General features: G+C 32.6%; 1 protein-coding gene and 1 non-coding gene across 2 annotated transcripts; one reads left to right on the forward strand and one right to left on the reverse strand.

Annotated features, from left to right (window-relative positions):
- The first annotated feature begins 19,504 nt into the window (after positions 1-19,504).
- LOC129065553 (U6 spliceosomal RNA) lies at positions 19,505-19,611 on the forward strand. Its single transcript, XR_008528596.1, has one exon. It is a non-coding gene; the product is annotated as a U6 spliceosomal RNA (small nuclear RNA).
- A 6,634-nt stretch (positions 19,612-26,245) lies between these two features.
- Positions 26,246-114,125, reverse strand: TECRL (trans-2,3-enoyl-CoA reductase like). Its single transcript, XM_054566730.1, has 12 exons — positions 113,892-114,125; positions 95,877-95,928; positions 75,365-75,409; positions 72,297-72,400; positions 64,777-64,892; positions 59,786-59,891; positions 58,594-58,666; positions 58,179-58,222; positions 45,443-45,500; positions 32,946-33,031; positions 32,386-32,431; positions 26,246-26,373 (listed from the first exon to the last, which is right to left on the reverse strand). The coding sequence occupies exons 1-12, from the start codon at positions 114,123-114,125 to the stop codon at positions 26,246-26,248; spliced, it is 1,092 nt and encodes a 363-aa protein (XP_054422705.1).
- Positions 114,126-144,179: the final 30,054 nt, after the last annotated feature.

The following is a 144,179-nucleotide window of genomic DNA, read 5'->3' on the forward strand; positions in this document are numbered from 1 at the left end:
CCTTGTGGATTTCACTTCTTTTAGCAATGAAACCTTAGATTTATTTGGTCACCCTTAGAAGAAAAGAAGTTATTGTGACATTTCCAAAACATCTGTAATTGTATCTGCCATCAGCATTAGGGATACTCCTTCATTAAGATCTTGCATTCTGTAGCTGCTGTTGTCTGTTAAAAAAGTCACAATAAATACTACTCACAACTGGCCATTTTTTTGTCATACAATAACCAAACTGCTCAAAGTACATTATTCATTGGCTAAATATATACACATTATTTATGCCCCTCAATGATAAAGATATTAATATGTAAGTTTTCTAATGTGAATTTTGAGTAATATGACTTACTTCTCTGACAGATTTGCATTTCAAAAATTACAAAATCCATTATGACAATACAAGAGACTTAAAATAATATTGAATATTTATTTTACAATATACTAACATCGAACAGTGACTGGATAAGAGGATTTGTTTTTCTCCTTCCTGAGACATGACATTATTAAAAATTTTAAAGCATTATCAGTCAACTGCAGCTGTTGATTGTTTATTACAGTGAGCTTCAATTTTAGGTATTTAAAGTGAATGTCATCCTCTTCCTAAGTAAATAATCATATTCTCATTTTTAAATTTAATTCAGGCTGGTATTTTAAAATCTGTGATTCACTGATACACATGCATGTATTTTAGCACCACTAAATCCCCAGAAATTTTATGCACAATTGTACATATGATGTTTTTCTGATGGAAAAAAAAATGGAGCTATGAGTCAGAATGATCATAACTACTGTGTATATTTCACAAAATACACAGAAATAATAACATTTCTATTTTTATTACTTCCAATAATAATGATAATAATGTGTTTTAACTTGATTTTGGTATCTTAGTCTCTAAGATCATTTTATTTCTGTATGAAAAGCCTTTAAATTAACATTTAAAAACAATTTTCATATCACAGGAAGAAAGGTATTGAATAAGATTTAAGAGAAATGACTGCAGACACCTGCTTTTCATTAAAATCAATCAATAACATTATGTGACAAATGAATATATTGTAAACCAGAATTTTTCATTATGTTTCCAGTAATGATATGTGACCCTGTGATATAGGACGGCTATTTTTTTAAGAAGTTTTTTCAGGGTTGTCATATAATCAAGCTTTTCAAAGGCCTTTGCCAAGGCAGTGACTGTTTTTTATTATTTGCTATCTGTAAAAGCCCAAACAAGCTTTTGTTGGCTGCTTGACTGATTTTGTTGTTTGGATGGTTTTCTCCTTCAAAGTATTTTTAAAACAGAAAAGTATGCCTTTAGAACATGTTCATCGAACAAATGGATGTGGGCTAGGGTAGAAGAGAGCTAATAAGGCATATTCCTAATTATCTTTGTATAACATTCAAGTTAAAAATAAAATAGAATCCAGTTTCAGAAGAATGAATAAAATGGAAAACACTTAACTTCCTGTATATTTAGTTTTATCATTTATGAAATCTCCTCTAGCTTAAAAATTCTATGATTTCAGTTTCAAGAAAGTCTGGTAAATGAACCATCAAAAGAATACTGCATTGATCAGGATAATGGATTGAATGAGATGTAATGAGTATTGGTGATTCCATCTCAACAGAATCAAGCTATTAAACACTAAAGGTCAATTACTCCCATCAGCTACTCAGATATTTTCATTTCAGATACCAGGTAAATGAATTTGAGTAGAATCTTGGACAGTGTACTTCAATCAATAATATTGCAAAAGGAACACACCTAGGTACAGTGTCTTATTCTAATGAAGCAGACAGCCCATTTTTACCTCCAGCTTATTGAGTTGGCCTAAGAACACTACTTGTAAATATTATAATTGGAAGGATAATCCACTCTTCAGTGCCACAGAGCGAGAGGAATAATAGATTCCAATAGAGGGGTATCAGAAACATGAATGTTTTGAAGTGAAATAAATATATGAGAGCTTCCAAACTGAGACAATATGCTGAAAAAGAATTAAAAAATAACTTTTCTTTTTTAAGATATATTGAAACACTTGGTTATATATTCAGTATTGAAATGTATAAATATTTTAGTTATAAAAGTTTATTTTCTTTTTGTTTTTATGACTTAGGCCTAAGGAACTGACCCTTCCTTTTTCAGGCAAATAGCACAAATCATTGTTTATTTTAGGAACATAATATTCACTACAACTTCCAACATTTTTAAAATAAGTTCAAGTATGCTAATGAGAAAGTTGTCTCCATCAAAATATATTTTAAAATAAATATGAGCAATTAAGATTAAGAAATATATAAACATTAGGGGGAAATAATTGCAAATGTAAGAAATAAAAATAACTACAACACATCTTCTCTGCCATCATTTATGGTCCATTAGTATGGTCCATGTGCTTTTTTATTATTTATTGGGGTGACATTGGTTAATAAAATTGTATGTTTCAAGTGTACAAGTCTATGATGCATCATTTGTATATTGCATTGCGTGCTTACACCCCAAAGTCAACATATATTTGACCCCCTTTACTATTCTCCATTATCCCTTCCTTCTGATAACCACCATACTATTGTCTGAGTCTATGAGTTTTTGTTTGTTTTTCTTGTTTTCTCATTCATTGTTTTCAGTTTCATTGCCCATATTTGAGTGAAATCACATGTTTCTTGACTTTTCTGCCTGACTTATTTCACTTAGCATGATATTCTCAAGATCTGTTCATGTCACAAATGGAAAGTATGGGTTAGCCAAAAAGTTCATTTAGTACCCCCCCCCCCGCCAAACAATGGCTCTAGTAGTGCTTAGTTGTCTTTGATTTCATTCAAAACAATTTTGTTGTATCATATTGTGACAGTTGCCATATCAGCATGCATTGAAAAAAATAAAAATTGGTGAATTGTTGCTTAGCCATTTTAATATTGAAGATGGAAGAAAATATACAACATATTTAGTGTATTATGCTTTATTATTTCAAGAAAGGTAAAAATGCAACCATAATGCAAAAATATTTGTGCAGTATACAAAGAAAATGCTGTGACTGATTAAATGTGTCAAAAGTGTTTTGTGAAGTGTGTTGGTGCTTTTCACTTTTTAGTCAAATAATTCTTTGGTGTGGGGGTATCTTATGCATTGGAAGATGTTTAGCAGCACCCCTGACCGCTAGCCATTAGAAGTCAGTAGTGGGAGTTAGCCAACATACTCAAAATATCCAAATCAGTAAAGTTATTGGTGAAAATGAAAAATGTGTCTTTTATTTTACAGAAAAAAAACTAAACAGACTATTTGGCCAACCAATATTTCATTTTTTTCTTATGGCTGAGTAGTATTCCATTATATATGTACCATATTTTCTTTATCATATCATCTATCAAAGGACACATTAGTTGTTTCTGTGTCTTGGTCTCTGTGAATAATGCTGCAATGAACATACGGGTGCATATATCTTTGATAATAAATGTTTTCAAATTTTAAGGTAGATACCCAGAAGAGGGTTTGCTGATTCATATGGTAACTGTGTTCTTAATTTTTTGAGGAATCTCCATACTGTTTTTTATAGTGGTTGTAACAGTTTATGTTTCCATTAGAATAAGTGTTCCTTTTTTCAACACTTGCTAGTCTTAGTCTTGTTGGTAATAGCATTTCTAATAGGTATGAGGTGGTATCTCATTAGAGTTTTGATTTGCGTTTCCCTAATAGCTAGTGATGTTCAGCATATTTTTATATATTTGTTTGGCCATTTTTATGTCTTCTTGGGAGAAATGCCTGTTTAGGTCTTCTGCACATTTTTTAATTGGATTGTTTGGTTGGTGTTGAGTTGTATGTGTTCTTTATATATTATGGGTATTAACAATATGTCAGAGCTGTTGGTTGCAAACAACATCTCTCATTTGACTGGTTGCCTCTTTGTTTGTTGAGATTTCTTTGGCTCTGCAGAAGCTTTTTAGTTTGATATCATTCCATTCATTAATTTTTGCTTTTACTTCACTTGCCTTTGTGGCCAAATTCATAAAATCTTCTCTGAGACCAATGCCCAGGAGTTTAGTACACATTTTTATGTAATATATTGTTTCGGATCTTATATCTAGGTTTTTAATTCATTTTGAATTAATTTTTATACATGGGGATAAACTAGTCTAGTTTCATTCTTTTGCATGTACCTTTCCAATTTTTCCAGTACAATTTATTGAAGAGGTTTTCATTTCTTTACCACTTGTTTTTGGCTCTTTTGTCAAAAATTATTTATCCATATATGTGTGGTTTCATTTCTGGACTCTCAATTCTGTTGCATTGGTCTGCATGTCTGTTTCTCTGCCAATACCATGCTGTTTTGATTATCATTGCTCTGTAGCATAACTTGAAGTCAAATAGTGTGATACCCCTAGGTTTGTTCTTTTTTGTCAGTATTACTTTGGCTATTCATGGTCTTTCATAGTTTTATACAAATCTGATTATTTTATTTCTTCTATTTTTTAAAATGTCATTGGGACTTTAATAGGGACTACAATAAATTCTTCACATAATTGTTAACTAAAACATAAAGAGGGAGTGGGTAAAGTTTTGAGTTTGCAAAGAAGGATGGAGATCAGACACATTCAAAAGAAAAATACTATTGTATACATGAAAATTTCTTCTTCATGATGTTAAAGGTAACCACACTAAAATCCCACTCAATCTGAGACACTCAAAGTGAGACAAATAATTTAAAAAAAGAAACAAAAGGAAAAAGTGTGGAATACCACCAAAAAATAACAGACAGAAACACATATGAAAAGAACCAATGGAGACTCAGAGCTACCAGAAAACAAAAGATAGAATTGTTACAGAAAATCCTCATCCATCAATAATTACCTTAAATATAAATAGAATTTACTAATAAAAATGTACAGAGTAGTGGATTGTACCAAAAACAAAGTCCAACCATATACTGCCTTCATGAGACACATCTAAGTGGCAAAGACAAAGACAGACTCAAAGAGAAAGAGTTGGAAATAATTCTCCAAGAAAATAACATCTACAGGAAAGCAGATGTAACAATAGTTATAACTGACAAAATAGATTTCAAGATAACAAAGGTAATAGACAAAGATGGAAATTTTATAATGAAAAAGGCGATATTACATCAAGACATAACACTTTTCAATATATATCAACCCAATCAGGGAGTACCAAAATACATGAGGCACAATCATAGCTGGGGACCTAAATACTCCACTGGCAATTCTAGATATATCATCCAAACAGAAGATTAATAACGAAATATTAGCTTTAAATGACACATTAGACAAATTGACATAATTGACGTTTACAGAGCCTTTCATACCAAAAAAACTAATTATGCATCCTTCTCCAGTGCACATCATTCTCAAAGATAGACCACATCATTTTTGGGTCACATGACTAACCTCAACAAACTTTAGAGGATTGAAATAATACTAAGCATGCTTTTTGACAATGATACTTGAAATTAGAAGTCAAAGATACAAAAAAAGAAGTAAAGAAACCCACAAATATTTGAAGATTAAATAGCATACTAGTAAAAAAATGACTGGGTCAAAGAAAAAATAAAAGGGGAGATCAAAAAAATATACAGAGACAACACCATTCTGTCTGACAGCTATCAGGCTATTCTCTGTCTATGAGTCTGTTTCTGTTTTTTAGTTTATTTGTTCATTAACTTCTAATAAATTCAATAAAAAAAGATATACAGAGACAAATGAAGATGACAATACCCATATATCAAAACTTCTGGGATGCAGCAAAAGCAGCAATAAGAGGAATGTTTATATCATTCAAGCCTATCTCAAGACACAAGAAAAATCTCAAGTAAACAACATCACATTACAATGAATGTGAAAGAACTATGCAATGAAAATTTAAAAGCATTATTAAAAGGGATTTAAAAAGACACAAGAATGGAAAGATATTTTGTGTTCATGGATGGGAATATTCAACATAATTACAACAAAATGGTCATGTTATCCAAAAAATAGACAAATTTAATGCAATGACATTAAAAAAATAGAACAAAAAAATCTTCATATTTCTATGGAACAAAAAAAGATCCCAAATAGCCCAAGCAATACAGAAGAAAAAGAATGAAGCCAGTGGTATCATATTCCCTGACTTCAGATTATACTACAAAGCAACAATAATCAAAACAACATAGAATGTGTTTTCAGGTCACCTTTATTGGAATAAGATTGTTTTGCATATTAATAATAGTTTCTTTTAAGAATTTTGAATATCATAGTTTAATGTTTGCCCAGTGGAGGTTACAAGCATTGATCATATAACTGATTATATAAATCCAATATTTAAACTTATTTTCATTTAAAAGTCATGTATCTACTTATTAAATAAAAAAAGGAAGATCTAGAATTTAACAGAAGGAGAAAAGAAGATGAAAGTGATGTTTTTATGAGAGGAGTTAACATTATAATTAAGCCTCTGAAAAAATAAATGAGTGAAGAGAACATTTAGGTGCTTTTCCTTTCCATCCTGAAATGTGAACCTCTATTTTGTGACTTGCCAAGGGACTTGGAAAAAATGTTAATTATTTTACATGTTTGAGACATTGAGTTAAATTTTTTAAAATCAAAAACCAAGAAATAAATTGTCCCTATGATTACAGAGTTTCATTCAAATAACTAAGAGCAGTATAAGATTTTGTCTGAAAAAATAGCCTTTAAAAATAACCGATTTAGTTCAAAAGTTTCACTTTATGAGAAAACATATGCAATAATTGTCTTATTGAAAGACAATATTATTTAACTAGTATAATAATTCAGCCTTCAATTTCAGTGGTTTCTTCTAATTTTAGGGTTACTTGTGATTGGCAATCTATGAAATAAATAGAATGTTGCCATCTAAAGAATGACACCTCAAATTCTAAGTAAATTACCTTGATTCTTTTTATACAATGTATGATAGAATCAGTCTGAAATACAAATATTTTTGACATAAAAAGCATTGTTTTCTAGGCTTTTCTGTGGAGACAGCAAATCATTTCATTCAAGCCAAGAAGATTTAGATGTATGGCTTACCAGGTTCTCTTGGCAGAGGAATGGTAGTACATGGGAGGTAAAGTTTGGGGCTATAAAGATAGTTACTATATGTTGCATCTCCTGTAGAGTCCAGGCATTCTATTTGGTTATCTTAATTCTCTATCAGCACTTGAACAGGTGATTCTCAGTTCCCCAGTGACATAAATCCAGTAAATACATGTCTTAACAATCAAACAGACTGTGCTTTCAGGCTAGATTCAAGTACAAAAGAAAATGATATAAAGCATGAATAAATAAAATCAAATTATATAGTGACAGAAAATGTAAATTAAGGGGAAAGATGAAAGCTTACTGGGCTAATTCCCTGAATATTTATCACTTGTCAGACCTAAGTGGGGATGAATGGATAAGTAACTAGTACAATTAAGTGCTTATTATGTGGCAGACGTATTATATATGATGGAAGCTCAGCCAATTTGTGGTTGACCGCATGTTCTTATTCCTAGTATTGTCTTAGAGCATGTCCTATATGACATTTGGCCAGTCCTAAATGTCATGTAGTACCTGCTCCCTACAGGAGGGAACAGGGTCTTTATCTCGCTCACCCTAGGGATGTGTGCAGTCCACCGCCCAGGGTCAGCTTTTGGGAAGAGCTACTGGCCTTGTCTGTAGTGACCTGCATACACTGCAGACACTGATTTTGTTGTATCTTGTCTACTTTTTGTGACTAAAGCACTGTTCCATCAATGACATGCATGGCTGTTCTTCCTTGGCTACTTCAAAACTGTAGAATACTGACATCCGTGGGCTCCTACTTACTTTGTCTGGCATTGTCAGGATTTTTGCCATCCCGCACAATTGGAATCCTCACTTGGGATCGGTAGGTAGATTTTCCTGCTACACAGATCAAGTGCCTTATATTTGTCTATTATATTTTCCCCTGATTCCCTAGATATCTTGTATCTGGTTGTTCTCTTCATTATTTAAAAAAAATGGAATTTTAAAGTCTTCAACTGTTATTATAGCAATGCCTAGTTCTCCCTTCAATTCTGTAAATTTTTGGCCTCATATATTTTGATACTTGTTATTAGGAACATAAAGGTTTACAATTGTTATATATTCTTGATTTCAATATTTTATTAATAAATTATTTTTAGTTATAAACATTTTTAATTTAAAGTTTGTTTTGTCTTATATTATTAGCAAAGTCACATGAATGAAATATCTTTTTCCAACCTTTTACTTTAAGCTTATTTGTGTTTTAAGATGTAAAGTGAATCCTTTGTGGACAATGGAATCAGCTCATGTTTTTTAATTTAATCAGTCAGTATCTGTCTTTTGATTGGAAAATTAATCTGTTTATATTTAAATTAAATATTGATGAAGAGGGGCTTACTTCTGTTATTTTGCTAATTGTTTTCTATATGCCTTTTAGCATTTTTCATCCCTCATTTCTTGCATTACTGTCTTTCTTGTGTTTAGATGATTATTTTTTCTAGTGAAACATTTTAATTTCATTCTTATTACCTTCTGTATATTTTCTATAAGTATTTTATTTCTGGTTGTAATAGAAGTTACATTTAAAATCATAACATTATAACATTTTGATTTAAATTTATACCACCTTTATTTCAATAACCTACAAAAACTTCTCATTACAGCTCCATTCTCACTTTCAGTTAGTGATGTCGCAAAATCACATGCCTGCACATTGTGTGTCCCAAATCATAAAGTAATAATTTAATGAACTATTCTTTTAGCTTATTTAGAGAAAGAAATAAGGAGTTACAAACCAAAGTTACAATAAAACTAGCTTTTAGAGTAATAGTTTTTAATGTAATAATCTCTCAAATCATGGAGAAAACAAAAATTAGAGTTATAAACCATTGCTACAATACTGCTAGCTTTTAGAATTGCCCATGTATTTACTGAGATTTTTATTTATATGGTTTTGAGTTGCTGTTTAGTATTCTTGCATTATAACCTGCAAGAATACCTTTAGAATTTCTTTCAGGGTAGGCCTATTGATAACAAACTTCCTTAGCTTTTGTTTATTGTGAAATGTCCTCATTTTCTCTTTATTTTAAAGGGCAGTTCTTTCAGATATAGGATTCCTGTTTGGCAATTTTCTTCTTGCAGCACTTTGAACATATGAGCCCACTGACTTCTGACTTCCAAAGTTTCTGATAGTATATAATTATTAAGAATTCTTTGTGATAATTCCTTTCTCTCTTACTGCTTTCAATATCCTGTCTTCATCTTTCCACAATTTCGGTAAAATGAGTCTTGATATTAGTATCTTTGAAGTCATCCTACTTGGAGGTCATAGATTTTCTTGTTTATATTCAGTTTTTTGGTCATATGTTTGAATTAAATTAATATTAAATGATACTATTTTCAATTACATTTCTTTGATAATTCATAAGACTATGTTCATTTTCACTTATTTAATAAATATTCTCTTGATTTTTAAAGTAGTTCTCCTGTACTTTAGAAAAACAAAGATTCAATGGACTGAAGGGAGAACTAATCAATCTGGGAATATATAGCTTCTCATACACACATATTTTGCCAATAAAGCTATGTGTGAATCTTAACTTTATATTTCCACCATAATTTTGGGGGGGGGGAATAATTGACTAACACTTCCATGAAATGGAAGAATCAAAAAGATTCTGGAAAATACACAATGCAATTGAAGTTCCAAAAATGGAAAATGTGGGTTTCATTATGGGTAGACTAAGAACATTCACAGATTCATCTAAGCTTTCAATTCCACATCGCTGGTTTCTGAAGGTAAATGCTAAAATGATAATCTGATTGAATGAAGTTTAATTTTTTTTAATAATGCTTAGTCTTTTCATTATATACCACAAACATTTATTAGCTATTTGACATATTATAGCAAACTGAATAGCATATAACCAGCCAGTTAGTTTATTTAATCCATTAGAGAACCCCATAAATGACTCTTCTCGTTTGCCTCCTTTTATTCTCTTGGTGACATAATTTTTTTCCTGTGTTATAAATTGTCTGTAGGCTGTATATGTCATCAAGATATTTGGATGCTGTGAAAAATAAAACTATATTTCTATTTTTGAAATATTTCTAAAAAATAATGTTTCCAATGTTTCTAAGGGGCAAACTTCATGTCACTGTTCTTTATAATACACTATACACAAACATTAAGGTAGAAACAATTTGATCATGCACTATACTGTCTCTAGCAAAGTCATCATTTAAACATTTTTTTTCACATGATATATGTTTTTATAGTCCTCAGAACATAAACTTGCTTTCTTTGATCAGCATTTCCCATTAGTATGTTGCATGTATCCAGACTTAGTGTCTTTTCATTAACTGAGTTCAAAGTGCTGGAAATGACCATTTTCTCCAAATACTTACTGATTAACAGTCTTGCTTTTCAGTCTTTTAAAACTGAACTTTTCCCCATGTAGAGGTTACCAGAAAAATAATTCATCTGAAGAGAAACTGATTTTACATCAGCAATTTTATATTCAAAATTCCTAATTGATAAAAAAAAATCCTAAAATTTAACTTTTAGACATGTCTCAACCATAGTTTGAACCTCTAATCATTGCTCATCACTGGGGAAACAAGAATGATTAAGGCTTTATTGGTGCCTTCAAAAGTGCATAAAATATGTTGTCTATTAAGGTAGGAAGATGGTAAGCAAATATAATAAATTGTATATAACCTGTTGCAATAGAGAATATTTTAATATAATACTGTGTAATAATTATATTGGAGAGCCCCAAAGAAATGACAACCAGATCCTGCAAAAGAGAAGAGAAAAAGAACGTGTCAGGTTATGGAGAGTTTTTTAGAAAAGTTGTCAATTCAGTTAATCTTTAAAGATGACCTCATAGCTTTGCGGTTTTGCCAGTTTTGGTGTAAACACAGCTGTGTGCATGTATTCACAGATACACACACGCATATTACACAATAATGAAGGTGAAGGCTGGCAAAAGTTGGATTATATGAACGCCTTTGAGGAACATTTTGAATTATAAACTTTGGTCCCACATTGTTCTGTTCAGTTGGTTCAGAGCCTGCTATTACCAGGAGGCAGAGCATTATTTTCACTTACATTTAAATTAACTTTAAGTCACATATTAATTGAGATGTAAGTGCTGAATAAATAATGTCTAATAATTATCATCTGGGTCTAAATATTTAAAAGTATATGTCTAATTCATCTCTAATTAATCACAGATGTGAAGAATCAGTTGGAAGGAACAGCCTTTTAAAACAAGCCATGTAAAATAGTAAAATTACTAAAAGAATAATGTGCTTTCAATTCAGATAAACTAAAATACCTCCTCCTGCCCTGACTGGTATGGCCTAGTAAGAAAGGTCACTAGTTTGATCCCTGGTCAGGGTTCATATCTGGGTTGTGGTTTTGGTCCCAGTTAGAGCTCTCTCTCATGTCAAAGTTTCTCTCTCTTTTATTCTCCCCTTCTTCCCCTCTTTCAAAAAATAAATATATGTCTTTTAAAATAATAAAAAAAATTAAAAATGAGAAAACCTCTTGTTATGTCTATTCTCATTTGTTATTGGAAAAGATAATTATGTGATGTTTGAGAAATAACCCTTCTGGTAAAATTTCAGTCTATTAGTTTGGGCTGCTATGACAAAATGCCTTAAACTGAGTACTGTAGATCAAACAAAAATTTATTTCTTACATTTTTGGAGGGTGGAAGTCAGAGATTAGGGTGTTACCATAGTCAGGTTCTATTGGGGAACTTCCTGCAGACTGCAGTTTCTCCTTGTGTTCTCACATGTTAGAACGCTCTTAGAGAGGTCTCTGGGTTGTCTTTTATACAAACACTATTTTCATTCACAAGGGCTCCACCTCATGATTTGATCATTTCCCAAAGGCAGGACTTCCTATACCATCACAGTGGGAGTTAGGATTTCAACTTATGGATTTTGTTGGGGTGATTCGGCATCCCTACAAATTTTGTGAGGGTGAAAAGGCACACATTTTGTGGGAGGTGAGAAGGTACAAACATTTAGTCTAAATTACAATGGTTACAATTACGTATGTTTTGAAAATGTCCTGTTTATGTAAAATTTTATTATATATGTAACATTATAGATATTCTCAATTTTATAAGGATTTTATCTATAAAATGCATAAAATTTATTAGTGACTACATATTTTATATTATTTATAAGAATTCCAGGTATTTTATGTGTGTGTAGATATAAATATTTTTCAAATATGCTAATATCAAATTTTTTTAAATAAAAATGATTTTTATCTAGAAACTACAGAGATAAAATAACTAGATTTTCATGGTAAAATAACAATACTTCTCAAGTATGGGGCTCTAAGTCAGTTATAATTGCTATAAAAAAATCTGTACCCATTACACACATAAGTGCACACACATCCATGCCCACATTTAGAAACTTTATCTTTACATGTTGAAATCATAGTTAATTTTGGGTTTTATTTATGAGTTTCCATATGAAAGATAGAATACTTTTAGCAGCCTATGGAGGAAGTTTTTGAATGTTACTAGCTTAGAAAAGATAATGTTGCTGCAATGGCCATTACATATGTGCTGTATGGCCTCAAAATCACTGAATGCTAAAAGTCCAAATAGGGTTGTATATATATATATAAAAAAAACACTTAATTTTCGATTGTAAGTTGTAGAATTTAGCACCATTTGTAATTTATGTCTTATGTTCATAGTAGTAAGAGAACAATACAAACTAAAATTCTATAAATGTATTTCTCTGAATTTTGATAATCAAATTCTTAGATATGAATTAATATTCAAATAGGTTTATGCTCTCTCATAGTTCTATGCAGACAATTTTTTCTGAGACTTTAGGGAAGGCATTAGAATTTTTAATCCAATTGCCTGTAAGAATTACAAGTTTATCATTTCTCCTATTAAAGTAAAAACTAAACTCAATATCAAGCACTTTACACATTTAAATGACAAAAAACATGAAGCCTACTGTGTGCTCTATGCAAAGAAAAACAATCCCATCAATTTACTTTGGTTAAATTTTATCTCTTGACTCATTCATCTCATTCTGTACTTTGGAATTCATGCTATTATTTAGGGAAATATTTTCTGTTCCAGTGTGATATTCTGAATAGCCAACACAATTCTTTAGTAAATATATCTGTCCAAAATCACTTTTTTACTCTATGTATACTTTACAAATTCTTCTATTTTATCAATTATTTTGTTTTAGTCAATTGTCCTGCCTCATTGGAAATCATGCATTGAGAAGTTTATAACCACAATTATTTAAGCATAATCAGAAAACATCTAGCCCAAAGATAAGTTGCTATTTTCATAACAGTTGCCTATGCCCATGGAATAAAATTTATTCTCTATAATTGAATTGGTTTTTCCTACTTCTAACTGAACACAAAACAGAGGGGGTGCCATTAACTTGAATAAGCAAAGCATACTGTTCTCAACATACTGTAATCAAAAGGAGAGATTTCAGTGTGTCTATGTGCCTGTATGAAAGAGAGTGTGTGTGTTTTAAGGGCAGAATAGTTTTGTTTTCAACTTGGTCAGTAGAAAATAGACATCAAGTTTGAACAAACCATGGACAGCCTTGTTGTGATTGAAATGCTTATGGGTTCTGGGACAATTTCCCACTACTGTGTACTTTGTTGCTATTTAAAGCTGTATCAACTCTAATGGAAGAATAAATTATTTGTGATTTAAAGAAAATAACTTTTCTTCACATCCAAAACAATGGTTGAATTACAAATGACCTTTGTGTTCCTTTCCATTTCTTTTTTTTCCCCTCATTTTTAAAAAAACTTTTTTGAAGCATTTTAAAATTTTTATTGAATTTTTGGGGTGACATTGGTTAATAAAATTACATAGGTTTCAGGTGTACAATTCTATAGTACATCTATAATATATATAATGTACAATTCTATAATACAAAAAAATCTATATATTTTTGTTTATTTTTTTTACAATTTTTTTAAATTTATAAATCATGTTTATTGTATTATAGTTGTCTCAATTTATCCCCCTATATCCCCCTCCACTCATCCCACCCTCATGCCCCGCTCCAACAGTCAATTCCCACTCTGTTGTCCATGTCCATAGGTCTTTCATACATGTTCTTTGTCTAGTCCTTTCCCCTTCTTTCCACCATTGTCCTCTTTCCCATCCTCTCTGGTCCCTTTCAGTCTGTTCCATGTTTCCATGCCTGAGGTTTATTTTCTTCATTAGTTTATTTTGTTGAATAAAGTCCACTTATAGGTGAGATCATATGGTATTAGTCTTTCAACTGTCTTATTTCACTTAGCTTAATATTCTCCAGTTCCATCCATGTTGTCAGAAAAGGTAGGTATTCCATCTCTCTCTCTCTCTTTCTTTCTTAAATGCAGATTGTTTTTATTTATTTTTTAAATGTCAAAATTAATTATAAAATATAAAAAAATTTAAACTATTATAAAGTGTCAGCAATTAAACCAACATGACAAGACACCAGTACAAAAATAATCAAAGAGATCAATGAAATATAATGAGCATTCTAGAAACAAACATATATATCTGTCTAACAATATATGATTAAGTTGATATTTCAAATCAATGGGTAAAATAAGGCTTATTGAACAGATAGGGTACATGGACCACTATTACTTGAAATAAAACAAATATAGAGCCCTATTTCACACATTATACAAGAAATATTCAGATGGGTTAAAAATCAATATGTAGAATCTAAGGAATTTTAGAAGAAAATAGAACTAATATTTTTCATGACCTGAAGTAAAATATTTAACCCCAGAAGCTATAAAGTAAATAATTACAATATGACTATATTAAACATTTAACTATATACTGATATACACATAAAAAATGTTAAAGGACAAGGAATAGAATAGGAGAGTATTTGCAACATATCTAACACAAAGTTAATAGGTTTTGTATTTTTTTTAGGGAAAAAAGTTCTATAAACCTTTAATCAATAAATGGATAAAGAATACCAAGAAGTATTTAAAATTTTTTAAAAATAATAGAAATAGGCAAGAAATATACAAAAACAGGTTTAGTTTCAACAAATAATAAAGGAACAACTAAAATAACATATCATTGTCACAATCAGATTAATAAGTATTAAAAAATATTGGTAATATCAAGTATTGGCAACTCTGAAAGGAACTGGGTATTCATAGAAACTTTTTCTTCATCTTAAAGCAGTCCCTTTAGCATATTTTGCAGTGCTGGTTTGGTGGAGGTGTATTCTTGTAGCCTTCTTTTGTCTTGGAAACTCCTTATTTCGCCTTCCATTTTAATTGAGAGCCTTGCTGGGTAGAGCAGTCTTGGTTGCAGGCCTTTGCTTTTCATTCCTTGGAATATTTCTTGCCATTCCCTTCTGGCTTGAAGTGTTTCTGTTGAGAAGTCAGCTGCTTGCCATATCAGAACTCCTTTATATGTTACCACCCATTTCTCCCTTGCTGCCTTTAGGATTCTCTGTTTCTCTCTGATATTTGCCATTTTAATGACGATGTGTCTTGGAATGGGCCTCATTAGGTTCCTCTTGAATTTGACCTTCTGTGCTTCTGCACTTCTGTGCTTTCTGGACTCTCTCTTCCAGTTAGGGAAGTTTTCCATCATCACTTTGTCAAACAGGTTCTCTATCCCTTCCTCATCCTCTTCTCTTTCTGCTATCCCTATTACACAGATATTATTACATTTCAGGTTGTTCTGCATTTCCCTCAATACCTCTTCATTCTTTTTTAGTCTTTTTTCATTTTCTTGCTCTTTCTGGGAGCTTTTTTCTACCTTGTCCTCCCGCTCACTGATTCGGTCCTCAGTTTCATCTAGCCTGCTTTGGATTCCTTCTACTGTATTCTTCAGTTCAGAAATTGTATTCTTCATTTCCTTCTGCCTCTTATTGATAGGTTCTATGTCTTTTTTCATGCTGATATAGTTTGCAGTAGGTTCCTCATAGTTTCCCTGTAGTTTTTGGTGATTCTCTCTGAGCTCACTAAGCTCATTGAGCTTCCTTATAACCATTGTTTTGAACTCAGTATCTGATAATTGACTTGCCTTTATTTAATTTAGTCTCATTCTGGGGATTCCTCCTTTCCCTTTGAATGGGGCATGTTTCTTTGTCTTCCCATTCTTTGTGAGACTCTTCGTTTTTGCTTCTGCTTCTTAAATTGATCTGTCTTGATTTTCTGACTTTCTGGTGTGAACTTCTATGGTAGGAGACCACTGTTTTTACTTTCTGGATCTGCCTCTGATGATGTCACATGTCATCCCTGCCTTAGCTTAGGCAGTCTGTTCAAGACTTCCAAGAATCTACTGTGTGTGGTTGTCTCTTTCAGTTATTAATCTTGTCACTCTGCACTCAGCAGGCCACCTTAGACAGCTCAGGTTATTGGGTCCCCTCATGCTGCTGTTGTATGGGGAAGGAGTCGACACTGGGATCCTGTTGGCTACTCTCTCCATTCTCTCCCTTAAGCCTCTGTCCCCAGTCTCGCCTCAAGTGTCTCCAGACCTCTCTGCACCCCCTTTTTCCAGCGATCTACTGTTTGTGGCTGCCATTCTGCACTCAGCAGGCAGCTTAGACAGCACAGGGTGGGGTGGAATCCCACCTCGGGGTGGGGCTATTGGGTCCTCTGACACTGCTGCCACTCAGGGGGAGTGGTCTCTGCCTGAGAAAGATGGCTGCTGCCGCATGGGAGATGAGTCAGCCCTGAGATCCCGCTGGCCACTCTCTCAGCTCTCCCCTCAAAGCCTCTTTCCCCAGTGTCTCCTCAGGCATCCTCTTCAGCCCATTTTGCCCCTGCCTTTGCCAAAGACCCGGGTGAGTGGCTGCAAATAAAAACTTGTGCATTGGTCCTTTAAATGGTTCTTTGCATCCCTAGCTGCCTGTCTCTGACAGAGAGCAATCTTGCTGCTTTTTGCAGCTGGCTGTTTTCTGTGAACTTTTTGGGCTCTGGTGCTGTAGGCTGGAGATCCCTACTTTTGGTTTAGACCCCACTCCTCTCAGGGGTATCCAATTAGCCCTTTCAATATCCTTGTGGTGCTGCCACCTGTGGGTGCCCCACCTGCCTTCTCGAGTCTCTACTGCCCTCCTTACCAGTTAGATTGCACTAAAACTAATTTTTCTGTCTCTGAGGTTATAAAGGTCCTCTCTCACTATTGTTCAGTTGTTTGTTCCAGGTGATTTCTTCACACTTTATTTGTAATTCCAGGTTGGTCCTGGGAGGAGATCAGTGTGACTTCCACTCACTCCTCCGCCATCTTGATTCTCCTCTGGGAACTGGATATTTTGCCCCTTCCGTTTCTATTGAGAAAACCTACAGAGATTAGGATTATAGTTTTATCTATACACCAGAAAATTATAAGAGGTTATCTTATTTGATTTGCATAATTGTTTAAAGAATAGACTACTGTGTTCTTATTTAAGAAAAGTGGGCCTCCAGAGATATTTATCACAATAAACCCAGATTTTACAGTGCTTAAAGATAGGCCTTGTAAAATATGGTTTTGGAGATATTTAGGTACAAGAATGATAGCATTTCCTACTAAAATTTGAATGTTTTTCATTAATACCTACACATTTCACTAACATACACAAATAAGCTAATGTTAATTGCTTATAATTATATATGTCAATAAATGTATTATGCACGCTAAACCATACACAGAACTGAAATTCATTAAAGTCTAGAAAGCTTGTATGAAATGTCCACACATAATAAAATTTACATTTTTTAATGAATGTAGAGAATTTTTCAAATAAGATCCTCTGCAGTGTCATAAAAGTCACAACAAATTTCAAACATAAAATACCAAAATAAGAGAAAAAACAGTAATTTAGAGTTTGTTTTCTGAACACATGTAATTAATTACATTAAGCCAAACATATCTAGAAAACAAGCCCAAATTTTTAGAAAAGAAAAGCACAATTATAAATAATGTGTGGGTAAAACAATAAAAAATTGGAACATACTTTGTTAAAATGCAAAAAAAATGAATATTTGATATACAAAAATTTTAGGGGTACATGAAAAGATCTGGTTAGTGGAACATTTACTATAAAATTAAACATGTTGAAAATCCATTATTTGAGGTCAATTCAGAGAAAATTAAAAAAAGAAAAAATACAAACTGCAAATAAAACCTAAAAAAATACAACATAAAAAAAGTAATTATTACAATTGATGGAGAAATAATTTGTGAAAAGTCAATACTCTTTTGCATAAAAATCTTGGAAACTGGGAATAGAAGGAGTAATCCATAATCTGACAAGATATTTACAAAAAACAGAGGGAAATGTTTCTCTGTAATTAGGACGAGAAAGAATGCTCTCTTATTATATGTAATTTTGTAGTGACAATGTATAAATATATACACACACATACACACATACAAAGGGGATCCAAAAAAAATCCAGAATTTATTTATAAAAATTGTGTGTTTATGTTTAAACCTCGGTCACCTTCAAAGTACTCTTGATTTGATGCACTATACCTATCGAGATGTGTTTTCCACTGTTCAGAACAGTTTTTTAACTCATTGATTTTTGAAGCTTTTTCGTGCTTCTACTGTTTTTATGTTTTACCTCTTCTATATTGGCAAAAGATTCCCCTCTGCGGGCTTTTTTCATCTGGGGACAGAAAATAAAGTCACTCAGGGCAAGGACTGGTGAATACGGAGGGTGGGGCCCAGGGTCATGATGTTTTTGTCCAAAAGGTGCTGAACATTCTACATGGTGTGGGCAGGCAGGTGAATCAGCCATCATGAAATGGGCAAAGACACTGAGCCTTCAAAAAAATTCACTGAAGCTGAATGCAACCTCTCACAATACCACCAGCTAGAACACTGACACAAATGGGTTCCTAGAACACTCACCTAGTAGAGGAAGTTTGTGCTGTAAAAGGGCCCATCCACCAGAAGATAATTTCAGTTTTTAATATGCAGACTTATAATCACTCAAAATAAAATATTTTATTAATAATTGCATATTACATAATTGTATGCTAGAAAATCCAAATTATATCCAAAATACTATTAGAAATAATAAATACAAAATGTTCTTAATGTTAATAAAATTAAAAAAAAAACTTTCTGACAAGAATAGTATTAAAAAAACATTTTAAATAATGATAAAAATCAAATATGTTAAAATAAATCTAATAAATATATGAAGACCTCAACATGGAAATCTAAAAAGCTTTATCAATCAAAAGTAAAGACTACTTCATAAATGAAAAAAAAAATTCATTGAAAACCTAACATCACAAAGATCAATTCTCCTTAAATTAACCTATAGGTTCAATGTAATCCCCATTAAAATTCAAATGATTTTTTTATTTTAAAGAAATAATTATAAATTCAATACAGTGTCCCAAATATAACCAAAACAATATTGAAGAAGAGAAAAGAAAGTGGAAGTATCAATGTTACCTGAAAACGTGACTAAATTAAGACAAACAAGGATTGGTTCACAGTTAAAAGCCAAAGCAGCGCTCACTTTGGCAGCACATACACTAAAATTGAAATGATACAGAGAAGATTAACATGGCCCCTGCACAAGGATGACATGCAAATTCATGAAGTATTCCATATTAAAAAACAAACAAAAAAAACCCAAAGCAAACAAAAACAAACAAGCAAAAAACAACAGAAGTCTAACCAATGGGATAGGTCTGTGAACCCATAAAATAGAAGCTCACATATACAGTCAACAGATTTATGATACTGTTTAGTGCAGTGGACAATTTTTTGTCTTTATAAATAGTCTAGGACATTGCCTAACTATACAATAAAAATATATCTTGGCTTCTATATTCCTTTGTACACATGAACACCAGATAGATGGCACATCTAAATACATAATATAAAATATTAAAGATCTTGACCAAAAATATAGGTGAGCATGTTTGTGACCTTAGACTATGCAAAGGGCATTTTAAAGACACAAAAAGAAATAATTATAAAAGAGAAATGATTAACTAGAATATATTAATGTTAATAATTACTATTAATCAAAATATGCCATGAGGAAATAAGAAAACAACTCACAGAACAGGATAATATGTTTTCTCTTTTGAGAGATCCATGGAGAAATAGATGAAACAGATTAATAGAGTATGAGAGTACATAGATGGATATAAAACAAGGAACTCAAAACTTGAATATATAAAGATTTTCTAAATATCAGGAAGAAAGAAGACTCTATAGCTTTTGGACAAAAGACAACAACTTACATAAGCAGACACTCGCATGACTATTAAACATATGAAAAAGAGCTCAACTTCATTATTCATTAGGAAATGATATATCAGGGCATATCCAGCCAAATACAAAATGGAAAATACCATACGTACCCAGCCTGGTGTGGTTCAATTAGTTGGACATTGTCCCACAAACCCAAAGGTCACTGATTTGATTCCCTGGCAGGGTACCTGCCTGGGTTGCAGTGTATGCATAATTACAGGACTAATATTTAGTTTTATATAACATAATTTCTACTAATTTATTGAAAATATTTATTAGTGTTTCATATCTGAAAATTAGTATTTGGGCCTGAGCTCTCGGGCGCAGAATAAACATTATAGCTAAGAAAACCCATATCTAAACAGGGGATAGAGAAAGGCTATTGATGGATGTTTCTCTCCTTCTCTTTCTCCCTCCATTCCTCTCATGAAAAATAAATGAGTAAAATCTTTAAAAAAAGAAAAGAAAAGAAAAGAAAATACCACATGTTAGGAGAACTGACAGGTTTTCCTGTCTCAGAGTCTAATACACATCAATTTTAAGTGTCTAAAATGTTCTACCTGCAATCCTTCACCTGGCTTAATACTCTACAATTATCAGCTTAGAAGGGAAATCCATCATACCAAATGCCTCATCCTAGTTCTTCTATTGCTATTTACTATGCCATAGCACACAATTTATTCTCTTTTAGCATTGATCACAGTCTAAAATTACTCTGCCACTTATTTATTTAGTTGTTATATTCTCATTTTCAACTTCAAATAGAAAGTTTCTTAAAAGAAGACATCCTGTTTACTCTATTCAGGAGAGCTCAGACCCAAATACTAATTTTCAGATACTAAGCATTAATAAATACTTTCAATATATTAATAGAAATTATGTTATATAAATCTAAATATTAGTCATATAATTCAAATATTGATTTTATTACATTATTTTAGAAGCAATGAGAATTGGCAATTATTTAGATCTAGAGTAATATTCTCTAAGAATATACATGCAAATTTTATAACAGGTTACTTACCTCAAACACTTATTTTAAAGCTAAGAAAACCCATATCTAACCAGGTTAAACAAACTGTCTCTGTCAAGTATTTTAAAATAATAATTCCTAAATAATATTTTAAAGTTCTATAAACTTCTTAAAGTTATCTTTCTTAGGTTTAAAAAATCCTTATTGGAATTCTATATTTTATTGTATTTGCTGATGAATTAGTCCATTGTGAATAAAGTATAACAATTCGCTTTACTTGGAGATAACACCAGGAGTATAAGATATATTTTTGAGAAAAAAAAAATCTTGTGAATGGATAGAAAATAAAAGATCATTAACAAAAAAATAATGAATTGTAAGTAAGAATTTATCAAAGAAATAACATTGATCTCCAGGCCGGTAAACCAGTGGGATAGACAGGACTTTATGCTTTGTGATTATTGTGAACATTTCTTATATTTAATGTAAATAACAAAATTTTCCAGGCACTTCTCTTATAGTATTTAATTTTTTCAAACAAAAAATAGATGAAAATATGCTTTTTATATTCTCATGATAGTAATTGTGGGATGATTATAGATTCAAAAATTGTTTTTATTAAAGTTTAGTTGCCACAGTATATGCTATTATTTTCAGGTGTACAGCATGATTCGGCACTTATACAACCTACAATGTGATCACCACCAAAAGTCTTATAACAGTCTGTCGCTGCAAAGTTATTGCACTACTATTGACTATATCCCCTGTATTGCACGTTTTACTCCCATGGCATATTTATTTTATAAGTGTAGATTGGTGTCAATACCTTTTTTTCCTTTCACCTTTATGATCCCCAATTTACCCTCCTGCAATCATCAGTTTGTTCTCTGCATCTATGGGCCTGTTTCTGTTTTGTTTAATTTGTTCGTTTTGTTTTTTAACATTCCACATATAAATGAAATCATACAATATTTTTATCTTTCTCTGCCTGACTTATTTCACTTAGCATAATACCCTAACGTTGTATTTTCAAATATTTCTGAGCACTTTTTTTCAAACATGTTTTAATCAGCATTATCAAACTACAGTTAAAAAACAAAATCCCATTTTAGCATGGCACTTCTGCCTCTGGAAATGCTTTGTGCATCTCCACGACCAAACGTCCCATGGAGAAAGGCTAATTACAGGCTGCAGTATGCACCTGGGTGAAAATTAACTTTCAAGCAGCCTTTAAAATAAATGGTTTTTAATTATTATCATCATGCAAAAATTGTATAAATGCCTTTAACTGTTCTTATAAACTAACATTTGCTATAATTTTCACAAGCATAGGTTCATTATATAGCCTTTCCTATAAGTCAGTAGGGTAACTGCTCAGCTAGTAGCCTGCTGAGCAGCCCAACAACAACGAATAGACGAGAGATGCACACAATAACTATGTTATTCAGTCAGCTTTTATTAAAGGTAGGTTCACTCAAAGCAGAACAACAACATGCATTAATATCCTACCCACACTCTAACAGTCTAAGAGAAATATAATACACATGCAGAGCAATCAATGGAGGATAACGGACCCGAATCCCAGAGTCTCAAACTGCAGGTCTGGGAGACAGTATGGTGGACAAGGGAGTTGTCAGTGCCTTGCAAGGAAGGATTTCTGGAGCCAGGTGGGCAGCAGGGAAGACAAAGTCTTCAGGCCAGCAGGGCAGAGCCACGGGAAATCAGCATGGCATGGAGCAACACTCTGGTGTGTGGAGCTTGGCTGTCTCAGCAGTGGTCTGGAGCCTGCCTCAGTTACATCTTGAAAGTGGTGTACTCCACCCTTCCGGGTCTTTTTGATAAATGTCTTTGCACCCCTGATGCCAAGTGGGGAATTTGCCCAGCAGCCTATCCACGGGTGGCCCTGCTCTTAAGACATGGTTGCTCTGATATCATGTGCAGATATCTTAGGTGTGTCTCCTTGCCAGATGTGTCTGCTCTGACCACATGTGTAGATATCTTTTTTTAACTGCTGTTCAATTACAGTTTTCCCCATTACTCTCCTCTGCCCTGCCTACCCCCTGCCTCCCACAGTTAATCCTCCCCACCCTTGTCTTTGTCCATGGGTCCTTTTATACATGTTCCTTGACCCTTCTCTCATTCCTTCCCCTGACTGCCTTCTGGTCACTGTCAATTTGTTCTTTATCTCCATGTTTCTGGGTATATTTTCCTTGCTTGTCTGTTTTGTTGATTAGGTCCCACTTATTGGTAAGATCCTATGGTATTTGTCTTTCACTGCCTGGCTTATTTCATTTAGCAAAATACTCTCCAGTTCCATGTGCAGATATCTTAAATGTGTCTCCTTGCCAGATGTGCCCGCTGTAACTTAGGTAATTTCCTTCTTGAACCAAAGTGTCATGGCTGACTGACAGCCATTTTGGTTGACATGAGTGACTCCTCTTTGTTTATCATACTTTATGCTATCTTGATCAGACCAATGTCATTTTATTGATCCTCCTCTCCACAATAATCACCTCTAATATCTGGGAACAACCAAAAGGATTTTCTTTTTTTATTATTATTAAAATAAAAAATAGAAAAACTGTCATTATTAATTCATAGGTCATTTTATTTTATGAACATAATTGTTATAATTGAAATACATCAACTGCTAAAATTTAACATGTATTCAATAGTAGTTACTTAAAACTAAATTTAAAATATCTTGAAATTATGTTTAATTATTGGAAGATTAAAGATCAACATACAAAATATTAAACTATAGTACTGAATTCTATGATTTTCTTAGGGAAGTAAGATTGAATATGCACATTTTAAAAGTAAGAATGTTTTATTTGTTTTAATATTATTTGATTGTACCATATTTTCATTGTGTCCTTAAAGATGTGTTATTGCTTAAAATTGCTGTGTGTGTCTGCAAATGAGTCAGAGAATAACTTGTTTTCACAAAACTTTTGCTGAAAGACAAAATGCACTACAGGTCTATTTTTATTCAAAGTTTGTCAAATGATGTTTAGAAAATAATTGCAAACAAACCAAAAACACCTTAAAATAACAGCTCGAGGTAGAAAAGATGAAAGGGGTGGGGAAGAGATGCAGTATGCTGTGATAATATAGGGTCATGTGGCAGTTGATTCAATTTATATTTTTTTCTTTTGTTTTTTTTTCCCTTCTCTAGCTAGTTAATAAGAAACATGTGGAGAAATGTGTGAAAGAGAAAGATGTTGTGTTTTACCAACACTGTTTGGAAAATTTTATTTGGGGCTAGAAGAAGTATTATTCTAGATAATTATTAAAAAACTAGCTATTAGAGTAATAAGTAGATTGAATAGCTCTAAGGTTTCTTTTAATATTGTATCTAATAATCACTCAGAAAATTCTGATGTTAATTTATTGAATTGTGTATGCTTAATTATGTTCACAAAACATAAATATCTACACTGCTGACAAACTCCAAATGGGAGGTGCAAAACTATGGCTTGTCAGGGGTCATAATGCTTACTATACTAAGGAATTTAAAGGTAGGAGCCGATGTCCGTGGTTCTATTTTTGCACCCCTGCTTTAAATTACTTCCAGTCTTTGTAATAGTACATGTTTCCCATCCACCGTTGCTGCATCAAAGACCTTCTAGTCCTGCAACTACATGCAAGCTTCCTAGTTTGGCATCAGTCCAGACCCAGTGAAGAAAACAGAAACTACTCTGTTTATTTATTTTTTCCACAAAGGCATATTCATCAAGGTATTTAATTACATAGATTTGTCACATGTATGTGGATTAATACATTAGAACCTCCTTTAGAGTTTTGCATGATCCCATGTTATTTTCCCTAGTGGTTGTTAAGGAGATAAGGTTTGTTCTTGTCTTCCCCTGTAGTATTTTAATACTATATATTTGTGAATAATACTAGTGTTGTTAAAGAGTTGTTTTTGTTATTTCTTGAATATTAACTACAAATTTTAATAATAAATACCCATAGAATTCATATAGGCACAACTTGTCCAAGGATATTTTGTCAAAAACATATATACTCAAAGGTTTAATGAAGATATTTTGTTATTTATATATCTATAGTGTATATTTGAGAATAGGAAAAGCTCTTGAAATGAATCAGTCTGAAAAATCCCAATTTTAAAATGATGAAACTAAAAATTGTTTTAAGTATATAAATAATGTGTTCTTGGTTTTTGCAATATCAGCCATTTCCTTGTCAAAATAATATGTACATATTCACATAGACACACAAGGCTTGAGAAGATACAGGAATTTAAATGTAAAAATTAAGCAAAATTTTTTCACTCTATTTCTCAAAAAATGGCCAATATACTCCCTCTTCATCACATACAACTAATTTGAATTGCATATATTTCAATATATATTTACATATAAATCGATGTATATATAAATGTAAAAATACATACAGTTTATATTGAAGTGATTTAATAAATTTCTAGAAAATATTGCTGTAATTTTATAATTATACATTGTGTGTGTTATGAATAAATAATATACATGACTATTTATGAGTATTTGATTTTAAATATAGGTAAAATTTTCACAATGTAGTCAATTCCTGACATAAGACATTATATTCTTCTCTAACACTTTGAACAATGGGGGAAAATTTTAATAATTATCAAAATAATAGGTTAAATTCAAGAGATTTAAATGTCACAACTTTTAAAAATATTTACTTTAGATTTCAGATATTTTAGTTGTCTTAAGAAAATAGATTTATGAAATATTTAATGAAATAAAACATATTTTTCAAGGACTGGTCCCTTGCAAAATATTGTATGTTATTTTCCATTAATTATATCTCTAATTTATGTTTTTCATTTGCCTCAAGTTAATTACTCTAAATTTAGTTAGATTACGACCATTTTCTAGTTTTACTTAGTAAAATACTGTTGTTTGTGACTTTCTGGAACATAATAGTCAACCATACTTGATCAAGTCTGATTACTGAGATTACGTTTATTTTTAAATATATGAGATAAGATCATTTATTTTTCCTACAGTATGAATGGAATCATTGCTGATTTCCTATGCATATAAGAATTGAATTTCTTCAGATAAATCTTATGTTTCTTTTGTGCCCACAAAGACATCTGGATACTCATCAGAAGTGTAAAAATTCCAACTAGAAGAAAAAAGAGATAAATATTTTTATTATTTCTGTGATGGATATAGAAAGTTATATTAGAAAAAAATATCAATAAATAAATTACTTAACAGACTCTCAAAAATGGGAAGAAAAAAAAGTTCTCCCAAATGAGTGGGAAAGGGAACTCCCCACAGAGAGAGCTAAATGAAATAGAGTCAAGGGAAATATCAGATATTGAATTCAAAACAATGCTTCTAAGGAAGCTCAGTGAGCTCAGCCAGCTCAAAGATAACTATGAGAAACTGCAGAGAAACTATCAGGATCTTACAACAAACTATATCAACCTGGAAAAGGACATAGAAACTATGAAGAAGACACAAGAGGATATGAAGAATACCATTTCTGAATTGAAGAACACAGTAGAAGGAATCCAAAGCAGGCAGGATGAAGTTGAGGATCGAATCAGTGAGATGGAGGATAAGGTAGAAAAAAGCTCCGAGAAAGAACAAGAAATGGAAAAAGGACTCAAAAAGAATGAAGAGGCATTTAGGGAAATTCAGGACAACCTGAAACACAATAATATCCGTATAATAGGGATACCAGAAGGAGGAGAAGAGGAGCAAGGGATAAAGAACATCCTCGAAAAAGTAATGATGGAAAATTTCCCCAATTTGAGGAGAGAAAGGGTCTCATGGATCCAGGAGGCACAGAGGACCCCACACAAGAGGGACTCAAGGAGGTACACTCCAAGGCACATCATCATTAAAATGGCAACTATCAAAAACAAAGAGAGAATCCTCAAGGCAGCAAGAGAGAAGGAGAAAGTCATATACAAGGGGGCCCCGATATGCCTAGGAGCTGACTTCTCAGCAGAAACACTACAAGCCAGAAGGGAATGGCAACAAATATTCCAAGTCATGAAAAGCAAGGGCCTACAACCAAGGCTGCTCTACCCAGCAAGGCTCTCAATTAAAATAGAAGGGGAAATACGGAGTTTCCCAGACAAGAGAAGGCTAAAAGAATACATCTCTACCAAACCAGCACTCCAAGATATGCTAAAGGGACTGCTTTAAGAAGATGAAGGAAAAGAGTGAGAAAGAGAAAAACACAGGTACAGAGAGAAAACATGAATAAGTTTCTATCAGTAATAACTCTCAATGTAAATGGACTAAATGCCCCAATCAAAAAACACATGGTAGCTGAAGGGATAAGAAAACATGACCCACACATATGATGCCTCCAAGAGACCCACCTCAGAGCCAAAGACCTACACAGATTGAAAGCAAAGGATGGAAAAAAATATTCCAAGCAAATGGGCAAGAAAAAAAGGCCAGGGTTGCCATTCTTGTATCAGACAAAGTAGATTTCAAAACAAAGGCCATAAAAAGAGACCCAGAGGGGCACTTTATACTACTTAAAGGAAGAATCTATAAAGAAGACATAAACAGTGTAAACTTATATGCTCCCAATATAGGAGGACCCAAGTTTATAAGGAAATTGTTGGATGACTTCAAAAAAGAAATAGACAGCAACACACTGATAGTAGGGGATTTCAACACCCCACTGTCAAAAATGGACAGATCATCTTCCAAACAAAACATCAATAACGATATTGTGGAGCTGAATGACGGACTGCATCAAATAGACTTAACTGACATATCTAGAACCTTACATCCCAAAGAAGGAAGATACACATTCTTTTCAAGTGCTCATGGCAGTTTTTCAAAGATAGACCACATGATAGGACACAAAGCAAACCTCAGCAAATTCAGGAAAATTGAAATAATACCAAACTTTTTCTCGGACCACAAGGGCTTGAACTGGAAATCAACCTCAAAGAGAAAAACTTGCAAACTCATGGAGACTGAACAGTAAACTATTAAACAATGAATGGGTCAATAATGAGATAAGAGAAGAAATCAAAAAATTTCTGGAAACAAATGAAAGTGAACATCCGACAGTCCAAAACCTATGGGACACAGTGAAGGCGGTCCTGAGAGGGAAGTTCATAGCAATACAGACTTGCCTAAAAAAGATAGAAACATTTCAAACAAAAGACCTAACACTACAACTTCAAGCACTGGAGAAACAACAACACATAAATCCCAGAGCAAGTAGAAGAAAGGAAATAGTCAAGATTAGAGCAGAACTGAATAACATAGAGACGAAAAGGATCAACCAATCCAGAAGCTGGTTCTTTGAAAAGATCAATAAAATTGACAAGCCTTTAAGCAGACTCATCAAGACAAAAAGGGAGAGGACCCAAATTAATAATATCAGAAATGAAAGAGGAGAAATAACAACTGATACCACAGAAATACAAAGGATCGTTAGAAACTATTATGAACAATTATATGCCAAGAAATTTGAAAACCTTAATGAAATGGATTTCTAGAAAAGTATAATCTTCCAACACTGAAGGAGGAAGAACAGAAAGCTTGAACAGACCGATAACAGCTGGGGAAATCGAAGCAGTAATCAAGAAACTCCCGGCACACAAAGGCCCAGGGCCGGACGGTTTCCCAGGAGAATTTTACAAAACATTTAAGGAAGCACTAACCCCTGTCCTTCTCAGACTATTCCAAAAACCAAGAGGAGGGAAGACTCCCAGACTCTTTCTATGAGGCCAGCATCACCCTGATCCCAAAACCAGATATAGACCCTACAAAGAAAGAAAACTACAGGCCAATTTCGCTGATGAACATAGATGCTAAAATCCTCAACAAAATATTGGCAAACCGCATCCAGCAATACATTAAAAAGATGATCCACCATGATCAAGTGGGATTCATCCCAAGGATGCAGGGATGGTACAATACATGCCATCCCTGTGGCATCACATAAATAAAAGAAAAGACAAAAACCACATGATCATCTCGATAGACGCAGAAAAAGCATTCGATAAGGTACAGCACCCATTTATGATCAAAACACTCAGCAAAATGGGAATAAATGGGGCATTCCTCAACATAATAAAGGCCATATGTGAAACACCTACAGCCAACATCATACTCAAAGGGCAAAAACTAAAAGCTTTCCGAAAAAGATCGGGAACACGACAAGGATGTCCGTTTTCACCGCTTCTTTTCAACATCGTATTGGAAGTCCTAGCCACAGCGGTCAGACAAGAGAAAGAAATAAAAGGCACCCAAATAGGAAAGAAGGAAGTAAAGCTATCACTGTTTGCAGATGACATGATAGTGTACATAGAAAACCCTGTAGACTCTACCAAAAAACTCCTTAACCTAATAAGTGTATTTGGCAAAACAGCAGGATACAAAGTCAATATTCAGAAATCAAAGGCATTTTTGTACACGAGCAATGAAATAGAAGAAGAAGAAATCAGAAAAAAAATGCCATTCAATATAGCAAGAAGAAAAATAAAGTACCTAGGAATAAATTTAGCCAAAGATGTAGAAGACCTGTGTGCAGAAAACTATACAACATTGAAGAAAGAAATTCAGGAAGACACAAATAAATGGAGGATTATACTGTGCTCATGGATTGGAAGAATTAATATCATCAAAATGTCCATACTACCCAAAGCAATTTATAGATTCAATGCAATCCCTATTAAGATACCAATGACATATTTCACAGAAATAGAACAGACACTTCAAAAATTTATATAGAACCATAAATGATCCTGAATAGCGGGAGCAATTTTGAGAAAGAAAAACGAAGTAGAAGGGATCACAATACCGGACATCAAACTCTACTACAAAGCCACTATACTCAAAACAATCTGGTACTGGCACAAGAACAGATCCATAGACCAGTGGAACAGAATAGAAAGCCCAGAAATAAGCCCAGGTCTCTATGGGCATCTAATATTTGACAAACGGGGCAGAAGCATAAAATGGAGTAATAATAGCCTCTCCAACAAATGGTGTTGGGAGAGCTGGACGGCTACATGCAAAAAATTGAAATTGGATCATCAGCTGACACAAAAACAAACTCAAGATGGTTAAAATACGTAAATGTAAGTCTCAGCACCATCCAAGTCCTCGAGGAGAACATTGGCAGGAAACTCTCAGATATCCCACGCAGCAATATTTTCACTGATATGTCTCCTAAAGCAAGGGACATAAAGGGAAGAATAAACGAGTGGGACCTCATCAAAATAAGAAGCTTCTGCACGGCTAAAGAAAACATCAGCAAAATGAAAAGGGAGCCAACTGTATGGGAAAATATATTCGCTAATGATACATCAGATAGAGGTTTGATCTCCAAGATATATAAAGAACTCACATGACTCCACTCCAAGAAGATGAACGATCCAATCAAAAAATGGGTAAAGGACCTGGGCAGACACTTTTCCAAGGAGGAGATACAGAGGGCCCAGAGACATTTGAAAGGATGCTCAGCATCACTAGCCATCAGAGAAATGCTGGTCAAAACCACCATGAGGTACCACCTCACACCAGTCAGAATGGCCATCAGAAACAGATCAACAACAGGTGCTGGCGAGGCTGTGGAGAAAAGGGAACCCTAGTACACTGTTGGTGAGAATGCAGACTGGTGCAGCCACTATGGAAAGCAGTGTGGAATTTCCTCAGAAAGCTGAAAATGGAATTGCCTTTTGATCCAGTGATTCCCCTGCTGGGACTATACCCTGAGAACACCAAAACGCCAATACAAAAGAACCTATGCACCCCAATGTTCATAGCAGCACAATTTACAATAGCCAAGTGTTGGAAGCAACCTAAATGCCCATCAGTAGATGACTGGATCAAAAAATTATGGTACATAAACACAATGGAATACTACGCAGCAGAAAGAAAAAAAGAACTACTAAACTTTGCGACAGAATGGGTGGAACTGAAGAGCATTATGCTAAGCGAAATAAGCCAGGGGGCGAAAGACAAATACCATATGATCTCACCTAGAGGTGGAATCTAACCAACAATACAAAGATGCAAGGAAAATAAGACCAGCAACACTGAAAGGAAAAGAAACCAACAGAGATGAGAGGGAAGGAGGGAGGGGGTCTGGGGAAAAGGAAGGGAAGGGGAAAGTCAAAGAACATTTAGCAGGGACTCATGGACAAAACCAAAGGGGAAGAGTTGAGGGAGGGTGGGATGGAAGGAGGGGGCAAGGGAAAGTAGGGGGCGTAGGCAGAGACAAATGTATTTGAAAAAAATTAATTAATTAATTAAAAAAAAGAAATAGTAAATGCATGGATGTATATACAAACAAATAAAAATATAAAAAGATGTATGTATAAGATTTTATTGAAGTATCATAACAGAGAAAGATTAAAAATAAAAAAATATCATATATTGCTCTTAAAATATTTCTCAAAAATTTTATAGTTTTCCATTTATTTTATTTACTCATATTCATTGTCTAGCTTGTATATGTTTAATCAATATTTACTGCATGGTTTAATAAACATAAAATGTATATAACAGAGATCAAAATACATCTACATTGTTTGTATCCTGTTGCCACAAAGTACTTCCAAACAAGGAATTTTTTTTATCTCTGAGTTTATCACTAACAGTTTTAATATGCATATAATATCCCTCTTCACGCATAACACCCAAACACTTATGACCAACCACATTTACTGTGATTCAAAATTTTGTACAGTGGAGCAAAAAATGGGTACAATTGATAAAACTGATATCTCTTTGAATACATGCAGTTAATTGAAATTTAGCTTCCTTGCATGTGTTAAAATGCCAGCATTCAAAAGTATATGTTCATTCTCTCCGTCTTCCCTTCACAGACACTCATGGACCCTTGAAGAGCGCACACACACACATCTGCATACATAGACAAGAGAGAATTTTGAGTTAAATGCATTATTACCACTACCTCTGTTTAACTAAATTTGCTGGTTCAGATTAAGCCACAACACAGAGCAATACATAGCAAATAATGTTTCACTATATTTTGAAACTGCACAGAAATCCAAAATAAAAATATAAATGAAAGCATAAAATCCTTTTGCAAACAGGACAAACTAGAGAACTATAACAACGTGCAGCAATCGCTTCTGAAGATACATTTACTACAATTGTAAGTAAACCTAGGTCTCACCTGGCAGTGTTTGTGTCATTACTGTGAAGCTAATCCATGATCCAATCTGTTAGATTAAAGCATAAATTAACATTTACCTATGAGTAACCTAGTAATTTATTCATTTGTAACATTAACTAGATAATTCAAAGCTTAAAACACCATAGAAAAGTTATAGGTAGAAATAAATTCCCCCCAAATAATTTATGTTAAATATGATTAAGTCATAAGCAATCCTATAAAATAGTATAATTTTTCATAAGGAAATGGAAGGCATTGTTCCAAATACCTTTTATAAAAATAAAATAAAATCCCAAAATATCTCAAGACATTTTATGTGAAGATTGTAAAATTTTATTTAAACATAGATAAATATATACACAAATATTTTTACCAGGGAAAATTGTGGCTGAAGTGTTCTGAATTTCTATGCATATAACTTGAATTTCAATATCGTAATTTATACCTATATCTATGCTATATCTACAGATAAAACATATATAATAGATGTAAATATATAAACACATGCATTTATTATAAAATCAAATAAAGTTTAAATATTTACATACACAATAGCATACCTCATAAGTATAGTTAGGACATGAAACCAGGAAAAACATCCATGTGAAGGGGTTATAATTTGGACTCGGAAAACAGGCATTCATTCCTTTTAGAAAGGAGAGTAACATGTTAATAATGATGCTACACATTGCAAATCTGAGCATATATTTGCTATATAATTTTAAATTCCCAAGAACAATTGTCTACCACATGAAATGTCATCATATATTTATAGAAACCTATCTCACAAATTACTCAGAAGAGAAGCATTTTTAAATGTTATGACCTTTTGACTCAAATAGAGTAACTGTCATTTTCTGACCATGTCTACAGCTATTTTGCTGTAAAATTACAGAATACACCATGATAATCAATTCTTTAAAAGTTTAAATAAAATAATATTTAAATGTCACTTTACAATGGTATTGAATACTGAAGTTAACACATGCATTTTAACATTTGCATGCCTCTTTCTATTCTCATTTAGTATCAAAGAAGATAATTTTGGTTGAGATTATTAAATACCTCCCTTTCTATTAAATTAGTGAAAATCCAAAGGGAATTTTATAAGGATGTCATTTATATGAGAAAATTGTAAATATCTCTCATAAGAGAATTACAGTGAATGTCATTATAGTTAATATTCAGAAATACCACATAAATTATTTCTGTTCAGCAATCAGTATTGTTGTTTATAGCTTTCATTATCCATAGCATATTTTCATTTTATTTCTGTTAGTATTTTTCACCTTTCAAATTTTTTCAGGAAACATTTTAGATAACAAATTTATAATGATTTCAAGTTGAACTTTGAGCTGTGACATTTGTAAAAGCAAATGTTAGTTTTAACATTACTGTTTATTCTCTATAGAAAGATTTAATCAGATAAACACATAAACTAATCTCTTTAGTTATAGTTCTAAAGCCATAATGAAACATCAGTATGTTTTCAAAATTATAACTATTGTTGAAATATCAAAGTAAAAATATATTAGACTCTGTGCAGATTTCATGCACTGCTCGTTTCAAGATAAGGATAAATATGTATGCCATTTAGTCTACAGATTCTCTTGGTAACATTTATATAAACAGCTTTGTGTAGTGGCCATATAACCATCAAAAGAAATATAACTGAAAAAAATATTTATGTTATAGTAACTGAATTTCAGAAATGGAAAGTGCATATAAGCTTATCTGGTTTAAAGCGTCTAGTTTATGACTTATCAGCCTCTGGAGGTAGTAGACTATCAGGGGTTCACAAATACAAATTCCTTCTGATGCAGTTTGTAGATTAAATAAACAATATATGTTGTGGCACACAAACACATGTGTATATCAATATTATTTTAAGTGTACATAGCTGCTGTTAATTGTAAAATAGATAAAATTAGGTATTACTAATATAATTCTTACCCATTTTAGGTTTTCTTAACCTTTACTTACTATTTGCAATGGAGCTTCTTTTAAATAAAAGTCTGAAGTTTGTTTTACTTTATAATGCCTCACCACCTAATGTTTTCAGTCACAAAAGTTCTACTCCACAACTTCAAGGAGTACTGCTGACAAGGAATCTTCAAATCTCAGCAGTCCCTGTGAAGGTTTTGTTGTTGAAGGGAAACACCTCGCTCAAGGTTACACCCACTTTTTCATTTAGTCTTAATCTAATATTTGATCAATATGGAAAATTGATGTCTCAGTTCAGTACAACATTGTTATTCCATCCCAGCTTTATAAAGCTCAGTAGGTTCAACTGAGACACTCATTGATACTGTATTTCTCTTAATTTTCTACCCGAACACGATTTCTTCCTTTCCATACAAAAAAAGAAAGAGGAAATCACTATCTAATGCACCTCTTGACTGTTAATCTCTATCTCATTGTCTGTATCCCAAGAAATGAAACCTTCAGTAGTTGATACCAGGAGTGACCCAAAACGGAGATGCTGGAATGACATTTTAGAGTTGAATGACTTAGTAGCCTGCAATCGGTATCCCATCATAGATGGCTGGTTTAGAACAGATGGCTGGTTCTGGTTGAAGGTTGCTGTACAAATATAAAGCCATTTACCACTGGTATAGCGGTATGTTATACTGGTACAAGGGAGTGCTTTATTTGGTACAAAAGAATTAAGTGGTGATTACTATCAATGTTCTTGACAAAGATACCAAAAATTAAAACTAATAATTGACAATTAAAAGCTAACTGTGGAAAATAGAGGATCTCCTTAGTACCATACAAAGAGGCTCTAATCTTCTGCAATGAGAGAAATGTAGAGAAAGCTGAAGACAAGGTATTTGCCAGAATAGTCAAGATCCAAGAATATACAACACCAATCCAAAGCAGGTTGGCTAAGCCGGGGTTTTTGTTCACAACAATTTTTTTTTTTTTTTTTTTTTTTTTTTTTAGGATCATCACCACTATGTAATTTTTTTTATTTTTTTTTTCTGTGAATCCTAATTTAACAATTTTGAAATAGATAGATTTTTCTTAATCCCTTGAATCTAGGAAGTGGACCATACCTCCCTATTAAAAGTTAGCATGCCTTTTGCTTAAAGGTAACAGGTTACTATGTTGCAAGAAAATCCCTTTAGGATTTTTTTTTCCATGCTCCCTTTAAACCCATGCTGTAGTTAGGAATACATATCAATACACCTACCTGAAGTCATTCTGGGCTTCATAAATAAATAAATAAATAAATAAATAAAGGATTATTTTCCAGTGGAGCTGCAGGGTTTAGCTAGCAAGAACAAGCAAATTATAGGAGAATACATATGTGACTGGATTTATAGGGTGCTTAACAAGAGGGCAAAAATAAAAAATAATTGGATGAGGGTAAGTTTATTTTGTTGGAGCATCCTCATGGAATATAGGATTTAAGGTCCTGCTAAGATGGTACAAATATACTATCATGAATCTGGAACCATAAAAAAACAATACCCCTCATTGAGGGAGGAAGGAATGTTATCATTCCTATGGCAGGCAGACAAAGAAGGGATTAAATGGCTTAGAAATGTAAGGATCTTAAGTAGATAGTTTACATAAGGCTGAAATCAGAAGACCACTTTCCATGGGAGGAATTTTTTTTCGCCATGCTCTATATTCCAATATTCTTTCCTGTTCCATGGGAGGACCCAAAAGATAGATCATTTTCCAAAATTATAAAAAATGTGTTAATGAAAAGACACCACATCACTAAGATTAGAGTTGGTTTACTGCAGTTCTACTCTGACAGGAAGTAATGTCATTTTAGAACTGGGAAGATCTGTAGTGACTGGATTAAAGGATCTTTCCATGGCTCCCAAAGAAAAGCCATTCTAGTTTCAGCACCTTATTATCATAAACTAGAATGAATGGTAAGTTCAGAAGAAGCTTGGTCAACAGAAAGTTATGGTGGTTAAAAGAACACAATACCTGGAGGACAGATTGATAAATTTGTGACAATACTGTGTTTAAATTTAGACAAAGAAAGTTAATTAGAGATTAATAGTCAAGAGACTTGGGGCAGCTGGCTCAATATAAAATAAAAATAACTATTACTTTCCCAGTTTTTAGACTTGAACCAGTTGTAAGACACTAACCTCATTGATGGACAAGCAGTCTGGGATCCCAAGAAGAATGACTCCACAACACATAGATAAGTATAGACAAGGATTCTCACATTCCCTCACTAAAATAAGTTCACCAATTGTCTATGGTCATTTGTTTGGGGAACTCTACACTAGTGAAAGTAGGATGTTACTAGATTTTAAGGACTGTTATGCACTGTGTCTTCTAGATCCCAAGGGGTCATTTCCTCAGACACTGAATTAATATTTGGGCTGTACACACTTTGTCGTTTGTACAATTCCTATATTGTTTTCTTGGACTTTGGGGAAAAAGCAACTGCAATGGGAAAAGCCAAGTGGAATCCTGAAATTGTACCCATTTTTCTTTAAATATAACAAATATATCCCAGGGTAGATTAGTGCTTCCCTTAAGATAAAAGGTATTTTTGAGCAGTATTCTCCCTTTTATCACCACCTAATTAACTTTTATAGGCCATGCAAACACAAAGTGCATTTTGAAAGATGAGAGTGAAGTATTGTAAACTTGGTCAAACATTATCCACCATTGCAATTTATCATCAGATACAGTGTCTTTGCTAGAGAAGATTAACCCAAGTTTGGGTATATGTTTATAGACACTGAGTTGACAATTTTTTTCCATTTTTATTAAAAAGCAGGGTCAGAATTGTTTATTTTTTAAATAGACAATACTGTATATGTTAATTTTTTCTAGGACCATATTAATTCTCCCATCTTCTGTCATAGCTTAAGGGGACCCAGGCTAGTTGGCCATCTTATTGAAAATTACACTCTTGCACTATTATCAACAACATTGTTCGATGCTATTCATACTGGATGAATGAGAAGTGGCTAGTATGTGAGAGGCCTTATTAAGACATGTTGTTTACATGAGGTGAGAGGGTAGCTAATAAACACAATAAAGTTTTAGGCACCCACCATCAGTAAAATGTTTACGAGCCAGATGATTGTGGGACATCGCTTCCAAAAACAGAGGATATATACTGCAATGCAAACCTCCCAGCATGAAGGATGCAAAAATAGTTTTTGGCCTCTTCCATTAGGAAAGTATTATGTTAAACACCAGGGAACTCTGCTCTGAACCATATACCATGTAGCACAAAAGGCTGCACTAGGTTAGCAGTGTTGAAGGCAGAAAATTGCAGTAGGTTCAAGTTTCAGTGCAAGAGCTCCTGTATTTGGGTAGGCTATGTTAAACTCATCAGTGGTGGGAAAAGATAATGTGTGGAACTTATGGTAAGCTGCAGTTGGATAATCAAAATGCTGCCCCTTGGTATTCTGGAGCACTGCCATGCCCTTTTTATTGGAGAATTATAGTTATTTGAAAAAATAGTCCTGAGATGCTACTGAATCCTGGTAAAGATTCAGATACTATTCTAGAAACACCAATGACCACGTGGTCCTACGTGCATCATAAGTTGAGTTCTATTAGGCACAACAAGTCATAGTTTGGGTGAGACAAGCAATAATGCATTGGAAGATAGAAATGGTATATTCAAAGTGAAGCATAGGTAAGAAAATAGGATAGAAGCAAGCTGCATTGGAAGGAATTCTAGAGAGCCATATTAACTACCAATGTTGAACCAAGGTGTACCCTTTAACTCACACATGTGGCCACTGTAGGTATACCTTAAAACCAGCTGAAAAATGAGGAAGAGCCTAAGATTAATTCAAGAATATGTTGGCTGATATGTGGTGTAAACCAAAATATGCATAGCAGCTACATATAGTCACACTCAGTGTCACTTTAAAAGGCAATAGTGAGGAGGGTGGGATATTCCCAATGGGCAGAGTTTCTAGAGTTGAAAGGGATGTATCCAAAGCCTACAATATACACAGAATCATGTGTTGTGTCAAATGAACAAACAAATCACAAATGTCCATGAATTTAAGAGTGGACATGAAGTGTGAAGATCTTTGTATCACACGTTACTGCTCAACAAGAAGCATCTATAATAAAAGAGGCAATAAATAGCAGGTAGAAAACATAACTCAATCAGGCAATGTCAGCCAGCTTCTGTACAGATTACTCCTGTGCTGGTAAATGGGTGCATGAGTGGAGTATGGTAGCAGGGATGAAAGCTATGCTTGGGCTCCACAGCATGGGCACCTCTTACCAAATGTCCTGTTTCCAAATGTCCAAACTGCTAGCAATAAGGAACAACAGCAACACCAAAATAAACCACCATTTCTCATGGAGAATATAAGTAAGTTATCGAACCCCACCTATTCTAAAAAGTGGCAGAAATTCATATTGCAGGAAAAGACACACAATTTGTGATTTCTTTTCTTTTCTTTTTCTTTCTTTTTCTTCCTTTTCTTCCTTCCTTCCTCTCTCTCTCTCTCTCTCTCTCTCTCTCTCTCTCCCCCTCTCTCTCTTTCAGGTTCTGAGCCAGTCCTATTATCTGAGGGCTTACACAGTATTTGAACAATTAACATGTAGTCTTCATAGCATACTGTTAGTTTAAGAGACCTGCTTTCAAAAAGGAGGTATAGGAATAGGTCCACAACCATGAAAACTTCTCATGTGAAACCCAATATCAAGCCACTGCTAACTTGATGGATTGAGGGACTGCTCTATTAAAGGCACTGCTAAAGTCCTGACTTAGAGACAAGGTACACCTTTAAATCAGCAGTAAACCATAGCTTTGAGTTAAATGTGGATCATCTTGTGACCCATGACAGAACATTATCCATTTGTGAAGAAAGGTTCAAATCTGAAGACTCTAGAGTTGTGGCGACGGAAGCAGTATTGTGGAAAAAGAAATTGACCCTGGTCCTAAAGAGGAGGTACAACTGTTGTTATATGATAAGGTAAGAAGAGTATATTTGGCCTCTAGTACCTGGACATTCTTGGTACTGCCTTGGCCCATGAAAAAAGCCATATCTATACCCTGGAAATAATATGGAGACAGGATTTCAAACACTCAAGGTGAAGATCTACATCACAGTAACAGATAATTCCAGGGAGGTTAAATGTGCCAAGTGAAGTAGAAGGGACTCTAGGAGTATGTAGAGAAGGAAAATGGTGCAAATTAGTTGTTATACCAAGAACATATGCCATGATGAAGGCTGTGTAATTTCCCACTAAAATGTCTTTTTTAATTTCCCACAAACAGAAAAGTCCACTAGCATCTGGGTGGGGCTGCTACTAGGAAGTACACAGAGAAGTGAATCTGTGAAGTAGGAGAGGGGATTGTGTGGGATGCTGGGATATGCTTCCAAGATATCCATCAAGAATGATGAATTTATTCCATAATTGCTGAGGGTGCTGCTGGAAGAAAACTTTCAACTGTCAAGAGCTTTTGAGAGGATGGCCTTAGTTAAAGAGAGCTGCCTTATCTAAAAGCATTCACCCTTCTGAGAGAGAGCCAAATTTAATTTACCTTTTCTATAATTATTCCAACTTCAGAAACCTTGCAGGGGTGTCCAACCTTTTGGCATCTCTGGGCCATGCTGGAAGAAAAGAGTCGTCTTGGGCCACGTATTAAATGTGCAAACACTAACAAAAACTGATGAGCAAAAGAAAAGTTTTAAGTAAATTTATGATTTTGTGTTGGGCAGCATTCATAACCATCCTGAGCCACATGTGGCCCACAGGCCATGGGTTGGACACCCACACAAAGGCTTATCCAAGTTTCAGATATTGTTACTGGTAGATAGTATGTCTGGAGCTCTGGGGAGTCTCCACCATTGGCAAGATGACAACAGGGGGAGGTTCTTACACTGAGCACATGGAAAGCTAGAAATATCAATAGATAGAGCCTTAGTACAAAAATCTAGCAAGGTAATTGGATAGATTTAAAAAAAGCCCTCCCCCCCCCGCCCCTTTCACTATCAGATCAGGAGTGGGGCAAGGGGAAGGAAGCACATGCACCGAAGAGGTCAATATGGTACAGGGGAAGGTGCTGGACCAAAAAGGCCTGTCAGTTTAGACTGCGGAAGAAAGGAATTGGTGGAGGTGGACCCACCCAAAGCACATGCAAATTTGGAAAGCTGATTAGTCATATTGAGGAGGCACTTGTTGCTTCCTATACCTAAGCTAATATAAACACAGGGGAACAGAGGCATGTGGGCTCTTGTCTCATTCTTACTCGTGACCTGGACATGCATAGTGTACGCTCTCTTTCTCTCCATGGGCCATGGGCCTTAGCAGCCATGTGGCCTATGGCCTCCAGTGGGGAGCCTTGCTGTATCTCTTGCCCATACAGGGATGCACTCGCTGGTGTATTCATGTTCTCTCCCAGGAGTATGAGATCTTGTGGCTGAAGCAGCCACTTGAGCCATGGTCATGCAGGCTCCCCACACAGGCTCCAGGAAGGATTCTAAAATACACAGCAGCCAGGAGCAAGCTAAGCTATCTGGATGAAGACTATGATGGCTTAGCAGCCGCCTGTAGGCCCCAAAGTACTGTATTTCAAATTGCAGCAGGAGCTCTGGACACTGAATTTTGTCTGGGTCTTGCTGAAAAGACAGGCTTTGACATGGGGGTTCACCATTCTCCCAGATTCCACAATACCTGAGAAAAACCTCTTTTTTTCAGCACCAGCATCTGCCTCACAAGTTTGGCTTTTGTGGCAGCAGGTGGTCGAAACCCCATTATTTGTTCTGTTGCAACATCTCTATAAAGTGACTGAAGCCCCATTTGAGAGAGCATCACAACATCTACCACGAGGAAAACTATGTATTTCCTTTTTTTCATACTTTGTAAAATGCTTTTTAAATCTTATTCTGTATCACTTTGTGTGTCTAGGAAACACATTTGACATCTTGTTTAAACATTCAATGTGAAATGGTCCCCTTACCATAATTTATGCCTAAAGCAAATCTAAGAGACAGCTATTACTACAAATTTCAATTAATACGTAAGTGGGGAAATAAATACCAACAGCAGCAGAGATTAATTTAGATCTGACACAGGTGCTGATAGCTGCATAAGGATTTTACATAAGTGAAAATAATGTATTGAATGTAGATACCTATAATTCATCAGAAGATGAGAGTCTATTTTTAGAAAATATCTGAGACCTGATTCATCAAAACACCAGGTATGGAAAATTCAAATGATATGATCTGAAACAGTAAGGACAGAGGTTTTGTCTTAGGAGGTACTGCTTCGAGCAGAGGAAGCAGTAGTCTAGGAATGCAGCTCAGACGGGGAAGACATTGTTTGGATGAATACAGGGTAAGGAAATAAAAGGAATTAAGGAGTTTAAAAAATAAAGAATATGTAGAGAATCAAAAGACACAATGAAACCTTCATTCCTACCAAAATACACCTTACACTTTACAGACTTCACTTCAATCTTCCCATCTATAAAAACAATTGATATTTCTTCTTAAGGATAGTGTACGGACTTCAAACGAACATAAGTTAATTGACATTCATATAAAGTTCCTATGTGAATAAAATAGAATGTGAAAAACTTCCTTTTTTCCCTGCTGAAGAATAACCCCACAAAAATAAAACAGATAACATTTTTAAAAGAACATACATAACCAGAAGCATTAGCAGATACCAAAAAATATGACCATTAAGAAATCCCCAAACTCAAAGTAGATATGGACAAAAGAACAAAGGAAAAAATGAGTGGATTATGCAAAAAACAAAAGAAAGAAAAAAAATCATCTCAGTAATATTGAACATATTTCATTTGGTTTAAGGATGGAATGTCAAATAAAAAAGGGGCTAGTAAGTAAATAAACAACATCAACCAAAAAATAAGAATAAACAAGCTAAAAATAGAAAGTGATAAATACATAAGATAGTGAAGCAGATGAGATATAACATATTTTAATCCCACCCTCCTCCACAGTCCACAATGTAACAAAATGAATATTAAAGCTATGATATAAGAAAAGTTTCTAGAGCTAAATTTTTTAAAATCAATTTAAAAAACCTACCAGAGAATTACATCATGTCCCTGGAAAAATCATGGTGGAATTATCAACTGTTAAGACACACCCTAACAATTAATAAACTTTAGTAATAAAGAAAAAGTTTTCTGGATTCTTCAGGCAAAAAAAAAAAAAAACCCATCAATTAACAAAGGAGAGAATATTAGATTGGCATCTGATTTCTCAAGAAAACATGGATACTGGATATGATAGATACACACACGCAAAGTGTTTTCTCATGAATAATTTCAAAGTAATGTTTGATTTTAAAAACATAACTACTTAAATTTTTTCTATTTAAATAATGACACTATATTCGAGATAGATGGAGAAACTCGAGCTGGGTCATATTGTTAGAGGTTCACAGTCAAGACTAAATGTGCAATATTTATAAATTTGTCAATGTTAGCAATTTTATAGGATTGTATTGTGCTTTGATTCTATGGTAAAAAAACAATAGACTATTAGTTTTTCATGTGGGTTTCATCATATGTATCCAAAGAGAATTCAGTAGATTTTTTAATTTGGATCAGATAAAAATGACATGCAATCTCTTATAAAATATAGGCTTTACTTTTATACAAATGCAAACAACAAACCACAATAACATTTTATACAAATGCAAATAACAAATCAAATTTGACTTATTTGTTAATTTTTTTCAGCAATGAAAATGGAGATATTTTCAAGTCATATGTGAATTTCTTTAATTATTCATATATAATTATATAACTATGGTTATATATACTGATACTCAAAAATTAAATAGCTATTACAGTGTTATTTAATGTTATAATATGAACCATGTTATTTTATTACAATATTTTCCTATATTTGCAAAATTATAATATAATAAATTTTATTTGAAGTTCTAGGTATTTCATTACATATAAAAATTTGCCTAGAAAGTGTGTCATATGTTTCATCAACCCACTAGAAATGTTTACATCAAGAAAATGTTAAGAATTTCAAGTAGACAATAAAACACAGTTATAGAGACAAATGTGTCTTTCTGTTTTCAGCTGGATTGATCACAACAAGAAGTCTAGATTTTACCATTGCTATTTGAAATGTACAATTAATTTATGTATTATGTAAATAAGGATTTGTGAATCTCTATATATACTTGAACATGAACGGGAGGATTGATTTACCTAAAATATTTTTAAATGATATAGACTCTCATTTTTTTCAAATATCTTTGACTAACTACCAAATTCCAAATGTTATCCAAAGCATTGTTTATATTAATCATTTTGTGCAAATTAGATTGAAATTGAGCACTAACCTAAGTAATCTGGATATTCAACAGTGGATTTTACACTGCCTCACGCTTTAATTATGTTTATTTTTTCACATTTTAAAGTGAATTTTTTCTTAAATATTTTATTTATTTATTTTTACACAGAAGAGAATGGAGGGAGAAAGGAGGAGAGAAACATCAGTGTGTGGTTGCTTCTCATGCACCCTCTATTGGGGACCTGGACTGCAACCCAGGCATGCGCCCTGACTAGGAATCAAACCAGCGATTCTTTGGTTCACAGGCCAGCGCTCAATCCACTGAGCCACAGCAGCGAGGGTTTAAAGTGAGTTTTTTGTTTGGGAGGTGTGTGCAGAGAGAGTGTGCATATGTACCCTCACCTTTTTCTTTAAAGAAACCACTATTTTTTTATTATTGTTATTCTATTACAGTTGTCCAGATTTTCCCCTTTGGTCCTCTCCTGTCCCGCCTTCCTCCCCATTCCCACAGAGAATCCCCACATCATTGTCCATGGCCATGGGTCATTCATTCCTGTTTAAGGCACATGATTTAGTTAAAGTATTTGGAAAATGTAGACTTTAAAAGTTAAGTTTTAGGGTATATCTTAAGTGTTTCCAACTATTGCTATTTAGTATTCAAAAACTGTTTTGTTATTTGAGTATAGTTTGTGTACAATCTTATACTGGCTTTATTCGTTTCATGTGTACAGTATAGTTATTCGACATTTTTATACCAAGGTCTGTCCAGAAAAAGTCCAGCCATTGTTAATATAACAAGAATGGTTTGTGCAACATTGATGCAACCAGGCAGCCAAGGAGAGTGGACTGGAATGTGCATGTGTGAACAATGGTGACTTCACCATACTAGTCAGTGGAGGCGGTAGATGCCATCGAGTGAGCATGTGTACTGTGTGGCTGTTGCATTCAAAATGACTGAGTAAAACAATGAATCTGCATCAAAGTTTTCATTAAGCTTGAACATTCCTTGGCAGAAACTATTTGCATGATGCAATGAGTGCAGTGCAAGTAAAAGTATGGCTCAAATGCTTCGAAGATGGTAAAAAATCTGCTGAAAGTGATTCACGTTTAGAAGGCCTGCAACAGGCAGAACACCTGATAACATTGAACATGAATAGCCTGCAGTTGCCGAAAATCAGCAACAGACATTGCTAGAATTAGAGGCTTATCTGGCAATTCCAAAAACTACAGTGTCTGAGATTTTGACACAGGATCTTGGCTTGAAATGTGTTGTGGCAAAACTCATTCCACAATTCAGGAAAACACAATGGGGTAGCTGATGGCAATTCCAACAAAGGATTTTGCAGTGTTTTGAACAGTGGAAAAGACTCCAGGAGATCTGTGTGAGGACCCAAGGTGCCTACTTTGAAAGAGACTGAGTTGTCATTTACAATATATCTTGTGTCTTGTATCTTCAATAAATGTCTCTATTTTTCATAGTATGGCTGGGTACTTTCTGGACAAGCCTGGTACTTTACAATGTGACCACTCTGCTAATTCTAGTAATTAAGTGTCACCATGTAAATTTATCCCAACATTATTGAATATATTACCCTTTTTTCTCATACCCTACCCCTCCCCTTCTGGTTACTGTCCTTTGGTTCCTGTTTCTGTGAATCAGTTTTTGTTTTGTTTAGTTGTGTTTTAAATTCCACATATAAATGAAACTATGTATCATCTGTCTTTCTATTTAAGGCTTTTAAAAAATAATAATTAGCATAACTCATTCTAGAGAAGATTAAAATAAAAAGACTTACCTGTGTGATTGGGGTGAGCCAATATTGCGTTGATGAAATGATTTCCAGCTTCACAAATCTGAAAACATTTTACTTTTTTTAGTGTGATATATTTGTGCCTCTTAAAAATGTTTTCTGTAGATATGTAACTAGCCATGTAATATACTCATCCTAAATATTCAATAGATATCTTATTTCTCTAATTGTAAGGAGAGAAAATTTTGCATCCCAACAATAAAAGAAATCGTGGGCATATACAAAACCAAAATAATGTCACATTGAGTTAGAAATCGTGAGGATATTATTTACCCTGTTTGATAACTAAATTCAAATTGCTTGATGAATCAAGCTGTGCTGATTATCTGCTTTGTGCTTGTTATAGGGGGTAAATTGTTGTGATGAAGAGACAAACCATGATGCTGAAGATAAACTTGATATAGGTATGCGTATTCTAAATTTATTAACACAGTAACAACCCTTTTGCTGCAAGGTTGGTAGTTTGATTCTCAGCTGGTTTCAGCTCAGTGTACAAAACCCTTAGTAAGCAGTACTGTCCCACACGAACACTGGCTGCTCATCTGTTGTCAGACACTTTGCTCATGTATATCTAATGGCTGTCCTTGTTAGTAGGCAATTATGACCCTCGAAGAAGCTCAAGCCCCAATGTCTCCTGGGGCTAATGCTCCAAAATTGAAGCATACATCTCAGAGTGTTAAGACTCTTTTCTTTGGCTGCCATATATATCTTATCTGATTTAATATAAAGTATATACTCAATATAAATACCATGGTATTTATAATGGGTTATGCAATCTAAAATTTCTATTATTTAGGCTCATTCAATTTTCATCATAATATATTTTTAATTCAGTGCCTTTAATGTTATTAATCTCTTAGCATATAACTGATTGTGTTCTTTTCTGTTTTGGCATGTTTTCACATAACAATATTCCTATAATTGTAGAAGATGCTCATAGTTTCTCATTTTTAAAAATGCAAAACTGAATTTTGAATGTTTAGATAATAATTTAATAACTGAAATTATTTATATGTTCACATGGTTAAGAGCATGGGCTTTTGGTTGGATGGACTTGGTATAGAATGTAGAATCTTTCACTTATACTTTAAGTGATTTAGATATTTGAAATTTCATTTCTTCACCTAAATGAAAATATAAATTCCTCTCTCAAGGTATTAAATAGCTAAATAAAATTAAATAATGTCATAAATTTTTCAATAAAATTATTATGATAATTTTAGTTACCAACTTCACCAATAGAAACTTCTTCAGAAGATTAGTCTACATTCATCTCACTTCTCTAAATTTCTGTCTCACACATTGTCAACACCACAAACACTCAATTGCCAAACTAATTATTATATGTATGGTTCTCATATCTTTTGCTCAACTCTCAGTTCAGATACCATGTCATACTTATTTTCATCATTCACAGTGCCAAACACAAAATGAGATATATGATAAAAATATTTATTAATAAGAAATTAACCTATCAAATATTTGGAAAGAAATTATATATTAGAAAGTATGTTTTTTCTTCTGGTTAAAACACATTTACTTTATGATTATCAATATCTTATATTTATTTAACCATCAAAGTATTTTCTTCTTTCTACTTATCACAACAGAACTAAATAATAAAACATTAATCTTCTACTCAAAATATGAGCCACGAATAATCATCTAGCATTTTTGTTTCAGTTAGTCCAGTAGACTAATGTCATAATTTACGTTAGGTGCTCTTTCCCCAGCCCGATCAGTAGTTATAATGTTGAAATGCTTATCTATATATATTCTGAGTATGGGAGGGAAAAAAACACCAACTATAATTATATACTAAGAGATGCTTTGTTTATCATCAACTTAACAACTCCCTTGCTGATTTTTAAGAGCAATTGTGACTATTTGTAACTTTCACCTGAAGGACTGGCTTTAACATTCTGGGGAATAAGTGAGTCCAATACAGTCTGCAATACTAATTGACCTAGATTAGAAGCAGCTGATATAATTTCCTCTTGGTGTTGGGCTCAGTAAGACTAGAAAATTCAGTTACTGCTAGAAGCTCAATATATGGATCTATCTCTGATTTAAATTTCAAGGGCATATTAAATGTGACACAACATTTTTTTGGAATGATTTACACATTTCTCCTGAGTTGATTCTTACTAAAATTAAATGTTTCATTTGGTATATTATATGTTACAAAATAACTTAATAAATAAAGTTTTGGGGCATTTGCTATCATCAAGTTTGATTTTACATTATTTAAACTGTTTTAGATAATAAAATTTATGTATGCTATCTACTATAAACAATGCATGATCCCTATGTAACAAAAATGGTAGATTGTAGTTATTAAGTATATAGAAATGTAAGAAAAATACTAAGGGAACATGTCTATATATATTAAGACAGAAATAATATCAAAACATTATAAATGAGAACCATTTTTGACATTATAGGAGTAGAAAAATGAATTTGAATTTCATTTGTTTTGTTCATATACAAATTAATAATTTCTGACAATTTCATTTTTCCAAAAATATAATTTAATTAAAAAAGTTTATATTTTCTAAACATATTGAGGAGAGAAAAGCAACCCAGGGACAGTGCCAGAACTGCCTCAGTTGTAAATAACAAGATGGTTTAGATTATAAAAGTCACTAAGTGTCTGTTGCACAACAATGTGAATGCACTTAGCACTGCTGAATTGTACACTAAATGGGTAAAATGGTTAATTTTATGTCATTTGGCTTTGCTTTAACCACAATTAAAAATGATAAAGTTGCTAAGGGTGTATTTTAAATGATAATAAACTTTAAAACTATACTTAATGAAAATTTAAATAGTCTTTACATTTGAGTACATATGTATGGCTTAAAGAAAAAATAATATTCATGTGTACTTATTTTACATAGTTTTTATTGAGTAGTTTGCCGACTTGTCACTTCACACTAGCATTCACTTGAACAATTGCAGAGTGTTAAAGATTCAGTATTCCATTCTGTATTCTTCAAAGGAACCATTTCATGGATAAATATGAAATTGTCAGCTAACATAGTTGAACATACCACAGTATTTACTTTTGAATATCACCTTTTTCTTAAATGCTTTGATTTAGTAAATAAACAAAAATACTTTTTTTTCACCACCCTCCATCTCTCACATTTCAGTTTTATTTTTAATCAGTACCACTTAGCATTTAACAAAATATAGAGTGGGGGTGTTAATTTAATACTCCACAAAAGGCATGGTTAATATATTAGAAGTGATATATCACATATCACATTATGCTCTACCTTTTTCTTCTGAAAATACCCACCATTAAATCTCAGTGTTCCCCAGATTGAAATATATGATTAGATCAGAATATATGGAGTTTCATCACTAAAAATACTTATTGTTAACTACTTGGTCAGTGGCACGCTGTTTTGGGGGCACAGATGCGAAATACCAATGATCAAATTCTGACTAAAACAAGGGACTACAGGGAAGGTTACTCCGGAGATCCACTTTTAGGTAGTTTATATATTGTTCTTCCCCCCAAATTTCATAGGTAAACTTTCTCTATTTTAAATAAGTGAATGTGATGTTTTCATAGAACAAAATCCAAACAAAATATAGAATCTGTAGTCATCAAGAAGTATACTCTGTCATTCTATCTTTGTAAACCATTTTGGTTTTCATAACAAAAACAAGTAACCTTTATGATCTCTTAATATACAGGGGTGGGCAAAAGTAGGTTTACAGTTGTATATGAAACAGTTCATTCTTGTGTTATTATTTACTAATTATTATTATTAACCTACTTTTGCCCACCTCTGTATTTACAGAAATGAAAATCGTCTGTCTTATTTTTGTATATATCTGTTCCCATCACAGTTTTATATGTATTACTATTATTATTAATTATTGACAAAGCTAATATCTTAAATTTTATCACTTGAGCAATGTGATAGTTTTTTTATTAATTTATGTAAAATACAGAATCTCTATAGGAGTGGGAAGTGGGTTGAGTGGAGGGGGGGCAAAGGGTAAAAATTGGGAGAACTGTATTAGCATAAAAATAAAATATTTAACAAATAGTAAAAAAACATAAAATAGAGAACCTGCTAAAATATTTCTAACTCTCATAATCTAGTTTGTTTTGAATTTCAGTTTTTTTAATTTTCTCTATTTGTAAAAATAATATTAACAATAATTATAACTGCTGCTCTATTTTACCTGAATAAATATTTCAAAAATAATGAAAATAGTGGCTAAATATATGATTACAGAAGGTTTTACCTTTGAAAATGTCAACTATTCTGATCTTTGGAAATTGGTTTCTATTTTAGAAGGTAAGTCATTCACATAGACTGAGACTGTTTAATAATATAAGCCAATTTTACACTAGCTCAACATTCGTAAGTCTTAAAACAAATGATAATTTATATAACTATGTTAATAAAATTACAGAACTTTATTTTAATTCCTAATATCTACTAATTTATATACATTCATGTCTACCTATTTGTACACGTTTATATTAAAATAATACAAATATAACATGCATTGTATTTCAGAAAAAAATGTATTCATTATGTTAACCAAGTGTTTAACAGAAAATACATATACTAACCAATACATTTTTTTCATTAAAATCTTAGTTTTTAGATTAGTTTATAATTTACAGCTAAAGTAGGGGAAGGTACAGAGAATTCCAATATACCCCCTGCTACCACACATGCATAGACTCCCCATTATCAACATTGCCCACAAGAATGATACAGTTGTTCTACATTGTGTACCTACATTGACACATCACGATCATCCAAAGTCTATAATTTGCATTACAGTTCATTCTTCCTGTTGTAAATTCTAAGGGTTTGGATAAACGCATGACAAGTATCCATCATTATGATTTCATAGTATTTTCACTGCTCTAAATATCCTCTTTGTTTGTCTTGTTCACCCCTAATCCCCAGTTCCCTGTCCCCTGGCAATCACTGATAATTTTTTCTGACTCCACAGCTCTAAGATTTCCATAACGTGATTTAGTTGGAATCATATAGTATATAGCAGTTTTCACATTAGCGTATTTTATTTATTAAGACATTTTAGGTTTTTTCCATGTCTTTTTAAATTTTATTTTTAAATTAGAGTTTATATTCAATATTTGTATAAGTTTCAAGTATACTGCATAATCATATGCAGTATATGATAATCATATACTTTACAAAGTGATCCCTCTGATATTTCCAATACTCACTTGGCATAATAAATAGTTGTTACAATACTATTGACTATATTCCCTATGCTAAACTTTACATCCTTTCTTTTCATGGTTTGATTGCCTATTATTCTTTAACACTGAATATTATTCAATTGTCCAGACATACTACAATTTATTTATTCTTTCACCTACTGAGAACGTCTTAGTTGCTTCCAAATTTTGACAGATTTATGAATAAAGTTCCTGTAAATATCCTTTTGAAGGATTTTGTTTAAGCATAAGTTTCTGACTAATTTGAGAAATACCAAGGGACATGATTACTGAATCATATGGTAAGAGTATGTTTAGTTTTGCAAGGAATTATAAAACTTCTTCCAAATACTGGCTGTAACATCTTGGTTGCATTCCCACCAGCAATGAATGGGAGTTCCTAATCCTCCACATTTTCTCTAGCATTTGGTGTCAATGCTCTGGATTTTGCCATTCTAATAAATATATAGTGATCTTATTATTTTAGTTTGCATTAATTCAACAGCATAAAATGCAGAACATATTTTGTATGTTCTTTTTTTTCCATGGTACTGTGTGATAAAGTCTTGGTCCATTTTTTAATTCAGTTGTTTGTCATCTTATTGTTGAATTTTAAGAGTTCTTTATATATTTTGTATAACAGTCTTTTCTTAATTTTTTTTTGCAAATAATATTTCCTGTCTCTGCTTGTTTTGTCCTTTTGACATCTTACACAGTGCAAAATTAATTTTTAATAATTGTTCAGATATATTTTTATTGTATTTTTTCTTTAAAATTTCTCTCTCTCATATCCTCCTCCGTTCACCCACTCCCCACAGCAATCACCACACTGCAGTCCAAGTCCACGAGTCCTTTTCTTTTTTTGCATGATCCCTCCACCTCCTAACCCCGCCCCAGAGCTGTCAACCTCTATCTCTGAGTCTTTCACTCTTTTGCTTGTATATGAAGCAGCTTATCAGTAATTTCTTTCTTGGATTGTGTCTTTGGTGCTGCATACAAAAAGCTCTTGCCATATTTAAAGTCACCTAAGTTTTCTCCTATGTTATCTTAAGATCAGGATTCCCAGCTGCCGGCCGCTGACCAGTACCGTTCAGTGGCCTGATAGAGAACACATGGCGAGGTTAGCTCACCTGAGTTCCGCCTCCTGACACCCCCACCGCACCCCACCCCAACCTGAGCTCTGCCTCCTGCCCTTTCCCAGAGGCATTCCCCTCCCATCCTTGGAAAATCTGGTCCCTGGTGCCAGAAAGGTTGGGGACCCTTGTTCTCAGAGTTTTATAGTTTTGCATTTTACCTTTAGATCTCAGATCTATTTTAAGTTATATTTGTGAAAGGTGTAAGGTCTGTCTAGATTCTTTTTTCAATGTGCATGTCTATTTGTTCCACCATATTTATTATGACTCTTTTTGCTTCTTTTTATTTTCTTTGCTTTAAACAATATATTTTATTTTAGAAAATGAATAAATATAAGATTCATGTAAAAGTTCATATATTGCATTTATACTATTGCATAATATGAAAACTAAATGTTGCTATTTTATGAGTGTATTTGTTGCATGAAACTAATATTTTGTTGTATAAACTTTGTCCTAGGAGGTAGGATTTTTGCTCTATAAACTCAAAGTGTTCAATTATGGAATTGATTTAATGTTTATCTTTATTTTATTTCTGTCTACCTCACTACCACAATTCTGGGAATACCTAAATTTTATTTTACTCCACAGAGTCTTCATGAACTATTGTATAATGCAAGAATTATACAATATATATAGTGTGTATATATAGTATATATATATACTATATAGTATACACTATATATAGTATATATATACAATATATATAGTGTATATATAGTATAAGAATCACATCATACAATAAAATTTTTAATTTAAAAGATATACTTTATATATACTAACTTTATTATTATTACTATAGTTAATTATTACTAAGACACATTTGTGGTAATTATTTTTTCAAGAATTCTTTATACATTGGTTTCGACATTATTCTAACAACAATAATTTCTATGGTTATAGTAGATTCTGATTTTAACTGAGATAGTATATTTAGGAGTAACTCAGTTTTAGCTGAAAAAAACTTCTATAATTATAACCAATTAAAATAAAATATATGTGCATTAGTTGTGCATCATTAATTTTTTTTCTCTATCTTTTTTTTTAAAGATTTTATTTATTTATTTTTAGGGACGAGAAGGGAGGAAAAAAGAGAGAGGGAGAAACATCAATGTGCAGTCACATTTCACATGCCCCCTGCTGGGGACTTGGCCTGCAACCAAGGCATATGCACATAGGAATTGAACACTGGGAATTGAACCAGCCACCCTTTCGTTCGCAGGCTGGCACTCAGTCCACTGAGTCACACCAGCTAGGGCTACATCGTTAATTTTTTAAAACTAGTTTTATAAGTAAATTATATAAGAAACAGTAATTCCAGCTGAACTTCAGTATAAAACTTAATACCTCTGTATTCATTATTTATATGACTCACTCAGCAAATTTGAGAGGAAACTAAAAGGGCAATGATGAGAAAACACAAAGTCCTATATTTTTATTTGTCTTCAGTAAAAAGTAAATGTAAGCTTTCTATTGGTGTTTATCAATAATAGTCAGAGGATCAGAAAAAAAAAGTCACAAACAGAGTCATGAGAATAAAAATACTCAACTTTGGCACACGTTATTTCTCTCACTCATCTCATTCACAAATGCCAAATACCACAGTTCCCTAGACTTTCTGTGGTTTCCACAGCAAGGCCTCTACTTGTATTAAAAGCTAAGATGTATTCTTTCCAGCATCCTCTCCTGTAATCAAAAATTTCTGTCTTAATCCTAAGGTCCTTGTCAGGACCTTAGCAAATTTTGCAAGAGAAGGTGTGACCCCTTGATAAGAGCATCATTTATTACTTCTCCAAGAATATTTGCATTTTAATAAAAATAAGTTAATGAGACTGAAAACACAGAGGCAAAACTGAGAAGTGTAATCTCAAACTTAGATGTTAACTCTTCTTTCCATGTCCTGCATTACTGAAGAGAGAGTAGAAAAAGAAAGAAAAAATTATTTTTCTGGTGAATTGTCCATAATTGTTTTTAGAGAGTAAACATAAAGTTGAGAGTAAGAGCAGGTAAAAGAAACATAATTTTAGTTATAAAATAACAAAATATTAGAAGTTATTAAATATATTTTGTTTGCAATTGTGACTTTGGTGTTTTTATTTGTTGTTTTGTGGGTGGAGTTGGGTTCAGAGGATCAAGAGGATTCATTGAAATTTGAAGAGGCTGGATTATATGTGTCTCTACAATATTTATAGGAGAAAAATGAAGGAACATCTAAAAATTGTAGGGAAAGATACTCTGATACTTTTATAAATTTGCCAGTATTTGATTCTACTTAGTTGATATTTTTGTAGATTTGTAATAACAGACATATTGGAGGGAAAAAGTTATATTAAAAGAAATAATTTACACAAGGGAGAGGTAATAATATACTTCTCATAATATAGTATAAATATGGCAAACCCCAGCAAAAATCAATGATTTCCCACAAGGTTATATTACTTAACTTTTGAATACATTAGATATCCATTTTAAAGTGCCTTGCCTTTGTGCCTACAATATATTCTGTTTAGTATATTAGAAAACTTAGAATACCAATAGGAAGAAAACAGGGAGCAGGAAAGAAAATTATAATCGTTAATGGTTAGTTCACAAAATGGATGATTCACATATGAGTACTTAAGAATTAATTACAATCATACTTAACAGGGTTCTGATTTATCACTTTCTTTTCAGATCATAATCTGGCTTTACACAGCAGCAGAAGCAAAACCACCATTTTTTTGTGGCATTTAGATTAATTTTCTGCAGTTGCCAAAGTGGGAATGATACTCCCTCCAATTCTCTATATTCTTTAATGAAGGGAACAGAGGCATCATGAGGAAGGTTTTTGAGCAATTATCTTTGTTTCTTTTCTCCCTCATTTTATGAAACAGTAACCATCTAACAAAGTACTAAACATAAAACAAGATGGGGGAGAATCCGGAATGTTTTGGTTAAGACCTCAGTGATTTCATTATGTGTACATTACACCAAAATACTCAAGTCTGAGGTTGAAATGTTTAAATATCATTTCAATTGAGTTAGAGAAACCCATGCCATTTGGGTCTGATAGTTGGATTAAATGCCAGATACAACAAAAATGTCTTCCGCAACATGGAGAGGTGCACTCTTTCTGGAGTTCGCTAAATCTTATTGAAGACTATGATTTTATACTATGGTATATATATTACATAATGGATAATGTAGACTGAATTATTAATTGTGGTTGCCTGTAGGGATAGAACTTTGCAACATTTAAAGTTTTATTCCATTTTATTATGGGGAACAATCCAGTGCACCCTTTGATTGTATATGTACTATCAATCTCTAGAAAGCTTTTCTTGACCCACTCTCCATACCATCCCAGACTGAATGGAAGGCCCACTCCCTTTATAGCTCTTAACATAGCACTATCTTTATCATTCTCTTAAGACTCTCTTTTTTTCTCAGTAATTGCAGAGTAAAACCAAGTTTGAATAAGTGATGCTTCCCCACTCCTTATGTTGAGAGCACACAGATAAATGAAGAAGAGGAAATTTTGCAAATATTTTATTCACAGAAAGTTAGCACTTTAAACTAAGATAGGCATTTTCTAGAGGAATTTTAAATTATAGAAGATTGACCTATGAATTTCCCCTTAGTTCCTTCTATATAACAATTGTTTCTCCTATATATTAATACTTTTAATATAAAACAATTTATATGAATTGGACTTAAAAACTGGTTACTTTTACGTTCCAATTATTTTTCCATATATTATTTGTTGTAAACCTCATAGGTATATATTTATGCACTCAGTTATTAGGAATGAAAAAATACCTTGAACTATAAGGTGTTGGTTATATGGAAACTTGATCAATTGATTAGTTGTTTCACCCTATATTACATTATTAAAATCAATTTCCTAAAACATATCTTAATATTATATTTGTTTATGAAAATTATGTATCACATACATTGATCATTAAGAAATCCGAGAGCCAGAAGGTCTTTATAATCTGTCATCACATGACAATTTTAAGAGTCACAGTGGCTCTTCTGTCTCATTTCTAAATTTGTACTTGTAATGAAATACAATTACATTCAAAATTTTGTCTTTTAATTAAGTTTTCCCAAATACTCACTACTATCTATAATTAAAAGTGCAAATTATTACTTTTTGTCTTAATTTAAGTTTATGATTGAAATAGACAATACTTGTTATATGCTTAGAAATGTGGAATTAAAGTTATCACATTTACTTACTATATTTGTATTGGACATAGTCTATGCCGCTATTTATCAGTATTCATGTAACTTGGCATCTTGGCTTTTAGAAGATAGTGACTGTGATAAAATTTTTCTATTTGTCTAATTCTTACTATTTTTCTAAAAAGACATTTATTAATAAAGGCACATGTGAAGAGGAAGTATTAGTAACATAAAGAGAGAATTTTTTAAAACTTTTTTGGGGAAAAATATATGACACAAACTATTAGAATTTTGCTTGTTTTGAATTATGCCTCTTTTAACTTTTTGAAGTAAAGTCATTGGGCTGACGTTGGTTAAAAAATAATATAGGTGTCAAATGTCCAATCCTATGATACAGCATCTGTATGTTGCATTGTGTGCTCACCTTCCGAAGTCAAATCTTCTTCTGCCACCGCATATCTGACTCCCTTCGACCTTTACCCCCCCTCCAACCCCACTTGCCCCTGGAAGCACCATACCATTTTCTGTGTTTATGAGTTTCTGTTTGCTTGTTTTTCTTCTTTCCTGTTGTTGATTTTAGTTTTTATATTCTCCATATGAGTCAAATCATATGGTTCTTGACTTTTGCCTGTCTTATTTTGCTCAATTTTTAAAAAAGAAATATTATAACTATAATGACACATAATGTTTTAAAAAGCTACAACTTAAAAATTATTTTATACTACAGCCATGGATTCATAGTTATAGTATATTAGAAGCAAAGTAAGAAATCAAGAATATCATAAAATAGAAACTGTGTAAATATTTAAAGAAATAAATAACAGTAAACAAATTGCAAAAAAATAAGTGAAACTCCAATTAGGATAAGAATGAGAAACACAACCATATATTAATATAAAAACACATCTAAATAGACAAAATATGTAGTATTATTTTGTTTATCCATTAATTCACTCTTCAAGTTACTCAAATTTACTAAGTAATTACTATAAAGAGAGCCTTAGACTTAGTACAGCATAGGTTTAAAAGCATCAAAATAAATTATTGTAGGCATACTGTCTATAGCTAATATATACATATGGAAAATTAAAACACAATGATACATTTACAAAATATTTGCTTAAATAATTTATGGATAAATAAATGATTTGAGTCATTCATTCAAGTAAGTAGTGAGTTCCTACTATGCAGAATACTAGGTGCTAAAAAATAAATTATGAGCTGCCCCTCTCATAGCCAACACAAAGGAGGGTGTTATTTAACTAAACTGTTAATTATATATATATAATATAGAGAGAGAGAGGGAAAGTGAAGGAGAGAAAGAGAAAAAGAGAGCTAGAGAGACAGATGTTTATATGAGAGCTTGTTACAGAGGGTGGTGTAAGATAGGATACGTTGCTCAGTACAAACCACACAAAAGATACAGACTTGTACACAAAACATGGGAGCTTATCAATATCTCATGAACAAGAATCAGGGGTTTAATCAATCTATCAAGGACGGAAATGAGGGAGGACCATTAACAAAAATAAAGCATAGAATTATATGGTATATGAGGCTAAATACAAAGTGGGGCAAATGTGGGTTTACAGTTGTGATATGTCTAGTAAATACACTCTTTTTCAGAAATAATAAAGAATTCTTTGTAATAAAGAATCACAAGTCATGAGTATACATGACTTGTACTCATGTTGATTTGTACCCAATCCAAACCATATGTGAAGTTAAATAAAATTATTTAAAGAACTAAACTGAGAACAGTTAGGTAAAATCCGTGTTTCATTAAAAAAGAAAGCCAACTGCATTTGCACATAGAGTTAGTTAACAACTATGCCAAAGTGATTTTTTGGATGTTCATATGTTAGGCTTGTAAGACATTTTGCTCTTAGAGGTTTATAAGTTGTAAATCTGAAGACAATAGAAAAAATACTGAGTGTAATTTTGTTTTCAATTTTACCATATTTAAAATAATTTTAATCATCCTTCATAGATGAGTAGAACATTTTGATTAAAAGACCTAATGACTTGATTATGGTGAGCTATTTAATTTACCTCATTTAATATCATTATGCATAGTGTATAAAAATAGATTGTATTATCTACATAGCAAATACTAAAATATAATCTGTTTTGCATTTTTAATAGTAAAATAATTAGAGCATGCCTAGCAAGTAATATAAATAGTACATACCAGAAAATTGATAGCAGATACTATGACTTGCCTGTTTCCAAATGCTAGAAAGGAGGAAAAGATGTTATGCAAGCACTTACATTTTGTATTGCCATATTATACATATATTTCAGGCAACGTTCTTTGGATATTAGAGGATAATACTATCCTCTAAACAAAAGTGCTATTCATTATGCAACTGACATTTTGGGATACTTTTGCAAACTAAAAAGATTTAAAATGGAATTTAATACAGTGTCCTGATATCATCTTGTTCATGATGGGGAAGTTGAAATATACAAAAATACTAAAAGATAAAATTATTTGATAATCTCACCATCTGTATTAACAGTTCCATTTCTTTCTTCTAGCTTTATGTGAGTGTGTGTATACATACAATTTAATATGGGGTTAGTTAAGAAGAAATTCTACATACATGGCGGTGTATACCGTGGATGATTAATGTAGTAGGCAATCCAAGAAGTGAATCCCCAATAAAAGGCACAGCCCTGCAAATAACACAAAATAAAAGTTAGGAGATACAAACACACACACACACACGCACACACTACTACACGGCAATACTTTTGCATGAAAAATGGTATAAATTTTCTAAGTTGGATGAATTGAATGCTTCTTCACCAAGTAAATTAGCACTTTAGCATTGTAAAAGTATCCATTTAATATGGCTTAAGAAATGGAGATAAAAAGAAAAGAAATGCATTCCTTTGTTTAATCCTTATTAATATAAATGGATATTTATATACAGGGTAAATGTAACCATGTATTTTGTAAGAATGGTTTTGTCTATCCAATAATAAATAAAGAATAAAGTAATAAAATAATAAATTATTTATTAGATAAAATATATTTATAATCATTTCCTAACAGTAAATTAATAAAAATGAATATTACCATTAATAGTAAGGCACATTGATTGATTAGAAAGGGCAATGGAATAATTTTAGAAGTCCCAAGTTTAATATCTTCTGTCGAAAGAGAAGCTGTTTTAAATGATTTCTGGTTTCTAAGAATTCAAGAATTTATTGTTTCTTTACAATGACAACAGTAAAATGGCTACCCTGTTCAAATAGTTAGAAAACAGGTATTTGCAAAAAAAAAGGACGTTTTTAGAAGGACATAACTGATACTGAAAATCAATTTTAAATTGGAAAATAAATTTTATTTTTAACTGAATATATGAATTCTGGCATGATATCTAATGTATATTTTCACTTCAAAGTTTCAAAAATTTTCTATTTTTGTGATAGTTATGTAATAGTTAATAACTACTTCATTTGGCATTTATTTGAAGAGCAAAGATATCATACAAATGGATCACTATTTTAATCACACAAATGTATATTTATAGAAGTATTCATATATGAGATTCTTACCCCTCAAAAACCTCAACTCAATGCTAAGTATTTCCACAATAAAGGGCTCTATGTACTGTTACTGGTGAAGGCAGCTCCATAATATGGCATTTCAGAAAGGAATGTTTAAGATATGCTAAGTTGAATAGAAAAAGACTTGAGGGAAATGAACATGATTGAATTATTTTGCAGATGATTTGATACACAAATATCTCAATAATAATTAAAATTAGGAAACATATTTATCCCCACCTTTATCAAATTTTTCAAAGGTGTATGCCCTGCAGAAATTTTGTGAACAAATAAAGTTTCCAAAAGATATCGGATATAGTGTATACAATGACAGAAGCAGGCCAAGCTGGAAAGAAAGTAAAACATAAACATTAAATCCCTTCCAAAAATCTGGCTTGCCTTATGCATTTCTTTTTTAGTTTACTATGATATTCTATATAAGGGAATATCATATCCAGTAACTAAAACACAAGTTTTTAATACTTTTATTCTAGAAAATTTTAAAGTTAATTTAATAATAAAAGTACTGTTATAACACTCTATAAATTTGCTACCGATGACACTAGAAATATAAAGCTGTCATATGCTATATGCTCACACCTGCTCCAGGAATATATATGAATATAATAATGGCAAATGTGCTCATATCAAAATGACTCTAAATTGAAGCAGATAATTTATAAGTTTTAAAAATATCCAAAACCTACTAGAATGCATTTGACATTTTATAATACACAGAATAACTTTTTCATCATCTGGTTGTCCTTTAGCAAGTACCATGAATTAAAATTTTGAATTTCATTTTCTAGGGAGCCAATGCAACTTGTGTTTTGTTTAGCTTTAGTTTTATATTTTGTTTTGTCATTCTAACATATTGCAGTATTTTGTGTCTTTGTGTGTTGGTTTTTCTTGCTGTTGTTTTGAGTTATCACCCCTCTTTGTAACTTATAAATTACTATTTTAATAGTAAATGTCAAATGTGATTACAGAAGTATATTGTATTTTTATACTTTAAAGTATTTCCATTAACATATGTACCTATTTTGTTATAAATAAAATATAAAATTTCAAAACTTTGGCTACTATTGAATAAAAACAATATGGATCAAAGATCACACACTTGAATTAATAAAAGTTGAGTATAAAAATCAGCACACTACCCTGTCTGGGTGGATCAGTTGGTTGGAGCATCATCCCATACACCAAAAGGTTATGTGTTTGATCCCCAGGCAGGGTACGTACCTAGGTTAGAGGTTTGATTCCCATGGGGGCATATACTGGAGAAAACTGATCTACATTTCTCTCTCGCATGTCTCTGTCTCTCCCCCTTCCTCTCTCTGTAAAATTGATGAGTATGTCCTTGATGAAAATTAACAAAAACCAGCATGCCAATTACTTTATGTAAAATAAAGCATTGAGATTCTACTGGGGTATTATTCTCACATAAATCAATTAATTATTTCTGGTTTTAATAATAACCCTTTAGGAAAAAAACAAATAAACACAAACATACCTGACTTGGCCATATGGAAATTTGGTATTATTCATTAATTGATGAATATATAATTGTGCACCTACTGTGGGAAAGACATTTTATATGTGTTGTGTAGATCAATGAAAAATAGACAATTTCTGAATTCTGTGGGAGAACAAACAGTGTGTACTTCTGGAAACAGAGTTGTCTCCAGGGGTGTTCAGCATATGGCCCACGGGCCTCATGCAGTCAAGGATGGCTATGAATGTAGCCCAACACAAAATCCTTAATTTACTTAAAATGTTCTGACTTTTTTTGTTTTCATTAGTGTTTGTGTATTTAATGTGTGGCCCAAGACAACTCTTCTTCCAGTGTGGCCCAGAGATGCCAAAAGGTTGACACCCTTAGTAGACAGTACAACAAACGAAAACAAAGGTTCTGATATAGGAGGCTGCCTTAAGGGTTCAGAAGACTAATGAGGAAATTGGTCTCTTTCCTAACTTGGTTCTTTTGTGTAAGTATTTATATATAATATATACCTGGGTAATAAAACTTCTCATTTTGTGAGAAAGCAAAAAAAGAAAGAAAGAAAAGAAGAAATAGAGAGAGAGAGGAAAGAAAGAAAGAAAGAAAGAAAGAAAGAGAAAGAAAGAAAGAAAGAAAGAAAGAAAGAAAGAAAGAAAGAAAGAAAGAAAGAAAGAAAGAAAGAAAGAAAGAAAGAAAGAAAGAAAGAAAGAAAGAAAGTTATGCCCAGCAAAGTAGCAGGGCCCTGAATGAGAAATTTTGGTTCAAGCTATGATACCTCTAAAATAATCCACTCATGACTTTATACTATACTATGAGAGCATAGACACAATAATAGCACATATTGTTCTGCCTTTATACTTAAATATATGACACTTTGCACACTATTAGTAACTCAGTTTGATTTCTTGTCAAAATTACTATTTTAGTTATTTTATTTGATTGACTTCCCTTCAAACACCAACTCTTCCTCTGTCCTATGCTTAACTAATGGATCATCCATAAACATGTTTGGGTTCAACTCTCCTTTCAGGTCATCATATTTTAATATATATTATTCTTTATTAAGTAAACTTCAAGATATGGGGACTGTGAAAGAAGACACTGTCTCAAATTTACAGAGCTACAAGAAAGGCAATGTATCAGGTTTCTGCTGAGAAGGACTATGAAAGCAATATTCAGAGAAAGGTTGAAGATATGAGATTTTACTAATAACAGACTTTGAATTGCAGGTACACAGTGGAAGGATTTCAGGAGTTGGGGAGGACTTAAGGCAACTATGATAAAGGACAGTAGAGTTTACGGAGAAGAAGTGTGACAGATAAGGGATGACCTGAAAATGTGAGATTATTGAGGTAGGTGAACTAAAGAAGGATAATGCATCTGCATATCTAAATATCATCTTGCCCTTATGGCAGATAAACAAACTATGAATGCTGTGTGCAGCAAAGGTTTCTCTGGCTATTTTTCCATACTAACAATGCAGTTAAGAAGCTATAAGGATGTGTGGTCTTAGCCACAGTGCAGTTAGTTCACTTAATTCTTCTGGTGAGAGGGACCGTGATGATTTTGAGCATGTAGACTCTATCTTAAAAACCATTGGATGAAAAATAGCTGTAGACCACCTTTCAGTGCAGATGGGGAGGGAGATCTTGCAAAAGATTTGGCCTCAGCCCTAGTGTGTAAAAGCTTCTAAAAGAGACCGAGAATTTTGTGGTGGTTGAGTCACATATAGACCTGAATAAACCTGAAACATTTGACTCTCTGATTTGATTGAAAGCACTTTTGGAGAATTAATATTGCAGCATGTGGCAAGTGGAAATACTACTTGAAATCTGATCTTTTTAACCATGAGAAATGACACCATTCATCCTGAAATTAGGTTGCTGTAGAAGCCTTGTGATTATCTTATAGAACTCTACTATAAATTTCCAAAGTAGTTCGTGTGTTTGTGTTTATCTGGTCTGGAATGATTTTATATAAACTCGACATATTTGCTACTTTTGAACTATGTTGCACAAATACATTTATCAGTGAGAGGTTATAAGACATGCTGTATTTGTGTTTAAGAATAGTAACAAACCATGAGTGAATTCCTTTGAGAATACCACCGGGGTAAAGTGTTCCTTTTTCATACTGTGCTATGAATCTGGCACATGCTATATGTTTGGTCTAAAAACTGAATACAATTGCATCCTCCTATGAACACTTCACTGCATAATCTTTCTAAATGAATTGGGCATTCTTTTCACTTAAGAAAAGAAATACAAGTTAACATTTCAAAAAACCTTCAGCAACCTGTTCTATGCTGGCCTGACCTTCATCCCTGAGAGCCATTCTCTCTATGCGTCTCTGTGGCTCTGCCCAGCCAGCTTTCTTTATGCTCCTACAGATAATTTCCAGATGAAGATTCCACAAACATGCTATTTAAAATCTGATCCATTCTTCCAGAAAACAAAGGAAAATTTCAAATACAACTTCCTTAGAAAAGCTATCTCAGAACTCCCATCAAGGTCAGATTTTTCTCTTTGGTTCTCTAAACGTGCACAATGTTAGATAAATATGTATGTAATTCATTCATTTACCTTATCACTCAAAATATTTTTAGTGCATAGTCCCTGTAAATCAGACAACGTGTTAAGCAGTGAAGAGAGAAAAAACATCAAAGTGCAACAATTATACAATTTAACTCTATAGCGATAAAGGCAATTGATAATGAATATAACATTTTACAGTGAAAATTGTATAAAGGGAAAACATTTTAGTAGCACATTTGTCATGGAAGGAATAACTCTGAATAAGAAATACTGGGCTTCTGTGTGAACTTTGAACAGAGATAAGGGAGAGGGAGGTAATGAGGATGGAGGAAGAGGGATGGTATGTATAAAAGCCCTGTGTGAAAGGGGGCATGGGAGATATAAAGACAAGAGTAGAGGTCAGTGTGGCTTGAGTACAGACATTAAGGACAAGGAAAGACTTGATTTGAGATAACAAATTCAGCAGTCAAGTCATTCTCTGTCTTCTAATATCCCTAAGACCTAAATCCTGATTCTCACTTAATGTTTTCATTTAATCAATTTCTTTTTTTTTCTAATTGCTAATCCTACATTCTTACATCTCAGTGTAGGTTCTTGAACGATTATTCTCTTCTCTTTAATTTGGCAGGGAGAGAGACAGAAAGAGAGGGAGTGAGAAATATTAACTGATTATTTCCACAATATGCTAACTACCATAATTATATATTCTGCTTATTCTATTTTTATAACTGTCCTAGTCTTTTGCTTCTGTCTTACTTCAAAGAGAATTTTTATTTTGGATTTTTACTTATTAAAGGAAACTTATAAAAACTTTTATTTTCCTCTTTATAATTTAGGTAATTAATTATTTCTTATGCAATGTTGCCTGTATTTTTAGAGAAATATTTATATTTTAAACTTTATACAAGGCCTCTCAGCTTTACAATTTTAAGCTTTTGGTTATTTCTAAATTTTCAGATTTCTCTCTTGCTAATTATAGCTATTAATAACTCAAATTACCTACATTTTAAGGTATACTGAATAGTTCCTTATTTATAAATTTGCAAGTTGGTGTGTACACATTATTCACAGTCACTGAAAATGTATTTCCCTAAAACTGAATGCACTTTAACTGGTTTTACAAACAACCTTTCTGAACATAATATCAGCATACTATTTCTGCTCCTTAATTTATATGTGCTATATGTATTACTTACTGTACCACTGGGTGGCGTGATCTTCTAGAACTCTCTTTCATGTCATATATATATGGGATCCTCAAATAAAAGAGGAGATATATTAACAGAGGTCCTGTGTATTCAGCCAAAAATACCTGAAAATAAGAAGGTGATTTAAATTAAAATATACATTTTAGATGTTATTAAGTTTCACTTACTATACCTCAAAATAAAATAAGTTACATTGAAAAATAAATTTTTATAGATGCTATTAAAGTTTACTTATGAATATGATTTACTTATTATACTTGGAAATAAAAAGGTGATTTGAACATTAATTTATATAGATGTTATTAAGGTTTATTTATGACCATATGTATGCCTACAGACTTATCCTATTGTATGAACCAGTGAAATGGACAAGTGAGCATATTTTTAAAAAAGAATTAGACTAGGTTCTAATGCAAATAACAAGAAGTCTCCCTTGAAAAGATAGGAAAATGATTATAAAATTAATTTAAAATAAAAATTAAACTCAATACAATGATTTCTTCATAAATTGTGCAGGGACCTTTTATTTAAATAACCAAACTATTATACACGCATTTCTTCATGTCTCCCCAGCCACATACATACCCCATCTTCTATGGAAACTGTCCTTGTCACTGAATGATATGGCCTACATTGCCTGTCTTTTCTTTTAAGTCCTTTCATGAAAATGTGATGTTAAACTCAATTGATGTGATCCTGGTTCAGACTGAAATAATTCAGTTCTCTCTTTTGGAACTTTTAGACTTTAATTCTAATGAGTGTGAATTAAAAGTGTTGCCCTCTGATTTTGAGGGCTGAGAGGGAACCATATACATGGAGAGAAATATCTCATCTTTAGAGAGATATCAGAAGACTAGGAAAGATCATTGAAAACAACACCATGTGACTGTAAAGATTTTTTTTTTAGCTGACACATTTCTAATAGTTTTTAATCTGCTAACTGTCCATTAGTTGGCTTTGTTATGATGCTAAAACTAGGTTAAAGTTATTCTCTGGAATTTTCAGACAAAGAAAAAGTAATTTACCTCTGCAAATTCAAGGGGAAGAGAAAGGATGCACACGTGACAATGATAAATTTGACCGCCATTACTACCTGTCTTCTCCAATTCTCATTTTCGAAGGAAGACAATTTACATATGCTCTTCTCAAATATGCATATTTTTATTTGTATACATACACACACACATATATATAAATGGCTATTTATATATGTTAGTTTCTTTAGTTATAATTCTTCCTTTTAACCTATTTATCATCTCCTTAGCCAAAGGTGCACGAGGGTCAAAGCAATGCAACATCTGATAAATTCAGTATAAGAGTACCTTTTTTACTGAAAGGCAATGTTAATTTATTGTGTACAACATGCCTGGTTATTCAGATAGAAAGAAAAATCTTTACAACTTTTAAATGTCTACTAACAGAGTCTAGTTAATACTGTAGAATAATGAGGAAAGTGATTTTATATTACAACAAAAAGTTTAAAATATTTATTTCAACTCCATCTAGTCAAGTCAAATTTGAATAAATTCTTTGTTACTCTATCAGATATGAGAAATTTTGTGAATAACCATTAACTTGAGTCAAATGTCACTCTTTAACTTAATTAAAACACCATTAAAAATGTGAAGTTTATTTGGGCCAGGAAAAATTAAATCATAATCTTATTTCCATCATCTCCAAAAAATTGAGAGAGACTGCTGGCTTATAATAATAAGTTCTAGGAGGCCTAATATTTTATCAAAAATATTGTTCATGCTGAAACATGGGGGTTAAAACAGTATTCAAGAATGAAAAATAGATCCTGACCTAATGAAAGCACTTGAAACTTATAAAATACATTTTGGACAATGCATCTTTCAAAAAAGTCTATTTAGATGCAAATAAAAGAAAGGAGAGATGTTTCAGTAAATATAAAACATAATCAGAAAATGGTTTTAGAATAAATTTTAAAAGGTTCAGATATGCAAATATTAATGACAGCCTTCTAAAAAAAGATTTGCTCTTTGCTAAAAAAAGAAAGAGAAAAACTAAAATCAAAACCAAAATAACAAGCAAATATGCCAGCTATAAGCCCAAGCAAGTCAAACAGATTTACAAGGACTAGGAACTCCATGATAGTCCAAAAATTTAATAGAGTTTCTATAATCAAAATAAGCAGATGCATTTGCTTTTTACTTTAAAGATCTGTAAGACTTGTAAATTACAATTCATTTCTGATATCAAATAATTTTCATGTTTCCTTTGTACTGAAAGTTTCCTGTATTAAACTAAAGCCTTCCTTTAAATATAAAATTCACTACTTCTATAGGTAATTGGGATTTTCTGGAGCTTCTGTGGAATCGTCAAGTTAATCTATGTCTAAATTGAAAAAAAGAAAGCAGGCAATATCTGTTTTAGGGGAAAAAAATAATTAAAACATGCAACTGCGGCCCTGATGGTATGGCTAAGTCAGTTGGGCGTCGTCTCACAAACCAAAAGGTCACAGGTTTGATTCTTGGTCAGGGCACATGCCTATATTGTGGGTTTGGTCCCTACCTGAGGTACATACAAGAGGCAACAGATAGCTGTTTCTCTCTCACGTTGCTGTTTCTCTCCTTTTATTTCTCCCTTTCTTCCCTCTCTCTAAAAATAAATTAATAAAAAAAAAGACATGCAACTGCAGTTGTGATTGAATAGAACCCTGGTATTTAGACTATACTTAAAGCATTTCATCTTTTCTAGGAAAACAAAAACAAAAACACCTTTAATTATTAGCATGCTACTGGCTTTACTAATTTTCTAATATTGCAATTGATGGCAAGAACAAAATGAAGTGAACATTTCACAGTTGAAAATTACCTACAAACTAAAGTAGTGCTAACTCTAATCTTCTAAAGAGAGGAGAGCTGCTAACTAAAATTATAAGAGCATTTTCCATATCACTTTGTTCTCGAGTACTACTGAAGCTACTGTGAGCATAGTACAAGAAGGTTTTCTTTTTGGTTTGTTTTTGTTTAAATTAATCATTATATAGATAACAAAAAATAGAGAATTTCATTCCAGGTTATTCAGACAAGCCATTCTAATGAGATCGATAAGAAAAATTGAGCCAAATATATCTTTTTAGGCTTCAAGGAGCTATTAAGTCATTGAAAAATTAGAAAGTTATAATTTCTTAAGCAGAACTTTAGAGTAGTGATTGACCTGGAATATGAAACCTGAAAAGAACACAGTATCTTTTTTGGGTGCTGAGAATGCAAGAAATGAACATCGTTTCTTTTTATCTTTAGAAAGTAGAGGTCATCTTATATAATATGCAGAATTTGGGTTAGAACATAGAAAAGTTAAACCATAGAAGTGAAGATGAAGCAGAAATAGATCTACCTGTATAGGTACTGAAACTCAGTCTTAATCATTTCAATCACTGCTTGGATTATGATGATCTAGATCCAGCAGACACTAGTCTGTCTATAGGATGATAAATTATCTTTGAAAGAATATAACATTATTATAAGCCTCATGTGATCATTAAGATTTTTCCCGAATTTTCCTGCACTGTCTAAAATATGTAGATATACAAGGAGAGTAGATAATGTGATCAATACCAAGAGATACAGCAGACATTCAAAATAGATAAACTGAAGATTTATTTAACAGAATTATCAGATACAGACTTTGAAACCATATCTTTTATATGTTCAAGTAAATAAAAGGTAAGATTGAGAGTTTTAGCAGATATTTGAAAACTCTGAAACAAACATGTGGGAATCTAAAATGAATCCCAGAAGGAGATACAAAAAGGATAATAGTGAATTAAAAGGAAAAGAGTGTACCCTGACTAATTTTTTCAGAATACACACAACAAACACACACGCACAAACACACACACACACATTTTCAGACTATCCATGCATACGCACCCACACACAAAACCATAAATTCAGGTAGACTCAAGATTATACTACAAACCCAAAGTAGGGTAAATAGAAACATAAATATAACCGTGTGCACCATAGTCAAATTGTTGATAATCAAGGAAAAGGAGATTATAAAGTAAGTCAGACACACTAACTTCAAAGGGCTAGAGTAGACTTTTCAAAAGAAAAATTAGGAGTCAAAAATCAAAATAATAAACTTTGTAAAGGCAAAAAATTACTGCCAATGTGAGATTATTTTTTTACTGCAAAAATATTCTCCAAGAATAAAAGTTAAATAAATACATTTTACCATGAACAAGAATTGAGAGAATTAGTTAATGGCAGAAGTACAAAACAAACACTGAAGATGTTATTCAGGAAGAAGAATGATTTTAGTAGATGTAAACTCACCATTACAGAGAAGAACTAAATTGCCATAAAAGGATGAATCTAAATAAATATTGGCCATCTAATATTGCTTTAAATAATATAAAAAATTAAAATATACCACAACAATAGAAGATGAGCCAATAGGAGCTCAGATATGTTAAAAGTCATTGAACTATCAATGAAGTATCTTCATATTAGCAAACAAATTAAGCAAATTATACTAGTATTTTGTATTTTAAGATAAACACTGTAATGTTTTAGATAACCACTGAAGTTACTAAAAGAGAAGATAAAACTACCAAAATAATAGGGAGGTTGGTAGAAATGAAAGTATTATAATCAATCCAAAATAAGACAAAAGAAAAAATATTTTAAAACATATGAGGCAAATTGAAAGAAAATATTAACTTTTGCAATAAAGTAATAGGCATTAATTTACAATAAGAATAAACTATTATTACATACAAAATATAAAATTATTAAACTATTGGAAGGAAACATAAGAGCAAAACTCTAAGATCCAGTACTAGGCCACATCTTATATATGATTAGGAAGGCAAGATTCTTAAGAGAAAATGCTAATAAATTGGACTGCATTAGAGTTGAAAACATGCTACACAACAACAACAAAATTTTGTTGAGACAATGAAAAAACAAGTTAAAAACTGAGGAAAAAATATTTATAAACCACCTATCAGATAGAAGATTTGTATCTTGAATATAAAAGGTACATTTAAAACTCAAGTCTCCCAATAAAAAATGTTCACACAAATACCTAAACACCGAGAGTTAATAGCTTTATTTGTAATCGCAAAATACCATAAACCACCCAAATGTCTGACAATATGCGAATGGTTAAACAAACTCTGCTACATCTATACAATTGAAATATTAGTCAATGAAAAGGAGCTGAGTATTGATACTTGAAACAATCAGGATGGATCTCAAAAGTACCATGCTTGTAGAAAAATAAACATCAACCTAAAAAAACTGATTCTGTTTATATAGCATTTATCTCATGACAAACATATAGAGATGAAGATTGGTGGTTGTCCCAGGCCTAATATGTGGGAGTTTTTTTTGTGGGAATGGAACAATTCTCTATCTGATTTTGGTAGATACATTAATCTATGCAACAGATAAATTGCACAGTTATTTGTACACACATGAATGGATACACAATGATGAAAACTGATTAAGATCTTTAGCCTAGCCTTGTCTCATTATTATAATTTATTTAGTGAGGATTATTATATTATTATATTAACCTCTTCTCCTAAATCTTTCAGTGAGTTCTATCTTCTCAATGTATCTGTGACAACAGATTCTTACTTGAAGAAAAATATTATTAAATGTTTATTTTTACCTTGCCAAATTAGAGAGATTATCTGTTTAAAAAAAAACCCACTATGATAATGGTTTTATTCTAGGAGTTCATGATAACTATTTATAAATGTACAAGAAAGTTATGTATGGTAAAATATTGCTTTTATTAATTTATAACTTAGTTGATATAAAGTAGATGTGATTGTGATGTAATGTGTATATTTTTTAGCATTTAATAAGACTGACTCATTTGGAGCAAAAGGGTGTGTGAACCATAGGGTTTATTTAAAAATATCCAGCCTATTTCCAGAGTTCTCTTTGTTACCTAAATGACTTTTCTCTCAAATAAGCTATAATTTTCTAGTACAATTTTTATAGAATTCCACCTTAGCACTTTTTCTCCGCAGTGCTTATCCAAATGATGGAGCTGGAACTTCTAATGAACTCACAGTTAATGCCACTTACTCTGGCACAACATCTGTAGGAAGAATTCCCGTTTCATTATAAATGTTGACAAAGACTGATTAATTTAACCTTTGAAGATCAAAATCTGCTAGTGTGAAATCTCTTTTAGCAAATGTCTTTAGATACCACATTTAAGTATTAAACCCTGTACTTACACAATGCCTGCATCAATAGGTTGCTTGTAAAGATTATAATACACTTCACAAGGATTCAGAATATTTTAAACTCAGTTTTTAATACAACAGATAGTATGCAAAGCTCAACAAACTTTGGAAACTAAAGTAACTATTTAACCAAAAACTTATAAACTTATCTATCTATCTATCTATCTATCTATCCATCCATCTGTCATCTATCACTTACCTATTTATCATCTATCATCTACAAAGATTATGTATGCTAAACAAGAATTTTTAGAGATGTAAGGAATGTAACACTATTTTAATCAATCAATACAATCTTGAAATTCTCTTTTTGAGAAATAATAATGCATAAAATATCCTGTTTGTTAGAATTTTAAAAATTGATAGCTTAACTATAAAGGGAAAACTCAAAGCAGAATAGATGACAATATTGATCACTAATGATGGCAAAGGGGAAAGCCATTCTGAATGGAAATTATTTAAAGGGTAATCACATCACAGTTATCTAATAGAATTCAATCAGCAAAAAAAATCTTTAAAAGTCTAAATGATATAAATAAGTTTTATTTAAGTAAAAATAGAATGATTGTATTATTCTTTGTATATCAGTGTCAATTTATTTATTAGGTTAAAATTTTCATTGTCTCTGTAGCTAAATATCACATAGTAGTTCTTCTTGCTACTGAAGGTATTCCATTACTCATAAAGAGTTCAATACTTGTGAACTGGTGTCAAGTATTTTCTTTCTTATCCCCCATGTTTTTTGATGTAGTCTCCATTCTTTTAATGACATTGGGTTCAGTCACTACCACCTTAAAACTTCCTCTCTAAGGGGAGCCAAAAGGACACTCTCCTCTCAATCCGAAGAAGTCTTAGTACTTCACTCGTAGCCTCAAAACCCTCCACCTGACTTAGAACTTTTGTATTGAATATTTTATCTTTCTTCTTTCCAATATCAAAAGGATCTTCATTGTCACCAGGCTCCTAGAATGAAAGCTGAAGAAATATTATTGATAAGGTGCAAAGGGAGAAGAAACGGGGCCATCGGTCATTGAATAAACTGATTTATAAAATGAAACTTACCTTTCTTTTCACAACTGTACCTCAGTCTGTTGCTCCGGTTCTGAAATGGAATTTTAGCTGCTGATCATAGTAAATATGGACAATTTAAAATACTATTGAGGACAATGTGTTTTGCTATAAATTATTTGACAGAAATATTTCACATCAGCAAGTATTATACATCAAAATGTGGGGCATATATATTGCACCTCAAATTAATACTTACTGTAGTCCAGCTGACCTGCCGACCTAGGTCTGTAAAATAAAGTGTGACAATGGAGGAAGCTGCAACACTTTGAATGGTTATGTAGTCCTTCAAAAAAGGTCCACCTTAAATAATAAGGAAATATTATTTTAATACAATTTCAAAACATGACAAATTTTAATGAGAAACAAATAAAAGTTAAGATCAAATAAACATAGAAATTATGAAAAGTAATAAAATTTGCGAAATAAAGTTAAATGTGAATATACCCATTTTATAAAATATACCTAGTAAATTTTCAAATGCAAATTGTTTTCCCAATGCTATCCTAACGAAGAAAACTACAGATAGCTACAATCCTATTATGTTTTAAGAAAATATAATATTAGGTAATGTCATAATCAAATACAATACAAGGTATTCCTTAAAATATAATTTTGGGTTTCAGTAGATATATAAATATATCGCAACTGTTCCCTGAATAATTATATTAATAGGATACATTAGTTGGGGTAAAATGGTTTCAATGTTTATTGCACAGTACCAGGGGAGAGGCAGGATTTACCTTTAAAAAAAAAAAAAAGAAAGAAAGAAACACTGAAGATACTTTGTGAAAAATAAGAGGAGAGGAAGCAAGGAGATTATTTATGAGTCCTTATAATTTGTTAAGAGATGACTGATATTTGTTTGGATTAAGGTGACAATGGTGAACATGTGAAAATTTTTTCAGTTCCAGATATATTTTGAACATAGTTTCAACTTGAGAGCACAGGATTCAGTGATATAAAAACTGGCCTTAGATCTTTGGGCTCAGCATTTAGGAGCATTGCCATTCTCATTAATTGGCATGAAGAAGACTGAGAAAGGAGCAAGGCCTGTGGGCAAAAATTAAGAGTAATCGGGTTGGAAGAGAGAAGACATTTTAGTTCTCTCTTCCAGTTTGTATGAGGGATTTATTGCAATCATGGCTGCAATTCTTCACAATTCCCATAGCCACATCACTTGAAATATGACTTTCAGTTCCTCCTAATATGAATTGGTATCTATTTCCTCACCCCTTGACTAGGGGTTAGCCTAGCGGCTTGCTTTAGCAAACAGAGTGCAGGGCAAGGGATCAGATGCCAGTTTCAAACCTGGGCCACAGGAATTCTTGAGTGTTGTATTCATTTGTTTACCATGAGAACAAGTTTATAATATGTTTCTGATGCAAAAGAGACCACACAGAACAGAGAGGAGTGGTTGTAGTTCTAGCTATCCTAGAACAGTCAATCCCAACGATTCGCCAGCTGATTATACCTACATGAGCAAGCCTAGACACGTAAGGCCAAATCCCTCTAGCCCAGCTCATCAGAACTATTGAGTTCAAAAAAGTATATGTTGTTTTTCCATAAAAATCAATGCTTGAGATTTTATTTATGTTTTAGCAAAGTCTTTTGTGTGAAGATACTAAAAGACTAAATTCACATGGTGTTATTTTTTATAGTACAATTCTAGCAAATGTATTCTGGCAGCAAATATGTGTAAATATGGAGGCCTTGAATTATTTTGCTGTTCAGTCTTTTTAAAAATATCATTACTATGTTTATAGTAGTAACTATGATCATTAAAACATCTACCATGTGCACATCACGATAGTGTTTTATAAACATAATCTTACCAAAAATAAGTTAGATTCTTTTTTAGCTCCACTTTACAAAAGAAGACCGTATAGATAGGTAAGTAAGGAGTCAGGTTTAAAAATTTGAGTTACCCCAAATAAACTCTTCTTTGCACCATAGCAACTTATCTCACTAAGTTAATTGATTCTCTTTCTCTCTCTTTTTTAATATGTCATCACATTCTTATCCAAGGACACTTGGCTGTATTTTATTTAGGTCACACATTGGTAGACTCAACAAGATAAATAAATGTGAGGGGAAAGTCAAACTTCACATTTACCAGAAAGGTTGAACTAACAGAAATTCCCTAGTTACTTACAGTGTCCGTCAATTTAAAATTACATTTGACATTGATGTCTCTGGCATTCTTAAAGTCTCCTTTATATAAGTCAATTTTATATAATAATATCACTATTTTGTGTTATTTCATAATCCATGTGTCAGAAAGCATTTATGTGTCTGGCACATGCTAGGCCCTGCAGAGACAAATATAAACAAGGCAATGATTTGTCTCTTTTAAACTCTAGCCAGATGGGAATTCATCTTGGACATTTTAACTTGAAAGAATTTGAGACTAGCATTTAAAAAATGTGACTCTAAGAATGCTTTGAATTCCCTTGTTTTCAACATACGAGTCTCAGACAAAATTGGAATGTCTAAGATAACAATGAGAGCAACTACAACATCTTAGATACAAGGAAATCATCATTCATTTGTCTATATGTGAATCTGTTATCTGAAAAATAGTAGTCGGAATATTAAAAAAAGCACCAAAAAGCAAATGCACTTCACCACTGAATGCAGAAATTTAGAGATTGAAATTTCTTAGTAGGTGGCGTTTTGTTACTACTGTAGACTTTGACTAAGTATTCCTCGAAATGTAGGCTCTACCCCAAATTTTATTTACAATTCCAATTTCAGGGTCAAGTTGATCCAATGTCAATAGCAACGGTTCTTAGCAAGACTCATTTTTAAGTGTATCTATTTATAAATTTTCTGAATGGAGAATAAGATTTGAAACTTAAGGCTTTATAATGGATATAGTAATTCTCTTTGTAATTCATTTGTTCCTATTCCTCCTTACCTCACATTTTTCTGCTTTCATATAGCAAAAACAGAAAGAGGGAAAGAAAGAGCTAATCTCTAGCCTTGAGAATATATTAGAAGGCAGAAGAAAAGCTTTAGAGACAAAAAGATATTAATTAGGTCTCATTCCCAATATTACTGACAGTGAATGGCAAGCTTTTTCTCTTTGAGACTAAAATTCTTCATAAAAGTAGAGCACTGGTTTGTTGGAAAGATCACATGTGATAATATGTTTAATAGCATTTACTACAGTTCTTTCCATTCAATAAATGATAAATATTAGCTATTGATGACAGAAAAGGGATTCTAAATTAAATAAATATATAAGTGAAAGTTGGTTTTTACCACGTTCTAGCTGCAGGCCAACTCGGGAAGGGTACCACTTAGGACCTATTCAATGACAAAAATAACATTTAATGGTCAACACAAATGTAAACTTTTTTAATTGATTGACTTAAAAGAGAAAAAGAGAATTTATTTTTCCACTTATTTATGCATTCATTGTTTTTTCTTTTATGTGCCCTGCCTAGGGCACATGTCACCTTAATGCATCAGGATGATTTTCTAACCAACTGAATTACTCGGCTAGCACTAAACACATTTTAAAATCTAGAAGTTTTCATTGAATGACAGATTAGATCTTAGGAAATGAAGAAAATAGTTATCCAGTGTCAGAAGTAGAGAGAGTGGTTACCCTTTGCAGGGTGTTGAGAAGCAGTAGTAAATGGTTCTGAAAGAAAGCATGGTGGAAACTTTAGCGGTGGTAAATTTTCTGTTTTTTTGTTGTTTTTTTTTTTTGATCTGGGGATTGGTTATGTAAATGCTTTTAATTTGTGGACATGTACTAAAGTATGTGACCCATACTTGTATAACTTGTGTACTTCATGAAAGTTAACACTTTCATTAAAACTGAAGTACTTTGATTTCAAGTGTACTCTATTTACTATTGTCTGTGAAAGTTAGTTAAGAGTAAGGCACTCTATCAGAATAATGTGTATTATTGACATCATATTGATCATAGTAGAAACATCACTTTAGTATCTTCTACTTATTACCATTAGGGATAAATGGATTACTGAAGAATTCTATCTGTATAAGAAAATCAAAACATCTTCATTATATACTGCCATAATATAAAGATTGGTTTATAATTAACAAACTATAATTCTTCTCTCTTAAAATAAACTTTGTTATTTTTAAAGTCTCTATCCAAAATTTAGTTATTAACTATGAAGTCCAATTTTAAGTAAAGAGACTTGATAAATACTTTTTTAAAAAAACATAGTGTCAAAGGAATATTCCACAATTATTTTGTTTTGAAAACATTACTTATTAAAGAGTCATTATTAATGATGACCTGTGACATCACCAGACTATTGCGATCAATTATCTCTAAATTTACTACAAAAAGACAATTTATACATACAAGTCCTAATAAAAAAGTAACTCATAAGTAAAAAGTTTGAATTACCAGTTAAGAGCTATTTAGGATTATATATTTAAAAAGTCAGTAATAACATGGCAAATGAGGAAGGCATAAATATTTAACTCTGATATTTGATTTTTTTAATTAGAAAATATGCAGATAAAGGCACATTATTTTTCTTTCAGTTTTGTGTTTGTTAATATAATTATTATTATTTATATAGCCATTTGTTGTTCTGGAATATATGCTAACATTATTTGTTGCAAAATATTTTAAAATAGCTACCTTGTTACTCATAGTGAAAACCTGCTTCCAAAGAAGATACAATGCAAATGAATGCAAAAGAGACTTCTACATTTTTAAGTGTTTCCTAGCATGGGTATTGCTAGGAAAAATTTATAAGATCCATTTATATTTGACAACTATTAAATGAGTATCTGTGATTAGTGTACATAAGTTGTCATATTCTAACCATTCTAATAATACTCATACATCACTTTCAATAGTGCTTTATGATGCCTTTAATGGTGGAAAAGTCAATGCTAAACTAACTCTATCATTCTAAGCAAATATTTATGTCTGTGAAGTACATAAGTGAATACTGACAGAATCCACAAAAGTGATGAATCAGAGATCTTAGAAACTCTAAACACCTTAAGGAAAATCCATGTCTTTCTAGCTCCTTCAACATGGATAAACTGTAAAACAACTTATGAAATAGACTTGGCATTTATAGGCTGTGATATTTGAACAATATATGCTAGTGAGAGTTATCTGCCTCTGTAAGCCTTTAGATTAGTTTCAGTTATATTTTATTACTTCAACTACCTTTTAAAAGAATAAAGTATACATTTTCTAAAATGTTCTTGTTGAAATGAGATAGAATAGGCTAGAAGAATGGCAGAAAAAAAGACAATTTAAAAAGGATGAAGGACCTAGGTTACAGAAGGACTTTTAGCATGCATGAATAGTCTAGAAGATTATTTATACTGCTGAGTATATTGAACTTGAACAACTGGCTCACAACTAAATTATTACTATGTAGTAAATATAATGCATCAGCCAGCATACTAAATTACCTAACATGCTGAACTTGATTTGTGTAACTTTTATCATATTTTAACCATGCTTTAGAGTTTTTCTTTGATAAGTGAAAATGTTCATATCACTATATAACATTCTAAATATGTAATGTCTTAATGTACTTCAAATGTATTTATTTCAATAAGGTGGCATTTTTCAAATGGTTGTGAGCCATTAGTAAGTTAAAAAAATGGAATCAGTGTGTTATTCTCAACATTTAAAAAAATAACATGAAAGAAAGGAAAGGAAAGGAAAGGAAAGCAACGGAAAGGAAAAGAATGAATAGAATAGAATAGAATAGAATAGAATAGAATAGAATAGAATAGAAACAGAAAACAAGAGAGTACAAATGAATTGTCATAGCACTGGATGCAACATATTGGAATAAAGTCTAGATAAGTTAAGTATTTTTTTAACTTTATTTCAACAGTTTCAATATTGAGTTTTTAAATGAATAATATGAATTTCTTATTCTGAATCATAGTCTAAAAAGTATGACCTCCATGGGCTTAAAAAACATATTTTTTAGTCCTGGCTTGTGTGTCTCAGTGGATTGAGTGCTGGCCTATGAACCAAAAGGTCACTAGTTAGATTCCCAGTCAGAACACATGCCTGGGTTGCGGACCAGGTCCCCAGTAGGGGGCACGTGAGAGGCAACCACACATTGATGTTTCTACCCTCTCTTTCCTTTCCCCTCTCTCTAAAAATAAATAAATAAAATATTTCAAAATGTATTTTTTAAGTTTCCTAAAAGTATTTATTATAAAGTTTTTACATAAAAAATTGGCATCAGTAATTGAATTGAATCCTGTAAGATAAAACAAATTTGAAGGGTTTAAATATTTTTCTTTTTCAAAATAACTTTGTTTAAACTTAGAATTATTAAAGATAATAGTAATAATATAAGTTATAGTAGATTTAATAATCTAAATCATGTTATAAGCCATATTCATTCAAGTATATATGCCTGACTTTGTTTTCTTTTAACCTAAGAGTATGTTAATTGTTATTTTGGTTATGATTAGATTTCTTCTATAGAATATTTGTCAATAGTATACATTTTTAACTTAAATGCACCACTTGTGTTTTAAGATATCCAATTTTAGAAAGGATAAAAGTCGGCAATAGACAAGTGAAATATTTTATTCTTTCTGATGGCAGCATTTTATCTTTGGGCATATGAAAATATAGAGCCAATAAGTAATCAAAATATATAAAATAAGCATACAAATATTAAGGTATTTAAAATAATATAGAATTTGTAAGACAATAATTATTATTGATAGTTCTTGGTTACAGATGGTATTAAATACTTAACTGAAACCTATGTGTCATATTATTGTTGAAAGAAGAGACATATAGAGGAAAAACAGAGTGGAGAAATTTTAAAAAATAATTAGTATCCATGGTGACCTAGAACCTGAATTCCTCACATAAAACTCTAGGTAAAATTTGCCTCCTTAACTCCTACCATTTCTCGATGTCACCAATCCTACTAGGAAGATGTTCTAAGAGCAGTAAAGTGACACTCATAAATATTGGCATGAGGATACAAAGTATAGTATAGTAAATATAGTCAGTAATGTTACAATAACCATGTATGGTGTCAGTTGGGTACTAGACTTAATGGGGTGATCAATTTGTAAGTTATATAAATGTCTAATCACTGTGCTTTACACTTGAAAGTAATACAATAGTGTATGTTATCTGCAATTGAAAAAATAAGCAAAAGATACTACATAATTTATGTGATGGGATATTTATAGTGAACCAGGGAGAAAGAAAATGGTGGCCAATATTTATTGTTCACATCCTGTGCTGTCTGTGGCTGGTGTGGTGAGATGGGATGAAATGTAAATAGAAACAACTCCCTCTGAGAAGTGTGCTATGCAGAGCTGGCTCTGTTCAAGAGGTTAATGAAAGAATGAAAGACAACATCCTACAAGTTTCTACGTGGCTTAGTTCAATTCCTCAAGATTCCTGAACTTCCTGTAGAAAAAGTAAGCAAGACAGAATGTCTTTTAATGAAAATGTAAAATAAGGACATTATTAATTAGACTAACAAATCATGCACCCAGTAGACCTTTTCTTTCTATTAGCAGATAAACACCTAAAGGATCAATTTTGAGAAAAATAAATTGATAACAGGGCTAAGAGGTGAAATACACTAAACAATACTGAACAAAGAAACTTGTGTATATGTGAATAATTCTATATGAAATAATAGAATATCTATATACTTGAGTAGATAAAATAATAAAGATAATAATGATAATTTATATTCATATACACAATGAAATAAGATACTGGATAACAGTTGTGTACAAAAAGGAAGGTGTTTGGATTTAAAGCATTTTGAATACCTTGCTTACATAGTGATTAATCTTAGATTTTTATAAAATAATTTTAATGAACAGCTTCATTAATAACATTTCATAATTCCATGAAGCCAAACTTTTCTTAATAACCCCCAGCTATTTTTATAGTTCTAGCAACCAAAGATGTAAACAAACTTTCTCCTTTCCTGACAAGGAAAAACTTGCTCCAATAACAAGGTCCCTTGTATACAAAACAAGATTAAGGTTCAGGGAGTGTTAACCAGGGGATAGAATGGTAAATAAGAAGAGGGATGGTATGACAGAGTATCTGTGCACATTTCATTACCATTTTAGTTATGTTGCTTTATTAGTTAGTCACAACTGTATCCAAACATTAAAAGCCTAAAAGTCTGACAGAGGAGCAGATGCATGAATTCAGTTTTCTTTTCGCTAAGAAATAAACATCAAGTATTGTTATATGAAACTCTGCCTTGATGTTCTAAAATACTCGCTGCTGATTTAGTATTGTTAAATCAGTTGTTCTGTTTGTTAGAAATGATTCCTTTATTATTTTACTTCAGAGAAACCATTTTATTATCTGTAGACCATTTCTTCGCAGTCTTATAAATGTTACCTAGATAATTAAGTGATCAAGCTAAAAATGGAATCAAGGACAACAGTAAGATATGATATGTGTGATAGTGTTCATGTATCTGAAAAACAAGAGAATTGTTTCCTAACTCATACCCAATAACAATAGCAAAAAGTTTTAACACCCAAACCAGCACCAATCAACATGTATAGTTTTGCTGACCTTGGAAAGAAAAAGCATCTGCTAGAAGGTTTACTGTTATGAAGTATTCAAACAAGAAAGATAAAGTGCTATAACACTGTATAATCAACAACCGCAAGGCAAGGCTTCTGTAAAAAAAACAGACATTGTTCTAAATATGGAAAATTTAAAACCCGTATGAACAGATATTCAAAATTACAACTATGAAAAAGAGAGGCATTAAGTAACAAGCTGATTTTACAAATGAATTCAGTAAAATACAAGACACAAAGCAAGAATAATGTGGGACAAGAAGAGCATACAGAGTACAACCAAACTAGTTCTTTATCCTCACTGATTTAAGTATTTTAATCAGTTTGTTCAGTTAATTACTCACCATTCTAGGACTGGTCATTATGCCTACGTTCCCATTCACAGTAGACACTATCACCTCTTGAAGCCTCCCAGAATATCTGTCATCACCATGACAGTTCTCCCAGTTTAGTGTTTCACAACTACTAATTAGGCCTGACTGTCCACCCCTCCATGTCTTCTAAGACTTCCCCCATGGACCTTACAACACTCACAGTCTGTCATCAGCAGGACATTCTAAATCACTTATCTGCTAAGTAGTTATTGTTGTTTCCTTCCCCACCAGGATAAACACACATACACACATAGTCTAAGGGCATCATGAGGAATTTATATTCCCTGCTAGGTGAGTGTTCTAGGAACTCATTTGTCAATATCCTAGCCAGCATTGTTGTAAGAGGCTGTGTTCGGCTTCAGTGAATTTTTGGAGACTCTTTTAATGCATTTCTCTGCTTCGTGATGGGTGATTCATGAGAAAACCTGCCCACACTGTACTGAGTGTTTAGCAGTTTTTGACCAAAAATGGCATGACTGCTATACCCCACCCTCCCTATTTAACTGATTACTCCCCGAAAGACTTTTTTTTTTTGTTTCTCTAGAGGAAAAAAAAGTCCTCAAAAGAAACATTTTACCGATGTGGAAGAGGTAAAACACAAAACAGCAGAAGCACTAAAAGCCACTCAAAAACCGTTTTGAGCAGTGGAAAAAAAACGTCTTTATAGGTTTATTGCATCAAATGGAGAGTACTTTGAAGGTGACTAAAATTTGAACATGTAAGAATAAATAGATTGGGGGAGGGAGGAATTAGGACAACTGAAACTGAATGACAATAAAAAAAGAATAAATATACATATTTGTATAAATAAATTCCTGCTTTGGGGGTACGCTTTCATATGCCATAAGGAATTTGAACTTGATGTTGGGTATAGGCTACAGAGCAGGTCAATATATGAAAAAATGTATTAAACAAGAGAATATCGGTATCTAGCTTTAAAATTTCAAGTATTTTGAACTGTGGTTGTGAGATTGGAGATATATCGAGGGCATGTCAGAATATTTTAATAGTCGTTATTTGCTTAATAGTCAGGAACCCCTTTCAAATAATTTTATTGCAACATGCAATCTAAGAATTTTAATAACTATAGTTATAATATGGCTATCTAAGCAAATACCTATACAATAACATGTATACATATGCACATACATATTGTTCTCATAATTGAAATATTTTATTTGTTCTCGGATTAAGCATGTTTATATTAACTTGTCATCCCCCAAACCCAATAGCTTCAAATATAAACAAAATGCCTAGGGTGAAAATGGTTTCGCATTATCACAGTAATTTAAATGGCATTTTTACACTGCAAGAAATTCAGCATGAAGTACATGTCCCTGTTTATTGTCCCAAGAATTACTTCTTGTAATTATTACCAATTGTAGTTATTACCAATTATTAGAATTTGGAAAAAAAGACTTGAATGTTTTCAGAATGAATCTGTTACTGCAGCTTTGTGTGTCAAATTCTAATGAACTTCTTCAGAGGTGTCTGAAAAATACGCGATATGGAGACGCCACATTGGCTGTTGAATATACAGTGGAAAGTTCTGGGAAGAAGACAGTTTTAATTTTATTCATTTGTTTGTGATATTTTCCTTTCTAAATTTTTATTGTATTTTTTTCTATTATCGTTTAACCCTCTTATATCCTAACCCTCACTGGAACAAGACACTGTTGTCCATGTCCATGAGCACTTTTTCCTTTTTGTTCCATCCCTCCACCCCCGAACCTCCCTCCTCTAGCAGTCAGCCTGCTCTCTATCTAGGAGTCTGCCTCTATTTTGCTTGTTAGCTCAATTTGTTTATTAGATTCCACATATGAATGAAATCATATGGTATTTATCTTTCTCTGGCTGATATTCTCTAAACCATGGAAGTTACTGAGAGCACGCACAAAAAAAGAAAAAAATGTAGAATTAAAAGGGAAGAATGTTTAAGATAGAATCTGAAAAGTAATAATATTTAAGAGGGAAAGAATCATGAGAAGTCCTCAAAGGAGTCTGAGAATGAAGATTCAGGAAAGACAAAGGAAATGTAATATCTTAGAATCAAGTATGCAGAGAGGCTCAGCCAAACAAAAAGGAGCCAAACACAAAGGAAAGCAGTGTACATGGCAAATGCAATTGACAGTTTAAGTTACAAATGATCAAAAATCCACTGCCTTAGCCTCTCCCCACCACCAAAAAAAAAACCAAACAAACCACAAAACAAAACAAATAAGAAGAATGGTGAGATTCTAAAGATTGTACATAATCTCAGTAAGTTCCAGAAAATGGAAACTTTCTGAATTAAAAATCAGATATTTAGAATAGTAGATGGTCATGTGGTTTATTCAGTTTCAATATTAAAAGTAAATCATAATTTTATAGCAAATGAGGCTAAGGCATATCTCCTGGTTTGAATAAGATGGTAAGAAGGTAAAACAGAGAGGAAGTAAAAGTACCACAGAAACAAATCATATTGAAATTAACATATTTGTATGATTATCATTTTAGATGCAATTTTCAATGTAATGCCAAGGCTTAGAGCAAAGGAAATACCTGAAAGCTTGATACAGAAGCTCTCAAAGAATTTAGAGAAAAGTTGGGTAGGTAAACAGAAAAAAAATTGAAAGGTAATATCCTAGAATAAGATGAAACTTATAGTAGGTGGAAATTTTATGTAAAAAAAGATGGCTTAAATTTTAAAAGTGAACTAGATGAATGATGTACTGTGAATTGTTACAAAATATTATTTAAGAAACTCAACACCAAAACACAAACAACCCAAATAAAAAGACAGAAGGTGTGGAAAGACACTTTTCCCAAAAAGACATACAAATGGCCAATGCATATCTGAAAAGATGCTCCTCTGCACTAGCTATTACGGAAGCACAAATCAAAACTACAATGAGATACTGCCTCACAACTGATAGAATGACTTCTATCAACAAAACAAGTAGTAACAACTGTTGAAGAAGTTGTAGAAAAAAATGAATGCTCATTCACTGCTGGTGGGAATGTAAACTGGTACAGCTACTATGGAAAACAGTATGGAGGATCCTCAAAAAAATTGGAATACAGTTACCATATAACCCAGCAACCCTTTTTCTGGGCATCTGCTCAATAATTTTGAAGGCATTTACTTGTAAAAATATATTCAGGCTTATGTTCATTTCAATACTACTCTTGGTAACCAAGATGTGCAAACTACCAAAGATGATTGGATAAAGAAGATTTGGTACATACATTCAATGGAATACTATTCAGCCATAAGAAAAGATAAAATACTGCCATTTGTGACAAAATGGAAGGATTCTGAAAATATCATACTAAGCAAAATGTTTCAGACACAAAAGTCTAGAACCATATGATTTCACTCATTTGTGGGATATAAAACTGAAAGCAACAAATAAGCAAACAAGAAAAATAAACAAACAAAAACTCATAAACAACAGTATGAGGGTTGGTGACTAGAGGGAAAAAGAGTAGAGGGGTGATAAAGGGTAAAGGGAGTCAAATACATTGTGAGGGAAGACAACTTGATTTTGAGAGTTAGGCACACAATGCAACATACAGTTGATGCACCATGGAATCATACACTTGAAATCTACATAATCTTAATAACCAATATCACCTCAATAAATTTAATTAAAATATATATTTAGATTTCATTTGATAAACATTTAGTGAACTTCAAACTGATGCTTTAGAATGTCTATCTAAAATACTCATTTTAGATTAAATCTTTTGCTTTTGACTTTTTTACATGATTTAGGTACATCTTGGAAATGACTGGCATAGGCTTTTAAACTCAAAAGGTAATGAAATAGGAAATTAAGATATTTTATTTTTTATTTATTTATTTTTATTTATTTATTTATTTATTTTTTCAAATACATTTGGCTCTGCCTACCCCCCACCACTTTCCCTTGCCCCCTCCGTCCTTCCCTCCCTCAGCTCTTCCCCTTTGGTTTTGTCCATGAGTCCTTTCTATATGTTCCTTGACTTTACCCTTCCCTTCCTTTTCCCCGCGCCCCCTCACTCCTTCCCTCTTGTCTCTGTTGATTTCTTTTCCTTTCAGTGTTGCTGGTCATATTTTCCTTCCATCTTTGTATTGTTGGTTAAGTTACACTTATAGGTTAGATCATATGGTATTTGTCTTTTGCCCCCTGGCTTATTTCACTTAGCATAATGCTCTCCAGTTCCATCCATGCTGTCACAAAGTTTAGTAGTTCTTTTTTTCTTTCTGCTGTGTAGTATTCCATTGTGTATATGTACCATAACTTTTTGATCCAATCATCTACTGAAGGGCATTTGGGTTGCTTCCAACACTTGGCTATTATAGCTTTTTCATGTGCTGCTATGAACATTGGGGTGCATAGGTTCTTTTGTATTGGCGTTTTGGTGTTCTTAGGGTATAGTCCCAGCAGGGGAATCACTGGATCATAAGGCAGTTCCGTTTTTAGCTTTTTGAGGAAATTCCACACTGCTTTCCACAGTGGCTGCACCAGTCTGCATTCCCACCAACAGTGTACTAGTGTTCCCTTTTCTCCACAGCCTCGCCAGCACCTGTTGTTTGTGGATATGTTTCTGATGGCCATTCTGACCGGTGTGAGGTGGTACCTCATGGTGGTTTTGATCTGCATTTCTCTGATGGCTGGTGATGCTGAGCATCCTTTCAAGATATTTTATTTTTAAGAACATTTAAACATGGTTTGAAGTTTCTAAAATATTTTTGTCTACACTAAAGACAATTAGCCAGGAATGATTGCACAATTCAAATAGAAAAATTTAATAGTTTTCAAAAAAAGATTTTAGATCATCTCTATACTTTCCTAGCTCTATAGTAGAAAATGTAAATATTTAACTATATATTAATTTCATGACAATGCACACCATGTAATCTTGCACACACACACATATCTAAAGTCTGTATAAAATACACATACTACATACATAATACAATATAATACCATATAATACTCTATACTTTTTAAAATAACACTATAACTAACAGTTTTGTTAGTGTGGATTTATTTTATGAATATTTCACTCTAACTTATGTCAGGAAAGAATTAGTACTCACTAAAATAAATAGTGGAAAAATAGTAGGGCTATACAAATTTTTATTTTAACTATTTAAAAATGATATATAATGGTATTATAGAAATATTTGGATTGTAATATTTTTAAAACACAATTTCTCTGAAATTGTCTGAAATTCAAATTTATGGAACTCTGAAAACTAAACTAAGGAAGTGTCAAGAAGCTATCTGTTTAAAAGTGTCAGCAAAATAATGGGAAAATCATGATACAAAATAAATGACCAAAGAAACACTTTTAAGTAGAATAAATTTTCTAAAATGTATATATTGTTTTTAAAAATAGGTAATGTAAATATATCTAAAAGAGCAAATAATAATCATCATCATTAATAATAATATTTGATAAAAATTTAATATTACTAAAATTAATATGATACTCAAAGTAGTGAGAATCCAGTACTCTATGTCTTATACCAGGGTAAATTCCAGGTATTTAAAAGTGTTTATGTCTTAATTGAATTGTTTGTTTTTTGGTGTTGAGTTTTATAAGTTCTTTAAAAATTTTGGATATTAACCCCTTATCTGGAGATTATGTTCTCCCATTCATTGGGTTGTCTTTTTATTTTGTTGATGGTTTCCTTTGCTGGGCAAAAATGTTTTTGTGTACAAATAAATATATGTGGTCCCATTTGCTTATTTTGTCTTAAATTTCCCTTGCTCAAGGAGATACTTCAGAAAAAAAAAATAGGAAAATTATCTGAATAGGCATTTCTCCAAAGTAGATATACAGATGGTCAAAGACATTTGAAAAGGCGCCCAACATGACTAATCATCAGAGAAAGGAAAATTAAACCCACAATGAAATATCACCTCACACTTACCAGAATGACTATCATCAATAAACCAACAAACAACAAGTGCTGGTGAGGATGTGGAGAAAGGGGAACCCCTCTTGAACTGTTGGTGGGAGTGTAGACTGGTACAGCCACTTGTGGAAAACAGTAAGTAGTTATCTTAAAAAATTAAAAATGGAACTGCCTGTGACCCAGTGATTCCACTTCTGGAAAGCTATTCAAAGAAACCCAAAACACTAATCCAAAAGAATATATACACCCCTATGTTCATTGCAGCATTATTTACAATAGCCAAGATTTGGAAGCAGCTCAAGTGTCCGTCAGCAGATGAGTGAATAAAACAGCTGTGGTAGATTTATGCAATGGAATATTACTGAGCCATAGAAAAGAAGAAAATTTTACCCTTCATAACAGCATGAATGGACATGGAGAACATTATGCTAAGTGAAATAAACCAGTCAGAGAAAGACAAATACCATATGATTTCAGTCATATGTGGAATCTAATGAACAGGCTGAACTAACAAGCAAAATAGAGACAGACTTAGAGAAAGCAAGCTGACAGCTCTGAGTGGGGAGAGGTTAGAGGGTGGAGGATTAAGCAAATAGGAAAAAGGACTCATGGGCAAGGACAACAGTGTGGTGATTGTAGATGTTGGGGATGGGTGGAGTTGTAAGAGGTCATAAGGGGAATAAAGGTAAAGGAAAAACTACAGAAAAAAAATTTAAAAGGGGAAAAAAAAGGAAAATAAATTTCTAGCCTAACACCTATTACCGGTGAGTATATTTTTCAAAAATGAAGGCAAAATAAACAAATCTCAGAAAAACAAAGAAGAATAAAAGAAAAAGAGAGTTGAAAATATTTTGTTAATTACTTTTAGCATCACAAGAGGATCTGTGGCCACAAAGAGTAAATTGATTAACTTTAATTCTTAATTAGTGCTTTCAACATTAATCAATTCTATGTATCATTCAATTCATATGTGTGTGTATGCACATGTGTGTTTCTTCATGCTAGTAATTCCTGATGGCTATGTATAAATACTTATCTTCCAGTAGTGTAGCAAGGTACTTGGTCATTTGACTTGATTAATGAGTATCTGTTGAACTAAATTGAATTAAATAATTATTTTTTTGCCACTTACATAGCATAAAAAGGTTGTTTTAAACATAAAATTGAAAATACAAAGAATTTAAAGTGTTATGTGTTAAGATAATCATTTGGAAACATAAAACATTTTATGTGAAATAAAATTTTGTATATCAACAAAATTGTGCTTCAAAATTATGATTTCTAAAACTGAAGAAAAATTAGCAATATGTGCCATAAAATTGTTAAGTTTTATATACAGCTAAATGAATGTGCTATTTTGAAAATCTTGTGAAAATTTAAGTGGATGAAATAAATTTATGACATCTCACTCTTTTCCTAAAATATTTGGTCTGAAGGTTATCAAGGAGGCAAGTAACTGATGCAACTATTGCTATTGTCAGCCAGCGGGAAGGTGGTAGGTGTATTATCCAGTTTCTTTGTGTTCAGTTGGCACAATTGTTAGAATTACTTTAATGACCAGAACATCAACATTTACAGGTTTTATTAACTTACCTCATCCTTAAAATTTACATGTAAAATTAAATAATATGACACTTCTGTCCTCTAGTACAGAGTCTTATTTAGACCTCAGTGATTAAATTCGAAGAAGGTGAATAGCCACTGAATTTTCATAGTTTTTAAAAAATATAACCTTGACTATTACCAAAGAATAAATAACCTGCAGAATTATAACATATCTCCATAAATTATTGACAAAGCTCATAATTCCCTTTGGCAAAGAAACTATTAGAGAATGTTAAGTACTTCTTGAGTTAGCAACAGAAGCCTTTTGTTAAGAAAAGAATTCCGGCACTTCTTCCCTTGGTTGTATTTATAATTTTTTTAACTTCTTTTGTTGAGAGATCAGGAATCTCTACAGCCTAGTCCATGAGGCCTCTTTTAAATTGCTTAGAGAGTGCTCATTATTCTACACTGTATATGAAAAACACTTCTAGTCTGTTACCTTTGTTTTGAATTATTCTCCTTGAACCTTTCGAAATTTAGCATTGGGTATATTCTGCTGGCTTTTTGGCAAACACTTACATGCATTTCATCTGTCATAATGAAATATATAAATAAATCTTCATGTGGCTAAAACTAAAATCATTCTGCTAATTTCATTGTTCTTTTTCTTGTTCTCTCCCCAGGACTCATAATGGAAACTGCAGACACCAGTACTCTAATCAATTATAAACACAGAAATATTTTATGATATTGTCAACTCTCAGGTAACACACAAGTCACATGCAAAATGATTTGCTTTTCTTACATAAACTTAGTGGGCAAATTACACTTTAGCTGATTGTCTTTCATTTTTAACTTTAGTCCATATACTGCTTAGTCTTAGATTAGACTCGCAGGAGAAATTCCATTAGGACTCTCAAGCCATATTGCATTCTTTACTTTTATTCACATTAACTGTTATTTCTAATTTAATGTTTGATATTATGGTGCCATGTGACATTAGACAGAGATTTCAGTCATTGTAACAAATTGTGAACTATGTTTACATTGACAGCACTATTACTAATTACATAATTTTAAAAAATTACTTTCTAGTTTTTTTCTCTATTTGTAACTGAGAAATAATGACAGACTTCCACAAGTACTATTTGAATGTCTACCTGAATAAAAATATGACTCAGTAAAATAGAGGAAATTTGGGTTAGTGTTTAAAGTACAGGATACAGAGTCATATTCCCTGAGTTTAAATTCCAGCTCAGTGACTTATTAGCTATGTGACCAATGTGACCTTGGATAAGTTATCTTATCTGATGGTTACTTTCTTTTTAGACATTATGAATGATATTGGAGTAACTTTGAGAGCAACTTGTTCTCAGAGCAAACTACCTATAACTACAAAATAAGTACAAGTCTTAAAACTTAGGAAAATGTTGATTAAAAACAATTTGGATGAATAGACAAATACAAATTGTGACACCATCAAAGTCCTAGAAGAAAATATAAACAGACAAATTTCAGATATCCAATACAACAATGTTTTCACTGGTATGCCCCCTAGGGTAAGGGATATAAAGGAAAGAATAAACAAATGAGACCTCATCAAATAAAAAGCTTCTGTATGGCTAAAGAAAACATCAATAAAATGGAAAGGGAACCAACCATATGGGAAAATTGTTTGTAAGTGATATCTCAGACAGGGGTTTGATCTCCAAAATATATAAAGAACTCCCATGACTCCACACCAGGAAGACAAACAATCCAATTAAAAAATGGGCAAAAGACTTCAGCAGACACTTTTCCAAGGAGGATTTACAGAGAGCCCATAGACACATGAGAAAATGCTCAGCATCACTAGCAATTATAGAGATGCAAATTAAAACCACAATGAGATACCATTTCTCATTGGTCAGAATGACCATCATTAATTAATCAACAAGCAAGAGCTGGTGACATTGTGGAGAATAGGGAACACTAGTACACTGTTTGTAGAAATTCAGACTGGTGCAACCACTGTGGAAAACAGTACGAAATTTCCTCAAAAAACCAAAGATGGAGCTGCCTTTTGATCCAGCCCTCCCACTGCTAGTACTATAACCCAAGAATCCCGAATCACCTATTCAAAAGAAACTATGCACTCCAAAATTCATAATAGCATAATTTACAATAGTCAAGTGCTGGGAACAGCAGAAGTGCCCATCAGTAAATGAGTAGATCAAAAAACTGTGGTACATTTACACATTGGAATACTACCCAGCTGAAAGAAAGAACTTTCTTCCTGACAGCATGCGTGGAGCTGGAGAGCATTATGTTAACTGAAATAAGCTAGGCAATGAAAGAAAAATGTCATATGATCTCACCTATAAGTGAACCTAATCAACAAACAAAAAAATTAGCAAAATAGAACCAGAGACTTGGAAATAAATAACAAACTGACAGTGAGCAGAGGGGATGAGTGAGGAGAGTAATGGAAGAAAGAGGAAGGAGCAAGCCAAGGAACATGAATAGAGGAGTCATTGGCATGGACAATGTGGGGGATTCACTGTGGGAGTGGAGGGGGATTGGGTAAGGGAAAGCAACGGGATAAAAGTGGGACAACTATAACTGAACAATTAAAAAAAAACTATTTGGATGAAATACTACCTTTATACAACTTTGTAACAACAATAGCATTTTCCAATTCCTGTTAGAGATTTCTTGGCTTATAAAAGACTCAGTTACTAAAAAGTATATTCATCAACTTCTGCTTTGATAATTCTTTGTTTTTATTAATATATGTTCTTTTTTATCATTGCACACTACCACATTCACCCCTCTCTTTAGAAGTCTAGACTACAAAACTTTAAATAATTTTGAGTAAGTTAAAGCATAGCAAAATAACATTCAGCCAAATTTTTTTCACTGGGATTCATTTGTTATTTTGATAGCATTTTGATTTTTGATTAATTAAATCTACAAAACAGAATATGAGGTCTGTACAGAAAAAGTCCAGCCATTGTTAATATAACAAGAATGGGTTTGAGTGGCATTGATGTCACCTGGTATCCAAGGAGAGTGGACTAGTGGGCTAGAATGCACATGAGTGAACAGTGACAACTTCACTGTACTAGTTAGCGGGAGTGGTAGATGCTGTTGAGTGTGTGTATACTATGTGGCCATCACATTCAAAATGAGTGAGCAAGTAGAGCAATTAATCTGCATCAAATTTTGTGTGAAGCTTGAACATTCCTCTGAGAAAACTGTTCAGATAATTCAGAAGACTGCAGCTATGGGCAACTTTATTGGCAGCTTTACAATGACAATGCACCCATAATGCATCACATCTTATGCACAGTTTTTTGGAAAAACACCAAATCACACAGGTGACTCAGCCCCCTTACAACACAGATTTGGTGCCCTGAGACTTTTGGCTTTTCCCAAAACTAGAATCACCTTTGAAAGGGGAATGATTTCAGACTGTCGATGAAATTCAGGAAAATATCATGGTGTAGGTGATGGCAACTGGGAAAATTGTGTGAGATCCCAAAGTGCCTACTTTGAAGGAGACTGAGACATCATTTCCCTATAAACAATGTTTCTTGCATCTTGTATCTTCTTCAATAAATCTTTTTATTCTCATATTACATGGCTGAATACCTTCTGGATGGATCTCATATATCATTACAAATTTAAATTAGTATGTATACATTCAGCTGTGACTCTTTGTAAGTTCTATTGCTTTCTAAAAATATTAACAATTATTCTAACAAGTATTTTAGGGAATCAAACTAGCAACTCTTTGGTTCACATGCCAACACTAAGTCTACTGAGCCACACCAGCCAGGGCCATTGAAAAATATTTTCATTGAATAACATAAAATAGGGTAATGCTACTCAGCCTGGATAGGTAAATGTATAAATACATGGAGATTTTGTAAAAAACTCTTGTGAAATCTTAGAATTATTTTACATTCTTTTAGTACAAGTGTTACCTGCACTTGTATAAATCCCTATTTTTTAACTCGGTTTTGACAACGAGTGATTTCTATGTGCAAGCTTTGTGAAAAGATGGGAGTGAATACAGGGGTGATATATTGAGAATTGAGTGCGAGAATCACTGAAGCTCTCTAGGAAAGACTTCAAGGTATAAGCAAGAACAATAATTTTAAGTGTTACAAACAAGTGGATGGAGGTAAAGCAGGACTAGTGGAGAATTTGCAGCTGAGGGCATTTCACCAATTTTTGGTAGCTCAAATGAGAAGAGGAGAAACACTCGAATGTAGTATGTTTTTGTGTGGGTTTGTGTATGTGTGTATACATACAATTTATAGTTTAATGGGTGTCTCTTTGGATGAAAATTCATTCTTTCTCTTTTTGTTCTTTCTCTTTTGCCTTAGTAGCTAACACTATAGTTGCATTTTCCTCCCCTATTTTCTCACCAGCCTGTAATCTGTAATCTGTAAAAATCTGTAATCTAAAAAAATGACTCTTAACAAAGCAGAAATGAAAAATTATCAACCTTGGAAGAATGTAAGATAGTCATTTTAAAAGACAAGAAAAATCATGGTTAAAAAAGTTCCAGAATTATACTAAGAATAATGTAAAGCTGACAGAAGCAATAGAAATAGTAGGCAGACAAGAAATCAAGATGAATGAGAACATCTAAAAACAAAGGCTAGAGATAAAGGACATTAAGGAGCATCCTTTCCTCAGGAATCCAGTCTTCTGATAAGTTATTCTTTTCTTACAAGATTAACAATTTTATTATAACCCCAGGACCTGAAAGTAAACAGCATTGGAAATGTCATCGTAAAAAAAGAAACTGACAACAGAAAGTAAAGAAGTCTGTAGAAACCTAGCAACTGTAGTTATATAGCTATAAATATTGTGTATTTATTATATATATGATTATTATTGGTTGAATATATTTATAAATTTGAATAAAGTATCCAATGTTACATGCTCTTAAATATGCTAAAGAGATAAAATATGAAGGCAATCAGTACATAACTTTTCTTTTTTTACTGTTGTACATACAGTCATATATTGTTAGTATTAAATTTGTGGGTTTTTTTAATGACTTGGCAAATATATTAAACATAATATTCAATTTAATTATCTTTGAGATACTTCTCTGTAATGTAATACAAGCAAAACATGTTTTGTTTCTGTATTTTCTAAATTCTGAAGATGAATAAGGTTTTTTGTTAATTTAGTATAACAAATGCAAAATTTCCTCAATATTATTTTTCTATAAGTGATGGATATACTTTCAAAGTAAAGGTACATTTGGAAAAGTAAAAAAAAGTTACAATTTATGAAAATGTTAAATATTAGAACTGTGCTTAGAAAAGTAAATTAATAGTTGTAAAGATATCCCTAAGACAATATAATCAGCTATTAAAACTAACCATATTACTGTCATATCCAATTTTCCAACTTGGAAACTGGACATTTCTAGGATTTTCTACAAACTACCTAACCTCACTTGTCTAATTACTAGAAATAGGCTCAGGACCACATAAATACAAAAATTCTGGCTCTATAATTTTAATATTCCTTGTAATTGTTATGTGTGTCTATAAGAGAAACAAGTTATCAAAAAGCAGTCATAGAATCACATATGAATGCAATTGCCCATTCTTCCTACAAATACATTAGCCTTTGATTCATTTCCTCATTTCAGGACAAATATAGAAATAATGTATTAATTATATTGTCATATAAATTTAAATGCAATAATTTTCTTTAACTGTTTTACTTTACAGTTAAAAAATCATTTTCAAATATACTCACTTACTACTACACTCTAACTTTTCTGAAACCATTTTATTAGATAAAATTAATCTAAGTCTTTCCAAAGATAGCAATTCATTACTATTTTAATGAGAACCATATTTTATACAAAGAAAAAAAATAACTCAAAAGCATTTAGAATGTAAATAGGAAATACTTGTGGAAATAATTATGATTACATGGTTTACATAGATTATGGGATAAGACATGAATTTGGGGTTTAATTTTTTTCAATAATTTTTAGTGTATTGGTATAAATCCATGCAGAATTTAATTGCTAAAAATAGAGAATCCATGACAGGTCTTTTGTTTTGATCTCTTTTTATTCTTTTTTTCTTATTATTATCCCTTCCTCATTTCCTTCTGCATATTCACATCTTACATGTTCTTCTGGTAAAATATCAGAACTCATCATATTTCAAATAATTCTATTCCAATATGTGTATGCTTTCTATTCTTATTAAAAATTCTAAATTATTTCCCTCATGTTTATAAATTTTAGATACATTGACTATTTTATTTACCTTCCTCATGAGGCTATTTTGTGAAGTCAAATAGGGATGTCTTCTATCTCCATTTAGTCATTATGTCTAGCATAATGTCATATGTACAGAAAGTATTCAGTAAATATTCTATATTTTCCTGAAAAAATAATGAAAATAATAAAAACACTTCTACCTATTTTACTCTAAAGTTTTATTAAACAAGTTAGTGTTCTAATTTGTGAACTTTAGGAATATTTTAAGAAAAGAAACACAATTCAACTACATTAAAAGACTGAAAATTCCCCATAGCAAAACCTATAGATTATAGAACACCAAGAATGAAATCTGATGTGAACAATGGACTCTGGGTAATAATGATAAATCAATGTACATTACCGGGTTATAAAAAATGCACCAGTCTGATGTGGAATGTTAATGGTGGGGGAGGCTGTGCATGTGTGAGAGTGGGAGGTAAATGGAAAATCTGTGGGTTTTTTTGTCAATTTTGCTATGAATCTATAAAATTACTCTAAAAATAAATTTTAAAATGTTTCCTAACTCTTACAGACATTTTCAGTATATTTATGAGCAAACTCTATTTGTGCTGTAAAAATAAAACTCTCATGTATACTAACTTCATAGCACTATTTCCAAGTAAATAATTATAGGAGATTCATTAATAGTACAAATTTTGTTATTTAACAATTAAGTTAAAAACAATTTAAATATATTGTATAAAGTATTCTTATGTGGAAGCAATTTGACAAGTATGAATACATGGAGTAAAATTTTTACTTATTATATTGCTTAAATATAAAGAAATACTTTGAATTGATTAATGTTTTTATATATAGGAAGTTTTCTGTTAGAATTAAAATTATTCAAATATGAACTAGAAAACAGTTCTGTGAAAAAAAATCAAGGGAATAATGACGATTAAAGCATCGGTTAGCAAATACAATACAAGTATGTTCATGGTCAAGAAGAACGTACCATAATATTATTTCTGAGTTCCATGTTAAAATATTGTGTCCACACACCCTTTCTCTTTTAACATTGTATTTATTTTTACAGATAATTCTGAATCAATAAAAATAAGACTGTAATATAAATTCTAAAACATATGTAAAACTTACATGCTTTATGAAATTTTTGTTTAACATCATGAATAGTAGATGTTTGTGTCACCTGTAAAAAAAGAAGAAAATAGAGTATAAGAAAAAAAGTGTTCATCTATTTACTGTATATTTTAATAAGAAAACATAATATAACATTTTTTGAATTATAAACTTATTACAAAATAGCCTGCTTATTTTGTTTAGTTTTTTTGCCATTATTACTTTAAGAACTTGACACAATATATCTATACACTTTTTCCAATATTTTAATTTAAATATAACAGTAATGGTGTTATTATATGAATTCATCTTAATCTATGTCTTTAAAATGAATTTTTGAGTTTTTTCTGCTCATAATATTCAATTTCTGGTTTTCAAGTAAGGTGAAATTATCAATTAAAAGATGTATAAGTGCACAAGACAAATAGAAGATAAAGAATGTATAAAATATAAGGCAAAAGTAGATTTACAGTTGTTCATATGAAAAATAATACAATAATAAATAATAAGAGTAAACTTTATGTTTTGCATACTCACAACTGTAAACTTACTTTTTTCCCCCACCATTTATATAGCAGGGGATCCTGGGGATATAAAATTGTTTTATATGGTCAAAAAGGAAGATATTTAGAATATCATCAGAAAAAATTATCTAAGCCCCCTAGTTAGTTATTAAAACTTCCATTCAAAATTACTATCAGTTCACCAAAATTCGTGTTAGATATATTACTTGCATTCTTTAAGTGAATGGTGTTTTGACTATTTGAAATATTAAAATAAATTGAATGAGAAAGTGTTTTCTTTAAATCTAAATTGGGAAATTCATGAGTATAAATGTTGTATGAAAGCAACTCAGGCTATTACAATGCTTTCTTTTTTAAAGATTTCACTTATTCATTTTTAGAGAGAGGAGAAAGAATGGAGAAAAAGGGAGAGAAATATCAATCAGTTGTTATTTGTATGTGCCCCTACCGGAGGTTGAATAAATCTTTGAAAACGACCCTATCTGGAGCACTTTTAAGCCAAATACGGAAAAAAGGAAAACAATGTAAATGTTTTCCAGGGGTATCCAACCTGTGGCCCATGGTCCACATACAGCCCAGGATGATTGTGAACGTGGCCGAACACAAAATTGTAAATTTACTTAAAATATTATCAGATTTTTTTTTGTGATTGCATGTCACAATGTGTTGTGTGGCCCAAGACAACGTTTCTTCTTCCAGTATGACCCAGACACGCCAAAATGTTGGACTCCCCTGTTAGATATTATTGCTCAGTTAAGTACATGGTTTTGCTTAATCAACTTTTTCAGGACTTTAGTTGTATCCAGGGCATAAAATGAGGAAGAGATCAGAAGAGCATGTAAGATTTATGGTTATTAACTTGATGTCTCAATAGTTTTATTAGAAATATCACAATTAACTGTGCAGATGGGAGAAATACATATCCCTACATTTGAAATCCTGACATTTTCATTAACATTCTTGTCAGAAAAAAATTAATTGTAAAATGTTAAGTAGACAAGTAAATTATGTATCTTAGTTGAAACCAAATATTTACTTCTAAATTTTAAGTCTTAACAGTTGAGGTATAGGCCATCATCATTACTTTATCTAACATTTAAGTTGATGGATTTAGAAAAAATCTCTTCACAACCTAGATTCTGCATGAATTTGCCCCATACGATGCTTCTGCAATGTTTCACATATACAAAAATAAAATGTTGCATTATTGTTACTTTTAAACAGTAGCCACTTTTCAGGAACTCCTTGAAATGAACAGAATGTCTCCAGAATACTCTTTATCCTACTTAAGTAAATGAATATTAATTTGTAAGGAAAAACAAGAACTACTTGAAATTCATTTGACTAAGACCTTGAAATGTACAATACAAAAATTGAGAGTAAATCTTGTGAAGAAATTTGTCTACCAATGAAGACACAGAAAGGAAAAAAATACAAAATAAATTGAATAGAAATAATTAGCTATAGAGCTGTGAAAATACACACACATATGCACAATTATCCAGTGCAGAGCTTCTAACTGGTAAGAGACCTTTCTTGTTTGGGGGACACAAGAAAGAGAACCATAGTAGCTTAGAGAATAATACTTTAAGATGGATTAATCCAAGAAAGTGGAAAAACTAACTGAGAATTTCTATTACAATGGTTTACATTAGTAGATAGAATATACAGTTGCCCATATTTTACTCAAAATAGAAAGAAATTTTCTGAGTAATCAAATAGTATTTTACTAGTTAGTTATTTTCAGATGATAGCTAAAATATAAATAAGCCATATATATAAATAATTTTATAAATTCAGAATATGTATGGTATTTTACAGAATATGAAGAGTTTACACTATGAATAAAATGTACACATAGCACGGATGTGCAAAAGAATCAGTATTAATAAAATTTAAAAATTTTTAGTTTAACTTTAAAAAATTAGAAAATTATGTCATCTTAATTGTTTATTTATATATCACAATGAATTATTTAAAATTCATTATGTTTTGTTCAAAATTATGTATACATATACACACACATATATTTTAAATTTTTGTATAACAAAAAGTTATATATATATATATAACAATAACATTTGTTTATTGTCTTTTCTGTTCAAAAAGAAAATAGCATTATTATATAAATTTATTTTTAGAAAATATTTATTATAAATTTTTAAAAATACATTTTTCTACATAATTTACCTTTACATAAATATTTTTATTCCCAATAAATTATTTGCAAATTTTATATGAGGTATAGCTCAGACATTATTGACTTTGTAATAAATATACATATGTATGAAATAATTGCATATTTAAGTACTTTAAAAATTTATAATTGATATTAGAATTTGGAATTCTAACATAATACAAAAAAGAGATATGTTTTATAAACTAGAAACTAAATCAGATTTTGAGAATACAAAGTTTTTCATGGTAAATTCCCTTTGTGGAATAATTTTAGAATATACATTTTACATCCTAAATTAAAATACGGTAGGACTGGATGATATCATAAAGACTGTAGAATTAAAAGCATTTTTTAAGAATAAAATAAAGCCTTGTGGAGTTAACATTTATAATTACTTCTCAGATGACTTATGCTTTCCTATTGCAAGTTTGTGAAACCAAGAAAATAATCCTTGCACTAAGAAAGGTTTGCATGTTACATGGTATTACTGAAATAAGCAAGGCAGCCTAAGCCATATTGCTGGGAACTGTCCCTCCTTGTTTCAGGGACTATAGACTCACTGATAGGTGAGAGGGCCCCAAGGTTGGAGCAGATCAAAGGCCTTGGGAACATAGACCACTGAGGAGACAAAATCTGTCTCCCTCTCCTTCACATCCCCCAGCTTGGCCCCAGAGGATGGCTGGTTAGCCAATGGCAGGTAAGCCCTCGCACTGGCAGGGGCAACCTAAGGCAGGCACAGTTGCATGAGGCCATCATGGGAAGGACTTGGGGGACACAGAGGAAGGGCAACCCTCACCCCTCAGCTTTGCTTTGGCCGGAGGCCTCATTCTATCTGGTAGAAGTCTCTTTATCTCCTGGTGACTCTGCCCCACCCTCCTGGCTCAGGCTTGAAACAATAGGAAAGGCAGGTACAATCCTAAATTGGATCGGGTGGTTCCCTAGGACAATTAGGCCTGGAAAACGAATGCATTAAATCCTATGAAATTTACTTTGATAAGAATGCCCTCGAGTTAATGAGTACTGATGTTTGGGATTGAGCACAAAATGTGATCATTTTTCTCAGGTTTCAGGGCTGAGTGGATGCCACCCTGACCTGAGGCAAATCTCTGTGTTCCTTCCATTGTTATCTATGATCTCTAGCTGTTTTCTGTAAACATAGCCTTTTGACATTGATTGATGAGCTTTACATTCATGTTGTTTACCCTGTGCTTATGGCTCACAATAAAAGCCAGTTCAAGAGAAAGGCTTGGGACATTCTCCACAATAGGGAATAGCCACCCTTTTCCCTGGCAGACTGAGAGAAAAGTGTCTGGGACAACTTATTTTATTTTCTCATCCGTGACAACCTAGAGCGGCCTCTGCTGGACAGAGTCCAACCTCCTACTCAGCTGGCTCCCGAACGGGGACCTCCAGAGTCCACCTCACCATAGGAAATGGTTTCTGTATAAACACAGAAAGTCAATTTAAAATAAAATAAATCTACAGAAACTAAAAGATAATCATTAAAAATATGCTAAAAACATGAGTAATCAAATGAGTCATTGGATTCCCAAAATGAGTCATTTTTTTCCCAAATAGTTGTAGATATTATTATATGAAAATTAGCCCTGGCAGGTGTGGCTCAGTGGATTGAGTGCCAGCCTGTGAAACAAAGAGTTGCCTGTTCAATTCCCACTCAGGGCACATGCTTGGGTTGTAAGCCAGGACCCCAGTTGGGAGCACGTGAGAGGCAATCACACATTGATGTTTCTCTCTTCCCTTTCTCCCTTCCTAGCCCTCTGGAAATAAATAAATAAAATCTTTATAAAAAAGAAGAAAATTTTTTTAAAAAGAAAGAAAATTAACTGCAGTGTGAAGAAAGTAACAAAATACTAGGCCTATTAGTATATTACCATTGATTAATTATTTAGCTTTGTGATCATAAAAAAAGGGACTAAATGTATGTGCGCATATTCCAAGTTAATATATGTCTATTTTGATGAAAAAGTGATGTTCTTTTTTTAAAGATTTTATTTATTTTTAGACAGAAGGGAAGGGAGGGTGAAGGAGAGAGAGAGAAACATAATGTGTGGTTGCCTCTTGCTCACCTCCTACCTGGGGCCTGGTTGGAACCAGGGCATGTGCCCTGACTGGGAATCCAACCAGCCTCCCTTTGGTTCACAGGCCAGTGCTCAGTCCACTGAGCCTCACCAGCCAGGGCTGATATTTTCTTAAATACAGAAATTCCACATCAATAATATAGGTCATTAAAATGGAAATGCAAATGAAATTAGAGGGAGAAAATATGTGGTAATCTAATTTAAATTTTCTTAATTATAATCTCTAAAGTGTTTCAGGTTCATATTAACTGATATATTTGCTTAGTGATACCCAGAATAAAAAGGCTTTTTTTTTAGAAAGAGAAAGGATTTATAAGTCTCTTGAAAAGTTATTGATTAAAACAGAATTGGTTTCCACTTGCTATTTGGAGTGAAAATGACAAGGGCATTCGCGAAAGTTACTTTGTCTTTGATTGTAAAAGGAAAAGATAACATTTATACCTAGTTGCAATTAGTATTGCTATACACTGTATTTTCAGTAAAGACACAAATATAGTGAAAATAACAATGAATGAGAGTGATAATAATGGTCTCAATATCAGTAGGATTTGGGAGGAATAGTAAAATAATTGTTATAATATTATCCATCAATCTGTTTTGTATGTATGTATGTATATTATGTATTAGAAATAAAGGTGTACTTTATACACTATTCTATTCTATTCTATTCTATTCTACTTTGATGATTGCAAAAATAGGCAGTCTTTTGCAGATTCTCCCATCAAGAAGTAGAATTTTTTCCAGATCTTAAGTTTATCCTGGCCTCTAATGTGCTTTAATGAAAAACATGTATTAAAAGTGAGGCTGTAACAAGTGACAATTCTAAGACACAAGAGACCATGCATTTCTACTCTTTCTGATAACCCCCTGGATTAGCACCATGTAAAGAAGCCTGAGCTTCTTCCCATGTGATGGCAGACGCATGGGCCTGTTGCTGTGTTCCCCCAGCTAACTCCCTGATGAAGGTGACTCCGCTGCTTGGCAAGTGACTGCAAGTACTTGAGTGAGTTCAGCAGAGAACTAAATTACACACACCCAGAGAATAATGAGATAAATAAGTTATTTTTGTTTCAAGCTATTAAGTTTCTGAGTAGTTTGCTCTCAAGCAACAATGAATTATTAAGAATATTACTCATTTTGAGCAGCGATTTTTTGCTGTTTTTGTATCATGTCATACATAAACTAGTTAGTAAAACTCTGTGACCCATCAAAAAATATATTTTTTTGCTGACTGACAAATAGAATAATTTCATCTCATTTACACCAGATAGCTATTGTTAAGTTGGCTATTGTTATCATTTTACTGGACAATCTAAGGAAAAGAGTTCATGCTCCTGACTAAACAAGTATTGCATGTTGTAAAAATTCTTGTGGTACACCAGTGTGTTCTCACACATGGGTTAAAAATCACTGATTTAGGGGAGAAAAGAAAAAGTAAAACCTATAATTTCAGTAAATAATGAACTGCGTGTAGAAAGGTTGTCCCAAAGGAATATAAAGTAGCTGAAAATTCTTATTGTCCAGTGACATAGTAGCCTAACATCATAGCACAACACATTACTTATGTGCTTGTGATGATGCTGGTATAAACAAACCTACTATACTGGTAGTTGTGTAAAAGTATAACATATAATTATGTACAGTTCATGATACTTTATAATAATAAGGGTGTTACTGGTATGTGTACATACTATACTAAACTTTTTATCATTATTTTAGTGTGTACTTTTTCTACATATTAAAATGTTTGCTATAGCCCTGGCTGGTGTGGCTTAGTGGATTGAGTGCTGGCCTGTGAACCAAAGGATCACTGGTTCGAGTCCCATTCAGGGCACATGCCAGGGTTGGGGGCCAGGTCCCCAGTAGGGGGAGCATGAGAGGCAACCACAAATTATTTCCTTCTCTTTCTCTCATCTTTCCCCTTTCTCTAAAAATAAATAAATAAATAATATCTTCAAAAAATAACTTAAATGTTTGCTATAAAATAGTGTGCCTTGTTACGCCAACAGCAGCCTCATACATCTCATGTTTACCTAGTCTCTTGATTGCATCATTTTCTCCTGTGCTTAATGTAATCTTATGTTGTCATGTACAGTAATGTGCTATACAGGCTGGTAGCCTAGGAGCAATACCATATAGCCTACATGTGTAGTATGCTGTGCCATCTAGGTGTGTGTAAGTGCACTCTATGATGTTCACACAACAATGAAATCACTTAAAGATGCATTTGTCAGTGCCTCATGACTGTAGATCAATTATTTCATTGTGCAAATTACAGATAAATTCAGGAGGGTGATTTTTACCTTTTTTATTATTTACATGATATTGTAAAACATGACAGTTTAACTCTATTGTTTAATTAATTAATTTACCTTTTGTTCTGCTGCTGCTATTTTTGAGATATTTTGATAACTTCAAAAAATACTCCAAAGACTCTGTTTTTTGTACAAAAAAAGGATATCACTATAAAGCATATCATGCATTTAGTTTTGTAATAATTATTGTAATAACTCACAAATATTAGATATTTACCAGTAGTGTTCAAAATACTTTATATTTGCTTTTGAAGAATGCATGATGCAATTAAACTGTATTGCAGCAAACACATGCACAAATGTACTATGCATAAAATATTAAAATGTAGAGTTTATTCCCTTGGTGATTCAAGGGAATGTATGTTATAAGACAGTATGTATATCTTGGGAAGTGAATTAATATGAGTAACCAGTTTTCTCAAAAAGTAGGATTTTTATCTGCCTCCTTAAACATTAAATATTATTAACCTATCTAAAATGAATATTCTTCTTTCTTAAATGAATTTCTTGTCATCCCAGAGAAGAATAATTTAAATGGTTCTTGGAAACTGAAGTTTTGTAGCAAAACAGATTATTTTGGCAAATATTTGTTGTGTTCCTCTTCTTCACTTCTCTCAACTCTCAGAAGCAATGTTGGTTGATGTTGGACTTAGCTCTTTGGCGTACTTTGGGAAATGGAATGTGAAGAATGTCTCCATTTCATGCTGTGGTCATTAAAAGGCATTGTAAATTCTTACATACCTATCTGGAATTTGCCATGATACATATGTGTTCTGGAAGTTTCTTGCTCTTATTTCTTGAACTTGTCCCTGCACTTGTTTGTTACAAGGCCACTTATCTTCCAGCTTAGAAACTAGGCAGCTAGGGTTGTAACAACTAAACAAATAAATAGAAATTGAATGAAAAAATTAAGTCTCCATATATGCTAAAAGTGAATGAACTTTAGCACATAAACTTTGGAGTAAATATCTTTGTTGCAGTCTTTCCTTATGCTGGTAGATTTATAAGGCAATAGGAACACACACACACACACACACACACACAAACACACACATACACACACACAGAGACCCACACTCTGTTTTAATATAATAACCAGTACACGTATAGTGTTTTCTATGTACCAGATACTCATTTAAGCAGTCAACTCATGTAATACTTCTAAAAACTAAAAGAGTTAGGTACTATTATTTTCCCCAGTTGACAGTGCAAAAACTGATGTACTTTGATATTGTGAGGCCTGTACCTTGTCACATACCCAATAAACAGAATAGCTGGGTTAAATTTAGGCAATGTGTTCCCTGAATTCATTTTCTAAAGCACTATGGCACAGTGAGATGCATTGAAACACTACTCTAGAAGAAATAGACAATTTTTTTTAATGTATGTAATATACCTGAGGGTGACAAGTTGTAAAACAAAAATTTAAAGGAGGTAAGAGATAAGGAATGATGCCAAGAAGCATGATTCTGACAGGAAGATAAGGATATATGAACAAAGGCCTAAGCTAGTGATTATATTGTGCCGATATTCTGAAGAATATTCTTCTAGACAGAAAATTTGTCAAGGTCAGAGACTGTGAGGGATCACCAGGCCAAGAGTGGTTGAGAAATGGCAGGCAGGCCCGTGTGTTTGCAGTAGAGTACAGGGTGGTTAAAGATAGGAATGGAGGGATGAGAATGCAGAGATAATTCATAACCTTTTAGAATATAGATCAGGTTGGATTTTCTGAGTGAGATGTATATTTGTCAGAGTGTTTTCATCACAGGAATGGCATTATATTGTAGAATATAAAAGAATCAATCTGGCTTCTGTAAATTAAACAGATTCTAGATGACAATTAAAATGACCTTTCAACAACAAAAGCATTTCACCTGCAAAAATAAATTCCATATTCTATTTTACCTGGTGATATTGTGGAAGCTATATGCTGTAACTACACCGGAAACAAACTATGGTAGATGTATTCTGTGTTCTTCCGTAGACTGTGTGTTCAATGAAGACTCATTCACATGAGTCCATTTGTTAGAGGTGATGGTGACTGAAACTAGGATGGTAACAGTTCAGTGATGAAATATGTCATGTATGGAATAAAAAGATTTGTTGATTGGATATAGTACAAACAGGAAGAGATTCTAGAGAGTCAGCAGATTGATAAACTAGAGTGAGACTTTTCCCATAGCTCATTAAGGAATTACTTCTGTGGGTGATTTCTCTGTTGAAGGGACAATTTGGTCATATTGCAATCACTTTCTGAGTCTTGGCCTCTTCAACCTCATAGATAAATAACCTTGAAGCTACAGCATAGACAAATCTAAAACAAAACAAAACAAAACAAAACTGCTTATTCCATCACATATACATTATATATTATAGAGCTGCACATATGGTCTCTTCCTACTAGGATTGCTTCAATTGTGTGAGTAAATAGAAGAGATATAGTCAGGCAAAGAGGAAATGCATATCATTGTGTTCAGAAGCAAAGGTAAATTTTGAGTACAGATTATTTTTTATAATAGCCCTGTATAGCTCCAAGAACGGTGGAGCTATACAATTAGCCAAATTGTGTCTACATACCTAAACTATGACATACATGGACATTTAAATTATTCTGTTACCAACAAAGGCTTGAGAAGACATCATGTCTATACAATTTCTGAAATGCTGATTGAAAACTAAAAGCAAATAGGTAAATTTATAAATTTTTAATTATAAAAAGTATTTGATTTTTTCTTCCTATTTTATTTTTTTAAAGATTATATTTATTTATTTATTTATTTTTAGAGAGAGGGGAAAGGAGAGAGAAAGAAAGGGAGAGAAACATCAATGTGTAGTTGCCTTTCACATGCTTCCTACCAGGGACCTGGCCCACAGCCCAGGCCTGTGCCCTGACTGCGAATTGAACCAGTGACCCTTGGTTCACAGGTCGGCACTCAATCAACTAAGTCTCACCAGCCAGGGCATGATTGTTGTTTTTTGCTTTTTCCCATTTTAAAATGAAGTAGATTTTATTTTAACAATCAACAGTTAGTGGTTGCTGTGGCTTCTCTGTTTTTTATGTTCTTATCATGTCAAGAGTTAAAAAAAAATTACATAAAATAGCTCTTAAGATAAAAGCAATTTCTCAAGAATTTTAGAGTAACAGCTTTCTGAAATTGCCTATCTATAAAAGCGAGGAAAGTATCATCTGAATAAAGGCCTCAGGATTCTGTGTTTCATTCCTGATTTAATTAAGGTTGGATTATAACAGAATTTTATTAAATGAAGTTTATGAGAAGCCAATAATAAGTCTGTATTCAGTAGCATGGAGAACAGTGTTGACTAATAAAAGACACAATTAGAGTGTCAGTAAATCATCAAATGTTTTGCTAAAATAAATTACTTATTACAATTCACTATGGTTAAAAAAATCAAATAACCAATAATTGAAAAGTTAGAGACACCCAAATGTAAAGCAATATTAAATATTTATTTTGGAGGCAGTAAAAGTGTGGAATGAGAACACTTAAACTGCCGTAAGAAACAAGGACAGGTAACAATTGATTCCCTCTTTTCATAAAATGATGTTAGAATCATGAGTTTATAAGAAAGCAGAGGTACAGCATTCTTTAAGAGTAAGATCTATTCTCGAATAAAATACCTGGTATCTAGATGTAGCAGACAGATCAAAATCTGCCTAAAAGAGAATTAACGTCTTATAAGAGAACAAATGAGTGTTATATTCAAGGGTTTTATGTAGCTACAGACTGTTGGGCTCAGATTACTCAGTTGAATCCCAGTAGATCAACAGGAATTGAAAATTAATTGATGACTGTCAGTTTAAAAATCCACTAATAAAATATAATATACTCATGGTATTGAGTTTGACAAGTTTGCACCTCAGAAAGTCTTAAGTGGGAAGGGAACTCATCCTCACCTCTTGCATAAATTCTCCAGAGGTGTCTCTCTAGCAAAGTGCCTTCAGTCAAAGCCTGAAAGAATGCTGAGGATGTAAGGCAGTCAGAGGAGATAATTTCATCTTTAGGAGATTACTCTTTAATCTTAGAAATGTCCTTAAAAAAAACAATAAGAAATATCTTTATGATGTTCCTTTAGTGTGCTGGGACTGTTTATAACTGGAAGAGATATCTACAGACACTCTTAATTTCTTTTGTAGAAAATAAAATTATTCATCTGGGCTCAGCACCACTTCGCTCATACCTGTTTTATCTTCCCTTATGTTATCTTGTGGGGACTATTTACATGTCATTATCAATCATAATGCAGTGAATATCTGCAAGAAAAGGATATTCAGGCCATAGCAAAAGTAGGTTTATACATTCTGTACAGAAGATAATACAATAATTAATAAATAATAAAATAATAAACTCTGTGTTTCATGTACTCACAACTGCAACCCTACTTTTGCCTACCCTGTATTTGGTTTGATTTGGTTTGGTTTAGTTTTCATCCTCATGTTCCCAAGGTCTATTGCAGTGTCTCCCAACAGGAAGATTAGTATTCTTCAACGTACTCGTATATGAAGGAAAAAACAAATAGGATAGGAGAAAAGGAGAGAGTGAGGGCAAGATGAAGAGTCAGGCAGTGTTCTAGGATTATGTCTCTGAAGATATTTTTATAAGTCGTACTTAATTATAATCAATTGAAAGTGTTTTAGGGGTCATAACTTCAATGATTGCTCTCTAACCATTTGAGCTCTTGTAATGTAGTCATGCAAATAGCATAATTTTCATAGCAGAAAGTGAGATGCAATGTAAATATACACTAATCTAAGATCACTCACATTTATGTATAATTTAAAGCTGTGTGGAACTGAGATGCTGTCATTACATAAACTCTAGCAAAAATATAAATTTGATTATGCTTATGCTTTTAGTAATGTAAACTTAAGACATCAGAGAGCATACATTTATGTCCAGAAACATATTGTACGAAGATATTAAAAGTCTTAATGTGATATAAATGTCCGTATCCACTTGCTGCAATATTTCCCCTTCAGACTCTCTGGACTCTAAATAACATAAAATATAGAGTAATGGAATTTTAATTTCTTAATGCTGTTTTAAGCTATTGCTCATTTGTTAAATCTTAATAGTATGAATAATAGTTACAGGAAAGTTGCTAGTAATAACTTTGAGCAGTAAAGTGATTGAAAGGAATGAAAAAAAATGTGTGTTAAAGATACATTAAGATCCCAGAAACAAGTTATATAATTATTTTGATAGTTATTTGTTAGGCTACCCCAAAAGTACTAGTAAAATGTTAATCTGGATAAGGTGCATGACTAATATAAAATTCGATTTTAATTTCCCAGAAATATATTATGTAAGCACAGTCTTTAACTTTTATGTTTGAACTGTTAGATCACGCAAGAACTACAAGCTCCTTCATTGTGAACTTTTTGATAATGGGTACAGCATGCACATCTTCATGTTTTTTCAAGACTTGAGCTAAACTGTTCCACAGTATCGCTGTCTTGGCATCTGGTTTTTTGTTGTTGTTTTTTTTTTTTTTGACCAGTGGCCTGCAATGACCTTAAACTAACATTAGTCCCTCATGCAAGCACATGCCTTAGATAGCAGTCGTCAGAGTCACAAGTAAATGTACATTCCCATTATAATTTTCCCAGTAGCCCTAGTGATCAACAGTGCCCCCTCTCCAGTGCATTTTCCTTGTGTGCACTTTAGATAAGATCCCACTGGGATTTACTAAAATCCTGCTCTTTTGGTTTGAATTGATCAGTTCAGCTTTAGCCTAGGAACTCAAAAGCCTTCCATCCATGGACCCTAATAAAGGCAGGTGCTCCAGGTCCTGCCGTGAGGCCATTTTAAAACACATGCCATTCTCCCTTTGCTGATGAACAAATGGAGGCATTAATGTGCCAAGTAGTCTGCTTAAGATACAATGTTGAAAATGACAATGTCAGAAATTATAAATTCTCAAAATTTTAAGCAGCCTTACTGCACTATAATTTCTCTACTCCTTTCTGATAAAACTTTTTTTTTTTTTTACAATCAGAACTGTTGAATTATTGAGTGTTTCATTTTATTTGTAGGAAGTCTTTTTAAAAGCTTTTGAGATATTTAACAGAGAGCAGATTAAATAATAGAAGAAAGAGGACTCTGTTGGTCAAGTTTCTGGAAGAAAAGATTAAAGAATAAAAGAGTGGGATGTTATTGGAAATGTTTATCAACCTTAGTTTTAGAGTTTTTGCCATGCTCTTGAATCATAGACTTATCACAAGATAAGCTCCTGACATTTTACAAAACAGAAGTGAGGCAAGGATAGTTAGCAACTAGAAACAATTTATTGTTCCTTTTTTAAAATTAACATTTCTGATATATTTTTGATGTTCTAATAAACACAAGAATGGTGTTTAACAATATAATTTAAATACATTCTCCATCATATCATCCCTGGTTAGTCATATTATTTTAATCATTCATGAGAAATAACTAAAATGGTTATCATCATCTCTACTTTTGTTTTTGTGAAAAGCTTGTTAGATTTTGTAATCATATGTGACTTTCTGTCAGTTAACTATACACAAAGTTAAATACTATACATCATTGTTGGGAACAAGCCAGGAACAATTTACGGAATTTGATACATAACAGGAACAAAATAGAATAGAATGTTTATTTGTTTGTTTATTTGTATTTGCTTTTAAAGATTTTATTTATTTTTAGAGAGAGGAGAGGGAGAAAGAAAGAGAGGGAGAGAAACATCAAAGTGTGGTTATATCACAAACTCCCTCCACTAGGGACCTGGCTTACAACCCAGGCATGTGCCCTGACTGGGAATCAAGCTGGCAACTTTTTGGTTCAATGGCCAGCACTCAATCCACAGAGCCACACCAGCCAGGACTAGAATGGAGTATTTAAATGTCTTTTTCTATTAATATATTTACATTTATTCCCATGATAATTTGATTTAGAAATAGTATAAAGTATTTTCAAATATCATACTCCTCTTATCTTAAAACTATTAGTGTTAAACATAAGTGCATTTGTTAAATCCACATATCTCTTGAATAGCCACAGATGTATTTAGTACATATTCAGTACAAATGGTTTCTTTGTGTCAAGCACTTGTTCTAAATGTTGGAGATACAGGAATGATAAAAACCAAATCCCTGATTTTGTAAAGCTGGCATACCAAAAATAGATCGAATAACACATACAATGAAAAAGGAAATAAATGCTAGTAAGAAATAGAACATGGAAGGATAATAGCAAACATTGCCAAGTTTGGCAGTTTTCAAAAGTAGTAAATAAAGTCCCTGAAAAAAAAAATGACAGTTAAGTCAAGATCAAAAGGAGACATTGGCTAGTTTTGAGTAGTGAATAATATCTGAACATCAGACTAGTTCTGTTGCCTTGTAAGGAATATATTAAAGGCACTAAGGACAGAAGCAGGAAAATTTTTGGGTTCTGACTGGAGAGATGGTTAAAATTTTTCATTCTCTAGATATATGTGAAGGCATCACTGTGAAGATGTATTGTATTTGTGTTGTGAGATTAGATCTAAGGTGGTGATGCCTTTAAGTGTTTGGTGTGAGCTATTTCTCGAATGTAATCCCACTTATTGACCTGAAAAAATACTGTGGAAATTTTTTCTGTGGAAGATCAAGTCTTCAGTTTTAGATATACTAAACTTGAGATGCCTAGTAAGCATTTAAATAGAGACATGATAGATAGATAAATAGATAGATAGATGCATGCATAGGTGCATAGATAAATTGATTTACAATTTGGTGGGGAGTACATGTTTATGAGCTATCAATGGGCACACGATATTGAAAACTATGGAACTCAATAAAGTAAATGACCTAATATGGGGAGAAGTTCTGGTGACTGAGTTGGTGATGCTCTGCACCTAATAAGTCAGATAATGAGGCAGCAACAAGAAAAAAGGGAAAACCAATAATGTAGATTTTAACAAAAATGTGTGTAGTATTATCCTGGAACTTAAATAGCAAAAGTATTTCTATAAGAATGTACTTAACAGTGGCAAATTTTCCTAATATACTGAGTAAGATAAAGTATGAGAATTGACCTTTAGATTTAGCAAGGTATTTAACACTGTTTCTGATAGCCTCAGCAAGTTCACATTGTGGGAAACAATCGAGGCAAATGTCTAAATGGAGTGTGTTTAGGGTGAAATGAGAAGAAAATGTGGGCAGATAAAAAAATGATAGATATAATGAGAACAATGGGACTGATGCTGGAGGACATATTTAAGGCAATAGAAACTCTTTCGTTTGTTTGATGTATGTGTGTGTAAGGAGAACGTGATTTAATATATTTTCTTCAATCCCAGGAATTCTCTCAATGATTTTATCTCATGAAGATCCAGAGTACTTACTTTATCTATTCTGAAATTAATGGTATAATACTTAGATGCAAACACAATTTCTACTAGAGCTCAACATATATTGCTAAGATTCATACATATGTATTGTACCATTAAAGGTACCTAAATATTTATATCTAAACTAAGCATTTATAACAGATCATGGCAATGGATAATTATTAAGAAGACAACTTAAAATTCTGTGCCCTTATCACAAGTTTGATCCCTTATTTTTTCTTTGATTTTTTTACACATATTAAATTTAACGCTTTAAATGATCATTAAAACTACAAAAAATATTTCCTACTCTATTCAAGGCATTTTGCTAAGTCTGTTACATATCTCTCTCCTACTCTTCATTATATGCTTACAAAATAGATTTTATTCACCTATATTCTAAATAAGTGTTCTTGGGATCAAAAATAAAATGAATTTCATAAGCTTTGTTAATATGATTGATGTTACAGAGATTCAGTTCAGATATGATTACTTCCACAGTACATGACCTTTAACTTTTACAAATTTATTGGACAGTATCTACTGAAAGATAAGGAAGAAGTCATAAGCAGCACTTTCTTTGTATACTTGGTAGAGCCAAATGCGATGAAAGCTACTTAACATGTCTTTCTGGTAATGTAGCTGTTAATTTGTCTGAGAAAAACATATCATGAATGGCAAACAAAATCAATCTTTCTCATGTTTACAAATTTAAACTGTTAGGAAACATGAAACAAGAAAATAGTAAATTAATTCTATTTTTTTCTTTTAAATGTCTTGCCAACATTATGAGACAACTTACCAAATCACAAAATTAAAACAAGATGAAACAAAATCCAGTTCTACTGAGAAGTCAAAGATTTGGAGGTAGAAAGTTGTGGATCATATGGTGTTGATGTCCAGTAAAAGCTGTTGAGGAACCCAAAATTAATCCCCTACCTAGCTTACAAAATTTCCATAAACATTTGTTACTAGAAAGGTAAATACTAGGACTCTTATAACTCAAATATGAGATTTCTGAACAAAATCCTTATCTCTAAGAAATGCTGGATTTCTGCATGCTTATTAAATTTTTTGCAATTCAAGTCTTACTAAAATATAAATTACCATGTCATAGTTTCAAATAAAATCTCAATAAATTAAATATAAATGTTTGAGGGAAATAATTATAAACCCAGTCTATCCATTTCTTATTATTTTAAGGTGAATTTTTTGTCAACAATTAGATATATATCAGAAAGTACACGATAACCAGTCTCATTTTAGGATCTTGATCTTTGTATATCCTTGACCAATTTCTATTGATTGCGTGGTTCCCTTAATTTAAATGTATTGTTTAACTTTTTTTGAATTTTCAATGGTGAGATATTACAAACATCAGCAACTTCTGAATGATTTTATTTTTGTCTTATTTTTATATGACACAAAAACATAAAAACTTTACTGAGATGTTAAAATACCATGTATGAAATTCATAACTTAAAATTATTTATCCACAATACGTATGTATTTATTATTTAAATGTGGCCCCAAATACCATATGATTTAGAGTTGCATAGAAATGATTTTAAATCTATGTTCTACTTATGTCTTGTATGAACCTATAAAAGTGCTTTATTTTTAATTTCTATCTATAAATAAAAGTTAGTATTACCCAACTAATAGACTGGTAATAATGTTATAATTATAAACATGAAAGTACATAATATCTTCTTCTTGGCAATTATAACAGAAAGCAAGTCCTTCTCTTTCCTTCTTATCTAGAAACAAGACTAATGCATAGTTACACTGAATCAGTGATACGATGCTATTTTTAGAACACTAGCAAAAGTATTAACATGTCAGTAAAGAAAAATAAATGAAGATATATTTTTTAATATACCAATCTTTCTTATAATAAATTAAATTAGTAGGGCCTTTTCAAAGTATTGAAAGACTAAAAGTATTTGAAATATCGTAGATATGTATATCTACAATGTATGCATGATTATGTGAGCTGGGAAGTATATATTTTTATCTTAGTGAAACACCTGTGATATGAACATATGTGGGTAATATTAAGCAATAAATTATCTTTAGGCACTTGAATCCTGTGGTTTTCAAATAAATAAACCTTTTTTAAAGAGTGAGATTTTCATTTCACAAGATATAACTTAATTCTAAATAATTTTTAAAAATGGGATTTCATCATTTATGTTAAATATAATTTTAGTAACTTCAGTGGGTTTTTTTGCTTGTTATTGTTACAGTTACTTGTATAACTCTAGGATAATTCTTAATAAATATTAAGTGCATGAAAAGAACCTAGAGCATGTACAGTGAGAATGTAATCACTCAAAATTTTGCCTTCCAACAATGGTTAATATTAGCAGGAAAACCAGAACCTAACAATAATTTGTTACCATTTAAATTGATTGTGAAAGATGCAGTTAATATCTTCTGCTGAAACAATTTATGAAGTATCTATCCTGCTTATCAAAAAACTAACATTAAAAAGCCAGCATTTAATCAAGAGATTCATAATCATTGGAAGAGGTAAGAGAAATTTAAATAAATAAACTCACCTTATCCACAATACATATCTGCTTTCTTGTTTGAGCATCAAGTATTTCAATCTCAAAATGAGTTGTTTTTGATTGTTTAACTGCTGGAATTGATTTTAGAGGACCTGCTGAAAGTACAAGTTGAGAAAAAGAGGGAAAATTTCTCATATCATTCTTCAGTATAGACCGTGTAGCTCCTTGGGAAAAATATTCTCTTTTGCGTTCTGAAGCAAGAGACTTTTGCCTTTTGGACATTGTATGAACAACCAGGAGAATGAATCTGTCATGTCAACAGAAGACACTTTGCAAGTGTGTTTCCTTCGCACCAGTTAAATACTGCTGTGAAACCCAAAAGGTCAAGTGGCATGCCATTCCAATAGTTCAGTTTTATTTAGCAAGATTGAAGACAATGACTGATTTTATTGCTATATATAACACACCATTGTGAATTGCTGCAATGAGGAGGATCATTTTACCAGCATTCAAATTGTTTCTTGCTTTCTCCTTTTATCTCTGCTTCTTAATATGACCACTGCTATCTCAAATTCCAAAGCAAGAAAGGGATACACAGATTTTTCTCTTATGTTTGGATTCTGGATGCACTAACCTTGAAACACATTATTATGCACTTATATTTAAAATTATTTAAAATTAGTTCAGTGTTATAGTTAAATTTATAAATATCTAGTACATGATTGAATAACAAATTTTTATAGATGTTGCCTAAGAAAGTCTTTGGAAAGGTTTTCCTATCTATTTGATACAAAACGGATAAATTCTTCACTTCATGCAAGGATCAGAAAGATGGCAAGTTGCCTACAATTTTGGAATATGTACAGAGTGATTTTATAACTTAAGGGAAAGGAAGTAAACCTTACTTTAATATTTCTACACATTTTGTGTTACTGAAAAATCATTAAACTTATATGTAAAGTCAGTACTAAATATCATATGTACCACAACACTAAGGAATGAGAAATCTAAACTGTGGCAGAATAAACAATGAAAAATAATAAACAACACTGTATGACAGTATTATGACAAAGACTCAAGTACACTGAGACCTGAAAATCTGGTGAAGAGACAACTGGAGAAAAACAGAAAGTATAGTGTCATTGATTCAAGGGATATTATAGAAAATATTCTGAGATGTTATTTTCAATGAAAACCTCAAAAGACAAAGGGCTAAAATTATAGAGGGTGAAATCTGTATATCCAGACAAGGTTAATCTTTACTTTTATAGTTAAATAAAATGTGTGTTATTTATTTTTAGATTTTACTAAACATTATGTACTGGAGATTCACTTGTACATTGTTTAGTTGTCTTTTTCATACTCTAGCCCAACATTACACTCAATATTTTTTAAAGATTTTATTTATTTATTTTTAGAGAAAGGGGAAAGGAGGAAAAAAGAGAGGGAGAGAAACACGGATATGCAAGAGAAACATTGATCAATTGCCTCTCTCTAAAAGAGATCTGGCCCACAACCCAGGTATATGTCCTCACTGGAAATCGAACTAGTGACCTTTCATTTTGTGGGATGATGCCCAACCCTCTGAGCCATACTAGTCAGGCCTACACTCAATATTAAATTTTTTTTTAAAAAAACTTTTTTTTTTTTTTTTTTTTTAGAGAGGGGAGAGGAGGGAGAAAGAGAGGAGACATCAATGTGAGGTTGCCTCTCGCACGCCCCCTACTGGGAACCTGGCCTGCAACCCAGGCATGTGCCCTGACTGGGAACTGAACCAGTGACCCTTTGGTTTGCAGGCCAGTGCTCAATCCACTGAGCCACACCAGCCAGGGCTAAATTTTTTTTAAGGTTTTATTTATTTATTTTTAGAGAGAGGGGAAGGGGAGGAAAAAGAGAGGGAGAGAAGCATTGATGTGTGGGTTGCCTTTTGCACGCCCCCAAATATGGACCTGGCCCGTGACCCAGGTATGTTCTCTGACTAGGACTCAAAGCAGAGACCCTTTGGTTTGCAGGCTGACACTCCATCCACTGAGCCACACCAGCCAGAGAAATATTCAATATATTTTTTAAAAAAAACATCAACTATAAGGATGTGTGTACAGGTATTTATATAGATACACATTGTTGCATTTTATTACCCAATTGTCCAGGATTCCAAACTTGGTGTAATTCTTACTGTCTCCCTTTTTCCTGCACCTCGGATCTAATTTACCAGAAATCCAGAATACAGTCATCTCACCATCTCCACAGCTACCTCCAAAACATCATTTTTACTGGCGATTGCTCTTCTAAACTTGTCTTCCTACATCAACATTGGCTCATCTATAGTCTCTTTTTTTAACACAGCAGCTAAAGTGATCATGTCTACATTAAAAAAGATACTTCAGAGAAGTGCAAATTAAAATCACAACAAGATATGATCTCACACTTGTCAGAATGATTATCATTGACAAATCAACAAACAAGTGCTGGTGAGGATGTGGAACAAGGGGAACCCTTTTGCACTGTTGGTGGGAATACAGGCTGGTGCAACCACTATGGAAAGCAGTGTGGGGATACCTCAAAAAGTTAAAAATGGAACTGCCTTTTGACCCAGTGACCCCACTTCTGGGAATGCATCCAAAGAGGCCCAAAACACTAATTTGAAAGAATGTAAGCATCCCTGTGTTCATTGCAGCATTCTTTTCCAGTCACGAAGATATGGAAACAGCACAAGTGCCCATCAGTAGATGAGTGGTTAAAAAAACTATGGGACATTTACCCAATGGAATACAACTAGGTCGTTAAAGAAAAAGAAAAAATGAAAATTTTACACTTTAGACAACATGGATGGACCTGGAGAGTATTATGTTAAGTGAAATAAGCTAATCAGAGAAAGACAAGTATCACATGATCTCACACATATGTGGAATCTAATGAACAAACTGAACTAACAAGGAAAATGGGGACAGACTCATAGATGGAGAGCGGAATGACAGCTAAGTGGGGGGAGGGGAGGGGTGGAGGGATTGAGCAAAAGTGAAAAAGATTAATGGACATGGAGGACAGTGTGGTGACTGCAGGGGAAAAGGAGTGTATGAGGGGTCTAAATGCTAATGAAAAAAATATAATAAAAATTCAAAAAAAAGAAGGTAATTTAATGGTCTGCTCAACATACTTCAGGGGCTTCCTATCTTATGTAAGGAAAAGCCAAATTTCTCTGCAAAGGTCCATAAAGATCTGTTTCATCACCTAAACAATTTACAGTGCCTAGAATAGTGTCTGGCACAATAGAAATGTACTAAATAAATAAATAATCAATAAATATACACTGAGGGTGTAGGAAGAATGATGTGATGTTAATTGCATGGCTCATGTAAATTACTATTACATTACAATAAAATGACATAACTACAACTGATATAATGTATTTTCATATGTAGTATCTATTTATGAATTGTAATTGTCAAAAGGCCACAGGAGCTAAACCTTAATTCACCAAACAAGTATTATGCTTATTAAGGTGTTTGTTACTAAATCTTATTATTATATCTCTTGAACTCAAAATCACGTAAGCTGAAATAAGTCACTGAAAATTAAAACTCTTGAAGGATAAATGCTAACGAAAAAGAAAAATGTTTATGTGTATATATGGATATGTAAAAATCTTCACATATATCAAACTATAGATAGAAAAATAATTTCTTATAAAAAGTTAATGAAATGCTTATGTTATAAAATAATTTCTCTCCACTCCAATATGCATAGGAAGGAAATTTGTTCGTTTGGAAAGGGCTAATCTGTACAATTCACACTAGGCTCCCTGCATGTTATTTTTCACTGAATATATGTGAATGTCTGAGACGTTCTCATTTTTTGTTCTTCCAACACTTTTACCTCATCCCTTTCTTCACATATCATTAAGAAAAATATAAGTAGTGGTAACAAAAATCCCCTGTCAACAAACCTGCTTTGTACCTATATATTCCTACTTCTCTATACTCATATTACAAGGCTGATCATTCTTCCAACTAAGGCCAAAAACCAGTTGTACATTGAATCTCATTTCCTGTTGCCTGGTTGAAAACATTGTTCCAGCAATTAATCCCTTCTTTACTGCATTATAATTTAAATTTTTTACTCAGTTATTGTGTCAACTTATGAATGTCAAAATACCACTTATGTTAAAAAATCTTTACCCCATATTTTTAGCTAGTTACTCCTTATTTTTATGTTTTTTTTCCTAAATACAGAAATTCTTGAAAATTTCATCTGAGACCCTTGTCCCACTCCTTTATACTTATTCCCTTTTGGCCCCATTTTAACATGTCCCTTGCTCATACTCACTTTTTTCTAATGAGATCATCATCAATGCCCATTTTTGCAAATCAAATCCTCAAGTCTCAGTCTTCAGTTTTTGAACAAGTCTGCAGTTTTTAACCTAGTAAGTCACATTCTCCAAAACATTTTCATCAATTGGTCTCTAAGATTCCTTCTCTACTTGTTCTCCTTTGTCAGTGAGCCTGCTGGGGTTGCCAATATAAGAGATGTGTCAAGTATAACATGTCTAAAAACAAAACAAAATGTTTAAAAAGACTTTTCTCCAATAAATATTCTCCCTGTAATTATTTACATTAGGTTAAATGGCAATTCTTTTCATTTTTTCCTGGACAAAATGTATAAATCAACCTCACCTATCCTCTTTCTCACATCCTTTGGCCAGTCCGTATGCAAAAGCTGTTGGCTTTACTGTTTAAAATTATCTGGAGACTTAGTATTTTCACAGCCTTCACAGAAAACATCATCTCTCATTTTGAATATGACAATAGTCTCCAAATTACTATTCCTTGTTATATCTTCTTTCCCCAAAGCCAATCCCTTCATAAATTTAATTGCTTTTTATAATTTCCTGAAGAACTAGACACAAAAATAACATAATCCTTCATAGACGTTTGTGTGGCTGGAGCTCCAATCTCATGTGTCTCTCCATTGTATTCTTTGCTCATTCTACTCCATCTCTCTGGCCTATCAGTTTCTAGAAAACACCAAGCAACTTTCCCCTCAGGTTTTGTAATTTGTTTTCACCTTTCTTGGAATACAGTTCTCAGATAATTGCAAGGTTACTTAATTCTTTTTTCAGAATTTCACTCAAATATCACTATTTTAGAGAAGACATTTCCAACCACTCCATTTCTTTTGGCCATAAGTATGGGTCCTTATTCTCCTTTATTTCTTCTGAGCACATATCATCATTTGAAACTTTAAATATGTATTTATTTATCCTCTTCCCATTGAATGGAAGCCCCACAGAGGAATTTGTTTATTTTGTTTATTATTGCATGTTCAACACCAAGAATAATTGCCAGGCATATGGGCAGTATATGAGGAATATTTATTGAAATTATAAGTAAATTAAATATGAAACAAAGCCAGCAGTTTAAGTGATCTATAAATCATTGTGGCTGAAAGTAGGCTTAAGATTAATTTGTTTTGCTGCTGTCAGAATGGACAAAAAGACACAGACCTATCTGTCTACCTCAAGAACAACTTTTACGTATTTATTCTTTTCACTTTTTCTCTGTTTTTAAAATAGTTTCCAGATTTTTTTTCTTGATTATTCAGGCAGACTATATTTTTAGAAAGAATAATATAGAACAACTAATATTTCTTGGTTGTCAATCTCAACATACGTCTTCTTCCATAAAAATAAGTGAAAAAAACATGAATAATGACCACCCTGGCTTAAAGAACACAAATACTGACTAGCCAATGCTTTAAACAGTTCAATTTTTAAAAAAATGTTTATATGTCATAATTCATTAAAAAGTTTTGGTGATTATAAAATATGTTTCTATCATTTATTTATTTAAAAAATCATGTTTATTCTATTACAGTTGTCTCAGTTTTTCCCTCTTTGCCCTCCTCCACCCATCCCCCCCACTCCCATAGTCAGTTCCCACTCTGTTGCCCATGTCCATGGGTCAGTCATACAAGTTTTTTTTTCTAGTCCCTTCCCCTTCTTTCTGTCATTGTCCTCCTTCCCCATCTCCTCTGGTCACTTTCAGTCTGCTCTATGTTTCTATGCCTGTGGTTTATTTTGTTCATTAGTTTATGTTGTTGAACAGATTCCACTTAGAGGTGAGATCATATGGTATTTGCCTTTTACCAACTGGGTTATTTCACTTAGCATAATATTCTCCAGTTTCATCCATGTTGTCACAAAAGATAGGAGTTTTTTCTTTCTTTCTTTCTTTCTTTCTTTCTTTCTTTCTTTTTCTTTTTAAACGGAGATTTTATTTATTTATTTTTTAAATGTCAAAATCCATTATAAAATATTAAAAAATTTAAATTCATTATAAAGCCTCAACAACTAAAACAACAGGACACCAGGACAGAAATAATCAAGTAGATCAATAAAATAAAATGAGCATTCTAGAAACAAATGTATATATCTAACAATGCAATATATGGTTAAATTGATAGTTCAAATCAATGGGGAAAATAAGGCTTATTCAACAAATAAAGTTCATGAACCAGTCTTAAATGTTTAATATGGCCATATTGTCAATATTTTACTATATAGTTTCTGGGTTTGAATATTTTACTTCAGGGTAAGAAAAATACTATTTTATATTTTCTCTTAAAACTCCTTAGACTTTTACATATTGATTTTTAATTCACCTGAATATTTTTTGTATAATGAGTGAAATAGGGCTCTATGTTTGTTTTATTTTAAAATTGTTTTTGAAATTATAGTACCCATATTATATTTAATGCACATTCTCCCAGCCCTCATTTTCCCCTATCCTACATCATAATTATATAACATTCTTTCACCAAATTTCTAAATATTAATTTTGCTGTCATAAAAATCAACTTCTGTCATTCTCCAGTACTTTATATTTGCTACATTCATGTGTATTGGATTGGCAAAACTAAACGATCTACTTAATCCAGTTACTGTGATAAAAAAAAATATTGAATAAAATATTGACAGGAAATTTAGAATCTATATAGAATGGAAAATAAATATACAACCTGACACAATAAGAAACTCATGGAGACATGAAACTATTCCTCCAGCACTAGAAAAGGATGGCTTACATTTTTCAGAGTGACAATGTATATTTTAAAGTAAAAACTAGTAACAATGGCTGCTTCAGAGGACTTAGAGTCAGAGCTTTCTTTTTAAAATTACTTTCCCTTATGAATTCATCTCTACTGTTTTTTGGGAATATAAAGGTATTATCTTAAAATGTTGAAGTTTTACATCAGTAAAACAAGATTTATCATATATGTATGCTCTTCAAAATCATCTATTCATTCTACACTATTTTTTATTTCATCTCTATAAAGCCTGGCTAATTTTTTAAAGTTATACTCTTTAGATTATTAGAACAATTACTATCCATTTATATTGCTTTTGTAAGTTCATAAACTTTGTGTCTGCACATATTGCAAAAAAGACCTGTCAAAGACATAGGCTCTTAGTTTTCTGATTCAAATTTAAGTAAGAAAAAATTAGGCCCATTTAGAAAAATATGGTTTAATCATCACACTTGATTGTACATTACATTTCAGAGATTATATTTTTGAAAACCTGACATTCATATTTTTTCTGTTTTATATTATATAATGCCATATTTTGATTGAAGATCCACTGCCAAAATGAAACAGATAAACTGACATTTTTAATAAGTCCTCAGGCACTGTCATTAATCATAACCTTAAACTGTCTGTGGCAGCTCATGTTGTGCTTTGAAAGCTCTATTGTGTGGATATGCTCCCAGCACATTGTGTTATTTTGATTGTGTCATTAGTTTAGCAAATGACTAAGTCATATGCTATGAGATAATGCTTGTTTTTAATACAGAAAGAAGAATAGTTATGTTCTTGCTTCAGATTATTTAATACAATTTCAAAATGTTCTTCAAGAAAAATATATATGTTGCTGAGGAACACATGATGCTGGGGTGCTCCAACTGTGGGGAAACAACAAATAAAATCACCACATTTTTTTGTAATGCCATTTCATATATATTCCAAACAATCATGTTTATTGCTCTTCAAACCAATCGTGTGCAATAGGTTTTATCTTTAATTGGCAGAATTAGATACAGCAAAACTGGATGGCTAAACAATTGACAAACTTGTAAAGAGGACACACTTAAGCTTGACCCAAGTCTTCTTTTTTGTTCTTTTTTAATAGTCCATTTTTATTGTATTTTTCCATTACCATTTATCTCCCCTTACCTCCACCCACCCACCTCTCATCCACAAACCATTTTTCTGAGAAAAAAATTAATGACTGCCTGATAAAGCATTTCTACCCAAAATATAGTTCAGTAGAAGAAACACAGAGAAGTGAGAACATTCTCTGTTTATAAGCAAAGTGGAGATTGCCCTATACAACGGAAGATGTATGTTAAGGATTTCCAGGGGTGTCCACCCCGCTGCCCGCAGGCCGCGTGCAGCCCAGGATGGCTTTACATGGGGCCCAACACAAAACTGTGAATTTACTTAAAACATTATGAGATTTTTTGTTTGTTTGTTTTTATCAGTGTTTGTGTATTTAATGTGTGGCCCGAGAGAACTCTTCCTCCAGTGTGGCCAAGAGATGGCAAAAGTTTGGACACCCCTGAATCCTAACAGGCTCCAATCTTTGTGTTTGTGCATGTTTATATACATATAGTGTAGATATAAAAGGAAATATGTTATTGAACATGTAGCTTTCAATTATTTTTTATTTCTGAAATATATTATGAATATGAGATAGTACACATAGCGTAGCTTTAAAGTTTAAAATATATTAATAAAACAAAAACTAGTACTGTGATACAACATTTTAAAAAAATACAGGGTTTTACAAAGTAAGTTTATAGTAGTACAAGAATAAACTGTTCTGCCTACCCACAACTGTAAACTTATTTTTGTCCACCCCTAGATTTTAAACTCTCTTTGTGTTCTTTTTGTTCATGTTGCACTCTCTTTCAGTTAATCTTTCCTCTTTTTTTTCAGTATTTATCCCTAAACAACATGCTGTGTGAAGATTTGGGGGCCACTTTTTGATATTTGCATGAACAGCACTTATTCTTCTGTGATATGCATGTTCTGCCAAACATTCCATTTTTTAAAGTAAGTTATAGTCGTGCATGTTGTCAGTGATAATTTCAATAGAAGAAAATGCTCATCTGTTATTAGACCTGACATCATCATTGTATGTAATTAAATTTATCTAACTGTGATACAATATTTTATTATTTTTTCAGGGTTTAGGGTTTATTTTCATTTTTCTTTTACAAACATTTCAGAAATAAAAATGCATGTACATGACTCTTGGCATGCATGTGAAAGTATTTCCCTGTGTTGAACACCCAGATGTACAATGGTTGTGTAATAAATAGAGGCATGTTTAATTGTATTGCAAGTGAAAACTGTTTTCCAACATTTTTGCATAAATTTAAACATCCAGCAAGGGTGTCTAACCCTCAGATCCTGGTGCGCGGCGTTTCCCTCGATGTGCTCTGTCCCTGCAGCCGTTGTCGCCATGACCTGGAACGAGCGGCCACCTGGGGCATTCCCCAGGGTGGCAAATTAGTAAAGCTTTTCTTTTAAAGGTTTATAAATTTTGCCTTCCAAATATACCTTCATAATTCATTATTGTTACTTTTATATTATAACAATCATATTTTTCCACATAACAAATGGACCTAGCATCATTTATTTAATACTCCACTATTGCATTACAATACCAGCTTTATATATATGAAGTCTTCTTATAAATAAATGGTGACCTGCTTCTGTGAATTGGAGAAGTATCCATTCCTGCACCATTACAATAGTGTTTTTATTACCATATCATGTAAGTAGTCATGATATAAACTAAGACAAATCCTCCCCTTTGGTTGCTTTGCAGGTGTACCCTGTATATGTTTGACTCCTTTCTCTTATATTAATTTTCAAATTATGTTATCAAGTTTTTTGAAAATTTCTGTAAGTTTTTATTGCAGTTACAAACTAGAAGAAATAACATTTTATTAGTTTTAATAATTTTCTTATAATTCATATTTTTCTCTGAATTGTCTTTAAATAATATTTTGAACTCTTGGATTACTCATCTTTTTTCTTAATTTGCCAGCTAGGGCAGAACTCATCTTAAAAAGTAAATGGTGAGAGAGATGTCAGCAAGAAAGTGGATTAGGAGGCTCCTGACTTTCTTTTCTCTCACAGACGCAGTGAATAAACATCCAGACACGAATCAATTACCTCTGAGAGAAATAAAAAAACTAGTTGGGTGACTTCTACACTTTGGGTGACTAAGAAAATATCCATATTGAAAAAGTTAGGAAAAGGTGATACAGGCTAGTACCATACTCCCCAATGAAGCCATGAAGAGGCTTCCATTCAGAGAAAACCCCCAACTACCAGCTTCTTCTTGAGGAAGCAAATGTTTTGACTGCAGTTAGCACCCCAGCTTCTATGACTGTCAGTCATGGGACTGGATTCCAAATCTGATGCGATTTTGAATTTGCAAGTCATCCAAGGACCACATTAAATAAGAAGACAGTTTTTAAAAAAAAAAATCTTCACCACCACTACCAGTGCAAGAGAGCAAGCGAAAATGCAACTCTCCCCATTCTCCCAGGGTGAGGTTTGACCTGAGATTTTCCCAGCTGCTGCCAGGGTCAAACTTCTTCTAATCAACCTGCATCTGGAAGCTGACAGAATCCTGACAGAATGCAAAAGCACTGTGGACAATGTCCTTGCCTTCTCCTCCACGGGCTCTCCAGTAAGAAAACGGCCCTTAGCTTCTCCCTGGTAAGAGAGTGGCTGATACTGATAGCCGATTCGGATGTTGGAGCAGACTGAGGGCCAGGGAATAGGAGGGGCCCCCGGGGAGATCAGGAACAACCTGGGGTCACGGTGAGACACTGATTTTGATTCCCAGTTGCTGGGAACTGAGCACTATGTGTTGCAGGCATTCTGCCGCATTGTAGAGGTCCTGCTCACAGATGAAGATGCCCCATCCCTCCCATTTAAGCCACCCTTGGTGCTGCCTGGGAGTCCGTGCGGGGTTTCCAGGTCCTTTTACTCCGGCTTTTGGTTTGATTGCTTTCTGCTGGTAGGCGCCAAGTGTGGGCAGCTCATTTACTATGGGTACTAGGGACTGGGAGGCACGGAGTTGGCAAGTGCCAGGGGAGTCTCCCCAGTTAGCCATGATGGCAGAGGGAGAGGTTCTTATACTGGGCAATGCAAGGCTAGCAATACAATTAGATAAAGAGGAAAAGCCTTCCAACCTCTTTGAGTACAAGATTAGGGGTGGAACTAGGGGAAGGCAGGCCCATGAGCAATAGAAGTTAAAATGGTGACGTGGGGAGGTAGGTGCTGGACCAAAAAAATCTGTCAGTCTAGCAAGGGGAAAGGAAGAATTCCCTGGGGGATGGGCCCACTCAAAGAGCCCAACAGTTCAGGAAGTTAATTGGTAATTCTAAAAAAGTACCAGGTCCTGTCCTGCACATGAAATTAATATAAACCCAGGGGTACAAAAAAACTGTTTTACTCATTTCTTGCTTCTAGGGACCTGCACTCAGAAGAGGCACTGGCTGCTTCTCTCCATGGGTCAGGTGGAAGGAGTCTCTCTCTTATGCACAGTTGGTGGAGCATCATCCTCTGTGTTGATTCTCTCTCTGGCCCAGGAGCACAGCACCTTTCAGCCCTAGAAGCTGCATGGCCAATCACGGTGTCAGCACCACACTCAGCTTCCAGGAAAAGCCTGAAACTAGACAGCAGCTGGGAACAAGCTAATCTCCCTGGATGATCAGTTAGTAACCACTGTGGGCTCCTAAGGACAGTACTTTAAATGGAATATAAGCTCTGGGCCCTGCCTTTTGTTTTGGTCTTATTCAGGACAGCTTGGTTTTGTCTGGGTTTTACAGAGGAGATGAGCTTACAGACGAGGAGTCCACCATTCTCTCAGATTGTTTGACATCTTAATAAAAACCTTTCCTTTCTAACCAGCCTCTGCCTCTAGAGTTTGCCTTTAGTGACGGTGGGCAGCCGAAGCCTCCCCTTTTCTTTTCTTTTCTTTTTTTGGTAACATGCTCACACAGAAAGGCCCAACTTATAAGGCTGCCACCCAATGCACTCGCTATCAAATCACCCAGCTCTGGGAGCTAGTAGAGCTCTGTCATTTTGAGTCTTCCAGGCACAGAGAATAAAGCAGTTTTATATAGACACATAAGCTCTCCATGTGGCTATTACCCCAGGCTCAACACATAGCTAGTAGGTAAAAACATCCAGCTCCCTGTTCCTCCTTGAGAGAAGCTAGACTGCATTATAAATCCTGACTTTCATATCTGCTGCTTTACGGTGTGACTTACAATTTGTCTGTATCTGGGACCTGATGGGACAATCAATTATTCCTCTGGGAGCCTGAACATGTGTGTGGGATTTCCCCCTCCTTAGGGATACGGACTGGACTTGGAACCCCCTAATCTTCTGGGGGTCCTCAGAGAACAAAGTCAGGGACTTGGAAAAGCACAGGGCTCTAGAATCTTGGGCCATCATGGAAATTTTCACATCTGTATTAGTCAGGAATATTGGCCTATAGTTTTCTTTTTTTATAGTTCCCTATATGGCTTTGGTATCAAGGTAGTGATGGCCTTGTAAACTGAATTTAAAACTATTTTTTCCTGCTCAATTTTTTGGAACAGTTTAAGAAGGATTAGAATTAATTCATTTTGAAAAGTTTGGTAGAATTCACCAGTGAAGTCATCTGGTCCTAAACTTTTGTTGGGAGATTTTTTAGTACTTCTTCATATTTAAATTTTATATTTCTTTGTAATTCAGTGTTGTTAGGTTGTATGTGTTTATGAATTTATCCAATTTTTCTAGGTTATGCAATTTTTTGGTATGTAATTGTCCATAGTAGTCTCTTATGATCCTAAATTTCTATATTATCAGTTATAATTCTCAAATTTCATTTATTTTGTTTTCTCTTTTTTTCTTAGCTTAGAGGCTTGCCATTTTTGCTTATTTAAAAAAAAAAAAACCCAACTCTTTCTTGTTTTAGTCATCTTTTCTACTGTCCTTCTAGCTTCTATTTTATTTATTTCTACTCTGAATGACACCAAGCCTCACAGCTTGTCAACCCAGTGGCTCCCAAGAATGATAAATAAAAATAAACCCACATCCAAATATTTTTTAGTGAAACTACAGAACCAAAGATAAGGAGAGGATCTTTTTTCTGGATGAAAAAAAGAGTGGAGAGAAATGGATGGATTGCTTCAAAAAAATCAAAATAGACTATCAGTTTATATCTTACCATTAACAATGGTAGTATAAACAACAAAATATATTTTGCTTTAAACTGAAACAAAATAAATACACAAATTTTATATATGTTTTAGTATAAGCTTGTACAATTTTACTAATAAAAATTTTATTCCTTGGCCTTCCTCTCTTTCTCATCAAACTGGTTATCTCCTGGGGAAATTTAGAATATAAGGCATCTGACTACATTCTCATTAAAACACAGGTTATAAGAGGAACTAACTGCATCTTTTAAAAAATGATCATGTTCAAAATACATATATTAGAGATTTTTTTCCAATTTAGAATTGTCTCCACCAAAATCTCAACATAGAAATAAGGATAATATGTTTAAGTGAATGTAGGTGCCAGAAATGCACTCTTACAAAGTCTTTTAAAAAGTTTTTATGAATCTTTTCAGAAAGGAAAAATTATATTTTAACCTTCAAAAAGAGAAATGCGTATTTTAGCTTACAGTGGCTCATTCATGTTGTGGATATAAAATGATACAAATTAAAATATTAATATATTCTGTATGTTAGAATTTCTTTGGTAAATATCAAAAGTCTGTGATATAGTGTCTTCTCTCACAATGGTAAAAAGGAGAGCATTATTTTTTAGTCTCACATCAAGTCCAGTCAAAGGGGTTTCATGAAAAGACAAGACAGAATTTGACATTTGTCTGCTGAAGTCTGCTTACTGAACCAGGAAGGGTCATGAGGACTTTATGAGAGTTCCATAAAAGGTACTTTCATGATGACAACTTCTAGAGTTTGTTGGGACAAGGAATGCTTAGGATTAAATGATTAAGGCTGTCTCAGGATTAAAAGAGGCAAGTGTGGAGCACAGCTATTTTTAAAACTTTACCAACTCCCTTGAGGAAGGATATCAGAGAGTTGGGGGGTGGATTTTAAGTGGCCATCAGGTAAGAAAAAATAGAGGTGAGGGACCCCCAGTGGAAGTCAATGTCTGAAACCTCACAAAACTTTCCACAAGTAGAGTCTGATTACCTACTAAACTTAGAGGACAATCAGTGATAGCTCATGACAGTGTTAGTAAACTAGGGCCTGACTAGGCCACAGCTCCAAAATTGAAAGCACCATTAACCATGTTTAGTAAATTGGAGAACTAGTGAGGAAAAGAAGCATAATAATGGGAAAAAATAGAGAGAAAACCAATTATGTCCACTTCTAGTGTCCAGAGTGGAGCAGGTGAGGGCAGAAAGACTATGTAAGTTTCACTTGTAATGGAGTTCAGAGTTTGCTCATTATATATAGAAACAGAGCATATGATCTGCACATGCATATGTGTGTACATGTGTATGTACATCTGTCTATCACCTATCTAATATCTATTATCTATCATCTATCTATCACATCTATTTATCTATCATCTATCATCATCTATTTATCTACCTATTTACCTATTGACAGAAAGAGGGATTTTAGAAAATTGCCTCATGTAATTGCGGAGGCTGGGAAATCCAAAATCTGCAAGCTAAGCCAGTAGGCTAGAGACCCCAAGAAGAGTTGTAATTTCTCTTCCTCAGAGAACTCCGTTTTTTGTGTTCAAGATTTCAAGTGATTGAATGAGGCCTGCCCCATTCGAAGGTAGTCTGCTCTATGCAAAGTCTACAGATTTAAATGTTAATCTTACCTTAAAAATATCTTCACAGAAGTATCTAGATTGGTGTTTGACAAAATGTGAGTATCATGGCCTAATAAAGTTAACCCATATAATTAATCATTACATATAGGTAGCTGTTTTTATCATTAAAATGTTTTATTTTGAACTAAAAGTAAAGTGATTGGAGAATTTTTCTCTATAGAGGTAAAAAGAAAGCCTTTGGGATTGATCTTAAATTCTATGAATGAAATGATAAAAAATTAGCCCTATATGCAAAGTCGGTGGGGGGTGGGGGGATGGTTTTGTTTCAATAAAACCTTTAAATAACATAATATTAAACGGGGTAGCTGAAGGAAAGTAATCTTTCTCTCTTTCAATTCCTTTCTCTTTCTTAGTTTTTACAGATCCAAAATTAAGTAAGGGGACATTATATCTTTTGTTTAAGAAATATAATCTCACATCAATTTGTAATATAAGAAGAATATTAAAGTCCACTCAGTTGTGCCTAAAAAGCAGTCAATTATAAGTCATGAGTACCAATTTAACCATTACTTTTATCTATCTTAATTCATACTCTGGTTAACTCCAAAGTATCACTTACTTTTTCCCAAATTATTGATGTGTGTATGTTTGAAAAACTCAGCCAGCCTCACTCTGAAACGCTCTCCGTGCCGCTACGGATGTTCAGTCCCACACTTCTGCTAATCTGCTCCAGTGGGGCGTGGCATGGAGACTCTGACAAATTACCCTCTATAAACTAGTCGGACACACCCAAGCTTCCCTATTCATGGTACCAGGATTCACAGGCCTACATATCACCCCCGGATTATTTTCTATCCATTGTCTGTACTTAATATGAGACTCAGAATGGCAGGAGCTTTTTCCACTTTGTGCAATGATGTAGCCCCTATGACAGGAGCATTACCTAACACACAGTAGGTGTTCAATAAATATTGTTAAAATAATGGATAGAGGGATGGATAAATGGGTGGATGAATAGATGGATGGATGGATGGATAGATAAGAGCTATGTTGTAATACTAGAAACAGTTAGTTTTATACTGCTCCACAGGCCCCCCCAAAAAGAGTAAGTAAAACTTTTAGAACCTCTTGTGCAATTTGAAGTGGAGGATATTTTCCCAGTTACATGTTAAGTCTTCAAGGATAAAGCAAGATTCCAGACAAAAGCTTGTGAGTTTATGAAGACAGATGCTAGCCTCACAAGCTTATCAGGACTGGGCTAAGAGAAAAAAAAATTAAGCCTTAGGACAGCATGGCAATAGCGAAGGAAGCCGGCGGGCTTGAGGTGGTCGGAGCGTTGCGGTGAAGGGAATGCCATGGAGATCCGCAGGGGTCCGTGACGGAGCTGAAGCCATGGGGAACAGGAGCGGGGACACGTTTCTCAGGGGGTATCTTGAGGCTTTGTCTTCAAGATTTGTTACAAAAAGGACAATTTTTCCAGGGTATAGGAATGATTGGCAACTCACATTACATTTCTTTTTTCTTGCTGTTAAGTTTCAAAATTCTGTTCAGAGGCCTAGTTTGTGGGGAAGTTTCTATTGGCTTGAGGAAGACCACCAAAATCTGTTTATAGGCTTATTCAATGTTCATTTATTTTATGAAATTTCAGAGGTAGAAATTTGATATTATTATTTACATTTTATCTCATAAGCACTAATATACATCATCCTCACCACTTGGCTTTTGGTACAGTTTGCTTAATAATATTACGTTTAATATTATGGAATGTTCTGGTAGCTTCTTATTTGTCCCATTTCTAAATCACAATGATTTATATAATAAATATAGAATGAGTCATATGTATGTCAATTATTTTGATGCAATATTGAAATTATTATTACAATCAGGCACAGAACCCTCTACAGATGTGAATGGGAAACATTTGTCAGTATCAAAATAAAGATAAAGAGTATGCAGGAGTTTAGAAGACAATCAATCAGAAATAAGTCTATTTTTACAAATATATTTTCCCCGCAAGAGGAAATTGATAGGTTTTTTTTTTTTAGCAAACTGTTAGGTAAACTACTTCACCCACAACCACACAATATTTGTTAGATAGAAAATATTACTATTACTTGCACCATATTTTTCAATATTATTAAATATATGAAGTAATACCACTGCTCCCTCTACTTTTAAAGAGTATTTTCTGAATTATATTTAAAAAAGGGATTTATAGACATATCACATATTGGTTTTCAGCATTCAAGCTATTATTTAGGGATAATAAGACTGCCCTGTTAAAAACTGAACACGATTTTATCTAAAGTAGTTTGATTTTATGGCAACATAGATGGATGAAAACAATTTAATGAACAAAAACTGCATCTTCAAATTTATATAAAAATACCAGCCCATATCAGACAGAACTTAAAATTGTGTGTAAGGGGCAGGGGAGCTTACGATTCATTTCATTTTCATGGATTAATAGATTTCTCATTTTTGCCAGCAGATAGCTGCAAAATTGCAATCTATGTGAGTAATTAATTAGATGGTCATGTCATTTTCCTATACAACAGGAATAAACAAATGACACCTAAGATTAGGTGGGATAAATAGGCTTCTTTTTTATCAGCCTGCTAAAATTTTTCCACTTTTCTTTTTAATTAACATGTAAATGAGAGTAGCCTCCCTAGTGCTATAAAACCGATTTTATAACAACAGAGAAAGGGATTTTGCGTGTTTCTAGGTGCACATGAAATACTGTAACTTTTATAACTTAGAGAAAATAAAGATGAAGTTATATATTCCCCCAATTTAATACAAAGATGTAAGAACAGGTCAATAAAATTGGCTTATGTTATATTCATTTTGAAATGTTACCATACAGAAATATTCTGACTGCTATCTTTCATTTAATAGACTGATCTAGAGCATGTTAATCTAAAATATTTTCATGAAATCTTAATTGATGAGGTATTTTTAGAAAATTGCTGTTACAATGTACAATAACTAGTTCCTAATTTAATTAAAAAAGAACACTTCATAAAAATACTTGTTGAGGAGGTTCCGTAGAAACTACCTAGCTATATCTAATAATCTTTTTCCACTAAGGTATACACACACACATACAGTCATGCATCACCTAATGACTGGAATATGTTCTGAGAAACGCATTGATGTGTGATGTTGTTCTTGTGTGAACATCATAGAATATATACTTACACAAACATAGATGGTATAGCCTACTACATACATAGGCAGTATGGTATAGCTTATTGTTCCTAGGTTACAAACTTGTACAGACTGTTTCTGTACTGAACACTGCAGACAATTGTAAGAGAATGGTATTTGTGTATCTAAACATATCCAGACATAGAAAAGGTACAATAAAATATAGTATACAGTATTTTATATGACTGGTAACATGGTAGGTTTGTTTATATGAACATCACCAGAAACACATGACTAATGCATTGCACTACATTGCAATGGCCATGATGTCACTAGGAGATATGAGTTTTCAGCTCCATTATAATTTTATGGGACCACCATTGTGTATACAGTCTATCATTGAGCTAAAGATCATTAAGTGGTTCATGCCGATAAAGTCCATGTTATAATTTTCAGTATTCTAAGGTTACTTAGATAGACACAGTTGAAAATCATTTGCCAAATTAACGTGAATTTTTATATAGAAAATTTAATTGTTCTCATTTTGAATTAATAGTAAAAATGAATTTATAATAAATATTCCCATTAATTAAATATGCTTAACAGACAAAACCAAAAACTGATAGTGATGGTAATCTTGAGAATGAATCAGACATACTTTTCTATTTTTAATATTTTCTAGGTGGCATGATATTCATATGGTATGCATAGAAATATAAATATGTTTAGAAACTGTAACAAAAGTTTGGGCCATAATTATAAGAACGTAGGTGCTAAAGGATGAATATTTATTCGTAACCAAAGCTAATCACAAAAAACCTATGGCCAAAAGATCAGAACCAATTATGGCTACAAATACAGTAACAGATGTTTTGTGATCAGAGCTCTAGAATTAAAAATGGAACACTGGGGCTATGAATTTCTTTGTCTTGATTCATATTACTAAATAATAGACCCTAATTGAATGTATTTCAAAGCATGCATAAATGAATGGATGAAAGTGTGCCTACTTTTTTGTCAACTATTAATGCAAAATAAAGTTCCAAAATCATTGCATCTTACATCTATTATTTTTTTCTGTTAATAGTTGTGAGACCAAATTAAATATATAGGATATACTCGTAAACTTGGAAAGTAGATTTTATCCACAAACCATTTCTATTAATTGTTTTAAAAAGTTTGTAACATGCTGAAGTTAACATATGTAGCAGATTTACCAAAGTAATTATACTTTATTCCAGATGACCTATGTAAAAATATTTTAAAATTTTAAAAAATTTGCATCACATATTGAACAATCTTGGAGGGAGTATTCACGCTGTTAATAGGAGGTCTTGAATTAACATTCTCTAATATAAACATAACAAATAAGAGGCCTCATAACTAAATGAGACCTCATTTAGACAAGCAAACAAGAGAAAAAAATTCAGAAACAGAATTGAGATTTTAGGAACTGAACCAACTCTTTGGTTGGCCTTCACTATTTTTTAAAGATTTATTTATTTATTTACTTGTTTATAGTTGCCTCTAGTGTGCCCCCAACTGGGGAGCTCGCCTGCAACCCAGGCATGTGCCCTGACTGGAAATCGAACCTGCAACCCTTTGGTTTGTAGGCCACCACTCAATCCACTGAGCCACACCAACCAGGGCTGAGCTTGTCTTTAAACTGTAAAAAAAATCTTAATTTTATTTTGTGACCTTTTGATTTTGTATCTTTAATTGATTGTGTGTGTGTGTGTGTGTGTGTGTGTGTTTGATTTATATCCAATAGATTTTATATGGTAGACAATAATGGACATTATGGCTGGCAGGCTGGAAGTAAGAGGGTGTCAGTGTAATAAATCATGGTGATAAAAAAACAACTGAGATAAAGCTTCAGTCTAAAATTAAAGTAGTCCGGTACCATAGGGCATGAGGAGAAAGACAGCATGAGCCAAGCAGACCTCCAGGACAAGAAAGCCTGGGTTCAGGGCAAGGCTCTATTATCAAGGAAAACTAAAACGTAAATCAGAAAAGTGAGACAAGCATCAGGGTCTTGTTAAAATTAAGTATAAAATGGAGATAAGACTTGAAAATTCTCTGAGCCATCAGACCATTTCAGCCACATAACCCTATTCCATAAACATAAGTGAAGCATAACTTATTTTTGTGAACACTCAGAAAATCATAAGCACAACGTAAACTGTTTCTCCAAACTGGCATGAGGTAACCACTTTTAGACAGTCCCCTAACCCTAGAAAAGCTCTGACGCTATAACCATCATTGTAAAGAATAAACAACCTCTGTACTTTCACTGTATAAACTGTCCTATAATAATTTACCTGTGAGCCTCATTCTCTGATTGGCTAGAGAACTCCTAGTTCAAGTAATGTTCTTATAGGCACAGTAAACTCTTACTAAATACTATTCAGTTGACCTGCTGTTTTAATTTTGCTGTTTACCAACTTTTGCAGTATGGATTAAGACCATAATAGGAGACTTCAGGTCTATTACTTCCCTATGATCTCCAGAGGCACACTGGATACCAGTTCTGCCATAGAGAGGCTAATGCCACATGAAAATCAAAATTCACTTAACAAAACCAGAAAGACAAGGTCCCAAAATACTTCTTTCCTGATTAGAAATGTTTAAGGATCTTGAAATGGTAGAACCAAGTAGATTTTTTTGTGTGTTTCTATACATCAAAATGATACTCTATAAAATACATTTTATTTCAGAATAAATCAGCAGGTGGAGTTCCTAGTTAGTCCCTGTGGGATCTGTTATAGTTTAGAGTTTAGGTAATTTTTTCTCTTTTTCTTCATTTAGAAATACTGTATCTTGAAATAATTTTAATATGACATTTTGAATTTGTGATTTCTAAATGACAGAACAACACTTACCTGCCTCAACAATAACGTCACCAAAAACAGAATTAGCAAAGTGATGTGAAAATCTATTCTAAATAAGTAACATTCCATCTAAAAAGAAAAATGTCTTAGGGTTTTTCTTAATTGCCACATAATTGTGCATTATTTATGTTTTTTTTTACTACATTGCTTTCAAATTTACAAGAATACAAACGGTGAATGCTTCAAGAGCCTTACTTTATATAACTTAATCAGCAAGAATATAAATTTGTTTTCATGGGCCTCTATCATTTTTTCTTTTCATTGCCTCTTGACATAATGGAAAGGAGTGATTACATTTTTGCCTTAATCTCTGTGTGATAGCACTGTGAGAAGAACGCTGGCCCTGGGCGACAAAAGTAGTAACAGACAGCTGCCATAGCATGCTCAAAAAAGACCTGGACAAGACCCTTAAGCATAAGCAGACACTGCCAAAAGGAAGCAGTTGACACTTACCATCCTAGAATAGCAGCATTCTGTACCCCTGTTCTGTACCCCTGTTCTGAGATTCTCTTTAGGAGACCTTCTAATTAGACGTTAGATATATTTTATTCAATTTCAGTTTGACAATTATAACTCTTAACTCTAAACTGGAAAAAAAAAGGGGGACAAAATGGTGATGTTTACATATTTTCTCTCTTGTTGAAATCTCTGATCAAGATGACAATCCGAACATAATTGTATCTTCTCCTTTCTCCTCTGGAATTTCTGCAGGAAAAAATAATCAACAAATATTTTAAAATGCTGTGATCAAAATAATATAAAGAATTGAGAATGTTGTGATCTTTTGATACTTTGAAAATAAATATAAAACATTTTAAAATGTCAAATTTACCCTGTTAAAACGATTCAAAACAAAAAGAATCCACATGTGTACATGCATGCATGCAAACACATACATACACACGCTCAAACAAATGTTTTCAGATAATTGTAGTAATGATAATATTATAAATATATAAGGGAAAAATAAACAGTATGTAGAAAATAAGAACACAATTTCAAAGCATTCTACAAGTTAAGAGAAAAACTTGAAAAATTTTATTTTACCTAAGATGCTTTTGCACCATTATTCTTTAAACTGCTATTATGGATCCCAGAACCCAAAGAAACTGAGACAGCATCAATTTTAAATGCATCCTAATATCAAAATATTACTTACAAAAGTATCTTAGAATAAGTTTAATACAGTAAATATATATATTTGTATATATATATTTATATATTTGAGCAACCTATTTGAGCAAAGCATACTTGTTGCTATGTAAGGACCAATGGAAACTTCAGGTATTTTTTTTAATTAGATAAATTGTTTTGAAACTAAACATTATGTAATAAATATAGAATGAGTTTTTATAGAGAATAGCAATTAAAGCAGGTTTGTCCTACTAGATGGATATATATTTGTGTATATGTGTGTGTTAAATATATATAAAATATATATATTTTTATATAAAATATAAATATAAAATTTTATATAAAAATATACCTTTATATACACACACATATACACAAATATATATATTTATATATATGATACAATGATTATAAGTGGGCACTATTACAATAAGAATTGGCAGTGAAAGGTAAAATAAAATAAAATAAATGGTCATGAAAGAAAAACTAGTTGGTATGAGAAATAGATACACAAAAAACATACCATCAAACTTTGCTGTGATGATAAATTATTTCAAAAGTATCCTAAAGATGGATTCTTCCAGAATCTCAAAGGACAGTGTAAGATGCTAGCGTAAAATCTCCTTCGCTGAATATTTCTTCCCAGTTTATTTTTCATGACTAGCTATAGTCACAAGGATTTTCCATCCCGTCTTTTATTACTCATAACGTAGGTGCGCCATGAGATGGATAATCTGCACTCTCTTCTATTATTTCCCTTTATACCTTCCTCTGAATTGGTGGTTTCCAAATTCTCGCTCACATGATTTTCTCTACGGTGTGTCTGTGTCACCTCTGGGAGGAAAGCCAGGGCCAACTGAGCAGAATCCGAAACAGCCCAGTCAGCTGGGTTAAGCAGGGAAGCTCAGCAGTTGTCTGCTTTGCATTCTCACTCAAAGGAGACAGAGGAATGGACTGGGGCATAAAGATTTAGATATTATTATTTAACCAGGCAGAATATCTGAATTCATACTACACTGATATTTAGTGATAATAAGACTATTTTTTAACTTAATGGTAGTCAGAAATTTCACAAGACTATGAATTTTCATATAGAATCAAGACAGAAATCTTGTTTAATGAATAAATATGGTGAGAAGAAAGAAAAAATACTTTATTTAAAATTACAGCCAAGAAACTTTGTTTGTGTTCAATATGACAGTAGTCTCTAATGCAATGACTATTTTACCAATAAACAATTATGGGAAAACTGTATAAATTTAATGTGCATTACTGCTGTTGGTACATCGTCATTTTAGGTATGACTTCATGAGTCTACATTCATCTTGACATTATTATAGTGACTACAATTTTTAACCTAAACTGCAAATATGATTTTTAAGATATTGGCTATTTATGCCTTTAAAAGAATGGCATGTAATTAGAGCTGCAATTCACCTGAATTGCAATAAAGGATAATACCTTGAAATTGGGTCTCATACTTTAATTGAAGGAGAGAAAACCAGATGGTTTGTCTTCATAATTTTGAGGGAGGAGACACATTACTAAATTTTTCACTAATACTAGTGTCACCTTCCATAAAATAATCAAACATTTACTAGTGATTCTTTAAAAATAATTTTAGAGTTTATTGCATTTAAATCATCCATCTTGCTATTTAAAAATGTGAACAAGCGCATTTCTTGGAAAGGTTATAAAAGGAAGGGATGTAAAACTAAAAATAAGTATTTATGTCTTTGGTAACACATTTACAAGCATGGCTGTGAGTTGGATATATAAGTACTTGCAGAGAGTAATTTACATTTATTGAAGGCCTATGTGTGTGAGCCACCATTCAATATATATGGAATATTTTATCTAATTCTACTTTTGCCGAAACCATATGACTGACTTGTAGAGACTTAAGACTTTGAGAGGGATGAACACCAAATTAGTAAATAACAAAGTCTTTTAAATTCCCAACTCCAAGACCTTTTTATAACATAGCATATTCCTTCAAATTATCAAATTCATTGACTTGCCATTAAGGTCCACATAATTCTATGCAAAGAACTGTATTGCAATATGATAACTGCTTTTAAGAAGTAGAATACATTATTGGTTACAGAATACCAAGTTATAAAAATAAAACACATATCTATGTTTCTATTTTCCAACTTAAAAAAAATCTAACAAGTCTGGCATATCTAAAATGCCCACATTTGTTACACATGCATAAAATTTAGCAATAGAAAATGTGTTCTTTTCAGGGAGACAAAAGTTTTTATTTTATTCACTTATTTAAGACTTGGCTCTAGAATGAAAGACCCAATGTGGAATTTAGCACATCAAGCTTTAACTTGGAAACAGAGTGTCTGTAGCAGCATGTGCTATAAAATGTCTCTTTAATAGTCAATAAAACTGACAAGAGTCATTGCTTACTACCTGATAGCTAGTAGGTTTTCAAATTATAGAATTCATTTGTCACACTCCACTTAGCATATCCATATCTTTCCAATAATAAATGCCATCTTCAAGCAGTTATTTTAATGAGTGAAAGATTAAATGCTAAAATAAGAGGTGATAGAAGGGAAACATGAAAGGCAATTATATCCTGTCTCTTAAGACAGAAATAGGAGTCACCTGGAGGTTCATATCTGTGTTCTCAAAGACTTTATTTAGGAAGATATAAAACCTTCAAAAAATAAATAGCAATGCACTAAATGCAGACACGGTTTCCGATGAATCTCTGGATAAGATTTTTGCTGTGGTAGTATTTATTATAATTAATCTTAAACAGCATATAAGGACTAAAGAGGTGATCGTTATGATTCACTGAAGCAACTCTACATCTATATGAAAATGTAACTCTCACTTATGTGCACATACTAAAACAAATCTGCCAAAATCATTCAGTCATTTTAAATATTATTAACCTTTGCTTTTTTATTCAATAATAATTAATTTTTTAGTATTAAGATTATGTACATTTTCTCAGAGCAGTTTTGTGACTCACCAGACATAAAGTGGGATAGAAGTGAATTAGAATCCAGAACACAACTAAGTTGTGAAAATAATAAAGGTGGGTAAGCACTAATAGTGGAGTTTGTTCTACGTTCCAGACGGGAACCTACTGAGTTGCCTTACTACGACAAAATTGTCATCTAGTGATAAAAAATAAAATGAAAGAGAAGAGTTTGAGATCAGAGTAAGCACTGACATCGTTTTAGAACTTCTTATCATTTTTAGGCAATGAAAACTGAACAAAACTAAAGATGAAGAAGTTATTTAAAATAAGTTGCTTCTTTATGAACTGGAACATTTAGTAGGGTCTTATCATTGTGTACTGCATTTTTAAAAACATTATTAAGTTTATATTTTATATGAAAACCTTTCTTTTCAATAATCACATTCTTGTCATGTATTTTTTAATTAATTTTTTTTAACTGCCATGTTAAAAAACCAGGAAGTCATGTGCACATTCTTTCCACGAAATTCCAGTAGGAAGTGGTGGCTTTGTGTGCAGAGTTCCTCAATGTCTTAGGATTTTAGAGATTTTAAAGACACACTGAGTGTCTGAAAATCCTTTCACAAGATGTAAAGACTTTTACTCACAGACAGTTATCTAAGAATGTGTTTATTAACAAAATGCATGACACTAATGTGTTTTTCCAGAACTTGGATTTTGTTTAAGTCATCACTGGAAGGTTGACTCTGTGGACTCAGTCCTAGCAAAAATAATAATTAAATTAACTATTAATTTAGTTATAATTGATTAAATTATAAATTAATTAATGAATGAAAGGGACCAACATTAGAATATTTTTTATTTTTTTGAAAATGGATGAGTGGTGTAGCAACTTGTCTGAAGGCCAATGAGTAGGGTTAGAAGATGAAGACATTAAAAGAAGCTAGGTTGACCCATACTGAAGATATACATTTAGAAATTGATTATGTATTCAGATTGGTGTTATTGAACTTAGTCCCAATTATTCTTTTGATCTTATAGTAGAGTTACATTGCTAGTCCATGATTCTAATATAAATATTGAATATAGACAAAATTATTTTGCTTACCTCAGTAATTGTCACTATCACAACCTAACAAGAACATATTTTTCTTACATTCTTTAATTATCATTTGAAACCTGAAATTTCAAAAAGAATAAAAATATAAGTTTTTTTTTTTGGTTCATGAAACTTGTTTCTATTACTACGTTGTTCTTTAAAATCTTCCTATTAGATTGATGGATTTTCAGATTTACTCATGTAGCTCTACCCACTGATTATAGATAAACTACATTTTTTAGAATGAGTCAGAAAGAGATATCTTTCTCTTTAAGTTTCTCACTTGTATCTTTGACAACAGCTTAAATTTATATATTTAATATTCAATGAAGGAATAAAAATAAAGTTTGATCAAAGCCATTTCTATTTATGATAGTACTTTCAGCTTAATTTATTCAATATATATTCCTTTAAAAGGAATTTATGTTTTTTGTACTTTGACTTAGTCCATTAATTACCTACTCAAAACTCTCAATGAAGGATATGTGTTCCTGTAATTGAAAGGACTTTAAAGACCCTTCATAATCAAGAAAATATAATTCTAGAGCTTATCTTCACATAATTAAAAATATTTCATGAGCAAATTGGATTCTTTTTCTTTAAGATTTTAAAAATTTATTTATTATATTTAGAGAGAGGGTAAGGGAGTGAGAAAGAGAGAGAGAGAGAAACATCAATGTGTGGTTGCTTCTCGTGCACCCCACCCCAGGGACCTGGCCTGCAACCCAAGCATGTGCCCCAATTGGGAATCAAACTAGCTACTCTCTGGTTCGCAGGCCAGTGCCCAATCCACTGAGCCACACCAGCCAGGTTGAGAAAATTGGATTCTTAGATAAACAATTTCAAATAGACCAGAAGCAAAGTTACCTGAAAGAAAGCTATTTCCCTGTACTTCTTCATATAACATCAGACTTATAATGGGATTTATCATTTTATTCATCTATAAATTCTAATCCATTATCAGATAAATATAATCTATTTAATTGATATTAAATATTTTCAAATAATTTAATTTGAAAATTATTCACAGGTATTAAATGTTTTATTACTGAATCTTTAAAGTAGGTAAACATTTTGAAAGCTTATTTGGAGGAATGTGTATAGAAATTTGACCTTGCACAAATGTGCTAGCTATTTGGGCATCTCTCTAAGGTGCTGGACTATGTCTAATGCTGGAGCCTGGAGTTTGCAGGGTAGGTAGTAAGAAGAAAAAGATGTATAAAACGTGGTAGAAAACAAAGACAAACAGGACTCCATAAGGATGGACTGAAACCCATGTCAACTTCTGCTGCCTCTGATATTGATGGTATGACTGTCCTGCAGAACCTCTTACCCTTTCCCGTGGAGCTCAATGCCTGAACCAAAAGTTGACAAAGCTGAGGAGGATCCAGGGAACCATGGAACCACTGCAGTCTTGGCTGTAGCCCCATACTAGGAGATGAACTAGCAGACAAGTGCCAGTGTGTGTGCGCCACATGCTGGCTGCTCCTTCCTCGCAGCCCTCCAGATCTTGCACAAGAAGCTGTTCTGTGGCTCATTTTAAACTGAAACATTCAAAGAGAGCAGATCTGGGACATATAGGTGAGCAAAGCCAAACTGACATACTACAAAACCAATTCAACTTCTCATTCTGTTTCTTAGTCTCTGAATATTAATCTTCAAATCATCTATTTTTTTAGTATTAATAATTTCCTATTTTTAGTTCCAATAAAAATGTATGCAATAACTCATTTTCTTGCAGTTTTGTTCTGTTGTATATAAAGATTATCTTTCTTAACCCTGAAATCATCATCAAATACATCTTCACTATTTACTAGGTAGAGATAATTTATACAATGTTTAGGTAGGCATGAGAAGGAAGGTAATCATGGTTTTCACTGATTGGTGGGCAAGGTAAAGGAAAATGTCTTCTTTCCTGAACAAAGGACAAATTTAAATAAAAAGAATATGAGAAGCTAGGAATAATGTAGCAGAAACTTTATTATCCATATCTTAAATGATCTGTAAAATAAATTCTAAAATTGTGCTATTTTTTAATTCATAATTCTGAGTCAAAATGCCATAATTCATCACCTATCACTTTTTTAAACCAGAACATTTACTGTATATTTTGTAGTAATTTTCATTTTTAGATGATGAAGTAAATGTCATAGATTTCTCAGTTTAAAAGTTAAAGAAATGCTTCTAGTTTTTGAAGGGAATATCTATTATATTCCTAATATTGACTTGATGTAAAGTATTTGATACACATAACTGAAAGTTAATGTTGAAATAGGAGTTTGCTTTTGTGTCTCTACACCATTTAAAACATTCCATCAAGGCTGATGTTCATAAATTATCTATACTTGGAGAAAATTTTTGAGTTTCTAAAAAAGATGTCAAAACGTATAGTTATCCTTATATTTTGGACAATCAGGTCAGGATAATACTTGATTAAACATATTAACATTTAAACTATTCAATGTTCTCATTCATCTGTGAATAAAATAAAAGATCCAATGACATCAAGTTCTACTCTTATCCTCCACTTAGAATTATGAGGTGAGCTGGCAGGCAACTGGCAGCATTGGTGAACTACATCTCAAATACCCCTTTATCTGAGCCCTCCAGATCTTGCACAAAATCCTATCTATGGCTCATCTTAAACTGAAACATTCAAAGAGAGGAAATCTGGAAAATAGATCTGCATAGCCAAATTGACATATTACAAAGCCACCACAGCAAACACAATTTCTGATTTGGCTTCTTAGTCTGGTTCTGAGTCAATAAATAGCTGGGAATTCCCAAAGAGAGCCTGATATGTTCTCAGAAAGCAACCTTGGCTTGTGCCTGGATAATTACTCACCTCAATTGCTTCTATTTTTGCCTTTCATCCCTTCTCTGGTCTCTGGTATCCCAAGATTTTCTGTCAACACCCAATCTCAGCTCACTGCTATGATCTGTGGCTCCATCAAGGTAAAGATGTCCTCTTTTGACTTCAACTAGAGATAAACTCAAAATGTTGTCTCTAATTTTCATGAAGCCAAGGAGCCAGAAAATTTCTTATAAAGAATTACAATCAGATACAGATATTCCTGAGATTTTTCATAGGTTTTGTGAAGTTATACAGGTAAAGTACCCAGAAAGTACTTTAAATATGAGATTTTTTTGTCAAGGAACATATAGCAAGGACTCATGGACAAAACCAAAGGGGAAGAGCTGAGGGAGGGAAGGTGGGAGGGGGCAAGGGAAAGGGGCGGGGGAAGGCAGAGACAAATGTATTTAAAAAGTAAATAAATTAATTTAAAAAAAATTAAAAAAAAATAAAAATGTAAAAAAAATTTTTTTTAAATAAATAAATAAATATGAGATTTTTTAAAATATACTTTTACTATTTGATGGAAAATTAGTAAGGAATTAACTATATTAGAAATGCCATAATTCCAAGTTAGTTATTCCACTAGGCAGAAGTTTATACAACATGAAATTCATAGTTCTGTATTGATCAGATAATATATGATCAAATTTTCTAAATTACTTCACATTTCAATAAAATTATTTTTATATTTCAGTTAAATTTACTAAATATTATATATTCTAAGTGTATGAGTACCTAATTAAATATAATTAATTACTTATATAAATACTGATCATTACAAAAAGAATTTGGCAGTGTTTTTAAAGTATTATGAATTTGTGACATTATTTTGTTATCAAAATATGTGTTCTCTAAAATGACAATTACAACAAAAAAAAAAAAGTACCTAGGAATAAATTTAATTAAGGAGGTACAAGAACTGAACTTGAAAAACTATAAGATGCTTAAAGAAATTGAGGAAGATATAAATAAGTGGAAGGATACTGTGTTCATGGATTGGAAGAATTAACATCATTAAAATGTCCATACTACCCAAAGCAATCTAAAGATTCAACACAATTTCTATAAAATACCAATGGCATATTTTGCAAATCTGGAACAAATATTCCAAAAATGTACATGGAACAAAAAAGACTCTGAATAGTCTCAGCAATCTTGAGAAAGAAAAACAAAATTGGAGGTATCACAATACCTGATATTAATCTATATTATAAAGCCACTGTAATCAAAACAGTCTGGCACTAGCATAAGAACAAAAACATTGATCAATGGAACAGAATAAAGAGACCATAAATCAATACACATCTTTATGGTCAATCAATATTTAATATTTGACAAAGGAGGCAAGAGCATACAT

Source organism: Pteronotus mesoamericanus, unplaced genomic scaffold (genome assembly GCF_021234165.1).
Source record: "Pteronotus mesoamericanus isolate MK-2021 breed Mesoamerican mustached bat unplaced genomic scaffold, CSHL_Meso_final contig_180, whole genome shotgun sequence".
In the NCBI taxonomy this organism is placed as follows: Eukaryota; Metazoa; Chordata; class Mammalia; order Chiroptera; family Mormoopidae; genus Pteronotus; species Pteronotus mesoamericanus.

Bases quoted from the DNA above. Each gene is read 5' to 3' on its own strand.
- TECRL (XM_054566730.1), bottom strand. From the start codon at position 114,125: ATGTCCAAAAGGCAAAAGTCTCTTGCTTCAGAACGCAAAAGAGAATAT. The intron at 75,410-95,876 runs GTAAGTTTTACA...GTCATTGAATAG, and splicing joins ACAAAAATTTCATAAAGCAT to GTCCTAAGTGGTACCCTTCC. The intron at 58,667-59,785 runs GTGGGGATAAAT...TGTTATTTGCAG, and splicing joins CTTTGAAAAATTTGATAAAG to GGCTGTGCCTTTTATTGGGG.